The sequence below is a fragment of the Staurois parvus genome, unplaced genomic scaffold (genome assembly GCF_062004578.1).
Source record: "Staurois parvus isolate SC_StPar_1 unplaced genomic scaffold, SC_StPar_1.0 ptg000086l, whole genome shotgun sequence".
In the NCBI taxonomy this organism is placed as follows: Eukaryota; Metazoa; Chordata; class Amphibia; order Anura; family Ranidae; genus Staurois; species Staurois parvus.
The window spans coordinates 543,307-687,485 of NW_028317882.1; the positions used below are offsets into that span (position 1 = coordinate 543,307).

The 144,179-nt window shown below is 40.3% G+C and overlaps 3 protein-coding genes across 3 annotated transcripts in view; 1 reads left to right on the forward strand and 2 right to left on the reverse strand.

Annotated features, from left to right (window-relative positions):
• Positions 1–1,664: 1,664 nt before the first annotated feature.
• PDE6B (phosphodiesterase 6B) lies at positions 1,665–97,987 on the reverse strand. The gene is made up of 22 exons (XM_089670125.1): positions 97,481–97,987; positions 92,751–92,903; positions 85,293–85,382; positions 77,839–77,979; positions 77,063–77,137; positions 75,532–75,596; positions 73,040–73,106; positions 69,281–69,328; positions 64,541–64,690; positions 59,282–59,425; positions 42,082–42,147; positions 41,295–41,441; positions 37,313–37,420; positions 35,112–35,221; positions 27,412–27,499; positions 25,389–25,489; positions 24,499–24,606; positions 20,588–20,651; positions 18,293–18,367; positions 15,063–15,146; positions 12,360–12,516; positions 1,665–2,091 (listed from the first exon to the last, which is right to left on the reverse strand). Exons 1-22 carry the CDS (start codon positions 97,949–97,951, stop codon positions 2,033–2,035), a joined length of 2,571 nt encoding a protein of 856 aa, XP_089526251.1. The 5' UTR covers positions 97,952–97,987; the 3' UTR covers positions 1,665–2,032.
• Positions 97,988–121,563: 23,576 nt separating this feature from the next.
• On the forward strand, positions 121,564–140,151 carry LOC149468459 (purpurin-like). The gene is made up of 6 exons (XM_089669963.1): positions 121,564–121,662; positions 124,829–124,946; positions 129,076–129,212; positions 133,987–134,099; positions 136,654–136,866; positions 139,659–140,151. The coding sequence occupies exons 2-6, from the start codon at positions 124,830–124,832 to the stop codon at positions 139,667–139,669; spliced, it is 591 nt and encodes a 196-aa protein (XP_089526089.1). The 5' UTR covers positions 121,564–121,662; position 124,829; the 3' UTR covers positions 139,670–140,151.
• An 88-nt stretch (positions 140,152–140,239) lies between these two features.
• Positions 140,240–144,179, reverse strand: part of IDUA (alpha-L-iduronidase) — a 200,776-nt gene continuing 196,836 nt past the window's right edge. The window contains exons 13-14 of the mRNA XM_089669962.1: positions 142,817–142,917; positions 140,240–141,664 (exon numbers count right to left, since the gene is read on the reverse strand). Coding sequence (XP_089526088.1) covers positions 141,564–141,664; positions 142,817–142,917 — 202 coding nt within the window. The 3' untranslated portion in view covers positions 140,240–141,563. The remainder of the gene's footprint in view (positions 141,665–142,816; positions 142,918–144,179) is intronic.

Sequence of the window (144,179 nt, forward strand, 5' to 3'; positions counted from 1 at the left end):
CAAGGTAATGCTAACAGGCTGATTCACACATTGGCTTCCTACATGTCTTTGGGACTCCAATGGTGGGATACTGCCACTGGAAATTATTTCTGGGGACCTTAAAAAATGCTTTTTTGGAAGACCATGAATACTTAATAAAAATTGAAATGCCCTAAAATGTGGAAGCTACTACCCATGATTAATTTGATATGTAATGTATTGTAAATTAATCAAATCATATCAAAATAATCATTAATCATATTGTGTTTAAGATATGGGAAATACAGAATCTAATGTACTGTATATATGGAAACATTATCTGGGTTTATAGTAAATTATGATGATTAATTAAAAATAGTCCACCTAGATATGGCATGGCAATACAGTGAAAAAATACACTGTGTATTACAGTATCTGTTTTACCTCCTTATGAGTTTTCAAATGAATCCTATTTGGCCAAAAGGCTCAAATGCAATATGGAAATACAAACTGTTACAGCTTCACATTTTCCATCATGAGAAACAAGGAAGCAATTTACAAAGATAGCTGTTTCAACCAAAATTATACTTTAAACAGTAAAGCTGTCCTATTTTTCTGCCAGCTCTTCCCTCAACAGGACGATGAATACATTTTTATAGACCCACCAATTCATGGTTATATACATGTACATATATATAATAATTTTTGCTAATTCAAGTCATTGAGTCCATTAAGTAGGTTCAGGAAAAATTGGTGTTTCTTGTTCTGTTTTTTGTGATTCTAGCCTGACCTACAATGTTTTCATGGTAGCAACAAATCTAAAGTGCTGGCACCTTTTGTTGCCTGCAAGTCATATTCTTGGATCTTAGTATAAAGGATAAGTTCACCTTTTAACAATAAATAATAGATGTACATTTTTTTGCACATTTTTTTTCCAGGTAAAAAAATATGCATTTACTATTTTTTCTTTTAGAGGCCTGGTTAGCAGTGCACCAGCAGTCAGCAGATTGCAGGTGCCATGCAGGACTCCTGCAGACTGTGTAGTGTAATCTGTCTGCTCATGTGTTGCTTGCACTCAACACAGTAGTGATAGTTCATTGACAGCTGCAAAGGCTGTCAGGACTTGTAGTCTTCCCATTCACAGGACAGTCTTTTTTTTCACAGCTTGTGACAGCTAGCAGAGGGAGAGGATCCCCTGCTAACTGTCACAACGGAGGATCGGGGGGGAGGGGGGTGCGGGGGCTGGTACAATTGTAACATGTTACACCCTAAATATGTGATACTTTGAATACAAAAGGTGAACTTAACTTGTCAATGATCCCTTAGATCCCTTGTCCCTTAGATCCTAGGGGCAAAGTTGTAAAATGGAACATTTTATCATAGCATGCAAGCATATACAGCATATTTGCACATTATGACCTGGAATCTTCATCATCATCTAACACGGTTTTAGATTTTGATTAAGTAAACAGGAAGCTACAAGAATATTATATTTCCTTTAGGCTCAACCTATATTTTTCTGTTTTCAGAAAAAGTACTTAGCCTGGAAACAGAAAATCAATGTTGCATTCTTATCTAAGGACTGATAAGCAACAGTATATAACATTTTTCTGGGGGTTCAGATACACTTTAAACTATGAAGTTGAAAATAGCTCAACCTCTCTGTGCAACAAACCCTTTCCAAAATTCAACTGTTAAATGCCATTGGGCAGTAGAAAGACAAATGGCAGGGCTTAGTGTCGAGAGGTATTGGGGCTTAATCTTGAGTTTGGTAGAAGAGAAGGTTCCAAGTACTACCTTGACTAGGATTTAGAAGTGCCTGCACTTCTGCGCTGTTGTTACCTTAGAAACATTTTTGTGAACTATTGTAGCCACAAGGCCACCAGTTCTTTGGAAATGCTGTAGGAATCTGCATCATATCAAATATAATTTAAAAATATTCACAAATGTGACAGGATGAACTTTGTAACAGAAAAATTGATTCATGTGTATATTATAACAGACCCATATTTTACTAAGAAATCTTCAAGATATGAGTTCCTTCTAAACGTGGTACAAAATATTGTTGAGGAATTCAAATTAATGTGCAAGTTGAAGACTTTGAAGCATTGTCCCCTCCACCTCCAGCAGCAGCTGTGAATAAAAAACGTGATTTAATATGTAAGAGATACTTCCATTAAAATTGAATTTTAGAGCAAATATTGACTTATATTTGACTTATGATTCATAAACCTTCAGCCTTTACAACCACTTTTAGAAAAGAAAGGGCATGTTAAAACCATGGCTATAGTTTTAGCCATTTCTTTTTTTTTTCAATCTTTTTCTATTTTATACGCACAAAGTAATGTTCAATATTATGTAATACATTCTTTTTTGTTGAATGTTAATGTTATATTCTCTTTTTTTGTAATCTCTCCCCTATTTTAAAATGGTAGCAAGCTACAACTTTGATCCTGCTAGCTCCATACATGTTTTAGATTTCTATCAATACAAAGCAGGTATCCATTTTCATTTTTAATCCTTCATCAGTTTGTGCAGTGAGCAGTGAAAAAGCATTTGTAAAAAAAATGGTATTATGACTGAACGAAATAGTGAGCCTTGCTAAAAATAAGATTAAAAGATGATTATAGGCCGATTATCATACTCATATGTGCTTACACTACTCTAGGTATACTACTCTTTAAGTTCAAAACACAGTTGCACAAATATAGAATTAATTTTGTTTCAGACACTGTAACTGGAAAACACCATTTAAACATTAGGGTGTGTTACATTGTAATGCCACGCATTGCTTAAGAATATGCCCTGTCACCTGGGCACTTAAGGATAGCTGACTGAAAATAAATTGACTGAATAACTAAAGTGACTTTAGCAAAAGAGGATTTAAGAAGCTTATGGATTAAGGGCGATATAATTAAATATGTTTTGCAGGTCTAGGAAACAAGTTCAGTAGGTAAAAGACCATGTTTATTCTATCGGGCTTTTATTGATAATCTATTCATTTTATTTAATTATAAGGTATCGCTCCATCCATTAGGTTAAGTTATTACTTTATTAAATTACAAATTTATTATCAGAAATAAGACACTGGCTCAGTTTTATATAATGATTACATTTGATATTTGAGCAACCAATTTACTGAAGCATTTACAAACTCAAAGACTGTTTTTAATGGCAGTATTATTGCACGTGGAAAGTAATACCCTAATATGGTAAATAATGTACATATCCCCGCACAAGAATAATATCTCATGAAACATACTGAATATTAAAATATCTGAAATTCATTACAGTAGTTATACACCAAATTTCTCAGCAGCCAGTTCCCATGTTGATGAGAACAAGAACATCTTTCCCAAAACCCTGGTCTGGTGGTTATCATGGGGGTCAGTGGGAGGGGTGCTAATCAGAATTTAGAAGCCCCTTTAAAAATAAGGCAGCCCCCAGGTTTCTGCCCACTCATACACAAAAATGAAAGGGTTGATAGTACCCCTACTCATTCACAAAAAAATTTCATTTAATCCTTTATTTAAAAACATGTCCTATGATGTAAATTTATGGGTAATCACACCTTCCCATGATGTAAAGTCACCTCAATCATAAAGAATTATACCTGCCAACCTGTTTAAATAGAAAACATGGCAACATTCAACAGGCTCAGCTCCCAGTGACTGCTTGCCACGAATGACAGCTCCCTAGCTGACAGCTTAATGTATACAAAAGTATCCCAGGAGACAAAACTGATCATCATGGTCATGTCTACGGTAGGTTTGGTCAATAACCCCACCAGGGATACCTCACCCCTCTGTTTACATTCACCCATGAGGCAGCTGTCATTCACAGTAAGCAGTCATAGGGAGTCAGCAGCCATCATGTTTTTTTTCTTTCAGCAGTTGTCCTACATCACTAATGCGATAGATGATCAATTAACATTGTGGGACATTTTGGGGGTTATTTCATTTTTTGTAAAGGCCTTGTCAAAATATGTCCATGTGTTCTTCTTACTAGTTACAGTATGTTATTTGTTTTGTGAATGAGCAGTGGTACTATGCACCAGTTATTCATTCCCATAGGAGGGAAAGCCAGTATCTGGGGGCACTCTTTTTTAAGGGGATTATGGGGAGGAGGCCCTTGTCCTTATCAACATGGGAAACAAGGTGGTTTCCAAGGAAGCTCCCCACTGACAAGGTACCCTCCCCATGTTAACAGCATGTGGCCTGGTATGGTTCAGGAATGGGCTCGTCTACCTTTTTTTCCTAGCTAGTCAAACTGCATAAAAGTCTGGTATGGATCTTTTATGATTATTTGTTTTTTTTTTGGGGGGGGGGTTGCATGGGTCCCCTTTAAAAATCCATACAATTGTACATAAGAAATCCCTCAATTCCCCCATCCACTATAAACTGAGGAATCTTCCCTGTCAGCTTTTATACTCAGGCAGCCACAGCACCTGTTGATGTCTTTATATCTAAAAAGTGACTGCATTTGATTGGATGTAATCACTGTTTGGCCACCAGTTTTCCATTTAATTTTTCAGTTGAAGTTGTCAAGCCGAGTGTTGCTAACAGAACCACCACAGTTTGAATTTTGGTTGATTTTAGTAGGCGTTGTAACTGGAAAATGGTGATCTAGTTACAGTGCAAATAGAAAATCAGGTCACATTATATCACAAACCCACTTGTTGTCATATATGACATTGACTAATGTCCATGTCACTGCCACCTACATCTGGGTAATAGGGATGTACTTGTTCTACAAATCTCTTTATCTTAAATGTGTTGTAAAAAACAATGTCTGGGAACACTGTCTTCCGTCTGTTAACTGTTGTAATACAGTACAATAATCCCCACTACAAAACAGTGTCAGCAGCAATCTGTCACTTCTACACTAAGTTATTAGTCTTTGGAACCAAGTGTTCATTAACAAAGCAGCCAACCCTCAGACGACCTAATATGCAGTGTCACCTTATTTCTAATGATCCCACATAAAACAGGCAATCAGTTAAACTGCAATTATTTAGCTAAACTATACCATGGGATAAATACTTTTCACTATGTGGATTCTTGAGTTCCTCTGTGACAGCTATTCTTATTCTATCCAACCAAAAATTATTTCAGGCCTTTGAGTATTATTACCAGCTTTGTATTTTACATATGACAAGCAAATCTATTAAGCCTTTATGCTTTTCACATGTTCTGTTAATTGAAGGATAATTGCACTCTGAACTGTATTGGGTTTATTTGCAAAAAGAGTTGAGAATTTTCACTCAAAAATTGTGTGATTATTAATTTCAATTATCCAATCATGTGAAGTGTTTCTGCACGTGATTGTGTTATCAAAGTGAACACAAATTTTCTTTTTACGTGGTTGGATAACTGAAGTGATTATTCACACAAACTTTGAATTAAGATTTGCAACTCTTTTTGTAAATCACTTCCTATATGAATAAAGTCATTGTAGCTTATAACTAGAGATGAGCGAATCGAACCAGGCGAAGTGGAATTCGTTTCGAATTTCAGGAAAAATTCGATTTGCGGCGAATCCGAATATTAGCATACTTCGGGTGCGCGAATCGGATTTTTCCCGATCAGCCGGCAAAAGTGTCCCTGCAGAGAGCTCCGCTATTTCTGACAGTTCGCTGACAGTTCCTTCACATGTACAGCGGTTGAAACATTGTATCTATTTGTTTCCATTTAGGATACAGATGTTTTTATTCGGAAATAGATACAATGTTTCAACCGCTGTAAATGTGAAGGAACTGTCAGAGAACTGTCAGAAATAGCGGAGCTCTCTGCAGATACACTTTTTGCTGTACTGGAATACTTCTTCTTTTCATTCTTCTTTTCATTCTTCTCATTCTTCTTTTCATTCTTCTTCTCATTCTTCTTTTCATTCTTCTTCTTCTTTTCATTCTTCTTTTCATTCTTCTCATTCTTCTTTTCTTCTTCATGAAAAGAAGAATGAGAAGAAGAATGAAAAGAAGAATGAAAAGAAGAATGAGAAGAATGAAAAGAAGAAGAAGAATGAAAAGAAGAATGAGAAGAATGAAAAGAAGAATGAGAAGAAGAATGAGAAGAATGAAAAGAAGAATGAGAAGAATGAAAAGAAGAATGAAAAGAAGAAGAAGAAGAATGAAAAGAAGAAGAAGAAGAATGAAAAGAAAAAGAATGAAAAGAAGAATGAAAAGAAGAAGAAGAATCTTTTCATTCTTCTCATTCTTCTTTTCATTCTTCTTTTCATTCTTCTTCTTCTTCTTTTCATTCTTCTTCTTCTTTTCATTCTTCTTTTCATTCTTCTTCTTCTTCTTTTCATTCTTCTTCTTCTTTTCATTCTTCTTTTCATTCTTCTCATTCTTCTTTTCATTCTCCTTCTTCTTCTTCTTTTCATTCTTCTTCTTCTTTTCATTCTTCTTTTCATTCTTCTTCTTCTTCTTTTCATTCTTCTTTTCATTCTTCTTCTTCTTTTCATTCTTCTTCTTCTTCTTTTCATTCTTCTTTTCATTCTTCTCATTCTTCTTTTCATTCTTCTCATTCTTCTTTTCATTCTTCTTTTCATTCTTCTTCTTTTCATTCTTCTTTTCATTCTTCTCATTCTTCTTTTCTTCTTCATGAAAAGAAGAATGAGAAGAAGAATGAAAAGAAGAATGAAAAGAAGAAGAAGAATGAAAAGAAGAATGAGAAGAAGAATGAAAAGAAGAATGAAAAGAAGAATGAGAAGAATGAAAAGAAGAATGAAAAGAAGAAGAAGAATGAAAAGAAGAATGAGAAGAAGAATGAAAAGAAGAATGAGAAGAAGAATGAGAAGAAGAATGAGAAGAAGAATGAGAAGAATGAAAAGAAGAATGAGAAGAATGAAAAGAAGAAGAAGAAGAATGAAAAGAAGAAGAAGAATGAAAAGAAGAATGAAAAGAAGAAGAAGAAGAAGAATCTTTTCATTCTTCTCATTCTTCTTTTCATTCTTCTTTTCATTCTTCTTCTTCTTCTTTTCATTCTTCTTCTTCTTTTCATTCTTCTTTTCATTCTTCTTCTTCTTCTTTTCATTCTTCTCATTCTTCTTTTCATTCTTCTTCTTCTTCTTTTCATTCTTCTTCTTCTTTTCATTCTTCTTTTCATTCTTCTTCTTCTTCTTTTCATTCTTCTTCTTCTTTTCATTCTTCTTTTCATTCTTCTTCTTCTTTTCATTCTTCTTCTTCTTCTTTTCATTCTTCTTTTCCTTCTTCTTTTCATTCTTCTCATTCTTCTTTTCATTCTTCTTTTCATTCTTCTTCTCATTCTTCTTTTCATTCTTCTTCTTCTTCTTTTCATTCTTCTTTTCATTCTTCTTCTTCTTCTTTTCATTCTTCTCATTCTTCTTTTCTTCTTCATGAAAAGAAGAATGAGAAGAAGAATGAAAAGAAGAATGAAAAGAAGAAGAAGAATGAAAAGAAAAAGAAGAAGAATGAAAAGAAGAATGAAAAGAAGAAGAAGAATGAAAAGAAGAAGAAGAAGAAGAATGAAAAGAAGAATGAGAAGAATGAAAAGAAGAAGAAGAAGAATGAAAAGAAGAATGAAAAGAAGAAGAAGAATGAAAAGAAGAAGAATGAAAAGAAGAATGAAAAGAAGAAGAAGAATGAAAAGAAGAAGAAGAATGAAAAGAAGAATGAAATGAAGAATGAAAAGATTCTTTTTCTTCTTCTTTTCATTCTTCTTTTCATTCTTCTTCTTCTTTTCATTCTTCTTCTTCTTTTCATTCTTCTTTTCATTCTTCTCATTCTTCTTTTTATTCTTCTCATTCTTCTTCTCATTCTTCTTCTTCTTTTCATTCTTCTTCTCATTCTGCTTCTCATTCTTCTTCTTCTTTTCATTCTTCTTTTCATTCTTCTCATTCTTCTTTTCATTCTTCTTCTCATTCTTCTTTTCATTCTTCTTCTTCTTTTCATTCTTCTTTTCATTCTTCTTCTCATTCTTCTTTTCATGAAGAAGAAAAGAAGAATGAGAAGAATGAAAAGAAGAATGAAAAGAAGAAGAATGAAAAGAAGAATGAGAAGAATGAAAAGAAGAATGAGAAGAATGAAAAGAAGAATGAAAAGAAGGAGAAGAAGAATGAAAAGAAGAAGAAGAAGAATGAAAAGAAGAATGAAAAGAAGAAGAAGAATGAAAAGAAGAATGAAAAGAAGAAGAAGAAGAAGAATGAAAAGAAGAATGAGAAGAATGAAAAGAAGAATGAGAAGAATGAAAAGAAGAAGAAGAATGAAAAGAAGAAGAAGAAGAATGAAAAGAAGAAGAAGAAGAATGAAAAGAAGAATGAAAAGAAGAAAAAGAAGAAGAATGAAAAGAAGAAGAAGAATGAAAAGAAGAATGAAAAGAAGAGGAAGAATCTTTTCATTCTTCTCATTCTTCTTTTCATTCTTCTTCTTCTTCTTTTCATTCTTCTTCTTCTTTTCATTCTTCTTTTCATTCTTCTTCTTTTCATTCTTCTTTTCATTCTTCTTCTTCTTCTTTTCATTCTTCTTCTTCTTTTCATTCTTCTTTTCATTCTTCTTCTTCTTCTTTTCATTCCTCTTCTTATTTTCATTCTTCTTTTCATTCTTCTTCTTCTTTTCATTCTTCTTCTTCTTCTTTTCATTCTTCTTTTCCTTCTTCTTTTCATTCTTCTCATTCTTCTTTTCATTCTTCTTTTCATTCTTCTTCTCATTCTTCTTTTCATTCTTCTTCTTCTTCTTTTCATTCTTCTTTTCATTCTTCTTTTCTTCTTCATGAAAAGAAGAATGAGAAGAAGAATGAGAAGAAGAATGAAAAGAAGAATGAGAAGAATGAAAAGAAGAATGAAAAGAAGAAGAAGAATGAAAAGAAGAATGAAAAGAAGAATGAGAAGAATGAAAAGAAGAATGAAAAGAAGAAGAAGAAGAATGAAAAGAAGAATGAAAAGAAGAAGAATGAAAAGAAGAATGAGAAGAAGAATGAAAAGAAGAATGAGAAGAATGAAAAGAAGAATGAAAAGAAGAATGAGAAGAGGAATGAAAAGAAGAATGAGAAGAATGAAAAGAAGAATGAGAAGAATGAAAAGAAGAATGAAAAGAAGAATGAAAAGAAGAAGAAGAATGAAAAGAAGAAGAAGAATGAAAAGAAGAATGAAAAGAAGAAGAAGAATCTTTTCATTCTTCTCATTCTTCTTTTCATTCTTCTTCTTCTTTTCATTCTTCTTCTTCTTTTCATTCTTCTTTTCATTCTTCTTCTTCTTCTTTTCATTCTTCTTCTTCTTCTGAGGATGAGGATGAAGAAGAAGAAGAAGAAGAAGTAGGATGAAAATAAGAAGAATTCCAAGCCGGCAAAAAGTGTATCTGCAGAGCTCCTCTATTTCTGACAGTTCTCTGACATTCACATTTACAGCGGTTGAAACATTGTATCTATTTGTTTCCATAAATGGAAACAAATAGATACATTGTTTCAACCGCTGTATGGAGTGAATGTCAGAGAACTGTCAGAAATAGGCTATTTCTGACAGTTCTCTGACATTCACTCCATACAGCGGTTGACACATTGTATCTATTTGTTTCCATAAATGGAAACAAATAGATACAATGTTTCAACCGCTGTATGGAGTGAATGTCAGAGAACTGTCAGAAATAGCGGAGCTCTGCAGATACACTTAGCGGAGCTCTGCAGATAGATACAGCGGTTGAAACATTGTATCTATTTGTTTCCATTTATGGAAACAAATAGATACAATGTTTCAACCGCTGTATGGAGTGAATGTCAGAGAACTGTCAGAAATAGCGGAGCTCTGCAGATACACTTAGCGGAGCTCTGCAGATACACTTTTTGCCGGCTTGGAATTCTTCTTATTTTCATCCTACTTCTTCTTCTTCTTCTTCTTCATCCTCATCCTCAGAAGAAGAAGAAGAGGATGAGGATGAAGAAGAAGAAGAAGAAGAAGTAGGATGAAAATAAGAAGAATTCCAAGCCGGCAAAAAGTGTATCTGCAGAGCTCCGCTAAGTGTATCTGCAGAGCTCCGCTAAGAAATAGCGGAGCTCTGCAGATACACTTTTTGCCGGCTTGGAATTCTCCTTCTTCTCATCCTTCTTCTTCTTCTCATCCTTCTTCTTCTTCTTCTCATCCTTCTTCTTCTTCTTCTCATCCTTCTTCTTCTTCTTCTCATCCTTCTTCTTCTTCTCATCCTTCTCCTTCTTCTCATCCTTCTTCTTCTTCTCATCCTTCTTCTCATCCTTCTTCTTCTTCTCATCCTTCTCCTTCTTCTCATCCTTCTTCTTCTTCTCATCCTTCTTCTTCTTCTCATCCTTCTCCTTCTTCTCATCCTTCTTCTTCTTCTCATCCTTCTTCTTCTTCTCATCCTTCTTCTTCTTCTCATCCTTCTCCTTCTTCTCATCCTTCTCCTTCTTCTCATCCTTCTTCTCATCCTTCTCCTTCTTCTCATCCCTCTTCTCATCCTTCTCCTTCTTCTCATCCTTCTCCTTCTTCTCATCCTTCTCCTTCTTCTCATCCTTCTCCTTCTCCTTCTTCTCATCCTTCTCCTTCTCCTTCTTCTCATCCTTCTCCTTCTCCTTCTTCTCATCCTTCTCCTTCTCCTTCTTCTCATCCTTCTCCTTCTTCTCATCCTTCTCCTTCTCCTTCTCCTTCTCCTCATCCTTCTCCTTCTTCTCATCCTTCTCCTTCTTCTCATCCTTCTCCTTTTTTCTCATCCTTCTCCTTCTTCTCATCCTTCTCCTTCTCCTTCTTCTCATCCTTCTCCTTCTCCTTCTTCTCATCCTTCTCCTTCTCCTTCTTCTCATCCTTCTCCTTCTTCTCATCCTTCTCCTTCTCCTTCTTCTCATCCTTCTCCTTCTCCTTCTTCTCATCCTTCTCCTTCTCCTTCTCCTTCTTCTCATCCTTCTCCTTCTTCTCATCCTTCTCCTTCTTCTCATCCTTCTCCTTCTCCTTCTTCTCATCCTTCTCCTTCTCCTTCTTCTCATCCTTCTCCTTCTCCTTCTTCTCATCCTTCTCCTTCTCCTTCTCCTTCCTCATCTCCAAGGGCATTTAAATTAAAGATACAGTGTTCTGCACTAATATAAAGGCTCTCTGAAGCCTAGAAACCCTTTTTATAAGTTAAATTCGTAGCGAATAAATTCGCATCAAATCGAATTTCTTCCTCAAATTCGGCGAATCAGCCGAATCGAATTTTTGAATAATTCGCTCATCTCTACTTATAACTCATTTTTCAAGAAATACTACAACCAATTGCCCAATGTCTAAGATCTCTGGCAATCTTTTTTACTATTTTTTTTTCAGCAAAGATGTAGCAGAATACATTTTGGCCTACATTTATGAAGAAATTAGATTTTTTTAAAATTTTTTACGGGATATGCTTTGTAAAAAAGTAAAAAATATTGGGGTTTTTTCAAAACTGTTGGTATTTTTTTGTTTATAGCGCAAAAAATTAAAACCACACAGATGATCAAATACCACCGAAAGAAAGCTTTATTTGTGGGGAAAAAAAGACATAAATTTATGTACAGCATTGCATGCCCGCAAAATTGTCAGTTAAAATAATGCAGCACTATATTGCAAAAAATGGCTTGGTCAGGAAGGGGGGTAAATCCTCTGGAGGGCAAGTGGTTGTAAACCGCAGGCATGAAATATGAGCAAAGCATATCCCTCTATAATGTGTGCTTGTTTCAATCTAGACCATCAAGTGTCTTTTCTGTCTGCTGCCTCATTCCTCCGCTATCAGCGTGAATCACTTTTGACAAGTTTTCCTGACACCAAGAGAAAAAATGGTGACATGGGAGGAAATTCCAGCTGATTGACAACCTCAGCTCTGTTTCTGAGAGCTCTGTGTGTCTCCCAGAGCTTTCCTTACTGAGTATAACTTCAGCTCACAACCACCTGCTTTTCAGAGCTGAGAGATCCTGTGTAAATTCTGCACTTTGAATGGACAAACATGTACAACTTCTGTAGGAGGATTTGTTTCATCCCTGTATATCACCTGAGGCCAGTCACTTCACTTTAAAGCAGAATTAAACTCTCAGACTAGTGTAAAGGGTCTTTTTTTACCATGATATGCAAGTATGCACAGCTAATATGTACATAAATGGTAAACAAAGCGACCTCCTCCAGTGGTTCTGCAAGAACCACAATGTCCCTTGTTGCTCTGTCGTTGATGCTGACATCTCCATCTGGGTTTCTCCTGGGTGCAGGGTCTTTGGTTGGCTTGACTGGCTGGCCCAAGATGACACAACTCCCATACATGGGGATGTAATTTATCTTGACAGCATTATACACTGGGTTGCACCAGTGCTGGCAGGCAGTTATGATGCTTTTTTGCAAAAGAGACATACAATAAAAACCTGCCTGTAAGCAATGTTTTCACCTACCTTTAATGAAATAACGTTCACATGAGGCACCATAAATGTACATTGGTTACACACCTTTTTTAGCCGCTAATTCTTCTTCCTTCTTCTTTTTCTCCTCCTCAATTGCTTTCATTTTGGCCTCATATTCATCCGCCAGAGCTTTCCATTCCTTTCTGTTATTCAGCAAACCATCCAACATTGGCTGAATCTCCTCATGGAAGCGAGAAAACTCCTATGAAGCAATGAAACAACCCACGTAAGTAATGCTTGTATGCTGTGGCAACATTGAGAGGGGATCCTACGGTGAACTAGAATTAATTTTGCATAGCAACTTTAGATCACACTAATGGAAGCACTGACATTTGTTTTTACTATCATATTCAAAGATTTTTGTAAACTGAACTTGTCTTCTTTTTGCTTTTGAGAAGGAATCTTCTGAAGACTGTAGAAAATCTATGCCACTGTAGATGACAGCATGCTACTGACTTCCATCTCCAGCCATATGCAAACATAGATCTCCCTGAGTTCTCGAATATTATTGGGCATTGACCGTTTTGTAATTTGACTTCAAACGGTTTTAAAGGCAATTTTTTAAAATTAAAATAATAAACATTGTCTACTCACCTACTCTGTGCAATGATATTGTGCAGAGCAGCCCTGAATCTCCACTTCTGGGGACCCCACTGGCGATCTTGGCTTCTTCTCTCCTGTGTTTGCCACCATAGCAAGTGCTTGCAATGGGGGCAGACATGCAGGCTCGATTCAAGTCTGGCTGTGTGTGACCATTGACATAGACAGTGCAGCTTGCCCCCCCTCTTTCCTTGGCTGATAACAGCAGTGTTAAAGTTTTACATTCCTCTGCAAAACTGGACGTTTACAAATTTTCCTCTGAAACAAAGTTATAAGGAACCATCGAGCATACCAGCTCACAGAAGATGAACACTCCTGACAGTGTGAGTTGCTCAGACTTCAGTGGACAATTCCAATTTGTTGAATCAATGTTCAGAAGGGTAGTGGAAAAGAAAAGTGTAGGAACATTAGCTTGTTTGTGGATAGGGATTGCACTTCAAAAGGTTTATGTATTTGATAAAGTCCTGCTGAATTTCTCAGTGCGATATAAATCCATAGAATACACCAAATTTTTATTTATATGAAGTATTTAATACTATAACAATACCAAAACACCATAAAAGCTGTTTGCACATTTATACGTTAAACCATTTTGTTTTGGCAATAGGTAGCTATCAGTATGTTTTTCAAATGGTCGGTTTGTGTCATCATGGCTTGTCCCAATCAATCACAGATCCAGTTTCAGTTTTTTTGTTAGTTTGCTTTTTAACCACTTGCCCTCCTGAGGATTTACCCCCCTTCCTGACCAGACCATTTTTTGTGTTAAAGTGCTGCATTACTTTAATTGACAATTGTGCAGTCATGCAACGCTGCACCCAAATGAAATTTATGTCCTTTTTTTCCCCACAAAGAGAGCTTTTTTTCGGTGGTATTTGATCACCTGTGCGGTTTTTATTTTTTGTGCCATAAAAAAAAAGGCTGACAATTTTGAAAAAAAAAAAACAATATTTTTGACTTTTTGCTATTAAACATGTTGAATAAAAAAAATGTAAAAATCAAATTTAGGCCAAAATGTATTCTGCTACATGTCTTTGCTAAAAAATCACAATATGTGTAAATTCATTGGTTTACATGAAGTTATAGCGTTTATAAATGGCGGTATATATATACTGTTTTTTTTCCCTTAAATTTTTACTAGCAAAAGCGGCAATCAGCAACTTATAGCGGGACTGCAGTTGGCATTCTGACACTGGGGGGAACTGACTTGGTATCAGTGACATCCCCAGTGTCACTAATACAATGATCAGTGCTAATAAAAAGCACTGACACTGTACTAATGGCACTGGGCAGGAAGGGGTTAACATGTGGGGTGATCAAAGGATTATTTGTGTGCTGTTTTACTATGTGCTGTGTATGTGTGCTTCAGTGCAAGCACACTGCTTTGCATTGGTCTGCTATGCTACGCATAGCAGTGTGCTGGAGCTAACAGGGGAGAGAATTGTATTGTTTACTTACAGTTCTCTACCTCCATCAGTAATAATCCTCGATCACCGAACGCTAGTGAGTTATCACCGGCCGGGACCCAGTGATTGACAACCGAGGCCATAAATAGCTACCTTGAAATGCAAAATCATGTGTATATATACGTGATTTTGCGCACGCATGCCACCATGTAGCAGTATTACTGCTATAGGGTGGACAGGAAGCGGTTAAACCCTGTATCAGAGTACTGCCATAACAGTGTAGAAATTATTACGATTATTACATCATAGCTTCTGACACATTACTGAAATATTTATGAAACTCAGCTGTTTAGTTTGTTTTCAAAATAATTTCATTTAAAAATGAAGAAATGAAAAAACACATAAAAGCAAAAACTGCCTTTAGGAAAATAAATTGTTTTATGCAATAAAACTCTTTTACCATGATTGTATTAAAATGATTAACTGCCCATGAAAAAGCCTAAAATTAGGCAGAAATTATAAAGTAATAATTATTCTCTAGGATAAAGTTATACATTTTTAAATCATACTGTTGTTATTAGTAATTTTCCAAATGCCCCATGAATGTAGAGCAAAATTGCAAAGAAAGATATTGTGAAAAAAATAAAATGTACCTTCTTCTTCTGCTATCTTGTATTATGTTTGTATAATGAATGGAAAGTTCATACCCTTTTTATGTGTGTCTTTTTTGTGTTATGCGACTTACTTTGTAAACGAAGGTGCACACAAAGTCAATGAAACCACACTGGAGCTTTGGCAGTTCTGCAGACTTATTTCTGTCCATCATTGGCTGTCAAAGAAAAATATTTTTTTATGAATAAGCAAACTGTACTAGTCTACTGTATTATTGCTGTCAGCGTGACTAGCAAGATGTATCACATCAAAATCACTCCAAAGACATGCTGGTAGGTTAATTGGATCCTGTCTAAACTGGCCCTAGTATGTGTATGTATAAATGTAAGTTAGGGACTTTAGATGGTACGCCCCTTGAGGGTTAGGGACTGATGTGAATGCACAATATATATATAAATTGAAGGCGTTATATAAGTACCTGTAATAAATAATAAATAAATAAAAAAGTTGAGCAAACATGTTCAGTGTTTTAAGAGTGTTCTAGATTTTTCCTAAAAAAAGCCCTTTAAAGCAGTATTTTTACAATATTAACTAATAACAGAAAAAACATAAATAACAATATTAACCCTTTTGAGGTAATTGATGGCTGGATGCTCATGCCAAATTAACAGCAATAGCATGTGTTGGATAACCTAAAAAAACTCTACATGTCATATTCATTAAGTTGTAAATGTGACATTTACCAAATAGTTGCTGAAGGTAGATTGCTGTATATTAAAAAGCTTGCAGCAGGAAAATCCACCTGCAGTTAATGATCGGTGAATGTTACATTTACAAATTCTTAAATATGCCCCTGTGACTAATTTAAATGCCTAAATATTTTATACATATTTTAATGACCTATAAGGCTTTTGTTTGGTACACAGTTTGAATGGGGGAAAAAAACCCTGTTATGCTTTTGTTTTTTTTTTTAAATCTGACAAATGCATGTAGATGTAATTTTTTTTTTTTCTATTTTCTGTGTCAGAGATTAAATCAGTGGGGATACTGGCTGTTAGTAACAGCCAGTATAAGAAATTGACAGCTGCATGAAGTGTTGACTGCTTGCTGTTACTGAGTCGACGTTTATTAACTTACCCTCAGCTTGGGGTGTCATGCCGGGGAATGTTAATATATAGACTGGGGAGGGAAGGGGTTAAAGGGAATGTGTAATGGTTTTGTATATAAGTATTTATTGCATTACCCTAGTAATTGATGACTGAATGACATAGAAGAACAAGTTAGAGAACTGAGAAATATTACTTAGCCTAAATATTACTTAGGGAACATTATAATGCTGTGCACAATAATGTGGAAATTGCAATCATCACAAATCTGTTCATACTAGTTATAGATTTTAGGATGGTTTCTAAATAGTTGCTTAAAGTGAATGTACGTGTATTCGTGCGTTTGAAACACCACAGTTGAGTATTGTCCATGATAGTTTTTTTAAGTGGCAGTTACACTTTCAGGACAAGCTTTTAAGGATCTACCCCTTCTTCCAGGCCCAGGTAGCACTAATACACAAAGGTGTACACAAAAATCTGCAAAGACTCCCATCTCTGGAGGAAAACATAAAAACACACACACAGGGTTATAAAAGTAAGAAGGTTAAGCTTGCTGTAATTTAGTCTGATTTACATGAATCAGTCAAATTTCAAGCCGTGGTACTGACACCGCCAACAGACTTCAACTGAGAATTTGAAGGTGCTGGGCAAAAAGTGCAGCCAATCAGCTTCAGTCAATGTGAGGATATTCTGACAACCACAGGTGCCAGCTGTCAGAATACAGTAGCCAGTAGGTGGAGAGTCATCCATCCTCATTGTTTAGCATGGATAGGGGAATCTATGGATTTCTCTCAATCAACCCACTGGGCTAAATAGAAGAAATTCTTACACTTATGGCCAGCTTTAGTCACCTAAGGAGTAGAGAAGGATGCTGCTGTTCCACAGGTGTGCAGTATTCCTCTTCCAAATGGTGTTTTATGGTGTGTCTATGTATGAGGAGCGTTCAAGTCAAACCAGGACTTTTAATTTTACAGGTATAAAAAGGGAAGCTAGTGTGGTGGTACTACACACAGTAGTAAGTGGCAAGTGTGTTCTATTACTGATAGGCGGTGCACATGTCACGGGCCAGTCCAGAAAGCGTTAATCAAGATGGCAGACAACAGTGTTAGTCCGTGCATGGAACAGCGTGTGGTGATGAAGTGTCTTCTGAACGAAGGCATAAAACCCGCGGATATCTACAGAAGACTTCAAGAACAGTACAGTGATGAGACGCTCAGCAGCAGTAAGACATCTGAATGCCATAAATGTTTCAAAGATGGCCGTGCATCCATCAGTGATGATCCCGACCATGAAGATTCCCAGGTCAATCCTTCCTGTAAACATTCTGTGAGTGGCACACATGATCCTGGATCATCAACGCTTAACCTGTTGTGAAATTGCACAAATTTTCTGTGGGAAAGGTGAACACAATCATTCAGGAAGTGAAGCAGGCTGTCCTAGGATGGTTCAGGTGTACTGGCAAATGTTTCTATGCCAAACCTTTCCAAGCATTAGCTAAATGCTGGGATACATGATAAATATAGCAGGGGAGTATGTCAAAAAATAAACGCAGTGTCCACTCCTTGAAATTTGTTCTTTTATTATATAAACTCGAAAGTCAAGGTTTGATTTGAACGCCCCTTGCAGATTCATTTTTTATTGTGGTATCTGTCCTGTCTCACCAATGTAATATCCCTGTTTCAGGGGCGGACTGACAACTCATGGGGCCCCCGGGCAATAGGGGATCATGTGGCCCCCGAGCAATAGGGGATCATGAGGCCCCTGTGTCCTTGCCCAAACTCAAAAAAGCCTATGAAAAAGGTACCAGGGGCATCTCATGGGGCCCCCTACTGACCCCGGGCCCTCAGGCAGTGCCCGAGTTTCCAAATGGTCAGGCCGCCCCCTGCCCTGGTTGTAATGAATTTTGTACAACACATTACTGGAGGTGCAGCTGTATGATCCTGCAATACTGAAGGTTCCTTTTGTGTAATACTTTTTGATAAGTTTGTTGTGGCTACACAGTTTGTAACATTTATTGCTGCAAGGTTTTGTTCCCTTGCTTGTTTCCCTGTACCCAGAATAAACCCTCTAGGGTAGACTCCTGAAAGCCTGTCCTGAAAATGTAACTCCTACTGCAATTAAAAAACATATCACAGACAGTCCACAGCTGTATTGATTAGCTGCTATTATTTACAGTAGTTTGCTTTTCACCATTGTTCTTACAATTCAAACCATTGGCAAAGTTTAGGAAGTATGCAGCTCTTGCAAAACATCTTACAATAGGCTGTTGCTGGAGTACTGTCCTTTCCAGGTCACCTTGCTCCCAGAATTCAGCAGCGACTAGAAGAGCCACCTATAACAATATGAGATAAAATGCGCATATTAACATATTTATCCCACTTAAAGTGGTTGTAAAGGCTGAAAGTTTTTTTTACCTTAATGCATTCTCTGTGCAGCGGCCCCCTCCCCTATACTCACCTTAGCCTGATATTGATCAAACAATGTGCACGAGAGCAGACGATCTCTTGGCTCTCTCCATCCTCTTTGGCTCAAACACAGCAGCAGGAGCCAATGGCAATCACAGCTGGTGAGGAGGGAGCAGGGGGGGCTGGTCTCAGCTCCACTCTGTGAGTCTTATTTACACACAGATTGGACTCGGGAACGAGCATGAATGAGTGTCCCCATAGCAAACAGTTTCCTATGGGGGCACTCAACATGGGGGAGTGCTGGCGGGGGACCCAAGAAAAGGATGATCTGGACAGCTCTTTTAAAAACTATTGCATAGAGCAGGTAAGTATAAAATGTTTGGTATTTAGAAAATATGCCTTTACAATCACTTTAATTACCAAGACAATTCACAGCTTAGAATATGATCATTTAAATTTGTCCTTTCATCTTTAATCTTTAATGTTTCATCTTTGGATGTTGTACTGGTGGGATAGTTTTGTATTTCTTTCGGTAGTTAACCCTAATATACATATTTTTTTTTCTTTCTGCAGAAAATGTTCAAAACTATCTAAAAAGGTTAATATTTTATCAACTTTTATTTTCCTAGAAATTACCCAGTTAGACTTCCTAACTAGATTTGGGTTCCACCTGTATGTGATTTTGCTAATAATGAGACGAGAGTTACATGATCACTCTTTAGACAACAGCCTGATATCTATGAGCCATGAATATAACCATCGGCTGATTGTTTTCAATTGAAGCAAATGATTGGATAGCTTAGAAAACCTGTCCTAATTGGCAGCAATTGCAGGCATTACTCTTCTCCTCCCCTACTCTCTCTCCATTCATTTATGAACAGGAAAATTCAGCCATGCTTAAAGTGAGCTTAAAGTGGGAGAACTCACTATCCAATCTGCAGTCTCTTATCAATAGCGAAAATTGCAGGTATTTACTGGTTGGGCACATAATGGTGAAGGAAAACTAAACTCATTTTGCCTTTTCTTTTTATTACAAGCTGAAATTAACTGAAATTAATTATTTAACAACCTAAACTGCTACTACAACAAAAATTAAATGGCTGATAAGGAAAAATACTAGAGATAGTAGTTTCTAAAACTGAGCTGAACTGACCATCCTTAAGCACTAGTACCACATTACTATACTAAAGTATGCAGTCTGAATTTTCAGGCGCTATCTTAATGAGATTTACACACAAAAGATTTTTAGTAAAAAAAATACAAAATATCCCTTTTTAGACATATACACTCCATTAAAACATGTCTTTAAAATAACACCTGCACATATTTTGCTATCTAATTTTAGCATTTTTTCCATATAAATTTTTGTTCTGTACTTATCTGTTGGTCAGCCATCACTTGTTTTATAGAATACAAATAGTATTCTCGTGCTAATTCTAATAGCTACATCAAGAGACAGGGTGTGGGTAGAGTTCAACATCTTTCACAGTGCCTATGGACAGCTTCATTGGGAAATGTTGAAAAGTTATATACATGTCAGGCCAGCATTATCCAGAAACAGTCCAACCAAGTTGCATAGAGAAAACAGCTTGTTATTATTTTTATGCAAATAAATTTGATTTATGGATAACTGTCCAAAACAATTCAAAATTAGGTAGAAATTATAAAGTAAACATGATCTAATTTATTGAGCAATCCTTATCCAAATACTTAAACTCCAAACTGCAATAACCATGGCAATCAAATTGATTTCAGCTGATGGTTTTCAGATCAGTAAAAAATAGCTTCTAATTCATTGCTGTGGATTACTTGCACATTATAATTTACATCTGTGCTGTGTATATATAAGATGAGACTGTATAATTGATGTTTAGGAGCTGAAGCATATATCTTGTATATTAAAGATGTTGATATGGTGTAAAATATTTGCATTTAAGTAACTCACAAAAAATAGCAGAAACCCATAAAATTGTATTTGATGGATAGCATGAAAAGCATAATAACAAAATACAACCATAAAACATTTTAAACAACTGAATATATATATGAACTAGAGCTGAACAGATGTCTATGCCATGTATATGTTCAGACGTAACATTATATATGAATTGCACAAACTAATAGATGATAATTGATTGATATCTAACCTTGCTCTGGACTTCCCATGGTTTCGTGATAGCAGATAAATCACAAGCTGTCATCATCATGGCCCTGAATATAAAAAAATGATGTTAGTAAAGTGATGAATGTTAAATCAGATCTAAACCCTAACTGTATTTTTTAATACTTTCACTCTTTTTCATCCTGTTTTTATCTCAGTGTTGCTGATCTCAGCTACTTTTATGTCTATATGCTCTCAGTCCAGTGTCAACTGCACATAATTGCTCTGGACCAGCTTTCCAATGATTACAATGGTGGACTGTGTCTGCTTAACCACTTTCCAACCGCAGATAGCCGAATGACGGCTTTACTGCCAAAGGCCAGTTCTGGGAGGGTGTCATATGACGTCCTCCCACAAGCCCCGGGGGGCGCGCACCCGGTGATCTCTGTGATCGCTGTGTCCTACGGACACAGCTGATCATGTGATGTGGTAATAGGCCAATCACAGCTGCCTTTTACCACGTGATCAGCCGTGTCCAATGACACAGAAGATCACCAATAAATGCAGTTGCCGGTTATCGGCTGCACTTTCCTCACACTGTTACAGCGTGAGGAAAGTACTGCCGATAACTGGCAATTGTCAGAGGAGGGATCGGTACCAATCAGTGCCCTGATGATCAGTGAGCAGCAGTGACACCCACTAGTGCCGCCCACCTGTGCCCAGCAGTACCACCAGTCAGTGCCCAGCAGTGCTGCCAGTCAGTGCCACCAGTCAGTGCTGCCTAGAAGTACCCATCATTGTTGCATATCAGTGCCAGCTCAGTGCCGCCTATCAGTGCCCATCAGTACCAGCTCATCAGTGCCACCTATCAGTGCCCATCAGTGCTGCCTATCAATGCTACCTATCAGTGCAGCCTCATGAACGCACATCAGTGAAGGAGAAAAATTAACTGTTTGCAAAATTTTATAATAGAAACATAGAAAAACTTTTTTTTTTTCAAAATGTTTGCTCTTTTTTTTTTATAACGCAAAAAATAAAACACCCAGCGGCGAGTACATACCACCAAAAGAAAGCTCTATTTGTGTGAAACAAAATGATAAAAAATTTCATATGGGTACAGTGTTTCATGACCGCGCAATTGTCATTCGAAGTGCGACAGCGCTGAAAGCTGAAAATTGGCCTAGGCAGGAAGGGGGTGTAGGTGCCCGGTAGGCAAGTGGTTAATGTATGTCATCAGGGCACTGACAGGGAAACAATGCAGGAACACCACTGGGATACAGATATCAGGTGACATTAGAAAATGTTATTCTACTGAATGTATGGAATGCCTGGAATGTCCAGCAAAGATAATCAATCAATAGTATGTGAATTTAGACATGTTGAACATAAATGTATCCTCAAATAAAAAATTAAAAAAAATTGAAATAATTAACACATAAAAAGGACAGACTTCATTGACAACTTGGTCTCTTTTGCCTTGCCTCTTCTGTGTTTTTGTCATAAATGTTGGTTATACAGTGGCAGACACTACACAGAAAGCAATAAAATGTAAAAAAAAAACCCACACTCCAAAGATTCCACATTCAGTCGTGCTTAAACAACAAAATTTTCTTACGGTGCTTATATAAGAGAAGTAGTGCATACTGGATCTGCATAACAGATTTGGCTAAATCACATTGGCAGCAATGATCAAATAGTTGCCACAAATGCAGAAAGAGAAGGTTATCATACTACTGTTTCTACTACTGTTGACGAGCCATGAACGATAAAGGTAACTGTATACTTTACAATCTGATTCTACCATCTCCTTTAGATATACTATCAACTATGTAGAGCAAGGGTCTACATTTTTCGATACAAATGCAATGAATTCTTTGGATTTATCCTCATATTACACAATTTTGGTAAGTCTGAAGGGGATTGTGCAATGTACGACCAGCTTTACACTCAATAGTTTTGGCAGATCTATTTTAAAAATGTCTTTGATCTAGTGACACACATACACACACACATATATATATATATATATATATATATATATATTTATATATACACACACAGTGAGGAACAGACGTATTTGAACAACCTGCAATTTTGCAAGTTCTCCCACTTAGAAATCATGGAGGGGTCTGAAATTCACATTGTAGGTGCTTTCCCACTCTAAGAGACAGAATTTAAAAATAAAATTCAGGAAATCACATTGTATGATTTTTAAAGAATTTATTTGTCTTGCACTGCTGAACATTTGAACACCTGAGAAAATCAGTATTAATATTTGGTACAGAAGCCTTTGTTTGCAATTACAGAGGTCAAACATTTCCTGTAGTTCTTGACCAGGTTTGCACACACTGCAACATGGATTTTGGCCCACTCCTCCACACAGATCTCCTCTAGATCTGTCAGGTTTTGCGGCTGTCGCTGAGCAACACGGAGTCTCAGCTCCCTCTAAAGATGTTCTATTGGATTTAGGTATGGAGACTGGCTAGGCCACTCCAGAACCTTGATATGCTTCTTACGGAGCCACTCTTTGGTTATCCTGGCTGTGTGCTTCGGGTCGTTGTCATGTTGGAAGACCCAGCCATGACCCATCTTCAATGCTCTGACTGAGGGAAGGAGGTTGTTGCTCAAAATCTCACAATAAATGGCCCCATTTATCCTCTCCTTAATACAGTGCAGTCGTCCTGTCCCCTTCACAGAAAAGCACACCCAAAGCATGCTGTTACCACCCCCATGCTTCGCAGTAGGGATGGTGTTCTTGGGATGCAACTCATCCTTCTTTTTCCTCCAAACACGACGAGTGAAGTTTAGACCAAAAAGTTCTACTTTGGTCTCATCTGACCACATGACTTTCTCCCATGCCTCCTCTGGATCATCCAGATGGTCGTTGGCAAACTTCAGAAGGGCCTGGACATGTGATGACTTGAGCAGGGGAACCTTCCGTGCAATGCATGATTTGAAACCATGACGGCGTAGTGTTCTACCGACAGTGACCTTTGAAACTGTGGTCCCAGCTCTCTTCATGTCATTGACCAGCTCCTCCCCTGTAGTTCTGGGCTGATTCCTCACCTTTCTTACCATCAGTGATACCCCACGAGGTGAGATCTTGCATGGAGCCCCAGTCCGAGGGAGTCTGACAGTCGTCTTTAGCCTGTTCCATTTTCTAACAATTGCTCCAACAGTTGATCTATTTTCACCAATCTGCTTGGCAATTGCCCCGTAGCCCTTTCCAGCCTTGTGGAGGTCCACAATTTTGTCTCTGGTGTCTTTTGATAGCTCTTTGGTCTTGCCCATGGTAGTAGCTGGCATCTGACTGACTGTGGGGTGGGCAGGTGTCTTTAAAGAGCTCAGACAGGTGCTACTAAGTTAAATTAATGAGTGGAGTAGAGGTGGACTTTTTAAAGGCACAGTAACAGGTCTTTGAGACCCAGAATTCTTGCGGTTTCTCAGGTGTTCAAATACTTATGTTCAGCAGTGCAAGAAAAATAAATTCTTATGCACCTACAACGTGAATTTCAGACCCCTCCATGATTTCTAATTGGGAGAACTTGCAAAATCGCAGGGTGTTCAAATACTTCTGTTCCTCACTGTATGTATATATGAAAGCACACACAAGTATTTTCCATACATTACGTTTCTGTCAAATATACTTGGTACAATGTTTTGCTACAAGCTGCTGTTTTGTGCGGTCGTAGTGTGCCCATAGTAGTTCTGACAATATTATGTCATCCCATGGGATTTGACTGCAGTGAGATGTTGTGGTCTTTTTCACACCAATTCACACCCTATTAATTTTATTGATAAGCTTAGAGCAATACCTAAAACAATTTCAACAGCCAGCTACTGTAGCTTCATTCAGATGGCTTAGTAGAAAGTTTGTGAGCTTGAACCTGCACCAAGAGGAAGCAATGCAGTGTGGCCCACCATGCCCTCTCCCAGAATAGATGATAGAATACCTACATAATAATTTCTTTTCTTGTTGTTTCAAGTGATAAGTATTCCACCCATTTGTCTTGCTCTTCGTAAGTCTTTGACTGATCAACAATCTTCTGGAACATTGTTCTCTTTCTAAGAAGACATACGTGACAAAAATAAATGCTCACTTAACAACATCTCCCCTATCCAATACAAGTTATATATAATAACAGGAATGAAGAAATTTTGTAAAAAATATTTGTAGCTGATGCAAAGTTATGTGGATGTATAGCCAAATTGCTTTTTTTAGTTTTGGATAGAATAGGACAGAATGTAATCCAAAATCTTTGAGTTGTCAATAGAAGAAGAGATGAGGGCAAGTATTCCAACGAGGATACCTATCCCTGTCTAAAATGACCATTCTCCTCGCTATGTAATGCTTTTCTCCATCTGTTGTATCTCTGGGAGAAGAATGCAAAGGAAAATCTCCCCAATAGGATACAGACAGCAAAAAGGACAAAGGATTTTAACCCATCCCTATTCTGTTCAAAAGTACCCAAAAAAGTACCCTAAAAAATTTGGCCATACATAACTCTTAGCAGACACAGAAATAAATAAAGGGTCCCATTCACTCTGTTGTATTGTTTATCAATTTTGAATTAAAGGGAATGTAACATGGAAGCATGGTTGCTGAGTGGTTAGCACTCACGTTTTGAGTCCAGAGTTTCAGTCTCCAATGTAGCATAAGTGTGGTAAGGACCGTAGATTATAACAGACTAAAAAGATTTGTGCTTATAAAGTAAAGTGCTATATAATATAGCTGAAGTTCATGATTCTTTTGTAAACCTCCGTATAATGACTGTGGTTTGTACATAAGGAAAGCATTAAAAGAAACTTTGTGGATTTAATTCCATATAACGTTTTTGTAAACTCACTTGAAATATAAAGCCAAATCTGTGGCTATGATAGCAATATCCATCAGATGAATAACATGTTCATGTTGTCTTCTGTTTAGATTCTGGAAAATGTTCATAGACTGCAAAACACGTAAAATTTCTTTGAAAATAATTGGCTTTCAGATATCTGTTTTTTTCAAGGTTTAAGGTGTATTTTTGATCATAATATACAGAATTGCAGCATTTACAATACAAGTGTAGTTTACCAAAGTAATGCAGGATCCAAGTACAATACCTATTGTATAAAAGGCTATGTGTATTTGTAGAATTGTGCACACTTTTTTGTACATGCTTCTATATTTATTATTATTATTATTATACAGGATTTATATAGTGCCAACAGTTTGCTCTGCGCTTTACAATATAATGGGAGACAATACAGCAACAATACAGTTCAATACAAGAGGGATAGGAGGGCCCTTCTCCTTGGAGCTTACAATCTAAGAGGGAGGGGCTAGTGATACAAAAGGTAGTAACTGTGGGGGATGGACTGGTAGCAGGAATAGAAGATTCCATTATTAGCTGACGGCAGGATAGGCTTCCCTGAAGAGATAGGTTTTCAGAGATCACCTAAAAGTGAGCAGAGTAGGTGATAGTCTGATAAATTGGAGTAGAGGGTTCCAGAGGATGGAGGAGGCTCTGGAGAAGTCTTGGATACTAGTATGGGAGGAGACAAGGGAGCTAGAGAGCAGGAGGTTGTGCGAGCGGAGAGTAGGGTTTGAGTGATATTTTAGAAAAATTGGTGATGTATTTTGGGGCAGAGTTATAAATGGCTTTATATGTTATTGTTAATGTTTTGAATTTTATCCGTTGGGCAATGGGAAGCCAGTGGAGGGATTGGCAGAGAGGGGTGGCAGATACGGAACGGTTAATAAGGTGCATGAGTCTGGCACATATTAATGTGCCTTTACAAGCTAACATGAATTACTATTTTAGTTATGATGCTTTAGGAATGTTTTCATGATCAGTACTAGCAGGGCTGCTGTTAGAAATCACTGAGCCCTGTATAGCCTACCTGAAAGCCCCTTCAGTACCCAAACTATCAAAACAATATTTTTGTTAAAAATACACTGAAATCATTAGTGGACAACACAAATTGGTAACTCACAAAATTCCTGCTAAATCTTAAAGATAAAACATTATTGAGTTAACAGATAAGGCTTTGTGCATGAATGAGGTATTGGGGTTCATTCACATGGGCATTGTGGCCTGTACAGTGTGAATCACTGATTTTTTTGTACGTAGTGGGAGCAGTGTGCAGACAGGATATGTTATGCTATTGGGATGCAGCAGCTTTACAAAAACAGCTAATTTGACAGGCATGTGGATGTAGGTGTATGGCCCCCGACACTCACCCTCAACTGCTCACCTGTTAAATTAGGACCTGCAGCTGTGTTTGTACAGAGTAATAGGTTGCTCCAGTGTGGTCAGGGAACCCGTGAGAATAAGCTCCTAATTTGTAAAATATTTTTACAATTTTTAATTATTTTTAAAAAAATGTTTGTACCATTTCTAAATTACTTTTTAGTATTTTTTATTTTCTTTTTCAGAAAATTGTTGGGTGTTGCTTTGGTGAAATATCAGGGGTCTAAACAGACCCTTGATGTCTCACTTTTGAGACAGAGAAAGGGACTGAGTATATAAATGCCTCAATCTCTTTCTCTGCAGCCTCAGCTGCAGTGAACAGTGAATGAACAGAATGCACTCTGTACGGAGGCTCCTGTTCATTCACAAGCTGAAGCATAGTAAACACTGTTACCGATCACTCACTGTGTTCATTCAGTCAAGGAAGGAACTGGAATCTTTTCTCCTGTGTGCCTGAAGCAAGTGGTGGGAGAGGAGTAAAGTGGACAGCGCTATGGGAGGAAGGCACAGACCTGGGCAACAGAGGGAAGAGGATGATGCACAGGGAGGGTGATTGGTGCAGCAGGAGGGGCAATAACTGTAACCAATCCACTGTATGGCTCTCACTGCAGCAGTATATATTGTTCATTTTAGTTACCTCATCTGCCAATAGAAATTTTCCAAACTCCAAGTGATGTCTCTCCAAAATTGATGATCCATGCAATTTTGCTAAGGGGTGTTGAGATCTAAATTGAAAAAGTGATAAAGTGAGTTTAGCTATTCAAGTATATGTGTAGACATGCACATAGATATGAACAAAAAAAAATTCAAAGAGTAACCCTTACATGACCTGATTGTAAAAGATGTCAGATTTCTGACAAATCCTCTGACTGATCTGTGAAAATCAGAGCAAAGAAATGAGAAGTGGTGGCAGCAAGTTACATACAATGTATTTTTTTGTTTTATTTTGGTTTAGTTTTTATTTTTTTTGCAAAGCAAGAAAATAGTTAAAGCAGAGTTCCAGCCGTTTTTGTAGCTGCTGACTTTTAATGAACACACACTTACCTGTCCCAGGGTCCTGCGATGTACTCACCCACACCGCCCCTTCTCTCCTTCTCTCCACAGCGCCGACATCTCATCTGTGGGCACCAGGCTATGACAGCTTGCGGCTGCACAGCTGGGTACCCACTGCTCATGTGCGAGTCACGCTGCACATCCTGATTGGTCCAGCAGTCTTCTGGGACCTATGAAGTTTCCCAGGAGACTGCAGGAGGAAGGAGGGGGCCAAACATCCGGCTCACTTCACCACGGTGAACTGAGCCAGAAGTGGGATCGGGTACCTGTCAAAAGCAGGTACCCACTCCTCCCTAAAAGGTGCAAAATATGGCAGTGGAGAGGGAGAGGAGGAAAACAAGTTGAGCTTCCAGTTTTGGGCAGAACGCCGCTTTAAGGGCATAAACTTTATTTTTCTTTGCTCAGGTTTACACAGATCAGCTTTCAGGAGTCATCTTTTTGGATTGAGGGTCTACAAAACATGTAGTTTTAGCTACAATGTGCTATAAACTCTCTACAAGATTTTCTATTGTGATTAATTTGATGTATGCAAATCATAGAATGGAGGTGTGTAAAATGTAAACCAGTCATGCTGTATATCTTTGTGCCTATACAGTATAATAATGGAAATAAAAAGAATGACATTTGTAGTCAAGGATTTGACTTCACAAAGCCATAACTTCCTAAGATTTAGGGAAAGCCTTTAATTGCCACTACCAGTGCCACATTCATTTACAATGTGAGCAGCATGATTTGGGACTACGGCAGATTAGGAATAAATTGAAGATTAAGTTGTTCTTGGAATAAAATCACCATGTCAGATTCATTTTGAGGGGCTTAAAAATCATGTAGTCGTTAGTTGCAAAGTTCTGTAAAAAAGTTTCCAGTGATGAAATATTTTGGTGAGAGGTTAAATGTTCCATAAAAAAATAAATCTGTGCTGACAATTCTATAATTTTTCTTTCTTCGTCATTGTGGACTTCTTTTTTGGAGCTATCAAAATGCTGCTACTCTCCTTCCTGTTAATATTGGTTATCTCCATGTACAAAGGAAACTAGCAAAAAAAACCAAACAAGCAAAAAAAAAAAAACTAAAAAGCCAAAATGTTTTCTATATTTGTGTGTGGCAACATATGGGTCTTGGTTTTTCATTTAAAAAATCATCCTGCAAAAGTATGAAATTTGCATTTGTAGTACATTTTTTCACCATATTCTGGATATCAGGATTGATTTTTTCACAATCTCATCATGGCGATTTTCCTTTAAATTATAAGCCCAAGCATATACCTTTACCTTAAATGAGGAAATTCCCTGTCCAAACAAATGACTATGCTGGAAAGTTGTTAAAACATTATCATTCTATGTCTCTGTTCTGGCTCCCCGATTAAAGGATGAGAACAACCCAATTCTACTTCTCAGATGTTTATATTCATGTACAGTATTTATGCAAGCAGTGCCATCCGCCCTATAGCAGAAGTACTGCTACAGGGTGGAACGGCTGCGGAAAGTCACGTATATAAACATGGTCTGCATTCCTGGGTAGGAGGCGCGTGCACCGCCCTACCAGCGCTGCTATTTGTAGCTGGGAATGTCAATATGCACTCGGTGATCGCCGGCAAAGCTGACGGGAGAGATCTGTGTGTAAACAGCACAGGACTCTCTCCTGTCAGCAGGAACATGCTGCTTTGCATCTCCACGCACAGAAGAGAGATACAAAGCAGCATGTTTCCCAAGTAAAACAGCACACAATGTAAACGCACACAGCACACAGTTAACCTTTTGATCGCCCCAGATGTTAACCCCTTCCTGTCTAGTATTATTAGTACAGTGTTAGTGCTTTTTATCACTGTATTAGGGTTCATGTACACTGCAGCTTATAAACTCACGTTTAGGAGCTGTTCAGCGTTTTTTCAGCAGCCCCTGATCTCACCCTAATGTTTTCCTATGTATCCATGTACACATCAGCGTTTACAGTCATTTACAGGCAGTTGAGTTTACAGTCATTTTTTTGAATGTAGAAAAATTGCGTTCAGCAGTAGATTTTATCAGCGTTTCAAACGCAGAATGAGTGTAAATGCAGCTAACCGCGTTTATAGGCGTTTGCATTTTAATTTTTTTTTTAACTCTTCCATTTCCAGATGCTGTCCAGAACCTTTTTTAATCATGAAAAATGCATGCAATGTGTTTTCCTGGTACTCAAATGGACCTGGCACACCATATTTTGAGGTTTTGCATGAAAAAAAATATGTTAGACACTGCTGCAATAATTTCTGCATAGAAATGAGCTGGAACACATCCAAACACCACAAGAAAAAAAAAAAGACAGCTAATCTCAACAAATACTGCTCTCTCTATTTCTCTCAAAATGTAAGAAATAGTTAATTTTTTACTGGGCATTTTGGAAGGTCTCCTGAGGTTATCCTAAAAAAACGCTTCTAAACGCAAAGCTCATAAACGCACATAAATGCACATAAACACGGCACGGTATGCAAACGCGGCTAAACAGATGTTTTTTTAATCTAAGTTTTCCAGCAGTCAGTTTCCATCGTTCAGAAGTGTCCCGTGTACATGGGGTCTTAGTGTCACTGGGGATGTCAGTATTATTATTATTATTATTATACAGTGTTTATATAGCGCCAAAGGGTTTGCTTAGCGCTGTACATTAGCGAGGGGGACAGAACATGAGACAAAACAGTACAAAACAATACACGAGGGGTTCGAGGGCCCTACTCTTTTGAGCTTACAATCTAGGAGGGAGGGGATAGTGGTACAGGAGGAAGTAGCTCTGGGGGATGGACTGGTAGGAGGAGAGGAGGAGATCGGTTGTTAGGTGAGGGTGGGGTAGGCTTCCCTGAAGAGATGGGTTTTTAGGGTGCGCCTGAAGGTGAGGAGGGTAGGTGACAGTCTGATGGATTGGGGTAGGGAGTTCCAGAGGATGGGGGAAGTCCTGGAGAAGTCCTGCAATCGGGTGTGGGAGGAGGAGACTAGGGAGCTGGAAAGTAGGAGGTCCTGTGAGGAACAAAGGGCACGGGTAGGGTGGTATTTGGGTATCAGGTCGGTTAGGTAGTTTGAAGCAGCGTTATGAATGGCTTTGTATGTCAGAGTTAGCAGTTTGAATTTAATGCGTTGGGCAATCGGGAGCCAGTGAAGGGATTGGCAGAGGTGGGTGGCAGAAGTGGAGCCGGTGAGGTGGATGAGTCTAGCCGCTGAGTTCAGGATAGACTGGAGTGGGGATAGCATTTGTTTGGGTAGGCCAGTGAGAAGGGAGTTGCAGTAGTCCAGGCATGAGATAATGAGGGAGTGTACGAGTTGTTTAGTAGTGTCAGGGGTGAGGAACATACGTATCTTGGAGATGATGCGAAGGTGGAGCCTGCATGACTTTGATAGTGATTGGACATGAGGTTGGAAGGAAAGGTTTGAGTCCAGGGTAACACCCGGGACTTTGGCGTGTGGGGTGGGATTGATGGTGGCGTTGCTAGTCGTGATAGAGAGGATGGGGGGGGCGTGGGCTGGGGAGAAAACTAGGAGTTCGGTTTTGGACAGGTTTAACGTGAGGAAATGGAGCGACATCCAGTCTGATATGTCGTTCAGGAGGTGGGCGATGCAGGCGGAGAGTGAGGGGGTGAGTTGAGGGGTGGAGAGGTAAATTTGTGTGTGTCGTCGGCATAGAGGTGATAGTTGAAGCCGTGGGAATGTATCAATTTGCCAAGGGAGGAGGTGTAGATAGAGAAGAGGAGGGGTCTGAGGACAGAGCCTTGGGGGACACCGACAGAGAGGGGGAGAGAGGGGGAGGTGGCAGCGTTATAGGTAATGCTGAAGGAGTGCTGGGGCAGGTAGGAGGAGAACCAGGAGAGAGCAGCATCCCTGATGCCAAAGGAGTGCAGCTTAGTAAGGAGGAGGGGGTGGTCGACTGGGTCGAAGGCCGCAGAGAGGTCGAGGAGCAGGAGAACTGAGTAGTGGCCATTAGCTTTGGCGGGTTAGCAGGTCGTTAGTGATTTTAAGTAGGGCGGTTTCGGTGGAGTGTAGGGGACGGAAGCCAGACTGTAGTGGATCAAGGAGGTTGTTATCAGTGAGGTGGGCACTTAGGCGATTGTAGTCTAAGCGCTCAAGGAGCTTGGAAGTGAATGGCAGCAGGGAGATGGGTCTAAGGTTGTTTAGGTCTGTGGGGTCAAGGGAGGGTTTTTTGAGTATGGGGGTGATGTGTGCATGCTTTAGGGGGGAGGGGAATGCGCCAGTAGAGAGGGAGAGATTGAAGATGTGGGTGAGGGATCGAATGATGGTGGAGGGGGGTGACCGGAGGAGTTGTGAGGGGATAGGGTGCAGGGGGCAAGTGTTGAGGCTGGCTTCAGTGAAGACCTTAGTGATCTCCTCAGTGGTAGCAGGGCTGAAAGAGCGGAATGTTGGGGAGGTTATAGTGTGCGGGGCGTTGGGTATGGTGGGGGGCAGTGCGGTTGCAAGGTCGGAGGAGGGGAGAGTTGAGGGGGTGATGGAGGGAGGGAGGCTAGGTGGAGAGGTAGATTGTGAATTGACAATGTCCTTACGGATTGCGTCAATCTTGTTTTGGAAATGATTGGCAATCTCGTGGGCGGTGAGTGAGGTACTGAGTGGAGGTGGGGGGGGGAGAGAGCAGGGATTTGAAAGTGAAGAGCCGGCGAGGACAGGTGGAGAGGGTGTTGATGAGGTGTAGCAGTTAGTTCCCACCCAGTGTCAGAATGCCCGCCGCAGTCCCACAGTTCCGCTACAAATCACTGATCGCCGCCATTACCAATATAAAAAAAAAATAAATTCCAGTATGCATACCTCCATTTGTAGATGCTATAACTTTCAAGTAAACCAATTAATATACACTTATTGGGGTTTTTTTTAATAAAGACATGTAGCAGAATACATTTTGGCCTACATTTATGAGGACATTTTATTGTTCAAATTTTTTATTGGATATGTTTTATAGCTAACTGTAAAAAAAAAAAAATTTTTCAAAATTGTCGGCCTTTTTAATAACCCAAAAATTAAAAAAGGCAGAGGTGATCAAATACCACCAAAAGAAAGCTCTATTTGTGGGAAAAAAATTGACTCAAATTTAATTTATGCACAGTATTGCATGACTGCGCAATTGTCAATTAAATTGACGCAGCGCCTTATCGCAAAAAATGGCCTGGTCAGGAAGGGGGGTAAATCCTCTGGAGGGCTTTGTCAATCCTAGCAAAAATACCAGTACATACATTTGTTTAAGAAATTCTGAAAGATAGCAAATACTTTACAATAAGAAATTAATTATTTTGGAAATGGCAAAAAGGTCAGCAAAGCTTGAGGGGATGAATAAATAAAGAAATAGAAAATATCTCTGCAAACATCTGGGACTTCTAAGTTGTCATAGAAAACAAAGAAGTGTTTTTGTTATATGTATAATACACTGTATAACAAAAACACTTCTTTATTAGAATGTATAAAAAAAGATGTCACCATACAATATCACCATCCTGGTATTGTCATGAATATATCTTAAAGTGGTTCTAAAGGCGCAAGGTTTTTTACCTTCAGGCATAAGGTAAAAGGTAAAAAACCTTCTGTGTGTTGCAGCTCTTCCAACACTTACCTGAACCCCCTCTCCTTCCAGCGATGTCCATGGGAGCCTTGGTTCTCCAGGGACTCTCACTCCTGATTGGCTGAGGCAATCACTGCCAATGAGCCAATCAGGAGAGGGAGGGGGTGGGGCCGAGCCACAGCTGTGTGTGTGAATGGACACAAAAAGCAGTGGCTTGGGAGTGCAGCTGCTCAGGAGTGCTAGCGGGAGACCCGAGAAGAGGAGGATCCAGACTGCTCTGTGCAAAACCACTGCACACAGCAGGTAATATGACATGTTTATTATTAAAAAAACAAAACAAAAAAAACAAGACTTTAGTATCACTTTAATTACTTATATACAGGGCTGCTGTTAGAAATCACACCTTGCACAGCCAACCTGGCAGGCACCGCACCCCCAAGAAAAAATTTAAAATTTTCACAAAAAATACACTAAAATCATTATTAGTGGACACAAACACAACAAAAGTCATACTAAAGCTCTGTGTGTGAATGAGGTCTTGGGGTTCATTCACATTCGAATGTTTTTCGTTTTTTTTTTATTTATTTTACATTTTTTAAACTGGCATGTTGGGGGGCTTTGGTAAATCATTAGGGATCAAACAGAGCCCTGATGTCTCACATTTGAGACTGAGAATGGGATTGAGGACATAGATTCATCAGTCCTTTTCTATGCAGCCTCAGCTGCACAGATGAATGAATAGGAAGCACTCTGAGGCTTCCTGTTCATTCACAAACTGAAGCATAGTAACCACAGTTTACTATGCTTCAGTGATGCATGGACATTGTGTTCATTCAGGAAAGGAAGGGGCTGTTCTCCATCCTGAAACATCCCCCTGTGTGACTGCAGTAGTTTCAGGGGTGGAGAGGAGAGGAGGGAAGCTGGCAGTGCTGTGGGTGAAATAGGCAAACAGTGGGGCCCAGACAGCAAGGGGACATATACTAGAACCGATCCTCCTGCAGCGTAGCTGGAGGGAGAAAAAGGAGGAGAAGCTGGCAGCGCTGCAGGGGGAGGCACAGGAGGATTTATGTGTACAATAAGGCAGTGCAGCTGGCCCTCCAGCTCAGCAATGCCTAGGCCCCCCTTTTGAACTGATGGGGCCCAGGCCCAGTATAGGAGGGCCAGCTGTACTGCCTTATCAGCAGCCCTGCATATGTATGTTGTCAATTCTGTCAATAACATACATTTGTACTGAGATATGGATGTATTACATGGCACCTTAAAAGTACCATTTGTTTGTAATTTTTTCTCTAATCCCCAATGAATAAAGTTAAACAGTGGTCATTGCCCAAAAACATGCTTTGGGATTTACAGGCACTCTGTCACTGTGGAAAAGCATGGCAAACTGCTGTAAGTATGAACTACTGGCACATAGATGTATGTATACCTGCAGCAGCTTCCCAAACTCTCTTGGCCAACATATTCCCATTCGATCATCAGTAGGATGGACAGCCTCACTAGCAAACAGGAATGCACAACAGGCCAAAAGAAGTGGGTGATTCAGGCTGATTCAGGTACCTGCAGCAGTTTTTCTCCTGTTAATGTTAAACTTACAGGTACTTCAAGTATGTGATTGTTCAATATTCACAATTATTGATCCTTTAATGATTAAGGGAAAATAATTGCATTTAGGCAACCTGAACATATGGGGTTTAAGGCAAATGACAAACTATTCTATATACAGTATTTACATTTTTTACATTAGAAAATAAAACTGCATACTTCATTTGGTAAAGATTATTTGTTCCTCTGTGGTCTATATCATGGCAAAATCCAGCAGTCACCATAGCCATGGCTTCTAGATCTGTGTAATAACGTTTCAGTTTCCCAGTCTGAAAAAAAGATTAGGTTCATCAACATATGTGTGTATATAGATAATTAATTTTTATGTAAATTATATTTACCTTATATATGCCTTTATAATATGAAATATTGTGTATATGTATATATATATATATATATATATATATATCTAGAGAACATACCAGATATAAGAAATGCAGTAAATAATTTAAAAATATGCAGGGCCAGTACACACCGTGCCTGGAGCTGAATCGCACAGGAATGGGCTATGCATTTCTGTGCAATTCACATGAGGCTCTGTGCAGTGCAATTTCAAGCCTATTCATTTTGAATGGGCTAAAGTTGTTTTGCACCACACCAAAAGTAATGCATGCACTACTTTTTAAAACACACTGTAAACGTATCGCATGGTACAAAAGTACCAAGCGATCCGGAGTGCGCAGGTGTGGGCAAACATATTGCATTTGCTTCTGCTTTACCAAAATATTCGATTTTTATTGCTTTACCCCTAATGTCTGACATCTGTCCAATTTATAGGAAGTTAGGAGATTTTTATTTACTTCCTGTGCTTCCTGTACATTTTGCATACAGAAAGGAAGTAAGAAACAAATCTCCAAAATGGAATAGAAAAAAAATGTCGACAGATATTTTAACCCTTCTAACCCTATTCAAAGCTAAAAAAAAAAAAAGTTGTGTTGCTTTCCGATTTCACACATTTGAATTCTGTGGTGTTAGAGTACAGGTTATAGTAAAGTACTGTTACTATTTCATAACTACACTAACACAACCATAGCTCACCAAATATAAGAATTTATATTTTCCTTTTTTGTAGATGCTACAGAGCTATCTCACCTTATATTTCTTGGGGACTTTGTTGATAAGATCTCTACCCTTGTGTCCATAGGTCTGTACACCTGCTTTTGCTATTATGGGGACTACCCAACCTCCTTGTTGGTTTATTTCATATTATTGACAATGCAACAAAGCTCCCAGGTGGACAGTAACAATAATTTTCTAGGGCATAAAAGGACATTTTATGTAATTTTATAGACTGTTGGAAAATCATTATGCCTCCCCTAATGTTTGTGTTTCTCCCATCTATACTTGATCCACCTTTGGCCCACATTCATCCCTAGATCTTGCCTGAGCCACATATTATCATTGTTATTTAGGTGGCCACAAAAGGAGGCCCCCGTGGATTCTGAATCATCAAAAGGAGGACCAAAAGTCACACCAACCCTCAGTGAGACTTCTGCCCATTTATACTCATCCTTAAAATGACTTTACCTTCAAAACATATATGTGGTAAAGGAGGTGGACTTTCTTCATAATTTTTAAAGATTGACCTGAATAAACCAGAGAATGCTACAAATTGAAGAATTGCTTGTGACAATAAAACAAAACAGAGACGTGGCAACAGATGGTTTTACGTGCTAGAAGTGATTAACACAATGAAATGTATTGGAAAATCATGTTGAGATTTACTGGCAGATAGCCTTGAGACTAAAAGTTTAGTATTCCAAAAGGAAAAAAGGACTTTCACCACTCATGCAGCATAAAACAAGTTTAAAGAAAAACTATGGGTCCCCGTGGATTCTGAATCATCAAGAGGATGACCAAAAGTCACAGCAACCCTCAGTAAGACTTCTGCCCATTTATACTCATCCTCAAAAAGAGGTGGAAATTGCGGAGTTTACGACTGTCTAGAATGCATAGGTTTTTCATTTATCAGCTATTGGCAAATAGCCTTGAGACTAAAAGTTTAGTATTCCAAAAGGAAAAAAAGGACTTTCACCACTCATGCAGCATAAAACAAGTTTAAAGAAAAACTATGGGTCCCCGTGGATTCTGAATCATCACAAGGATGACCAAAAGTCACACCACCACACATGGGCAGTGAGACTTCTGCCCATTTATGCTCATCCTTAAAAAGAGGTGGAAATTGCAGAGTTTACGACTGTCTAGAATGTATAGGTTTTTCATTTTTCATTAATCAGCTAGTGTTAGCATGGAAGAAATCCCATCTGTCATTACAACTTTTTATTCTTTGTTGGGAAAGGTGATATCATGAAGGATTTTCTACTGAACACATAAAAGACTTATACTTGATTAGTACATACCATCAAGAGGGTGAACATAGTTTGGGCAACATTGAATCCATGGCGCCAGTTGTGATAAGTAACCTTCCTGTATCCTTTCTTCATTGCATACATAAACCTTACCAGTGCCTGAGAAAATTAAAGGGAATGGTAAAGGTCAGAACAAATAATGACATGAAGAACAATAAGAAGGACACAACTTTATAGCCAGTTCACTTATCAAACCTGAAAAGTACTTCCTCTATGTACAGTCATTGCTTATAAATGTAATCATGTTTTAGAGAGAATGCCAGCCCTGGGATAAAAGCAGGGCCCCCCTGACATTTCTGTATTACCTGCATGTATTGTTCAGTCAGCATAATTATTGGAAATCAATCGCATTGTCTTTTGTATCGGGTTTTGCCAGTCTTTAGCACTATAGGCCCATCTATCTGTCACTTAGAAGAAGGTACTGATAATAACACTAAAAATACTTATGTTTTGTATCAGCTTTAACCACTTAAAGTCTGGACATTTTCACCCCCTTCCTGCCCAGGCCAATTTTCAGCTATCAGTGCTGTCACGCTTTGAATGACAATTGGTTGGCCATGCAACACTGTACCCATATGAATTTTTTAGCTTTTTTTTGAGACAGATAAAACTTTATTTTGGTGGTATTTATTCACCACTGGGATTTCTATTTTTTTTTGCTATATAAATGAAAAAGTCCAAAAACTTTGAAAAAAAGTGTTTTTCTTATAAAATTTTGCAAATAAATAATTTTTCTTCATAAATATTGGCCACAATTTATTCAGTTATCTTTTTAGTGAAAAAAAAATAACCCAAATTAGTTTATACCCCAAAATTATAATTTTTCCAAAAATGTATTTTACATTTTTATTTTTATATTATTATTTATGTTTTTGTTTTTAACATACTGTCACCCTAGCAGTACAGTGTCACTATAGTGACACTGTACTACTTGTGGGGGGTGATGAAGATTTTTTTTTTATTTTACACTGATTGCTTTTACACCCATAAAGGCTGTAAAAGCAATAATTTCTCCTTCTGGCTGACTGAAATCCTGCAGCCATTGAGAAATACTGTGAGAGCTGTGATTGGTCACAGCTTGTCACATGGTACAAGGCTGTTGTGAATAGCCTTGTACCATGTGACCTCTGTGATCATTCACAGATTTCACACAGTAAGCAATGGTGTCAGGAAGTGACATCTTGCTTAATACTATTCATGTGATCACTGATTGGCCAATCAGTGATCACATGATCGGGACCTCACACAGAGGACACCGGATACAGTGGGCAACGGATTGCGGTGCCACACACTCCCAGGGAGCATGCACAGGCTGTAAATGCGGGCACCGTTTATGAATGGCAACCCGCTCCTGCACTGCTCCCGTCTGGCCGTTTATATACATGGGCTGGACGGGAAGTGGTTAAGTCCTCAAGTTAAAAAAAAAATGACTTTATCTTCAAAACATACATGGTAAGGGTGGTGGACTGTTTTCATGATTTTTAAAGATTTATTAATTTTTACATGTATTTTTCATTTTATTTGCAGAAGAGGCAAATCTTTTTAACACAGCACTTTAGTATAAAACTGTATCAGGAGATAACATGAACAGCTGATCATCTAAAATGTTACTAAAAAGATGATAATCTCTTAAAAAAAAATATTTATGCCCTATGCCAGGGGTGTGAACAACCTGTCGCACTCTGAGACCTTTGATATGGCCTTCGACCTCGATACCCGGGATCGGTAACCCATTGATGGCAATCTGGGCTTGCAAACCTGCCATCCCAAAGCATCAGAGTGCAACACGCTGGCAGCAGAGGAAGCAGGCAGCCACAGAGGGAGCAGGAGCCTCATAAGCCAATGTTCCCTCTGTAGTACCAGCTCCTGTCCCAGGCAGTGATACCAAATGCATTTTGCCTGGGCCCTTTCTAGCAGCCTTGAGAGCAGTGCTTCAGAGGCTGGAATAGGAAAAAAAGGTCAGTGTACCAAACAACAAATGGGCCTATTATCACCTATAAAAGGGTTAACAACTATTATGCTGTTTTCACACTGATCCACAGATGCAAAGCAGTACACCTGTGGGTTAGCTGCACTGAGCCATAGACTTCTATCATAGCCTATTAGATATCCTTTAGTTATATCCTATTATATCCTATGTCTTTGATGCACTTTTCGAAAGCACAGCAAAACTCCTGATTGCAGGAGTTTTGGTAAGCTTTCAGAAAGTGCACAACACCCACATAAGTGTATGGCAAAGTGCTGCTAAACTGCAGAAAAGCCGTGGCGCTTCAGTGTGAAAGCAGCCCCTTAGGGGGCTCAGGACAGTAAGGGATTATTTACAGTTGTGGTTTGGGGGGAAGTAAAACTCCATAGTTGAGACATGTTTTTAACCACCCCCCCCAAACAATGGTATAGTGTCAGGGGTCACAATGGTGACCTTGTCTCATGCTCCAGGGGGCCCGTGCGGCCTCCCTGTAACATTCTGTTTTAAACTTGGACAGGAGTATCAGCAGGAGAAGCATATACAGGAACCCACCGGCATTTAGCAGCTGCAGGAGGAAAATGTTAATTTTGCTATTCAAAATTAAAACATTTTAATCTGAACCATTTTAATATGAACCATTTCATTTCATTGTGGCCTGCAACTGGTTACCAAATCACTCAAGTTGCCCTCGCTCTTCAAGAGGTTGAGCACCCCTGCCCCATGCAAAAGCTTGAAGGAATCTTCCTAAAACAGGTATATTCTGTACTGATTCTGGAAGTGAGCAGACATGACAAGATTTCTAGCAATGTAGGTTTAAATCCAGCTTTTTCTATTTTGCGTTTTTTTAAATCTATACAAGTTAAATGTACTTTGAAGACTTGCCAAAGTTAATGATAGAGAACTTATAAGGGATGAGTTCAGTGTTCGTCTGTATGTTGAGCGAATGGCTATATTTGGACAATGATGTCACCACTATTTCCTCCCCTTCCATTATATAACTCAAGGAGCTGCAATTCGTCTTTGTTTAAAGTGGGTCCTTGGGGGCAGGGTGGGGTTTCGGTGAGTCAGCAGGCATCATGATTGATGATGGATTTACAAGGGACTTTTTTGGGTTTTTTTAAACGGCCTTTATTTCTAGGTGACACCTTCTTTTGTGAATGAGTGGTCATTCACGTGTGGGGAAGCCGGTATCTGGGAGCCCCGTTATTATTAAAAGGGCCTCCAGATTCTGATAAGCCCCCACCCAAAGACCCCAACAACAACTAGGCAAGGGTTATGGGGATGAGATCCAAGCCACCCCCCCCCCCATCTAAAGGGCATGTGGCATGGTATGGTTCAGGAGGAGGGGCACATGATCTCCTGCCCTTGTTTCTGGCCAGCCAGGCTGCATGCTCAGACTAAGGGTCTGTTATGGATTTTTAGTGGAACCCCACATCATTTTTTTTGCATAGAGTCTATCTTAAAATCCATACCAGACCCCAAGAGTCTGGTATGAATTTCTAGAAGACCTCACAAACATTGGATTTGGGGATTTTTTTTGCATGAGGTATCCACTTAAAATTTATTCCAGACTCTAAGGGTTTGCTATGCATTTTGCTGTAGGATGTGCTAAAGCAAAACTTACATACTTACAAAGAAAAAAAATTTAATTGCCGGCAAATAAAACTTCATAGCTAGCTTCTTTTAAAAGAGAAAAAAAAAAACACACAGACCCCTCCAAAGATTCTCCATGATATACAACCGACTCTTAGGGTCTGTTCTTTTCTAAAAAGGAAGCCAGGAGAAAGCAATTTAAAACTCTTCTTTCCTTTGTAAATGCCAATGCTAAAAAAAAAATCACTGATCATGGGTGCAAGAAACTTTTATTTATTTTTTTATTTATTTATTTTTGGTACATGTTCCTTAGGGCAGTGCCAACCCCCATGCTGTGTATGGTACCCCCTTTCCTATTAGCCCAGGAAATGGGTATTTGTATCCAGGGCAGTTTGGATCATTACTAGAACTTACCTCTGGGGGTATTTGAAACTTTTTTACCACTCCAAGTTCATAATACATTTGGATTCCACACTTCACAAGATCAATTTCAGTGCAGTCAAAATCAGAGAAGCGGAATTCATAAATTTCAAACTTTTGGGGCCCTGGTAACTCTTTTTTCTAATAATAGGAGAGAAAGGGGAAGTTTAATCCTTCAATAATTATATACAGTATACAGTATATATCTATTGATATATGTTGTTGCTTTTAGCATTATTGAAAGTAATATTGACAATACTTAAAGTGGTTGTAAACCCTCACATATACCCAGTGAAGTAAATGGCCTCAGGTGATACACAGAGATTAAGCAAATTCTGCTACTTAAGTTGTACTTGTTTATCTACACATTCTCTTCTCTGCATCCGTTCAAAGTCCAGAATGTATAACACTTGTCTGGGCTGTTAGAAAACAGGGAGCAGAGAGATGAAGTTACACACTGTAACCTCATTCAGAAGAGCTCTGAGCCCTGATTGGTAGGAATGGATACACCTCCTCAAACAGCACACAGGAACAGAGCTGAGGCTGTTAATCACAAGCCATGTGCTGGAGATCCCTCTCCTGTCACCATTTTTCTCTTGGTGTCAGAAGTGATTCATGCTGATAGCAGAGGAGTAGAGCAGCAGACAGAAATGACACTTAGTCCTCTTAATTGAGATGAGTACACACTATATAGGGATATACTTTGTTCATATTTCATATATGTTTACAACCACTTTAAGAAAATTATGATATAACTTCCCATTATTTTGTTTGTACATACAAGGAGTGGTGCAATTTCATCTTCCTCACACTGCTCAAGTTCCTTTCCAAGCTTTGCACGGGATGGCTAAAAAAAAACAGATAGCACAAATCATTTATAAAGTAGTGTGACTGGAGGTAAGGAAACAATTCAAATGATGTATGAAAAGTCTAAATGTTTATTTAGCATACAATGTGTACAGGTATGTTCCAATAATACTTATGTTCCATATATACTGTACAAATAATAATCAGTTCTGTAGTGCTTCCTCATTTTCCTAATCCTTCACCAAGGCAAGAAAGTAAGCACAGTGGTTAATTATCTTTTTACCTTGGTGAAGAGTTAAGGAGCAGAGGACCACTATGGAATAATGGAACTGTGATTTATTAGATCTTGTGTTCACTGACCGGTGAGGTGATTTGTGTGGCTGCTCCTACCGCTAGAAAGCACATTTGATTTTATTTGTATAACTGTGTTTACCAAGCTTAAGTTGGTTGTTACCATATTAGTGCACTCGCAATAACACAGATTAGTACTGTTTGTGATATATATATATATATATATATATATATATATATATATATATATATACATACAAAGTGGGGATCGAAAGTTTGGGCACCCCAGCTAAAACTTTGTATTAATGTGCATAAAGAAGCCAAGGAAAGATGGGAAAATCTCCAAAAGGCACCAAATTACAGATTAGACATTCTTATACTATGTCAACAAAAGTTAGATTTTATTTCCATCATTTACACTTTCAAAATAACAGAAAACAAAAAAATGGCGTCTGCAAAAGTTTGGGCACCCTGCAGAGTTAATATCTTGTACTGCCCCCTTTGGCAAGTATCACAGCTTGTAAACGCTTTTTGTAGCCAGCCAAGAGTCTTTCAATTCTTGTTTGAGGTATCTTTGCCCATTCTTCCTTACAAAAGTCTTCCAGTTCTTTGAGATTTCTGGGCTGTCTGTCACGCACTGCTCTTTTAAGGTCTATCCATAGATTTTCAATTATGTTGAGGTCAGGAGATTGTGAAGGCCATGGCAAAACCTTCAGTTTACGCCTCTTGATGTAATCCCCCGTGGATTTCGAGGTGTGTTTAGGATCATTATCCATTTGTAGAAGCCATCCTCTCTTTAACTTCAGCTTTTTCACAGATGGCATCAAGTTACCATCCAAACTTTGCTGAAATTTTATGGAATCCATTTTTCCTTCTACTCGTGAGATGTTCCCTGTGCCACTGGCTGCAACACAACCCCAAAGCATAATTGATCCAACCCCATGCTTAACAGTTGGACAGAGGTTCTTTTCATTAAATTCTGTGCCCCTTCTTCTCCAAACGTACCTTTGCTCATTCCGGCCAAAAAGTTAAATTTTAACCTCATCGATCCACAGAACTTGTTTCCAAAATGCATCAGGCTTGTCTATATGTTCATTTGCAAAGTTCAAACGATGATTTTTGTGGTGAGGATGTAGAAGAGGTTTTCTTCTGATGACTCTTCCATGAAGACCATATTTGTACAAGTATCTCTTTATAGTGGAATAGTGTACCACAACTCCAGTGTCTGCCAGATCTTTCTGGAGGGATCGTGCAGTCAAACGTGGGTTTTGAATTGTTTTTCTCACAATCCTGCGAGCTGTTCTGTCTGATATTTTTCTTGGTCTTCCAGATCTTGCTTTAACTTCCACTGTTCCTGATGACTGCCATTTCTTAATTACATTCCGAACAGAGGATATTGACATCTGAAAACGCTTTGCTATCTTCTTATAGCCTTCTCCAGCTTTGTGAGCGTCAACTATTTTCAGTTTCATTTTTCTAGACAACTGCTTAGAAGAACCCATGTTGCTGATTGTTGGGGCAAGGTCAGATGAGTCTGGGCATTTAAAACCTTTGAGACTAATATCACCTGGTCTTCCCAGATGATGATTGAGAACAATCCATGACACTGGCAGGTCTCAGCTTTGCAAAGGGGGCAGTGCATGCTATAAATTCTGCATGGTGCCCAAACATTTGCAGACGCCATTTTTTTGTTTTCTGTTATTTTGAAAGTGTAAATGATGGAAATAAAATCTAACTTTTGTTGACATATTATAAGAATGTCTAATCTGTAATTTGATGCCTTTTGGAGATTTTTCCATCTTTCCTTGGCTTCTTTATGCACATTAATACAAATTTTTAGCTGGGGTGCCCAAACTTTCGATTCCCACTGTGTAAATATATATATATATATATATATATATATATATATATATATATATATATTTTTTTTTTTTTTTATTTATTTATTTATTTATTTATTTATTTTAAATATGCACTAACGGCTGATTTTTCAAACATTTGGAGTATACTCCCTTCTTTTTTGGTCCAAGCAGTACTTAACCACCAAAAACATGGACAGAAAATTGGGCGGTATCTGCCGATTCAACAGGCACCGGCCGACATTCGGCCCTTGTGTATGGCAGCCAGTCCATCAGAAGCCAAACATTCGTCCGGCTTCTGTCGAAATGGCTTTACCGAAAAAAGGTCTGCTGATTGGCTTCCAATCAATGCTCTCAGCCAATGGCAGCGAGCGCTCACTGGTATGTTCTGGTGGGGGGAGTCCCCCTGTTAGAACACAATAGCAAAGCAGGGTAGATCGATGTACTAACACCTCTTGTGTTAGTACAGCCATCTGCCTGCTGGGCTGAACGAAAAAAAACATTACAGTGTGTACAAGGCTTTATACACAAAGCATTAGAAAAATGTTAAGCACAAGAAAATAAAACAACAGAGGGTAATTAATGTTATTCAGATAAGCAGATAATGAGGAGACCTATGGAATGAGGGAATATGGGGGCATGGGAGAGCCACAGGTGTGAGAATGGTCATAAAACAATTTGGTAGTGAGGTTCACATTCAGTCCATTATCTTTTGTGTCAAACAGAATTATCCCACATGGAAGAAAAATATATTTGAAATATATTTAAAAAATATTCTTCCCAAATATATTGACATATATTTGAAATAGTCCGGTCAGATAAGAGTAAAATTGAACTCTTTGGATGCCATAATACACATTATGTTTGGAGGTCAAATGGCACTGCACATCACCCCAAAAACACCAACAGTGAAGTTTGGAGGTGGGAATTAGAGATGAGCGAAGTATTCAAAAATTCGATTCGACTGATTCGGCGAATTCGTAGAAAAAATTCGATTCGAGTCGAATATATTCGCTGTGAATTTAACTTAAAAAAGGGTGTTTCTAGGCTTCAGAGAGACTTAATATTAGTGCTGAACACTGTACCTTTAATTTAAATGCCCTTGGAGTCTGCTGGGGAAGAGAAATAATACTGTCAGGCAGTATGACATGCAGATGAGTGCCGTCGATCTTAGAATCACCGCACACTTCACTCATTTGGCCAGTCACGGGGCCAAAACCAGAGTGTGGAGCCACAGTGTGGCGGTGGAGGCAGCAGCAATGGGAGGCCATGCAGCACCCTATGACAAAAATGGAAACCACCAGCAGTGTGAGGAGACCTGAAAGTGGCACATGGCAGAGTGTGGCGATAGAGACAGCAGCAATGGGAGGCCGTACAGGGACCCATGACACACTCTGGACCTGGCAGCAGCATGAGGAGGCGGTACAGGGGCCCATGGCAGATTACGGGCCTGGCAGCAGCATGAGGAGTCGGTACGGGGGCCCATGGCAGATTACGGGCCTGGCAGCAGCAATGGGAGGCCGTACAGGGACCCATGACACAATCTGGACCTGGCAGCAGCATGGGGAGGCGGTACAGGGGCCCATGACAGATTACGGGCCTGGCAGCAGCATTTGGAGTCGGTACGGGGGCCCATGACACACTCTGGACCTGGCAGCAGCATGAGGAGGCGGTACAGGGGCGCATGACAGATTATGAGCCTGGCAGCAGCAACTTGGACAGGAGGACGTTCAGTTTCTGCACTGTCTGGTGCGTGCTCGCAAACTGTTGTCTCTTGGAAACGGATTCCAAGAAAGACTGCTGACGGAATCCGTGAAGAGGAGTAGCAGGAGAAGGAGCATCTGAACGAGCGGAATATGCCAACAAGCGACAACAGGGGCCCATGACAGATTACGGGCCTGGCAGCAGCATGAGGAGTCGGTACGGGGGCCCATGGCAGATTAGGGGCCTGGCAGCAGCTATAGGAGGCCCGTAATCTGCCAGCACCCTATGACAAAAAATGGAACCCACCAGCAGTGTGAGGAGACCTGAAAGTGGCACATGGCAGAGTGTGGCGATGGAGACAGCAGCAATGGGAGGCCGTACAGGGACCCATGAGAGACTCTGGACCTGGCAGCAGCATGAGGAGGCGGTATAGGGGCCCATGGCAGATTAGGGGCCTGGCAGCAGCTATGGGAGGCCCGTAATCTGCCAGCACCCTATGACAAAAAATGGAATACACCAGCAGTGTGAGGAGACCTGAAAGTGGCACATGGCAGAGTGTGGCGATGGAGACAGCAGCAATGGGAGGCCGTACAGGGACCCATGAGAGACTCTGGACTTGGCAGCAGCATGAGGAGGCGGTATAGGGGCCCATGGCAGATTAGGGGCCTGGCAGCAGCTATGGGAGGCCCGTAATCTGCCAGCACCCTATGACAAAAAATGGAACACACCAGCAGTGTGAGGAGACCTGAAAGTGGCACATGTTTGGGGCATGATTCATGGCGGATTTAGTCAGTTGTGTCAGGAACTGGTGGTTTGAAATCCAGACTAATCCACGCCTGATTCATTTTCACAAACGTCAGTCTCTCCACACTTTGGGTGGACAGTCGTGTCCTCCGCGGAGTTGCAATACCTCCTGCCGCACTAAACACGCGCTCCGATGCCACGCTACTGGCCGGGCATGACAGCCTTTCAAGGGCAAATTCAGCTAGTTGGGGCCAAAGGTCAAGTTTCGTTGCCCAGTAGTCAAGGGGATTGTCTACCTCGGTTGGCAGGGTGCTGTCCAAGTAGGCCTAAGCCTGTTGTTTGAGGTCCTGCTCCAGGTCCACCTGATGCTGCTGCTGCTGCTGCTGCTGCTGCTGTGGCTGGTTAGTAGTTTCCTCACTGCGCTGGTGAAGAAAGCTACTCATCATCGACTGCAGACTGAGGCAGCCGCTGCTGGTGGAGCTGCCACTGCTCCTACCACCCCACCCCTCCCCTGCTGCCATAGCAGCGGAACGCGAGCGCACAGGGCCCACAGTGTCTGAGGATGGACGTTGGCGCAGACAGGCAGAGACCAGCTGACTACATAGGTGGTTTTTATAGTACGTTATTTTGGCCTCCCTCTCAGCAGGTGTGAAAAAGGCCACCATATTTGAACGGTAGCGAGGGTCCAACAAGGTGGACAGCCAAAAGTCATCCCTCTGTCTGATGGTTATTATTCGGCTGTCGCTACGCAAGCAACCGAGCATGCTATGGGCCATTTGTGCCAAGGAATGCGAGGGACTCCCTGCCTCCATCTCCACAGCATACTGCCACGGTGCGTCTGGGTCCTCTGTCTCCTCCTCCTCCTCCTCTACCAGATGCTCCTGCTCCTCCACTCCTGTCCGCTGAGTGGAAAAACCACCCATTTCACTCAATAATTCCTGAGCACCAATGTCCTCCTCTACCTCCTCCTCTTCTTCCTGTCCTGCCCCCACAGGGGTCATGTGGCGTTGAGATCTGTGCGCCACGTCTACCGCACCCTGACCAGCCATTGTTAACAGCATTTGTTCCAGGACGTGCAACAGAGGAATGACGTCGTTCATCCCATAGTCCTGCCGACTCACGAATAGCGTGGCCTCCTCAAAGGGCCTGAGCAAGCGCAGGTGTCACGCATGAGCTGCCAATGGCTGACATCTAAGTTACACAGGGAATACCTTTATCCGCTTTTAACATCAGGAAATCTGTGATGGCCTTTTGCTGTTCGTAAAGGCGGTCTAACATATGTAGGGTTGAATTCCACCTTGTTGCAACGTCACAGCATGAGGAGTCGGTATAGGGGCCCATGGCAGATTAGGGGCCTGGCAGCAGCTATGGGAGGCCCGTAATCTGCCAGCACCCTATGTCAAAAAATTATACACACCAGCAGTGTGTGAGGAGACCTGAAAGTGGCACATGGCAGAGTGTGGCGATGGAGACAGCAGCAATGGGAGGCCGTACAGGGACCCATGACAGACTCTGGACCTGGCAGCAGCATGAGGAGGCGGTATATAGGGGCCTATGGCAGATTAGGGGCCTGGCAGCAGCTATAGGAGGCCCATAATCTGCCAGCACCCTATGTCAAAAAAATTCTACACACCAGCAGTGTGAGGAGACCTGAAAGTGGCACATGGCATGAGAGACTCTGGACCTGGCAGCAGCATGAGGAAGCGGTATATAGGGGCCTATGGCAGATTAGGGGCCTGGCAGCAGCTATAGGAGGCCCATAATCTGCCAGCACCCTATGTCAAAAAATTCAACACACCAGCAGTGTGAGGAGACCTGAAAGTGGCACATGGCAGAGTGTGGCGATGGAGACAGCAGCAATGGGAGGCCGTACAGGGACCCATGACAGACTCTGGACCTGGCAGCAGCATGAGGAGGCGGTATATAGGGGCCCATGGCAGATTAGGGGCCTGGCAGCAGCTATGGGAGGCCCTTAATCTGCCAGCACCCTATGTCAAAAAAATTCTACACACCAGCAGTGTGAGGAGACCTGAAAGTGGCACATGGCATGAGAGACTCTGGACCTGGCAGCAGCATGAGGAAGCGGTATATAGGGGCCTATGGCAGATTAGGGGCCTGGCAGCAGCAATGGGAGGCCCATAATCTGCCAGCACCCTATGTCAAAAAATTCTACACACCAGCAGTGTGTGAGGAGACCTGAAAGTGGCACATGGCAGAGTGTGGCGATGGAGACAGCAGCAATGGGAGGCCGTACAGGGACCCATGAGAGACTCTGGACCTGGCAGCAGCATGAGGAAGCGGTATATAGGGGCCTATGGCAGATTAGGGGCCTGGCAGCAGCTATGGGAGGCCCATAATCTGCCAGCACCCTATGTCAAAAAATTCTACACACCAGCAGTGTGTGAGGAGACCTGAAAGTGGCACATGGCAGAGTGTGGCGATGGAGACAGCAGCAATGGGAGGCCGTACAGGGACCCATGAGAGACTCTGGACCTGGCAGCAGCATGAGGAGGCGGTATATAGGGGCCTATGGCAGATTAGGGGCCTGGCAGCAGCTATGGGAGGCCCGTAATCTGCCAGCACCCTATGTCAAAAAATTCAACACACCAGCAGTGTGTGAGGAGACCTGAAAGTGGCACATGGCAGAGTGTGGCGATGGAGACAGCAGCAATGGGAGGCCGTACAGGGTCCCATGACAGACTCTGGACTTGGCAGCAGCATGAGGAAGCGGTATATAGGGGCCTATGGCAGATTAGGGGCCTGGCAGCAGCTATGGGAGGCCCTTAATCTGCCAGCACCCTATGTCAAAAAATTCAACACACCAGCAGTGTGAGGAGACCTGAAAGTGGCACATGGCAGAGTGTGGCGATGGAGACAGCAGCAATGGCAGGCCGTACAGGGACCCATGACAGACTCTGGACTTGGCAGCAGCATGAGGAGGCGGTATATAGGGGCCTATGGCAGATTAGGGGCCTGGCAGCAGCTATGGGAGGCCCATAATCTGCCAGCACCCTATGTCAAAAAATTCTACACACCAGCAGTGTGTGAGGAGACCTGAAAGTGGCACATGGCAGAGTGTGGCGATGGAGACAGCAGCAATGGGAGGCCGTACAGGGACCCATGAGAGACTCTGGACCTGGCAGCAGCATGAGGAAGCGGTATATAGGGGCCTATGGCAGATTAGGGGCCTGGCAGCAGCAATGGGAGGCCCATAATCTGCCAGCACCCTATGTCAAAAAATTCTACACACCAGCAGTGTGTGAGGAGACCTGAAAGTGGCACATGGCAGAGTGTGGCGATGGAGACAGCAGCAATGGGAGGCCGTACAGGGACCCATGAGAGACTCTGGACCTGGCAGCAGCATGAGGAAGCGGTATATAGGGGCCTATGGCAGATTAGGGGCCTGGCAGCAGCTATGGGAGGCCCATAATCTGCCAGCAACCTATGTCAAAAAATTCTACACACCAGCAGTGTGTGAGGAGACCTGAAAGTGGCACATGGCAGAGTGTGGCGATGGAGACAGCAGCAATGGGAGGCCGTACAGGGACCCATGAGAGACTCTGGACCTGGCAGCAGCATGAGGAGGCGGTATATAGGGGCCTATGGCAGATTAGGGGCCTGGCAGCAGCTATGGGAGGCCCTTAATCTGCCAGCACCCTATGTCAAAAAATTCAACACACCAGCAGTGTGAGGAGACCTGAAAGTGGCACATGGCAGAGTGTGGCGATGGAGACAGCAGCAATGGGAGGCCGTACAGGGACCCATGACAGACTCTGGACTTGGCAGCAGCATGAGGAAGCGGTATATAGGGGCCTATGGCAGATTAGGGGCCTGGCAGCAGCTATGGGAGGCCCATAATCTGCCAGCACCCTATGTCAAAAAATTCTACACACCAGCAGTGTGTGAGGAGACCTGAAAGTGGCACATGGCAGAGTGTGGCGATGGAGACAGCAGCAATGGGAGGCCGTACAGGGACCCATGAGAGACTCTGGACCTGGCAGCAGCATGAGGAAGCGGTATATAGGGGCCTATGGCAGATTAGGGGCCTGGCAGCAGCAATGGGAGGCCCATAATCTGCCAGCACCCTATGTCAAAAAATTCTACACACCAGCAGTGTGTGAGGAGACCTGAAAGTGGCACATGGCAGAGTGTGGCGATGGAGACAGCAGCAATGGGAGGCCGTACAGGGACCCATGAGAGACTCTGGACCTGGCAGCAGCATGAGGAAGCGGTATATAGGGGCCTATGGCAGATTAGGGGCCTGGCAGCAGCTATGGGAGGCCCATAATCTGCCAGCACCCTATGTCAAAAAATTCTACACACCAGCAGTGTGTGAGGAGACCTGAAAGTGGCACATGGCAGAGTGTGGCGATGGAGACAGCAGCAATGGGAGGCCGTACAGGGACCCATGAGAGACTCTGGACCTGGCAGCAGCATGAGGAGGCGGTATATAGGGGCCTATGGCAGATTAGGGGCCTGGCAGCAGCTATGGGAGGCCCGTAATCTGCCAGCACCCTATGTCAAAAAATTCAACACACCAGCAGTGTGTGAGGAGACCTGAAAGTGCCACATGGCAGAGTGTGGCGATGGAGACAGCAGCAATGGGAGGCCGTACAGGGACCCATGACAGACTCTGGACTTGGCAGCAGCATGAGGAAGCGGTATATAGGGGCCTATGGCAGATTAGGGGCCTGGCAGCAGCTATGGGAGGCCCTTAATCTGCCAGCACCCTATGTCAAAAAAATTCTACACACCAGCAGTGTGAGGAGACCTGAAAGTGGCACATGGCATGAGAGACTCTGGACCTGGCAGCAGCATGAGGAGGCGGTATATAGGGGCCTATGGCAGATTAGGGGCCTGGCAGCAGCTATGGGAGGCCCTTAATCTGCCAGCACCCTATGTCAAAAAATTCAACACACCAGCAGTGTGAGGAGACCTGAAAGTGGCACATGGCAGAGTGTGGCGATGGAGACAGCAGCAATGGGAGGCCGTACAGGGACCCATGACAGACTCTGGACTTGGCAGCAGCATGAGGAGGCGGTATATAGGGGCCTATGGCAGATTAGGGGCCTGGCAGCAGCTATGGGAGGCCCGTAATCTGCCAGCACCCTATGTCAAAAAATTCAACACACCAGCAGTGTGTGAGGAGACCTGAAAGTGGCACATGGCAGAGTGTGGCGATGGAGACAGCAGCAATGGGAGGCCGTACAGGGACCCATGACAGACTCTGGACTTGGCAGCAGCATGAGGAAGCGGTATATAGGGGCCTATGGCAGATTAGGGGCCTGGCAGCAGCTATGGGAGGCCCTTAATCTGCCAGCACCCTATGTCAAAAAAATTCTACACACCAGCAGTGTGAGGAGACCTGAAAGTGGCACATGGCATGAGAGACTCTGGACCTGGCAGCAGCATGAGGAGGCGGTATATAGGGGCCTATGGCAGATTAGGGGCCTGGCAGCAGCTATGGGAGGCCCATAATCTGCCAGCACCCTATGTCAAAAAATTCAACACACCAGCAGTGTGAGGAGACCTGAAAGTGGCACATGGCAGAGTGTGGCGATGGAGACAGCAGCAATGGCAGGCCGTACAGGGACCCATGACAGACTCTGGACTTGGCAGCAGCATGAGGAGGCGGTATATAGGGGCCTATGGCAGATTAGGGGCCTGGCAGCAGCTATGGGAGGCCCGTAATCTGCCAGCACCCTATGTCAAAAAATTCTACACACCAGCAGTGTGTGAGGAGACCTGAAAGTGGCACATGGCAGAGTGTGGCGATGGAGACAGCAGCAATGGGAGGCCGTACAGGGACCCATGAGAGACTCTGGACCTGGCAGCAGCATGAGGAAGCGGTATATAGGGGCCTATGGCAGATTAGGGGCCTGGCAGCAGCAATGGGAGGCCCATAATCTGCCAGCACCCTATGTCAAAAAATTCTACACACCAGCAGTGTGTGAGGAGACCTGAAAGTGGCACATGGCAGAGTGTGGCGATGGAGACAGCAGCAATGGGAGGCCGTACAGGGACCCATGAGAGACTCTGGACCTGGCAGCAGCATGAGGAGGCGGTATATAGGGGCCTATGGCAGATTAGGGGCCTGGCAGCAGCTATGGGAGGCCCTTAATCTGCCAGCACCCTATGTCAAAAAATTCAACACACCAGCAGTGTGAGGAGACCTGAAAGTGGCACATGGCAGAGTGTGGCGATGGAGACAGCAGCAATGGGAGGCCGTACAGGGACCCATGACAGACTCTGGACCTGGCAGCAGCATGAGGAGGCGGTATATAGGGGCCTATGGCAGATTAGGGGCCTGGCAGCAGCAATGGGAGGCCCGTAATCTGCCAGCACCCTATGTCAAAAAATTCTACACACCAGCAGTGTGTGAGGAGACCTGAAAGTGGCACATGGCAGAGTGTGGCGATGGAGACAGCAGCAATGGGAGGCCGTACAGGGACCCATGAGAGACTCTGGACCTGGCAGCAGCATGAGGAGGCGGTATATAGGGGCCTATGGCAGATTAGGGGCCTGGCAGCAGCTATGGGAGGCCCTTAATCTGCCAGCACCCTATGTCAAAAAATTCAACACACCAGCAGTGTGAGGAGACCTGAAAGTGGCACATGGCAGAGTGTGGCGATGGAGACAGCAGCAATGGGAGGTCTCCCATTGTCCCAACATGGCCCAAATAATCCCAACATGGGCCCCCTGGCCACGCTTGACTTTCTGGCCACATAGTCGACATACGGCTACGTTTACTTCCTCGGGCGGCTTGACGAAAAATTGCCACACCGCCGAGTAGGAAACTTTGCCCCCGATACTCCTCACTGGCTGACTGCTGCTTCCTCCGTGCACACCGGCACCACTACTGGCCGTGGTGGTAGGCTGCAGTGGAGCTGGTGCTCTACTCCGTGGCCGTTTGGCTCCACTGACACTGCTGCGACCCTGCTGCTGTCTCCTGGGCAACCCACCGACTGTTTTGCTCGCTGCCAAGCTGCCACCCTCTTCTCCTGATGATGCGGAAGAAATTGCCTGATGACGACGAGGCTGCCAAGTGCGATCAACCTCCTCATCATCAAGTAGGGTCTCCGCCTCACTACTAGCCCCCTCGGCTGCGTCTGGGTCAGGAGACAGACCTGTCTCTAGACCGGCTACCGAGCCACTCTCCTCGCCACTACTTCTTCGCCTGGCTGCTGAAAAGGCGGATGTCTCCCCCCGTTCCTGACCGCCCTCTGTTAGCTCTTCCTCACTGTACAGTGGGGCTGAGCCCACAGCATGCAATACTTCGCTTGGTGAGGGAACACCAAAGGACAGGGGCAGGTAGAGGACACGTGATTTCAGTGGGCTTGGTCCCGGGCCATGCCAACTAACGGTTGTGTCTGACGTACCCACCGACCGTTGGCTGTAGGTGTCAGAGGTGACCTGGGAAGAGGAAGACGACCGAGCCAACCAATCGACGACGGCAGGGTTGTCGGTGGAGACACGACCGCTGGATGACACCGGGAGCACTGGCCTCTGGCTGCGAATAGTGCTACCTCGACCCCTTCCTCTGCTGCCACGTCTGCTCGCTCCTAAAACATTGCCTCCTCTGCCACTCCTCTGCATGTTGTCTGACATACTCTTTAATTAAACGATTATGTGTCCCTGAGTAACAATTCTGTGTCCCTGAGTAACAATTCTGTGTCTGTGCGAGTAACAATTCTGTGGCCCTAAGTAACAGTTCTGTGGCCCTCAGTAACAATTCTGTGTCCCTGATTAACGTTTCTGTGGCCCCAAGTAACAGTTCTGTGGCCCTCAGTAACAATTCTGTGTCTGTGCGAGTAACAATTCTGTGTCTGTGCGAGAAACAATTCTGTGGCCCTAAGTAAAGTTTCTGTGGCCCTAAGTAACAATTCTCTGGCACTCAGTAACAATTCTGTCTGTCCCTGAGTAACAATTCTCTGGCACTCCGTAACAATTCTGTCTGTCCCTGAGTAACAATTCTCTGGCACTCAGTAACAATTCTGTCTGTCCCTGAGTAAAAATTCTGTGGCCCTAAGTAAAGTTTCTGGGGCCCTGAGTAACAATTATCTGGCACTCAGTAACAATTCTGTCTGTCCCTGAGTAACAATTCTCTGGCACTCAGTAACAATTCTGTCTGTCCCTGAGTAAAAATTCTGTGGCCCTAAGTAAAGTTTCTGGGGCCCTGAGTAACAATTATCTGGCACTCCGTAACAATTCTGTCTGTCCCTGAGTAACAATTCTCTGGCACTCAGTAACAATTCTGTCTGTCCCTGAGTAAAAATTCTCTGGCCCTAAGTAAAGTTTCTGGGGCCCTGAGTAACAATTCTCTGGCACTCCGTAACAATTCTGTCTGTCCCTGAGTAACAATTCTCTGGCACTCAGTAACAATTCTGTCTGTCCCTGAGTAAAAATTCTGTGGCCCTAATTAAAGTTTCTGTGGCCCTAAGTAACAATTCTCTGGCACTCAGTAACAATTCTGTCTGTCCCTGAGTAACAATTCTCTGGCACTCGGTAACAATTCTGTCTGTCCCTGAGTAACAATTCTCTGGCACTCAGTAACAATTCTGTCTGTCCCTGAGTAAAAATTCTGTGGCCCTAATTAAAGTTTCTGTGGCCCTAAGTAACAATTCTCTGGCACTCAGTAACAATTCTGTCTGTCCCTGAGTAACAATTCTCTGGCACTCCGTAACAATTCTGTCTGTCCCTGAGTAACAATTCTCTGGCACTCAGTAACAATTCTGTCTGTCCCTGAGTAAAAATTCTGTGGGCCTAATTAAAGTTTCTGTGGCCCTAAGTAACAATTCTCTGGCACTCAGTAACAATTCTCTCTGTCCCTGAGTAACAATTCTCTGGCACTCAGTAACAATTCTGTCTGTCCCTGATTAAAAATTCTGTGGCCCTAATGAAAGTTTCTGTGGCCCTAAGTAACAATTCTCTGGCACTCAGTAACAATTCTGTCTGTCCCTGAGTAACAATTCTCTGGCACTCGGTAACAATTCTGTCTGTCCCTGAGTAACAATTCTCTGGCACTCAGTAACAATTCTGTCTGTCCCTGAGTAAAAATTCTGTGGCCCTAATTAAAGTTTCTGTGGCCCTAAGTAACAATTCTCTGGCACTCATTAACAATTCTGTCTGTCCCTGAGTAACAATTCTCTGGCACTCGGTAACAATTCTGTCTGTCCCTGAGTAACAATTCTCTGGCACTCAGTAACAATTCTGTCTGTCCCTGAGTAAAAATTCTGTGGCCCTAATTAAAGTTTCTGTGGCCCTAAGTAACAATTCTCTGGCACTCAGTAACAATTCTGTCTGTCCCTGAGTAACAATTCTCTGGCACTCCGTAACAATTCTGTCTGTCCCTGAGTAACAATTCTCTGGCACTCCGTAACAATTCTGTCTGTCCCTGAGTATGAATTCTGTGGCCCTAACTAGCGTTTCTTTGTCCCTAAGTAACAGTTCTGTGGCCCTCAGTAACAGTTCTGTGTCTGTGCGAGTAACAATTCTGTGTCTGTGCGAGTAACAATTCTGTGGCCCTAAGTAACAGTTCTGTGGCCTTCAGTAACAATTCTGTGTCTGTGCGAGTAACAATTCTGTGTCTGTGCGAGTAACAATTCTGTGGCCCTAAGTAAAGTTTCTGTGGCCCTAAGTAACAATTCTCTGGCACTCAGTAACAATTCTGTCTGTCCCTGAGTAACAATTCTCTGGCACTCAGTAACAATTCTGTCTGTCCCTGAGTAAAAATTCTGTGGCCCTAAGTAAAGTTTCTGTGGCCCTGAGTAACAATTCTCTGGCACTCAGTAACAATTCTGTCTGTCCCTGAGTAACAATTCTCTGGCACTGAGTAACAATTCTGTCTGTCCCTGAGTAAAAATTCTGTGGCCCTAATTAAAGTTTCTGTGGCCCTAAGTAACAATTCTCTGGCACTCAGTAACAATTCTGTCTGTCCCTGAGTAACAATTCTCTGGCACTCAGTAACAATTCTGTCTGTCCCTGAGTAACAATTCTGTGGCCCTAACTAGCGTTTCTTTGTCCCTAAGTAACAGTTCTGTGGCCCTCAGTAACAGTTCTGTGTCTGTGCGAGTAACAATTCTGTGTCTGTGCGAGTAACAATTCTGTGGCCCTAAGTAACAGTTCTGTGGCCTTCAGTAACAATTCTGTGTCTGTGCGAGTAACAATTCTGTGTCTGTGCGAGTAACAATTCTGTGGCCCTAAGTAAAGTTTCTGTGGCCCTAAGTAACAATTCTCTGGCACTCAGTAACAATTCTGTCTGTCCCTGAGTAACAATTCTCTGGCACTCAGTAACAATTCTGTCTGTCCCTGAGTAAAAATTCTGTGGCCCTAAGTAAAGTTTCTGTGGCCCTGAGTAACAATTCTCTGGCACTCAGTAACAATTCTGTCTGTCCCTGAGTAACAATTCTCTGGCACTCAGTAACAATTCTGTCTGTCCCTGAGTAAAAATTCTGTGGCCCTAATTAAAGTTTCTGTGGCCCTAAGTAACAATTCTCTGGCACTCAGTAACAATTCTGTCTGTCCCTGAGTAACAATTCTCTGGCACTCAGTAACAATTCTGTCTGTCCCTGAGTAACAATTCTGTGTCTGTGCGAGTAAGAATTCTGTGTCTGTGCGAGTAACAATTCTGTGGCCCTAAGTAACAGTTCTGTGGCCCTCAGTAACAGTTCTGTGTCCCAGAGTAACAATTCTGTGTCTGTGCGAGTAACAATTCTGTGTCTGTGCGAGTAACAATTCTGTGGCCCTAAGTAAAGTTTCTGTGGCCCTAAGTAACAATTCTCTGGCACTCAGTAACAATTCTGTCTGTCCCTGAGTAACAATTCTCTGGCACTCAGTAACAATTCTGTCTGTCCCTGAGTAAAAATTCTGTGGCCCTAAGTAAAGTTTCTGTGGCCCTGAGTAACAATTCTCTGGCACTCAGTAACAATTCTGTCTGTCCCTGAGTAACAATTCTCTGGCACTCAGTAACAATTCTGTCTGTCCCTGAGTAAAAATTCTGTGGCCCTAATTAAAGTTTCTGTGGCCCTAAGTAACAATTCTCTGGCACTCAGTAACAATTCTGTCTGTCCCTGAGTAACAATTCTCTGGCACTCAGTAACAATTCTGTCTGTCCCTGAGTAACAATTCTGTGGCCCTAATAACGTTTCTGTGGCCCTAAGTAACAATTCTCTGGCACTGAGTAACAATTCTGTCTGTCCCTGATTATGAATTCTGTGGCCCTAACTAGCGTTTCTTTGTCCCTAAATAACGATTCTGTGGCCCTCATTAACAAGTCTGTGTCCCTGAGTAATGGTTCTCTGTCCCTAAGTAACTTTTCTCTGTCCCCAATTATCGTTTCTGTGGCCCTAACTCTGTCCCTGTCCCTAGTACAGAGCGGTCTGCCTCTGTTCAATAACTGCAGGCAAATGAAGAATTCCAAAATGGCCGCTATTTATAGCTCGACCATTACACAGTGCTGGCTGGCTGGCTGCTGATAGGCTGATGCGATCACATGTAGTTGAGGCATGCATTATGGGTCAGCGCGCCTTGTCTGCGCGCCTTCCCAGACATCCCCGCTCCGTCGCCGCACATGTCAGCCGCCATTTTCTGAAAAATTTCGATTCGCGCGTCCAAATTAGGCTATTTTTCGGATTCGGCACGAATCGAAATTTTTCAGATATTCGACTCGAATTCCACTTCGGATACTTCGATTCGCTCATCTCTAGTGGGAATATCATGGTGTGAGGCTGGTTTTCAGCATACAGTACTGGCAAAAATTTACCAAGACATTCTTGATAAAAATCTGCTGCCATCTACCAGGATGATGAAGATGAAACAAGGGTGGACATTTCAGCAAGACAATGATCCCAAACACAAAGCCAAGGAAACGCGCAACTGGTTACAAAGAAACAAAATAAAGCTGCTAGAATGGCCCAGCCAATCACCTGACTTGAATCCAATAGAAAATCTATGGAAAGAACTACAGATCCAAGTTCATAGAAGAGGCCCACGGAACCTTCAAGATTTGAAGACTAGATCTGGGCCAAAATCAAACCTGGGCAATGCTAGTTTCTCCATACAAGAGGCATCTTGAAGCTGTCATTACCAACAAAGGATTTTGTACGAAGTATTAAATACATTTCAGTTAGTATGTTCAATACTTTTTCCCTGTGTCATTCCATTTTATTACACATAACTTAATTTGTGAACGTATTTGTTTTTGTTTCTTTGTATGTATGGATAGCATGGGTTGTTACCAACATGTGGTGAAACTTTCATGTCAATAGCACCTTTAAAAATATATTTTCTGAAAAAAAGGTGACTTGTTCAATACTTATTGTAACCGCTGTATGTCTTTGGGGTCAGAACATGTGCAGTGGTATGTAGTGGCTTGGCTGTGTATAATTACTCATTGGGTAAAAAGAAAAAAGAAATTGAAGCTATACAAAGGCAGTACTCATCTGTGTTGTGTCTATCAACATAGGTTTCTGATGAGGAAAAATAAGGAATGAAACTCATAAAAAATATAACTTGATATGCCAACATAAGAACATAACGTAATAAAATATACATAATATAAAAAAGCACATAGGTTACCAAGATTTCTTGAATTTCATCCTTGCTACACTTCACATGGTACATCACCATGTCTTGTGCAATATCTTTGCGATTTTCCAGTTTGTTCATCTTGTCATATGTGTCAGTGTTCAGAACAGACCAACCCAGAAACTGAGTTAAAGACTGTGAAGAGTAAAATAAACATCAATGGGTTATATGTACTACAATGTGTACTGAGGCACTTAAGGCTGTATATAATTTACCGTATTTTTCAAAACAAACATTAAAGTATATCAAAAGACAAAACTTGTTTGTTTACTTTCAGATGCAGTGCTGTCACAAGGACTGAAAGTGATGGAAAATCCAAAATCTTGGATAGAGTAGGGAAGAGTTAATTTTTTGACATCTATATCTTATTAGGGAGATTTTCCTTTACTTCCTGTCCTGTAGACTCAACTGAAGGTGAGAGGATATCTTTCCAATGTGACGGCACTCCCTTTTAGACAGTTGTCCTAGGAACAGGTATCCTCATTGGATGATTTCCTCTCTATTCCTTTTCTGGTGGCAACTTAAAAATTCGGATTTACCCTCACTTTCATTTAGTGACATGGTTGGTCAGGAAAGTTAGAGAGATCTTCCTAAAAAGGACACAGACAGCAAAAAGAGCCTGACAGTGGTTCCAATTCTGTCCACCATTCCACCCAAATGAAAAAAGGTTTTGCCTTTAATATACTTTGACTATGAAAACAAAAGCATCTAAAATGCGGAAAGGAACTATACTGTTGAACTATAGTAAATGGACCACTATGTTACATGTTGCTTATGGTATGTTTTCATGTTCCCAAACCCTACTACTTGCAAATTTCTCCAGATTTCAAATAAAGTTGTCCCCACTCCAGAAAAAAAGGTGTTAGTCCTCCCTTGGCAAATATCTTAATGATGCAAATGGCATAACTTCTCTCCACTCTTCAGATCGGAATGCTTTGGAGATTAATGCAATATGGTTCCAATCTGTATTTGTAGCAACCTACAGGTGACTTACTGTGTAGTGAACCCACATAAAACTAACAATGTCTTTTTGAAGTCTTCTTTTGAAAAACATAGTAACTAAAATAAATTGCAGAATACACAGTAAAATTTCAAGAATGCCAAACAGCCTTATTCTGTGCAAGTGTCCCCATATGGAAGAAAAATATATTTGAAATATAATTTTAAAATATTCTTCTTGACATATATTTGAAATGCTACAATTTGGCCATATTCAATATATATAAAAATATATTTCAATAAATAAATAAATTTATATATACAGTGAAGGAAATAAGTATTTGATCCCCTGCTGATTTTGAATGTTTGCCCACTCACAAAGAAATGATCAGTCTAAAAATCGAATGGTAGGTGTATTGTAACACTGAGAGACAGAATAGCAACAAAAAATTCAAAAGAAATGCATGTCTAACATATTATGCACTGATTTGCATGTTCATGAGGTAAATAAGTATTTGATCCCCTTCACAAAACATGACTTAGTACTTGGTGGCAAATCCCTTGTTGGCAATCACAGAGGTCAGACTTTTCCTGTAGTTGGCCACCAGGTTTGCACACATCTCAGGAGTGATTTTGGCCCACTCCTCTTGGCAGATCCTCTCCAAGTCATTAAGGTTTGGTGGCTGACGTTTGGCAACTCGAACTTTCAGCTCCCTCCACAGATTTTCAATCAGATTAAGGTCTGGAGACTGGATAGGCCACTACAGGACCTTAATGTGCTTCTTCTTGAGCCAATCCTTTGTTGCTTTGGCTGTGTGTTTTGGGTCATTGTCATGCTGGAACATCTATCCACGACCCATTTTCAATGCCCTGGCTGAGGGAAGAAGGTTCTCACCCAAGATTTGACAGTACATTGCCCGTCCATAGTCCCTTTGATGCAGTGCAGTTGTCCTGTCCCCTTAGCAGAAAAACACCCCCAAAGCAAAATGTTTCCACCACCATGTTTGATAGTTGGGATGGTGTTCTTGAGGTCATAGGAAGCATCCCTCCTCCTCCAAACACGGCGAGTTGAGTTGATGCCAAAAAGCTTGATTTTAGTCTCATTTGATCACAACACTTTCAACCAGTCCTCCTCTGCATCATTCAGATGTTCAGTGGCAAACTTCAGACAGGCCTGGACATATGCTTTCTTGAGCAGAGGGACCTTGCGGGCACTGCAGGATTTCAGTCCTTGTCGGCGTAGTGTGTTACCAATTGTTTTCTTGGTGACTGTGGTCCCAGCTGCCTGGAGATCATTGACAAGATCCTCACATGTAGTTCTGGGATGATTCTTCACTGTTCTTATGATCATTGACACTCTACAAGGTGAGATCTTGCACGGTGCACCAGACCTAGGGAGACTGACCGTTGTTTTGTGTTTCTTCAGTTTGCGAATGATTGCACCAACTGTCACCTTCTCACCAAACTGCTTGGCGATAGTTTGGTAGCCCAGTCCAGCCTTGTGTAGGTCTACAATTTTGTCCCTGACATACTTGGACAGCTCTTTGGTCTTTGCCATGGTGGAGAGTTTGGAATCTGATTGTTTGATTGCTCCTGTGGACAGGTGTCTTTTATACAGGTAACAAAATGAGATTAGCAGCACTCCCTTTAAGAGACTGCTTCTAATCTCAGCTTGTTACCTGTATGAAAGACACCTGGTAGCCAGTAATCCTGCTGAATGATAGGGGATCAAATACTTATTTCCCTCATGAACATGAAAATCAGTGCATAATTTGATAGACATGCATTTCTTTTGAATTTTTTTGTTGCTATTCTGTCTCTCAGTGTTACAATATACCTACCATTTGATTTTTAGACTGATCATTTCTTTGTGAGTGGGCAAACATTCAAAATCAGCAGGGGATCAAATACTTATTTCATATATATATATATATATATATAAAAATATTCTTCCCAAATATATTGGGGTATATATTTGAAATGCCACAATTTTGGCCATATTCAATACAATTAAAAAAAAAAAAATATATATATATATATATATATATATATATATATATACACACACACTGCATGTTGAAATGCTTTTTTATTGCAAAATATATGAAAATATTTTGAAAAATACATTTCAAATGTACCGTATGTCTTTAAAAATACAAATCTAAATTTGTGGAATGCATATATCAAAATATATGTTAAAATTACTTTTATATGCTAAAAAATTCTGAAGAATATATTTTCAAAAATATATATTTTTAAAAATGTATATTTTTTAAATATGTTCTTCAGATTTTTTTTAACATAGAAAAAAGTCATTTTAACATATATTTTTACATATACAGTATTTGTAAATGCATTCCCAAAAAGGTAGATTTGTTTTTTTTTAATTCATACGGTATAATTGAAATGCATTTTTAAAAATGTTTTTCATACATTTTGTAATAAAAATGCATTTCAACATGCAGTATATATATATATACACACACACATATATATATATATATATATATATATATATTGTGACAGTGTGGCGATCTGTCACGATGTTGAAAGGTTATTTCACCCAGGATTCTCAACAAGGCAGGTTGAGGGGCTCCAGGGTAAGTGTTTGATACAGAGGAAAGTGGTGTTTCACTTTCCTCATTTGTTTGTAAGGTCCATTTTGGGACCTGGAGCCTGGAGATTTCAAAGCGATTTGGGAGGGATTAAATCTCCAATCCTGGGACCAGGTTTTGGGAATGGCCGGGAGACTGATTGCACAGGTGTGTGCAGGCCTTTTCATAGAGGCCTAACCATAATTCTGGGCTCCACCCGGCAGACAGGAGTCAGGAGGGCTCCACCCTGGCAGACAGGAGGTCTCTGCCTTGGAGTCAGGAGGGCTTCACCAAGGAGAGGTGGAAGCCAGAGTAGCTGTGTGCTAGTGGCTAGCTGTGTGCTAAAAGCCAAATTTAGGAAGAAGACTGCTGTGAGCCTGATGTGGAAGGCCAGAGCGGCATGTGTACAAGCCAGGAAGCTGAATATGGTTTCATGTGTTTGATGGTGAATACCCCTGCATGGGAAGAACATTTATGGAATTTTTTCTTGTAAATAAAATTGGTCAAAAAGGCCCTGAAAAATAAAGAAACGAGTGGCTGCGTGCTTTGAAAACTCTACCTTTGATGCGAGTTCCCACAATATATATATTTATTGAAATATATTTTTAATTATATTGAATATGGCCAAAATTGTGGCATTTCAAATATACCCCAATATACTCTTTAGATTGTAAGCTCCACGAACAAGGCCCTCCTATTCCTTCTGTACTGAAATGTATTGTAATTGTACTGTCTCCCTTATATTGTAAAGCGCTGCACAAACTGTTGGCGCTATATAAATACGGTATAATAATAATAATATATTTGGGAAGAATATTTTTAAAATATATTTCAAATATATTTTTCTTCCATGTGGGTCAGGTTCAATATATGAAGTAATTTGATAGTTATGAATAGGGATGAGGTTTGGGTTCACTGCTACCACACAGTAGGTTTCAGGCATATCCTGTGCAATTAAAAAAATCAATTATACATCCAAAATATGTGATCCAATAATACTGTGATACTGACACTGTCTGTGAAAATTGTAATGGTCTGTTGTATTGGATCACATACAGCTCAAAGAAATTTCCCAAGCATGACATTTTAAGAATTGGTGTTTTTCCTCATGTAACACTTGCATAAAAAGGGCCCACTCTCCATTGTATGGTATTTTATTCAATTGTTTGTTTTTCTTTTTTAAATGTCCCCCATGTCAGTACCCAGCTCCCTATGCCTTTTTTGTGTCAATAGTGTGCCCATTAGCCTTGAAAATGGGCAGCATTTAATAACAAGATTAACTTTGGCCCTTACCCCCATAACCTTCAGGTTTCGCAGATCCATCCATTCCCCCTGCACACAAACACACTCTCACAGGCCCAGTTTGTAATTGCAGTTGTAATAATCCTGGTGAAGTTACTTATAAATGTGATGTTCAAAGTAAAATGTAAGCGTGCCACTAGTAAACTGTCCATATTTTGGGGTATATCTAGAGCATACGTATTTTTGACATCCTCTACCAACCAACAAACAGTGGTATACATTTCCATAGCATTAGAATAATGTTGTCATCATATAATGGAAACAAAAGCTGCAAAAACCATCCAAATATACTTCATAATATATAGTCTGTCCTTAAAAATATACTTCAAATAAATAAAAAAAAAACATAATTGTTTATTTAAAATCAAATTTACAAATTTTCAGTCGCACATGCACAAACACAGAGGCACTGTACCTCCATTAGCGTTTCATCCTGTTCATCAAAAGGTTTTCCATCCTTCCTGTTGTAAAAAGTGGCAACTCCAACAATTTCTTCTTTTTTGTTTACAATAGGCATTGATAAAACATTTTTGATAACCCATCCACTTTCATCTAGTGGTTCTCTCTTTAGAAGAAAGATGGGACACAAATAAATGTTCTTAAGTCTCATATAGACAACAACAGAGCTATAGAACCTTATACACAGAGAAAACATCAAGCAGATTACTTGATTATCTTCTATAACCTGATGAACTGCCACCTATTTCTAAATCCACTTTAGAATATAACAAGTTTGTCTGTATCCTCCTTAATGTGAAAATATTTTCAGAAATGAACCGTTTTGTAAGTTTAAGGCATGCACATATTCTATAGGCTACAAATAACATTGTCTTCATGTACACTGGATGTTTTTATAAGCTGCTGTTTTTGACTTTTGATGTTATTTTCTACAGCCAGTAAACTCCCCAGCATGTTATCCTATGTGTCCTTGCACACATAGACTGCAATCAACGTATTTATGGCTGGGATGTTTTTTGGTTGGAAAAAAAACCCAGAACTAGTGAGTTTCTAGAGGAATCTTTTAGCTGTAAAAATGCTATAATGCTGAAAAACATGGTAAAATGCGGAAAAACGTGGTAAAACATCGCAAACGGGCATTTTTTAAACAAAAACAAAAAATTTTTTCGTAAAAAAAATAAAAAAAAGTTTTTAACGTGACTTTACGCAGCTAACATTCCCAGAGTTATCAAAACGTCCAGTGTGCATGGAGCCTCAAGGATAAGTTCACCTTGGGAACATTGAAATAGCAAGTGCTCAGTATTAATATGTTAACCCAAGATTAAGGTACCTACGTCTAATTATCTATTCAAAAGATCTAAAGAACAACAGGAGCAGTAGGATTTTCTTGGTACCGACAAAGACACAGACATTTAAAGGTTAAAACATATTTTTTTTATTACAGAAAGATATAAAGATATTAGTGCCAAGACAGTCATCATTTACAATGCACCCCAGATCATGCTATGCTAAGCTGTATTATGATTTTTGATATTTTGATATAATGTTGTATTATTCTGTATACTTTTTGTTTTGTGATAGAACTATATTCCTCCAATATACTCCTGAAGAAGCTGGAAACCACAAAACATGTAGAGATTGGCTGACTCCAGACTCACCTTTACTTTGGAACAAAAGCTTGTGGGTGTGAGATAGCACCATTGGTGTGACTGTAGTACAGCCTATTCAGAGGGATTTTTAAACAAGCATTGTTGTTTTATTATTATATCTTTCTGTAATAAAAATATGAGGTTTTAACCGTTAACCACTTTCCGACCGCTCTATAGCACATATGCTGCTACAGGGCGGCAGGGGTGCGCAAAATCACATATATATACGTGATAATGCATCTCCAGATGCCCGTGCTGCTATTCGCGGTCGCAGCTGTCAATCACTGGGTCCCAGCCAGTGATTACTCGCTAGAGCCCGGTTATTCACGAGGAATCAGAAGAATACAGAGCAGGTACAGTGCATTCATAAAATATCATACCCACCTTCACTTTTTTAATTAATCTACACTTAGTACCCCATAATGACAAAGTGAAAACAGAAATGTCTGTGAATTTATAAAGAAGAAAAAAACTGAATATTTTTATGTATTAGCAGCTCACAGGTAATAGGATAAAGCTAAAGAAAAGAAAACCCATACTTCTCTTTTAAGTATTGAGACCTTTAACCAGTTGCCGCCTTGCCTATAGCCAGATGGCGGACGGGCGAACAGCTCGTCCCACCGGGTGGACACCATATGGCGTCCTTCCAGGCATCCGCATTGTACCTCGGACACGGCCAATGACAGATCTGTGTACCGGCCCCCGTTGCCAGTACCATGTGACCTGCTGTGACCAATCGCAGCAGGTCACATGACAGTTGTATACAATGGATGGCTTCCTTTCATGCCATCAATTGTATACAAGTGTGTCTAGCTGTGAATGGTCACAGCGATCACATGCACAGGCTGGGCCAATCACAGCCCATCTGTGTCATGTGATTAGCCATGACCAATCACAGCTAATCACAAAAAAAAAACCTAAATGAATTGATTTCATTCAGTTAAATGCTTGATTATAGCAAAGAAATTGTTTGCTATAAGCAATCAAATTATGTAAAGAAAAAAAAATACTGATCACTTCCCCAAAGTAGTACAATGTTATATGGTAACATTATACTACTTTGGTCATAGTGCAATATAAAAAAAAAAAAGTAATAAAGAATTATAACATTTTAAAAAAAATTATCTTTTTTTTTTCGACCTGTCACCAGTCAGTGTCCCTGATCACAGCCACACCAGTTATATGATGATGCTGTACTGCACTGGTGACAGTATGTAAAAAAATAATTGTGAAATTTTTTTTTTATTTTTTAATTTTCACGTTTTTTTTAATTTTTTAATTTTAATGTTTTTTGTTCAAAATTTTGGGAATTTTTTTGTTAATTTATCAAAAAATAAAAACCCCAGCGGTGATTAAATACCACCAAAAGAAAGCTCTAGTTGTGTGAACAAAATAATAACATTTTAGTTTGGGTACAGTGTTGCATGACCGCGCAATTGTCATTCAAAGTGTGAGAGCACTGAAACCTGAAAATTGGCCTGGACAGGAAGGGGTAAAAGTGCTCGGTATTGAAGTGGTTAATCATACACTAGTATGGCCAAGTTTTTATGAAGTGGATAACTAGCTGTAAAATCAAATTAATGTCTAACTTACATAGTGGATAAAGACACATAATGGACGCAGACAGATGAAGGCAGCATTCAATTAAAATTGATTGCATTTATCATTTGCAACCAATCTGATCTGTGAATGGGCATTGTATGGTTCCTTGCTAAATTGTGAGGTGCCAAGTGTTGCATAGGATGCCTGTTGTGTCATTCAGGAAACAAGTTATCAGATTTGATTCTGCTCAGACAACAGTCTCCTTAATGATGAATGAGATAATTTAATTTAACTAGTGCAGCAGCCTCCCAGGACTACGATAATTGACACTAAGTTAGGGATAGCATGGATCTTTATAAGGACACTTATACTTTCTCTCAGCAATATTATACTTTTAAATTATCTACTAACTGCTAACACCAATGGCCACTACTCCGTACTCTTACTACTTGACCTCTCTGCGGCTTTTGATACTGTTGACCATACCCTCCTACAAAAAAAAAACTTCACTCTCTTGACCTCTGAGACTCTGCTCTCTCCTGGTTCTCCTCCTACTTATCGCAGCGCTCCTTCAGTGTTACCTATAACTCTGCCTCCTCCTCTTCACTCCCTCTTTCTGTAGGGGTCCCTCAAGGTTCTCTCCTTGGACCCCTTCTCTTCTCCATCTACACCTCCTCCCTTGGTCAATTGATAAACTCCCATGGCTTTAAGTACCATCTCTATGCTGATGACACACAAATCTATCTTTCTACTCCTCACCTCACCCCTTCAGTCTCTGCTCGCATTACTAACCTACTAAGTGACATATCAGCATGGATGTCACTCCACTTCCTCAAACTCAATCTTTCCAAAACTGAGCTCGTAGTATTCCCTCCAGCCCATGCCCCCTCCCCTGACTTCTCCATCAAGATCAATAATACAACCATCAGTCCCTCCCCCCATGCCAGGGTACTAGATGTAATCCTAGACTCCCATCTATCCTTTCAGCCCCAAATCCAATCACTGTCCAAATCTTGTAGACTTCACCTCTGCAACATCTCCAAGATACGCCCTCTGAAACTACTAAGCAACTCATTCACTCCCTTGTTATATCTCGCCTTGACTATTGTAACTCCCTCCTCATTGGCCTACCTCATCGCAGGCTATCCCCTCTTCAGTCTATCATGAATGCTGCTGCCAGACTCATCCACCTTACTAACCGTTCTGTATCTGCCACCCCACTCTGCCAATCCCTCCACTGGCTTCCCATTGCCCAATGAATAAAATTCAAAACATTAACAATAACATATAAAGCCATCTATAACTCTGCCCCAAATTACATCACCAATCTTGTCTCCAAATATCACCCAAACCGTACTCTCCGCTCCTCGTACAACCTCCTGCTCTCTAGCTCCCTTGTCTCCTCCTCCCATGCTCATCTCCAGGACTTCTCCAGAGCTTCCCCCATCCTCTGGAACTCACTTCCCCAATTTATCAGACTATCGCCTACTCTGCTCACTTTTAGGCGATCTCTGAAAACCTATCTCTTCAGGGAAGCCTATCCTGCCCTCAGCTAATAATGGAATCTTCTATTCCTCCTACCAGTCCATCCCCCACAGTTACTACCTTTTGTACCACTAGCCCCTCCATCTTAGATTGTAAGCTCCAAGGAGCAGGGCCGTCCTAGCCCTCTTGTATTGAACTGTATTGTTGCTGTATTGCCTCCCTTTATATTGTAAAGTTCTGAGCAAACTGTTGGCGCTATATAAATCCTGTATAATAAAAAGTGGGTGCAAATCATATTTAAACCAAAGGGTTAACTAAAATCTGAAGTATGAATACATAATAGATAAGGATTCAAAATGCCACGTTGGATAATATACTGTCTATAATAATGTTATATAAAGTCTGGAAAAGCCCAGAACAAATATTTCTCAAATTCATTAAAATATGTCAGAATTTCTTGCTTGTTAAAGAGCTCCCAAACATTTAGAGCATTTTTATATACTTTAATCTTTTATTCTCACCTGGAATTTAAACATTTCATCTGCAGCTGCATTCATAATGTTGCAGATCTAGAAGGGACAAAAACAATACATAATTTCAATAGAAAATTAACACAAGCTATCAAATTGTTATCCAACACTACAAGTCATATTATTTTCGTGAGCAGCTTTACATAACCGAAGTGGCCTGTGACCTGTGTTTGAGGTTGGGTTCACACTGATGCGGTCCGGAATTTGCAGTTTTTTTCTGTGCGCATTCCACAGCGCATCAGAATCGCACCCCATTCATGCGAACTGTTGTGGGTGTGTATGTTAAGTTAACAACACCTCGAAAGCAGTCCGCAAAATGCGGTGCGATGTGCAGAATTGGATTGCATAGGTGTGAATACCCATGTGATCCTATTCTAGTGAGGATCCAAAAAAGGGTCCTGCACCTTTTTGGTACAGGTGCGGTGTGATGTGAGCCATATATAATGTATGGCTCCAATCGCACCGCACACAAATTCGCATGCGATTTGCCCAGGAATGCGGTGCGGTTCCTGTGCGAATCACTTGTGATGTACCGCACTACATATATGTGAACCTAGCCTGAAGGTCTACACTGAAATATTGATAAGCACCATAGAAAACCCCACTAGGGGAGTACCTTTATTGGAATAAGCAATGGAACGTAAAAACACTTTTTTGTGCCTGGGTCAGGTGGACCTGGGTTTATTGCCTGGGTCAGGTGGATGGCCCGTCTGCTTGGGGATGATCTACAGTGGTGATGAATGGAGTTGAGCCTGTCAAATGCAGGGACTACGTGATTGCAGCGTCCTGGGATGATGTCGCCGCGATAGCCAGGAGACAGAGGGGAAGCCCAGCGTACTGCCGCAAGCAGGGAAGTTGTGGCCAGTTACCAGGACGACATGTTTCACGCACATGCGCTTTATCAAGTCCTGGAAATGGAGAGGTAATCGGCCATTTTATGGGAAACCGACCAGCCAAGGACCAGCCTTAAAGGGGGATGGGACTGAGTGGAAGGAACAAAGCGGACGGCTCGTCCCACTTGTGGGTCATGTAACAATTAAAACAATTAAGACAGGAAAAAGAACTTTTAAAACATGCTCAAAATTGACAATGGACACGTTGGTGATGATGAAAGCTTTTTAACCAGACCTATGATCACAAAGTGACCTGAATTATTGTGACATGATTGTACAGAGAATTACAATCATAGACATGCAATTTGGGAATTAGTGAATCTCCAAGTATGTGACAACCTCTAAAATTCACACCTAAAAATTTTTAAAATTGGACAATAATAATATATATATACAATTAATACAGAATTATAAAAATATATATATATATATATATGTGCATATATATATATATATAACTTAATATAATAATAAAATAATGAAATATTGATGTACTGGATCCCTACACATTTATACTGTAGTACAAATCTGCATATAGATTATTGCACTTTTATATTCATATGCACAAAGTGTACTTTACCCTAGGTTCACACCTAAGCATTTTCTGCAGCGTTTTGCAGAAGTGCAGTACAGTCCATTAAACATGATTTCCTATGGGATATGTTCTCGCCTGCGTGTTTTCACCTGGTGCTTTTTGTGGAAAGGGTCAGGGACTTTTTTGAACACAAAAAGTTGCATTTTTGTTTCTATAGACTTCAATGGAAACACTGCAGAAAAGCATGTATTGCATTTTTCTGCATTTCTTATGTGTTTTTGCCATGTTTTTGATGCGTTTTGCATTTTAAAGCTGCTTAGCAACAAGAAAAATTGAAAAAAAAAAAGAAAAAAACCGCAAGACGCATCAAAAACATGACAAAAATGCAAGTGTAAAAATGCAAAATGCAATGCAGAAATGGCTCAAACGCAACCTGCATAGGTGTGAACCTAGCCTTAAAGTGTGTGTACAGCATTTTTGGATAGAGAAGGGGAGGGTTAAACTTTCTATTGAGTTGTTATTAACATTTTTTTTTTAATGTTAATATCCTGCTGGGTAGATTTCTCTTCACTTCCTGTACTAGAGGTGCAACAGGAAATAAGGGAACTAACCTCCCAAATATGGGATTAATGCCCATCTTAGACAGTTGTCACCAGAACATGTGTCCCAATTGAATGACTTACCTTAGTCACTTGGTCTAATAATTATTCCTTACTTTCTGTCAATGGTCACCAAAACAAAAGAAAGACGAGCCCCCTTATTTCCTCAATGGTAACAAACACAGGCTACCATAAAACCTTGACAGAAAGCCAAACCCTTCCCTACTCTATCCAAAACTACAAAAGTTCTGCTTTTACATACACTTTAACCAGAACTTCCTTAATGACAGAAATGTTGGTTATCACTGCCTAGAGCAGCCTTTCTCAACCAGGGTGCCTAGGCACCCCGGTTGCCTTAAGGTTTCCTCAGGGGTGCCCTGGTAAAATGTGTGGAGATTGCCCAAAACATGCCAACAGATGGAACAAGCCTGCCTTTTAGTTACACAAAGTCCCATGTTTTCATTGTGCACCATTATGACCTTCTAGCCATCAGCGACCTGACAGCCAGTAACATCATCACTGATAAGGGTGTTAGCTGCCTGCACAGCATCCTAGTTTGACCCTTCTCTGCCCCTCTCCATCAGTATTGGGGTCACATTAGCTCAGTGGAGGGAGAGGAGAAACACTGGAATACTAGTCAGGACCAGTGAGTAAAAGTGTATTTGCTTTGAAAGAATAAATCCCCTCTAACGTTGGGTGTCCTACATGTGTGGATGTTGCTGCGTTATATAAAACTATTACAATAGTTTTTCACATTTTAGAATGGGGTGCCCTTTTAAAATTATGGACATTCTAGAGCCCCCCATTTTAGAATGGGGTGCATCCAGACTGTCCATAATTTTAAAGGGTGCCTCGGAACTGTCCATAATTTTAAAGGGTACCTTGACTGAAAAAAGGTTGAGAAACACTGGCCTAGAGAGACCCAACAAGGCTAAATCCTTGGCCAATTCTTGCATGCAGTGCTCAATTCAGGGCCAATGCCAGTAAAAGTTGAGTCTTGTTTGGGCACTGTAAAGTGTTACAGGTGCTCTAGGTTTGGAGGACAGAGTAGGGATTGCTACATACCTATTTACAAAAAAGACAAACTAAAAATAATTTGAAGTTATACTGTAAGTTTAATAGACATTTTCAATAGAATTTCACTATACTCGTAATTAAAGAATATGTAAACCCAGCATTTCGTATTCCTGATATGTCCCTGCTGTACCACGTACTTATATGAAAAAGTATCCTTTTCTTATTGTATTGCTTCCTTTATGTGAAATCCCTGGTGTACCTGCCAGTCTCTCTATTTTGATATTAAAAACTGACCACGCTAGGCAGGAGAGCACAGCGTAGTCAGTTGTCTAGTTGGGCTGGTAACTCAGCCTGCTCTCCTCCAATAATTACACTTTCTCCCCCTCCCACACAACAATTTACTGGGAAGATCAGTGTGCTCCTGTTTCTCCTCCCCCAGCTCTTGTGCAGCTGAAAACAAAGGATATGTGATCACTTATATAAAAGGGGAAAAAATGTATTCATAATGTTTATTTTAAAATTATGCACAAATGTTTTGCCTTTCATTTCTATTTTACCCTGAATGGGTTGTTTACACATACTTTAATGAGGTGAGGGTTTAGACATACTTGAATGCAGTTTACTTTTGCGTAAAATTAATATTTAACAGTTTTTAGTTTGACTTTTTATATTCAAGATGTAAAATGCTCCTCAGTTTGTAACTTACAAATCCACTTTCTGCCACGAATGTTGGGAGACCACTAACAAGAGCCCAGTGATCAGCTGGAGGATTTCTGGTTTTGAAAAAAAAAAAAAGAAAATATTGTAGTTAATAAATATTTTCTAAAGACACATTAGTAAGAATATTTAAAGGCATACTGTGAACCTGCTTCCCAAGTATGTACACATAGCTGTACGTTCATATTTTACTTTATTAGCTCTTTTATTACTTTTATGTTAACTACTTCAATACTGGCCACTTTTATCCCATTCCTGCCCAGGAAAATGTTCAGCTTTCAATGTTGTCACAATTTGAATGACAATTGTGCGGTCATGCAACACTGTACCCATAAAAAATTTGTATCATTTTTTTTCACATAAATAGAGCTTTCTTTTGATGATATTTGATCACCAGTGAGTATTTTATTTTTTGCTAAATAAACAAAAAAAACCCTGAAACCTTTGAAAAAAATGAATTTTTCTTCGTTTCTGGTATAAAATTTTGCAAATAAATAACATTTCTTCATAAGTTTAGGTCAAAATGTATTGTGCTAAATTTCTTTGGTGTAAATACCCAAAATTAGTGTGTATTATGTAGTCTGTAGGAAAGTTATAGAGTCCACAACCCATGGTATATATACATGACAATCGATCAATCCTGATATACTGACAGCCCATCTCATTTCTTGAGGCCCGAAAACAGGATAGTATAAATACCCCCCAAATTACCCATTTTTGGAAAATAGACAGTCCAAGGTATTTAGTAAGAGGCATGGTGAGTTTTTTGGCGGTTGTAATTTTGATTACAATTTTTTGGAAAATGTAGAAATTAAAAAAAAATAAATCACAATTTGTTTTTTACATTTTAAAAACTTACATCCGGATCTGATATATCAACCAATCAGGATGGCCTTGCGGTATATGCACACAGGTCTTTAATGGTCAAAATTCCAGCATAAACAGAAAGATAAAAACTTACATCCGGATCTGATATATCAACCAATCAGGATGGCCATAATAAACCTTGAATTACTACACTATGGACGACTTCTTTCTTGGCTCCATATCGAGCTGGTAATTTTCAGAGCCCAGTGTGAAGGACGGCTGCAGAGTAGCTCAGGATCCAAAGGAGGGAGAGGATCCAAAAGAGGGAGATTCCTTTCCAGGCTACATATCCGTTCCACCTTAAAGGGGACCTCTGGATGATCACATCATTTACACAAATTGCGTATTTAAAATGCGCATCTGGTGAGTGTGCATTTTTACTATATCCCTGGCACTTCACCCTATATACAATTGGCACATGGAATGTATTTGTGACCACTTGAACACAGATCTTCACGTAGCATCACCTCTTAATGGACATTAGAGTTTTCACTATCACATGGACTTTTAATCTATTTATTTATGTATTTATTTCAGAGCACATTTTGAAATTATATGCTTGCACTTTATTTTACAGCTTATTTTCATACGCACTTAGATTTATTATTTTAAAACGCATCTTATCTGATTTTGAAAATGTTTATATGATTATCATCTTATAAGCGCTGCACTCTCTGCTTTTACATTCCTCAACATTGGACTCCTGGTTTTGCTGGCGAGCACTGTCCTTCCCTTCACTGATACGTTATAAGTATTTGACATATGTACTATGGTGTTAATTCTAGTTTGATATAGGTGGGCATGTTGACATTAACAACCAATTCGATTCCATGGGGATGTTATACTAAATTAGGCTGTTCACTTTTCAAGGGAATGTCACCTTAGTTTAGCACTTGAGGTGAACTTCTGCTGACTTTCATCATTCAATGACATGCAAGCAAAACCACAGTTTATTTTTATTTTTTTTGCGCATCACTGTGTATTCTTTTCACCATATTCAATAAGTTAAGTGAAAATACCCTTGCAAAGGGAACAGACTATTTTCTTTTAGTAAATCAACCCCATGTATCATTAGTTTGGTGCAGTTTTGAAAATAATAGGAGAGTTTGATTGGCTGATAGGAGCCGGCCAAGATTTCATGCATGGGCAGACTGAATGTACCCAAATTGATTGATCGATCAACTTGGGTACAACCAGCCTGCCAGACTTCACATGCGATTAGTGCTAGCAGCTATTATAGCTGCTAGCAATAATCACTGTCTCAATGCTCCCGCTCCCCCCCCCCTTTGCAGGAAGAACACAATGAAATTCGTGGAAGGGATTCCCCGGTCAACCTGTCAACAACCGTGGTTGCAGGAAAGAAATTTGCTCTGTCTATGGCCTGCTTTATTTAGAAATAATTTTCCCGCTGTAATTTGTTACCTTTTATAGATACCCAACTGTGAGCAACCAACTGATTTCCATGTGTCATTACTTGCGGCTAATTTAAAAAATGATGGGAAGAACATTATTGGCTACTACGCTTTCACTTTAAATATTTAGAAACAAGCCCTTTTGCAGCTTGTTACTTTTTTTAAATGATCAGTATGCATTTAATTTCCTAAATACACTTACGGTATGACTTTAATGTCTTCTTTTCCATGCAAAATGTAGTCAATAACCTTATAAAATAAGATTTCCTAAAAATAAAACAACACAGGCTTGTTGTAGATGATAGATAGATAGATAGATAGATAGATAGATAGATAGATAGATAGATAGATAGATAGATAGATACTGTAGATAGATAGATAGATAGATACTATAGATAGATACTATAGATACTGTAGATAGACAGATACTGTAGATACTATAGATAGATAGACAGCCAGACTATATTGCCAAATGTATTGGGACACCCCTCCAAATCATTCTACTCAGGTGTTCCAATCACCTCCATGGCCACAAGTGTATAAAATCAAGCACCTAGGCGTGCAGACTGCTTCTACAAACATTTGTGAAAGAATGGGTCACTCTCAGGAGCTCAGTGAATTCAAGCGTGGTACCGTGATAGGTTGCCACCTGTGCAATAAGTCCATCCGTGAAATTTCCTTTTTACTAAATATTCCATGGTCAACTGTTAGTGGTATTATAACAAAGTGGAAGCAACTGGGAACAACAGCGACTCAGCCACAAAGTGGTAGGCCACGTAAAATGACAGAACGGGGTCAGCGCATGCTGAAGGACACAGTGCACAGCCACCAACTGCAGAGTCAATAGCTAAATACCTCCAAACTTCATGTGGCCTTCAGATTAGCACAACAACAGTGCATAGAGAGCTTCATTGAATGGGTTTCTATAGCAGAGCAGCTGCATCCAAGCCTTACATCACTAAGTGCAATGCAAAGCGTCGGATGCAGAGGTGTAAAGCACGCAGCCACTGGACTCTAGAGCAGTGTAGACATGTTCTCTGGAGTGACGAATCATGCTTCTCTGTCTGGCAATCCAATGGATGTGTCTGGGTTTGGCAGTTGGCAGGAGAACGGTATTTGTCTGACTGCATTGTGCCAAGTGCAAAGTTTGGTGGAGGGGGGATTATGGTGTGGGGTTATTTTTCAGGGGTTATGCTTGGCCCCTTAATTCTAGTGAAGGGAACTCTTAAGGCATCGGCATACCAAGACATTTTGGACAAATTCATGCTCCCAACTTTGTGGGAATAGTTTGGGGATGGCCCCTTCCTGTGCCAACATGACTGCGCACCAGTGCACAAAGCAAGGTCTATAAAGACATGGATGAGCATGTGTGGGGTGGAGGACCTTGACTGGCCTGCACAGAGTCCTGACCTCAACCTGACAGAACACCTTTGGGATGAATTAGAGCAGAGACTGCAAGCCAGGACTTCTCATCCGACATCAATGTGCTTCTGGAAGTATGGTCAAACATTCCCATAGACACACTCCTACACCTTGTGGACAGCCTTCCCAGAAGAGTTGAAGCTGTTATAGCTGTAAAGGGTGGGCCAACTCAATATTGAACCCTACGGACTAAGACTGGGATGCCATTAAAGTTCATGTGCGTGCAAAGGCAACTGTCCCAATACTTTTGGCAATATAGTGTAGATAGATAGATAGACATTCATACAAAAACTAGTGCAATAGATGGTTACCCTCCCATCTGGAGTACGGGGCCCTGTGTATGGAGGAACCTCTCCCATCAGGATTGGCCACAAGTCAAAAAATTCCTAAAACAGAAGATTTTATTCAACAGTAAAAAAGGCAGGTACAACTATACCAAAATATATTATATGGAGTTCTCAATCATCCCAATACAACACCAAAAAAGTATATCTAAAGCCATTTTTCTTTAGTTTTGGATATGCTATGGGTTAGTTAACATCCATTGAGGAGATTTACCTTCACTTCCTGACTCAAACACACAATGGGGAGTAAAATGAAATTTCTCTAAAGTAAGAGGAATACTGTCTTAGGCAGTTATCACAGGAACAAGTGTCTCCATAGGAAACCTTCCTCTATTTCTGTTCCAGTAACCGCTCCAATTACAGATTCTCAATCACTTTCAGTCCAGGTGACATTGGTCACTAGGACAAATAGAATGCGTAACTTAACCCAGTGGGGACAAAGACAGCAATGAAAAATCTCACAGGGGTTCTAACCATTCTCTATGCAAATAAAAAAAATATTTTTGGCAACAAATTAATAAGAAAAGAAAGACAAGATGGCAATTACCCTAATGTTATTGTTGTGAAAGTTTAGCTATACGATGGCCTTAGACATTTATACCGCTGGTAATATTTTTCACATAAGTTTACTTTCAGATTCTGAATGGTAATAAAATAGTCTTAAAATTCAATATAGGTTATAACTGTGCTAGACATTTATTATAGCACTAAATTTAGGGCAGTATTCATTTATAGTACAGTACCTTTTCTTTCGTCATGTCTAGAAGACCAACAGAATATCTGTCACAGTTTAAATACGCTCTCACTGTGTAAAGGGCCTTGTGGAATTGCCTTTCAATGTCTGTCAGCTCTTCAAATACTTTGTTTGCTGACCATAATAACACCTAGGGATGAATACAAAATCATTCAGTCTATTTCACAAAATCACTAGTAAAACGCAAAGCACCTAATCGATACTAATGACATAAATGCCTTTTCAAAATGAATTACTTTGCTTGTGTACTCAAACAGCACATAAAATATACCAATAAATTGAACAAACTGGGAAATTCCATTATCCGTAAGAAAACAATATAATCCGAATGATTGCTGCACCAGCCAATTTATATTTTAAATCTGAACTATAAGCAATTAGATAAATATACCACTAAAATATATGCATAGGTGCTGTCCACCTAATAACAACATTTAAACAGCCCTGCCAGACTGTACAGCCAGGTGACCTGATTTTCTCTGCTGAAGGTTAACAATACAGTTAGATCCCCGTGACACCCCCCCCCCAGCTTTTGATTGGACAATGAAACAGCAACATCAGACTGATGGGTCCATCTTTCTTCAGGCAGTGGTGACAGCATACATCACTGCTGCCTTGTATATAAGCTCACACAGCATGACCCTGCTGAACGTCACCTACCTCACTGCACTTATTTGCTGGCATCTAACTAGAAACTCCCAAAATTAAAGTGAAAGAAAAGAAGAACGTTAAGCCTTCCTTCTGATGTCAGAACAGTAATAGAAAGGTAAATATAGTAAAGTGCTTGCACTGTCAATTAAAAACAAACACAAACTTTGTCCAAACTATCTCACGGGACTGAGATTGAGCTCGGCAGTCACGTTTGCAACAGTAGTTTTCTAATTCCGGGTCACAGTCCAAAAGTCCAGCTGGGGAAATACATTTTTAGCAGCACAAAAAGGAAGAAGGACTAGAGTATTAAACTTTGGTCAGAATAAAATGCTGCAAATGCAGGACGCAACAATTATATGGCTGGAAAATTAGCAAAATACAAAATAAACTTAATCCATAAATAGAAAAACTGACATAAATTATACATAGCAATACCCCTTAAACATAAAAAACGACCCATAAAAATATGTAAATACTTTTATGGGTAGTTAAGCGGTATTTTTATATTTAATTTTTGTGTAATGTCAATATTTCTATTTAGGAATGAAATAAAGTTTATTTTGTATTTTTCTAATTTTGCAGTCATATAATTGATGATACGCCACTTTTGTCCTGCATTTGCAGCTTTTTATTAGTTCCAGAGTTTAATAATCTACCACAGGTGTCAAACTGGCGGCCCTCCAGCTCTTGCCAAACCAAAGTCCCATGAGGCATTGCAAGATTGAGTTACAAGCATGACTCCCAAAGGTAGAGGCATGATGGGACTTGTCGTTTTTCAACAGCTGGAGGGCCGCTAGTTTGACACCCCTACGTCTTCCATTTTGTGCTGGTAATTTACCTTTGCTGCTGGGACTGTACCGATGTAGTGAGTTGGTAGAAATGATCATTTATTCAAACCCCATTTTTACATTTTAGTTCTTAGACATAAATTTTTAGGGCTTGTTGCCCAATTTTATGTAAAGAAAAGCAAACTTCAAAGCGAATCACAGGGCTACCCTCACAGGGGATTTCAGCATTGACAGACCGTAAAACGTTCAGCCTCTGAGTTATCAAACCTTCATAGTCCTTGAGTCTGTCTCTGCCCAGACTCACCACGCTGTCTCCATCAGCTTTTTGGAAAACAAAATATGCCCTCCTAGGCTGAACAGGCTCCTGCCTACAGACACACCATCTTTCAACACTTTTTAAGGAATGGCCTGGTCAGATGAGCTCTCCTGGAGACTAGCATGGACAATTTCCTAATGTCTGCCAAAAGCTGTTTGCATCCAGAGAAAAGGAGCCCTGAATCACTGCCAGACCCTTGATTATGAAGGCGGTTACAGCCTGATTTTCCATGGTAAAACCTGGAACCAGGATTAGAGGTTTCTTACTTTCCAAGGCTCTTTGGAGCCTCTAGATTCCAGAGCCCAATTTGGGAATTACCAAGCCCAGAGTAAATTGAAAAAACAATTTCCTCCTTTCGGCATAAACATTCTGGAGCCACTCAACCTGCATCCTTGTGAACTCTGTGTGATCTACAATCCAATACCACAGTGGCATTGTACAGCACTGTCAATATATATATATATATATATATATATATATATATATTGTGACAGGATGAACGGCGAGGTGATAGAGGGACACTATGTGTCACCTCGCATATGCTCATACCTGACCGTTTAGGTGGAGTCCACTCCGGGTTTTCGGGGCCACAGTTAAGCAGGTGGGTCCGGACCAGAGTTTGGGCTCCACTGATGACCACCAACAGGTGGTATAAATAAGGCAGGGCTGGAGCAAGGAGTTGCTCGTGGCCTGGGACTCAGAGAGGTGTTCTGAGAGAGCTGTGTGTGTACTATACCTACAAGAAAAGGTTTGCGTTTGTTTTATTTCGGTGACAGGGAGAAGCCCTTCACCTCTGAGAGAGGAAATGCCTTTTGTTTAGTTAGTGCCTGGATGGCAAGGGTTTATTTTCATGTTTTGTTTATTTTCTGCAAACCTTTTAAATAAAGCTGACAACCAGTCAGATTTTGATGAAAGCCTGCTGTGCGGTCTACCTTTGTCCCAGGGAAGGAGATCCCCCACCTGAGCTAACCCCACATATGGTGGAGGATGCGGGCACTTCCTGAGCAAGTGGGAAGATGGAGGAAATAATAAGAGCCTTGCTGCAGGCCAATGCAGCACAACGGGAGACAAATCGCCAGTTTGCGGAGGCCCAAGAAGCAGACCGAGAGCTCCTTAAGCAGGTGGCCCAACACCTATTAGAATTAAAGAAGGAATCTGCAGATCCACTGCCAGTGGAGCAGAAAATGGCGCGGGCCAGCTATGTTTTGCAGAAGATGACACCTGCGGATGATGTGGAGGCCTATCTCACAACTTTTGAAAGGGTTGCTGTTCGGGAAGGATGGAAAAAGGAGCAATGGGCAGGACTGCTTGCACCATTTTTGACAGGTGAATCCCAAAAAGCCTATTATGACCTGGAACCAGGGGATGCCCAGGACTATGAGAAACTGAAGGCTGAGGTCCTTGCACGCCTGGGTGTCACCATTGCAGTCCGGGCTCAGCGGGTGCATCAGTGGCATTTTAGGGCTGACAAACCACCCAGATCTCAGATGTTCGATTTGATACATCTCTCCAAAAAGCGGCTCCAGCCAGAGGTATTGTCAGGCCCTCAGATTGTGGAGCGTGTGGTCATGGACCAATATTTGCATGCACTCCCTGCCACTTTGAGGAAGTGGGTCGGCCGTGGAGACCCTAAATCTGCAAACGAGCTGGTGGACCTGGTGGAGAGATATGCAGCCGCTGAGGACTTTTTTCATTCACCTGGGCCATACCCCAAGGTCACTAGGGGTGGAAAACTATCCGGAGGATCCGGTAAGACTGTTCCATGGGCCAAAGGCTCAGAAAAAAATGATAAGACTATTGTGTCAGATAATGAGACTGTAGGCTTAGGACCTAGAGACTGGCCAAATAGGTCAGGAAGGTCCCCAAAGCCATTTAGAGGTCTAAACACTGAACATATAATCTGTTATCGTTGTCATGCGTTAGGTCATATTGCTGCAAACTGTCCTTTAAATGATGAACCTATGCAATGTGAAAATGCTTATTTAGGAAAACGCATGTCTCTTTTTGCACAGGTGGTATGTACTGCAGCATGTCAGAAACGCATGGAAAAGCAAATGTGTGTGATTGCCATTGATGAAAAGCCATTGTGGAGAAGGAATGTTTGGCCATCAAATGGGCCTTGGAGGCCCTGAAATATTACCTGTTAGGAAGACCGTTCAAGTTGGTTACTGATCATGCCCCGCTCAAATGGATGTGTGATAATAAGGAGAAAAACAGTCGAGTGACAAGGTGGTTTCTCGCGCTACAAGTGTTCAAATTCACAGTGGAACACAGAGCGGGGAAACTGCAAAGTAATGTAGATGCCCTCTCCCGGGTCCATTGTCTGGTTGGGACAGTTGCTCAGCCGCAGGGGCTTGAGCAGAGGGGGGGGATATGTGACAGGATGAACGGCGAGGTGATAGAGGGACGTTATGTGTCACCTCGCATATGCTCATACCTGACCGTTTAGGTGGAGTCCACTCCAGGTTTTCGGGGCCACAGTTAAGCAGGTGGGTCCGGACCAGAGTTTGGGCTCCACTGATGACCACCAACAGGTGGTATAAAGGAGGCAGGGCTAGAGCAAGGAGTTGCTCGTGGCCTGGGACTCAGAGAGGTGTTCTGAGAGAGCTGTGTGTATGGACGATACCTACAAGAAAAGGTTTGCGTTTGTTTTATTTCGGTGACAGGGAGAAGCCCTTCACCTCTGAGAGAGGAAACGCCTTTTGTTTAGTTAGTGCCTGGATGGCAAGGGTTTATTTTCATGTTTTGTTTATTTTCTGCAAACCTTTTAAATAAAGCTGACAACCAGTCAGATTTTGATGTAGACCGCACAGCAGGCTTTCCTTTGTCCCAGGGAAGGAGATCCCCCACCTGAGCTAACCCCACTATATATATATATATATATATATATATATATATATATATATATATATATATATATATTAAAAATTCCATATACTCTTATTGATAAAAATGTCAAAGGTTCAATGGTGGCATGTTAAAAAGTAATGTTCAAGGGTTTAAAGGATAAGTTCACTTTTGTTCACTTTTTTTTCTAAATTCCAGCTCCCCTATGTACCAGTACTTCTTTTGCAGAAATTCAAAAGCTTTCCATTTTTTCTACATACTTGTCAGAGTCCAGATGGCTGTATAATAAAGCATCTCCATTACTTCTGCCTTATTTCCTGCAGAGACTTTAGGTCTTTAGACTTTAGACACAGGAACGAATTGACCAGCTGACCTCATTAGCACACTCCCTGCATCATCTACCCTCCTGCCTCCCACCCACTTCCAGGTGATTACTGTTCTAACTAAACACTCAGATATCGATTTTTTTTTTTTTTGCATAGATCATTCATTTGGCAATATGTGCTGAGAACGTGGATAGAACTGTAGTATTGAAAACAGGAGAATTGTGTTCTGGGTTCTGTACAGCTCACCACACCCTATACAATCTGATTGAACAATCTCCTTTAGATCTACCATCAACTATGTAGTTCAAGGGCCTGCCTGATTGGATACAAATTGAATTTAGTAGATCGGTGGGTCCACCTATTCCTTAGTTCTGGAAAATCTAAAAGAAATTGCTCTCCCACTACTCTATATGTGAATGGGGCCTTAAAGAGAAATTGGTGCATTTACACAGAACAATGAGGCTTCATTTACGTCTGTGTTAACGAATGCATGCCAATCTGCACAGAAAATGCACACTTTGCCCTGCATTTCAGAAATGCGCTGCACCAAAAATCACAGTAAAAAAAGCACCACGCTACACTCTAAAAAATAACAGTTCTGGTTCTTCTATGGGGAGATTGTTGCATTTAGGGCAGCCCATTCAAGTGGATGAGCTGCCTTAGGCGTGACAAGTGAAAATGCTCCAAAACGCCCCCCAAAAAAACCCATGTGGGAATGTGAGTTCTCACTACATGGAGATGTGAACAGGGCCTGACAGCTGAGAGTCTCTGTCCACTCCCTCCTATATACGTGTATAACGATAGCCATACACTATGCAATCTGATTGTGCAATATGTGTACAATTTCTTTTAGATTTCCAAGAACTAAGAAATAGGTGGACCCACCTATCTATGAAATTCACTTTGTATCCAATCAGGCAAGCCCTTGCACTACATAGTTGATGGTAGATCTAAAGGAGATTGTACAATCAGATTGTATAGGGTATGATGAGCTTTACAGAACCCAGAACACAATTCTCCTGTTTTCAGTACTACAGTTCTAGCCACATAGGCTGTCATCTGATCTCTCAGCAGATATTGCCAAATTAATGATCTATGCAAGATGAAGGTTAGCCACTTCAAGTCCGGACCAGGAGCGGACTGACAACTCATGGGGCCCCGGGGCAATAGGGGATCATGGGGCCCCTGTGTCCTCGCCCACACTCAAACCATACCCAAAAAAGCCCATGAAAAGTACCAGGGGCATCTCATGGGGCCCCCTACTGACCCCGGGCCCTCTGGCAGTGCCCGAGTACCCAAATGGTCAGTCCGCCCCTGGTCTGGACACTTTCACTCCCTTCCTGCTCAGGCCACTTTTCAGCTTTCAGCGCTAGCACACTTTGAATGACAATTGCGCGGTCATGCAACACTATACCCATATGAATTTTTTTGAGATAGATACAACTTTATTTTGGTGGTATTTATTCACCACTGAGATTTTATTTTCTATATAAATAAAAAATTCCAAGCATTTAGAAGAAAGTGTTTTTCATTTTGCAAATGAATAATCTTTATTCATAAATCTTGGCAAAAATGTATTCAGCTATCTTTTTATTGAAAAAAAAAATAACCCAAATTAGTTTATAACCAAAAATTATACATTTTCCAAAATTTTGTTTTCATTTTTATTTTATTTTTTTTTATTTATGTTTTTTTCAACGTACTGTCACCCTAGCAGTAACGTGTCACCATGTGACCTCTGTGATCATTCGCAGATTTCACACGTAGTAAGCAATGATGTCAGAAGTGACATCTTGCTTACTACTATTCATGTGATCACTGATTGGCCATGTGACAAGCTGTGACCAATCACAGCTCTCACAATATTTCTCAATGGCTGCAAGAATGCAGCCAGAGAGAAGGAGAAATGATTGCTTTTACAGCCTGATTGGGACCTGGTACAGAGGTCCTGTACAACGATCAGTGCCACGCACTCCTAGGCAGGGAAGTGGGAGGATGCTTATAAATGACCACCCACCCCTGCACTGCTCCCGTCCGGCCGTTTATATACATGGGCCAGACGGGAAGCGGTTAAAGTAGAAAAAAAAAAATCAATGTCTGTGTATTTCGTAAGAACAGTGATCACGGACTGATTGCATTTCATTTAATAATCATGCACCTGGAAGTGGGTGGGAGGCAGGAAGGTAGATGATGCAGGGTGTGTGGTAATGAGGTCTGCTGGTCAATTCCTTCCTGTGTCATGACCTAAAGTCTCTGACATTGAGAAAGGTGTGTAGAAAAACGAAAGCTTTTGAATTTCTGCAAAGTACATTAATGCTATATTGGTACATAGGGGAGCTGGAATTTAGGAAAAAAAAGTGAACAAAAGTGAACTTACCCTTTAATAGTCGAGCTTGCGGTGCACTACATTACCAACAATGCAAATATAATTTAGAAGACAGAAATCATTTTAGCTATACTATTTACAATGTTGATATTAACTATAAGATAGCAATCAACATTTTAGCTACCTTACCTGACCTCGACGTGTCTCACAGTTATGGAGATAACTAAGGTGGTAGATTTTCAGGTTTAAGGAGGCAAAATTTAAATATTTTAAAAACACCTGTAATTACAAAAATATATATATACATATCAGCAAGTTTAAAATAAAATGATGCATGCAGTTTTAATTATGTTGGGTCATTTTATAAATGTTTTCACAAAAGAGTCATACAGCTTTGGGATTTACATAATTTTCCAAATCCAATCCAGTTAGAAAAAGGTGTGCATCTTGGTTTAATCTTGTGTGAATTCTGCGTTGAAACATTTATCGGTAGACCCCTATATTTTGTATTCCAGTAATACTTGTTAAAAGAAAATAAACGCTGCTACTAGGGAAACCCACTGCTGCTAGGGAAACCCACTATAGCAATTCCAAAGCACCAACCCTGCCCAGGCCACCAAAAATGCACATTTGAATAAAATCACATATAAAATGCCTAATGCCAGCAGGTGTGGCATGTTGTATTTGTGCTTTTTTTACATGAAAAACCTGTGATCACAAGTTCTGCAGACTGCTTCTTCATTCCATTAATGAAGGAAAATGTAAAATATCAATTGGATAAAAAAATTAAACCAATCAATGCTTGAACGATATCCACTTACTAGATGTATCTGTTTTCATGAAGATGTTGTGCCAACACCTGCTCTGAATATCTTCTGTATGTCTTGCAATGTCCTGCTTGATACTGTTTTCGACTGAAATCGCTCTACACTAATGTAAAATATGGAATTAAAGGCCTACCTGGAAACTTGCTGGAATTGACCCGGCAATGTCAGAATTCGGATCTGCTTGCCAGGTCATTATTGGAGCTTGTGAAATCTTTGGAGCTAAATAGCTGTGGTCACATAAGTTCTTCAAAATGTACTCATTATTTCATTGTACAGTATGGGTGTCCAATCAGACATTCTGTAACTGCAGCCATTTTTTTTTCCAGTAAGGTGGACACACAAGGACTGATAGAAAAGAAGGAGTGTTCGATTTCCAAAATAATGCACTTTTGATGGTAGATTAAGATGCATTTATTGAGAGTAATGGCAAGTCCATCAAGTCAATGTGTTTTGGGAGAAAAGACTCTCCCTTCTTCAGGGCTGTTGCTGCATCCTATTAAATGGGAAAAATTCCCACATTGGTTATATATTTTCCAGGGGTATTTGATCACCTCAGTTTTTTTAATTTTCTGCTATAAAACATATCCAATAAGAAAAATAAAAAAAAATCTAATTTCTTCATAAATTTAGGACTAAATGTATTCTGCTATATATTTTTGGTACAAAAAAATCCCAGTATGTGTATCTTGATTGGTTGTTGCAAAAGTTATAGCAACTAGAAATGGCGGTATATACACACATGAATTTTTTTAAAATACTAGTAATGATGGCAATCAGCAACTTATAGCGGGACTGCAATATTGCGACAGACAGTCTGACACTAACTGACACTTTGTGGGAACCAGTGACACTAATACAGTGATCAGTGCAAAAATATACACTGTCACTATATTAATGACACTGACTGGGAAAGGGTTAAACATCTGGGGCTATAAAAGGGTTAGCTGTGTGCCTAGCTATGTGATTTGTGTACTGTGTTAGGTGTTTTTTACTAGGCAATCTGCTAGATTTTATTACCAGAATAAAATCTAGTAGATCGCTGCTGACAGAACACAGCCCTGCCTTGTTTACATAGGCAGAGCTGTATTCTGTCAGTCTCTTTGGCGATAAATGCGTGTCTGCACCAGGGGCGGACTTACAACTCATGGGGCCCTCGGGCAATAGGGCATCATGGGGCCCCTGTGTCCTTGTCCAAACTCAAAAAAGCCTATGAAAAAGGTACCAGGGGTATCTCATGGGGCCCCCTACTGAACCCGGGCCCTCGGGCAGCACCCGAGTTTCCAAATGGTCAGTCCACCCCTGGTCTGCACTCATCCATTAGCTGGCACCTGTTGATTGGCTTCTGCATTGTCCAATCACAACAGAAAGGGAGCTCCGGTGGCATGCATGCCCCTATGGCGGACGTGCAAAATCATGTTTATATACTTGTATTTGCACAGAACGTCCGCCCTGCAGCAGTAAATCTGCTATAGGGTGGACTTAAAGTGGTTAAGCTGTGTCTCTGCACTTCCTGTTTGCCAGATTATTGTGCTCTCTCCAGCCAATATCTTGTTCTTGTCTTTCCTGCTGCCATCCATATCTTTGTTATCACTAGTTACTGACCTTTGGCTTGTTCCTTGACTACTGTACACCTCTACCTGATCCCAACCTGCAACTACTTGTTACTGATCTTTGGCTTTTTTACTGACTTTTACTGTTGGAATCTTACCTGCTATATGCCCTACTGGACCCCAGCTTGCTCACCTCCTGGTGGAGCAATCCTGAGGACCTTGACCTGATACTAACAAGCAACTAAACCCATCTCCACCATCAGGAGCTCTGGTGAACACCAGTTAGTACTTAGACTCTGCACCAATCTTTCTGGTCACTGGGAGTCCCTATACTAATATAGCTACAGGTCTCTGAGCCCGATTCCTGATTGTAACAGTGATGCTGGGGGTAATGGTATTAGAAGAGAGTGGCAGGAGATACTGGAGGAAGAATCTGTGGCCATTTAAGCAAAAACTGAGCAAATCTTGGTGCTATCGGGGTGAGAAAGGATTGGTCTAGCTTCTAACCTATAAACAGTATACATAGCCTATAAACCAGTACTGTATTATTTTTATATTTATTGTTATTTAATTGTAGATTTGGAACCCTATCTTTTAAGCCCCGCCCTCTTTAAGAATCAAATTCTGCTAGGAGCGCAAAACACACTGTGATTGACCCTGCTCCTACTCCATCCCCAATCTCAGGAATTCTGATTTCCAAAAGTTCCCAGGCAAGATAATATGCTACTCCACAATAAAACATATATACATATTATACTCCTAGTAATAGCACCCTAGAGCTAAAATTCTGGCATTAGAGAAAGGATACTTGTTTCTTGTGAATGTATTCAATTTCATTACAGGTAAGAAAGAACATTCTCTGAGCCATAACTTGGATTTTAATAAATTAAAATAATCTTGTTCATATTGACAGGTGACAGCAGCTACAGTGTGATCACAGGGAGATCTGCATAATTTCCAACATAGTTTCATAGGAAGATATTCCTAGCACATGGAGCACTTTATCATTCTGTACTGTACATGCATGTCTTATATATTGTTTTTGTCAGTTGCACCGCTGTACCCTCAGAGTAATGAATGTCATCCATTTCATTGCAGCTAGTTGGGGGCTAATCTCTTTGCAATGTGTATTTTTTTTCTGAATGGAATGTTTGTGTAATTTGCACCTGCCCATATAGTTACTGAATAAGATCATAAGCATCTGCTTATTTAAATATTATCACATTAGTATGACTTTCATGCAATGTAGCAGAATGGTAAAGCTCAAATTGAACATAGGACACCTTTATGCATTGCACGCAGGGGGGAAGGAACTTTTTGCATTACCTGAACAATAAGAAAAAAATAAGATGAGTTGATAAGGGTTTAAATTAGTATAACAAGAAGTTTTTCACGAGTTTACAATTGTTAATAATTCTATTGACAATACATTCACTTACATGAGCATTTTCATTTTTTCTTTTTGAGTGATGACAATTAAAGGGTATAGATTGGTCTGTTTATTGCATAGTACTACGCAGCACTGATTTTATTTATTTTTATTTATTTAACCCCTTCACGCCTAAGGGTAAAACAAATCTTAAAGCCTAAGTAAAATTTTACAATGTTGACATGTGTTAGTAAAACAGAACAGGTCATCACAACCACTTTGTACATCCAGGTGAATTATACCTTGTTTTTTTCAGGACAAATGGGTCTTTTATTTTGGTGGTAAATGGTAATGGATATCTCCTGATTTTTGTTTTATTATCAAAGGAAAACTGGCTAAAAATAGTAAAAAAAAAAAATATATTTTTTAATTTAGCTGTGTGTTTCTTGTTACTACCATAACTTGCCACCAAAGAACAACCCAAAATAAATTCTCCAGCTCTTGACAATCGCAGCGATACAATATACAGTTGTGTTCAAAATAATAGCAGTGTGTTGAAAATAGTGAATAAAGCTCAAAATCCTTCTAATAGCTTTTATTTCCATACACACAAATGCATTGGGAACACTACACATTCTATTCCAAATCAAAACATGAAGAAAAATATATCACATTTGTGTTGTTCCTCTAAAACAATTGAAGAAAAGTGAATATTAGACTGTTCAAAAAAATAGCAGTGTTTGTATTCTTCTTTACAAACTCAAACATTCACTATATAAACTGAAAAATATTTGAAGATTTTGCTTTCCTTTGAATCACTTAATGAATATTTAGTTGTATAAGCACTGTTTCTGAGAACTGCTGTACATCTGTGTTACATGGAGTCAACCAACTTCTGGCACCTGTGAACAGGTATTCCAGCCCAGGATGGTTGGACTACATTCCACAGTTCTTCTCTATTTCTTGGTTTTGCCTCAGAAACTGCATTTTTCATGTCACCCCACAAGTTTTCTATTGGATTAAGTTCCGGGGATTGGGCTGGCCACTCCATAACGTCAATCTTGTTGGTCTAGAACCAAGATGTTGCACGTTTACTGGTGTGTTTGGGGTCGTTGTCTTGTTGGAACACCCATTTCAAGGGCATTTCCTCTTGAGCATAAGGCAGCATGACCTCTTCAAGTATTCTGATGTATTCAAACTGTTCCATGATCCCTGGTATGCGATAAATAGGCCCAATACCGTAGTATGAGAAACATCCCCATATCATGATGCTTGCGCAACCATGCTTCACTGTCTTCACAGTGTACTGTGGCTTGAATTCAGTGTTTGGGGGTCGTCTGACAAACTGTCTCCAGCCACTAGACCCAAAAAGAACAATCTTACTTTCATCAGTCCACAAAATGTTGCGCCATTTCTCTTTAGGCCAGTCAATGTGCTCTTTGGCAAATTGTAACCTCTTCAGCACGTCTTTTTTTCAACAGTGGGACTTTGCGGGGGCTTCTTGCAGATAGCTTGGCTTCACATAGGCGTCTTCTAATTGTAACAGTGCTCACAGGTAACTTTAGACCTTTTTTGATCTTCCTGGAGCTGATTGTTGGCTGAGTCCTTGCCATTTTGGCTATTCTTCTATCCATTCGAATGGTAGTTTTTCGCTTTCTTCCACGTCTTTCAGGTTTTGGTTGCCATTTTAAAGCATTTGCGATCATTTTAGCTGAGCAGCCTATCATTTTCTGCACTTCTTTATATGTTTTCCCCTCTCCAATCAACTTTTTAATCAAGGTACGCTGTTCTTCTGAACAATGTCTGGAACGACCCATTTTCCTCAGAATTTCAGAGAGAAATGCACTGTAACCAGCATGTACAACATTTGCTGCCTTCCTTCCTTAAAAAAGGGCAATAATTGCCACCTGTGTTTCAAAGAATGAATGACCTCACTAATAGAACTTCACACTGCTATTATTTTGAACATGCCCCTTTCAATTAGTGATTCAATTACACAGAATCAGCAGCATGCATGTCATGACTGTTGGGTCTGTTGGATTTCTATTACTCTACTACACCTGCTAGTAAATTATTTGCCATGTAGAAATATCATTTCTACCAAAAACAGTGATTGATCAGGTTAGTGATGTCTGACTGCTATTATTTTGAACACAACTGTATGTGTATGGTTAGTTGTTGTTTGTACCTGTAGTATGGCCCAGAAACAATAGTGCGCATTTTGTTTTTCGTTTTTTTTACCTAAAACACACTGACATTAACTGACATTGAAACCAATAAAAAAAAAAAATCCTGATCTTTGACCATGACCTTTGACCTCTGACCTTGACCCAAACACTAACCCTGGAATTCAACTACATCAAACCTTGATCTAGGTATTTTTTCTATATTTTTTCTTTTATTTATTAATATTTATTTATCTTTTTTTTCCAAACTTTTTTTTCTTTCTACAAGGAGAGAGATAGATACAATGTATCTCTCTCCTCCTTTCAAAGAGAAAAAAAAAACAAGGGGGGCAGGCTTCACAGTGACTTATCACTGTGATAGCCAGTCAGAGGGTATCACAGCAATCATGTGACCCAGAATAGGGAGTCCCGGGTCCAGATCATTAGAACAGGACCCGGGGTTCTCAGTGACACCCCTGTCTTTGTGCTGAGAGCATGCTGTGTGGTGCGCTCCCAGCACAAAGACAAGTACGCAAATATGCAACCTCACGGAAAAAAGCCCAGTTCTGTGAGTCCGCATATTTGTGTGACGTCAGCGTCAAGGGATTAACTTGTGGGAACACATGAGTGTGTGCAGCAGTACATAAAGTATACATATATTCAGGAGTGGAATTATAGGAGTGATTGCACTTGGGTATTTAGTGGTTGATTCTTTGATTTAATGCAAATGCCATCCAACATTACTGTGGTGACCTGGAGATATCTTTTGCAAGGAAATGTTAATTATTTTAAGAATATTTTTTTTTTCTTCTGTTTTTTACACTTTTTAAAACAATTTTTTAACACACTGATCCAGACCCCCCCCCCTTCCGCATGCAGATGTGCAACGGCAGATTGCTTCTAAGAGCAATCTGCCAGCAGCAAATCACTATAGCAGTCACCTACTGCTGTTGAGAGAGACTGAACAGAGCTGCAACAGCTCTGTCCCAGCCTCCATAATGACACTAAGTGCAGTGACATCACATTTGACATCACTACACTCCAGATGTAAATGCAAATGTGATCTGCAGAAGCATCGGAAGCACACAAGATAATTGTTCCAGCTGCTGGGCTTAGTGCTGAATGCTGGCTGTCACTGAACCCCTGCAGGGAAAAGCAGAAGCTGCTGATTCCTGCTGACTCTGGTGCGGTTTTAAAATGACATATGGGACTCGAATGGGTAATTTTGGCATTAGTACCTATTCCCCATGGCAATACCTGGCTTCTCATGCCTTTTTTTAGACAATAGATAGCGTATTAACCCTACAAATGGCCAGAATAGAATAAAAAGATTGGTGCTCAATAGACTTCAATTAGATTTTCCACAAAATTTGAACTTTGAGCAAGATTCACAGAACTGTTTGTGATCCAAAAACTGAGCACATTAGCTCACCCTTATCCAGCAGGAGGCAGTGGCAGCACTGCTGCTGATATCCACTCCCTGCTGAACATGTGATAGAATGTATAGAAATGTTTTCTCTGGCCAAATCACTGTTCAAATTCTGGTCATCAGCCCAACAACTGATTAAACTATTGTCCTGTCCACTTAAAATGAAGGTATCATTTTAGATATTAGAAACACAGTTGGTGGTTGGTATAACACGTAGGTGGCATACCTATTTTGGAAAAAAACATGCAATGTAATTTAATTTGACATAAAAGATGAAAACATTTTCAGCATAAACTTTAATACTTACATTTTCATCATATTTCGTAAAGAACGGTCCATCGGTCTTGTTGACTGCCATAATAACAGCAACAACATCTTTTCCATTCATAATCGGTGTAGCCAGTATATTTTTTGTTTTGTAATCTGTAAGCTCATCTGCAAATCTGCTGTAAGTGGTGGCCTGCGCCAAGACATTTTGACAATTAGTAAAATAAATAATTTGTTTTACACATTTAGAAAAGGTAAATATCATGTTATACATGCATTGTCTGTTTATAAAGGAGAAATTCTGGTGCACAGAGGTGAGATTATTCCAACATGATACAATATGGATTATGAGCAATATGAATAATATCAGATGCCTGCAAGGCAAATGAGGTGTGTATATGTAACTGTTATACGTATACCTCTGTGCTGAAAACAAGTACGCATTGAATGTAAATTAACACTGTTAAAAGAATAATTCATATAATGTCCATAGACATAATCAAGACTTTAAAAAGTCTCTGGGACACTGGGTGTCAGATAACGGCAGCCATCCTATAGAGCAAAGCCAACTCTACATGCAAAAAAGAGAAGAACTCAGTTGTGAGGCGCGCTGTGGTGTGCCCAGTCACTCAGCAGGGGGTGGTGTAGAGCGGCGGTCACTGTGTCACCATGCGGTAATACGCACACATAGCTCCACACTGTCCCAGCTCACATCCATGGCACCCTAGGTGTATGACTGGCAGTACCTGCAGGATGGAGAGGAGTGGCCACATTCCTCTACACAGATGAGCTTGTCATTTTCTTGCCTCTTGTGTTTATTAAATACAGCATCCAATTACTGCCCTTAGCTAGTACCTCCTGTTTTTCTCTTTTTGCATTGTCTGTTTGTCTTTAATAATTTTGTCCCAATCTCACATTGTAGCTAGAGGATGCTCTATGTAGTCACTCCCATCCTTTTTCTTCATGCTTTAGCCTCCATTGACCACATCTATTGTATTCTACTGAAAATAGACAGTATGATTTTTTTTTTACAGTAACTACCTGATGTTTATCTGTTATGATCTGCACAAGTTTTTGGACTAAAACGTTCTACAATCTGCAAGATGTCATTTGGGTCGAGTCACTGTCAGCCAAGCTACAAAAAGTTGTCACACCACAACTGGATCATTTATAAAGATCACACTTTCAGTGCTTAGATTATAAAGATCACACTTTCAGTGCTTAGATTGCAGAAGCAGAACAGTAAAGCTTACATTTAAGCAGCTAAAACTTTTAATCTGCTCCCCATTAACCATCCAAGTAAATCGAGGAAAAAATGTGTTATTTTTGAATTCATTTATGCTCATATAAATGGCTAAAGTATTTCCCACAATAGTAATAGTATGTGTGCCCTAAAATTTGCCAAGATAATGATAACACTTGTTATTGCTGTGTCCCTACTGGGGATATTTCCCCTCACTTCTTGTTTAGGAGATGGTGCTTCCTGGGACAGGACATTAGGGGAAATTCTAAAATGTGCGGCAGACAATAAGAAAAACCTGACTTAATCTCAAACTCTTTCCACAAGAGTGGAATTGAAAGAAAATGTTTAGTTTCTAAAGGTTGTAATTACTGGTACATTATTATGTATGTAAATACAATAAATTAGTGTCATGCTCCACTAATAAACATATATAAAAAAATATATATAATCTTTCAAAACTTATAAGTATCATCCAAAATTTGTATATCTTTTCTGAAAAAATTAAAATTTATACATAATGTCCATATTTCATCCGTGACCATACACTCCTTCAAAGTATTGTGCAGAAATCGACTAGTCCTTGATTCACCTCTAATGTTTTGCCATACCAACCACACGTGCACCTTCACCAGTTGAGCTCTCACCTGGTAAATATGACCAAACCATTAAGTGAGGTCATAAATAGCTTGTGTGTCACTTAAGTGGACTGTGGCTGGATGGGATTGTTATTCTAAAGGGTTTGGATCCCTTCACTTCTTTAGTGATCTTCCTCCGTTGGTCCATGTGCCATAAGAAATAAGCAGAACATAGTGCCTTATGCTCTTCTAATACATGAATGTATTGAACAATCTGTAACCTCCTGTCGAGATTACATTCATGTATTAAGAGGATAAGACACTATGTTCTGATTACTTGTTATGGTACACGGACCAATGGAGGAAGATCACTAAAGAAGTGAGGGAATCCAAACCCTTTAGTATAACAATCCATCCAGCCACAGTCCACTTAAGTGACACAAGCTATTTATGACCTCACTTAATGGTTTGGTCATATTTACCAGGTGAGAGCACAACTGGTGAAGGTGCGTGTATGGTTGTTATGACAACATATTAGAGGTGAACCAAGGACTAGTCAATTTGTCCACAATACTTTGAAGGAGTGTATGGTCATGGATGAAATATGGACACTGTTTTAATTTAAATTTTTTTGGAAGAGATATACAAATTTTGGAAGAGACTTAAAATTTTGGAGATTATATATATTTTTTATATATGTTTATTAGTGAAGCGCAACACAAATTTATTGTATTTGCATATTGATAACACATTTGTATGGGTATGTGTATGCTGTAAGTGATCTACTATTTTCACCTATTTTTTGGCAGTATTAATTGTATAGGTTGCCATAGCAGCTCACAAGATTTTATTTATAATTTTGGCATTATTATGTATGTGTAAGCTCATAGTAAGAAGACAGAAGAACATTTTTCTCTATGCAGAGATTCACAACGTCTGTACACATTATCTGTATTGCTCACTTGGTTTCCCCTCCTTCTTGGATAGCATCTTGTTTTGGAACTTCTACAAGTCAAGGCTAGGATGTTGACAATGGTGCTGGATATAGAACCTTGTTAAAAAGGCCTTAATGTACCACCTCTGCATCTTGGAGCTCATTACCATCTTCTTTAAGCTTGGCAAAAAAGCTGTGCACACTGCTGTCGGATGTGTCTATCATGAGGTGAGCAAGTAAACATCTCTACTTTGCCCTAACCCTGTCACCCCAGAAATATAAGTGGGATGCATAGAAAAAATCTGCCATCTTTCTTTCCATAAGTGATCTTTAATGCAGAAAGTAAGGTGCCCTTATGCTCAGATGTTGGCATAAAACACCTAACCCAAAGTATGAGTCCAAATACAATTTGTTTTCCAAAAAAAAAACCCAATAGGGTTGATTTACTAAAAGTAGAGAGTGCAAAATCTAGTGCATCTCTGCAGAGAAACCGATCAGCTGCCAGTTTTTTTTGTCAATGCTTAATTGAACAAGCTGAAGTTAGAAGCTGATTGGTTATCATGCAGAGCTGCATCAGATTTTGTACTCTCCAGTTTTAGTAAATCAACCCCAATATGTACAACATTCCAAGGGTCATAATGTTTCCCTTTCTTCAGGACTTCTCATATACCAATACATATAATAATTGAATTCAGCAAAATCGTTGTGGAGAAGATAATCGAATGAGTCCATTCTTCGTACTCGTTGTTACATCACAAGCCCTGATAAAGGGAGTAGCTCCTTAAATGTGTTGGATACACATACAGCATACTTATATACATATACATGCATGAAATGCAACTTCACATTTGGGCTCTCTTAGTTGTCTCTGCAGCCTCAGTCTAAAGTGTTCTTGCAGAACCTATAATACTGCAAGCTGCCTTCCTAGTGCTTAATGCACTTTGAGACACTTAACTCCATGTGAATCTTTGGGCATTAGCTCAGGAGTTTTAAGTAGTCTGCAGTAATCATTTTACTATAATCAGCAATGTACTAGGTTTTTCAGTAACAACCATTATTCCAACTATGCCATGTCTTTTCACTTGCAAAATGGCAGCATGCATGATATTGCCATGTTCATTTAAATACCATTGTTGGGAATGCTCAAAATCTGTATAGCACAGTTCTTAGTGGACTTGGTACATTGTAAAATACACAGCCAATCTACTGTTATTATCTAGTCCCTACAGTCTAATAGAAAGTATGCTGACAATTCATGGCAAACCAGTATAAAAAGTATATTTAAAGTCCTTGCAGGCGCTGCAAGAAAAGTATATTGTCCAGTCTTTGCTATTCAAGTAGGTTTCCACTTTGCTTTCCCAATGCGTATTCATAACCTTAAAAAGCTAATACTGGGCCTTATTAGTTAAAATGTTTTTAAAGAACTTTCCGTGTCAATCAACTGGATGGTCTAGGTAACAAAGGTCCATTTTGACTTACATCTGCACCCTACATTAATAAATTATTTTGTGTAAGTACTTAAAGATCTTTTCATTTTCTTTGCCTAATGTGTATACAACAAAGTCATGACATTTGTTCTTGGCTTGTATTCCTGCTCTATTTCCATGCCTAATATTTGACTGCTGACAAAGTAGGTCAGTCCTGTGGCATCTTTTTCTATATAGAAAACATAAGGCTCAATTCACTTAGATATTTTGAGCAATGAAAACTGAAAATAATGATCATTATATCAAATATCACATGCTTTAAATTGAATTGAGTCTACAACCTATGTGTAACAGCCAAAGTGCATCAGAATATCTACTGTTTTACAACCCTGTTCTCCTGGACTTTAGAGATTAATTAAACATTTATATGTATATGTTAATAGTTAAGCAAATGTGTTAAATGTTTATAAGAAGATTAAATGTCCAAATACAACAGTGCAATATCACATCTTTATGTGTGAGTGTGCGTATGTGAGTATGTATACAAAAACAGCTACTGTCTTTGAATATACAGACTAGAAAAGAACATACCTCACACACATCCTTAATGTTAATGGTCTTCTTTGTATGAGCAACATGTCCTACAACTCCAATATCCAGAGGAAACACAATCTCACTATCAGGTGGTACAAGGCAGTCCTCCAGTTTACTATGCTCGTTGACATTGAAAAGCCTTGTAGCTAACTCTGGAGTTCCATTTCTTTGCCTGTACATAAAAAGACTACAGCGATCTGCATGAATTAGAGTGCTGATTCTCCTTAGAGTCTTGAATACGACCTTCTCCATGTTTATACTTTCTTGCATATCCTTAACAAGTTCAAACAGAATTTCACTTTCTTCCACTTGAACAAGTTCTCGAAAAGTAGCAAAATCCACAGCGAGGTCTTTACGGCCAACGGCGGCCGTTATCGTCTCTGGTTTTAATTTCTTCTGAAAGTATCTTTCTGTGAAGTTGGGATTGTTTTCCAGAAAGGCCAACACATCCTCTTTTTTCAGACTCATGGTGAAATTTTAAATTAAAATAAAATCAGTAGTCAAAAATCAGGTAATTGCCTTGCGTAACAATATAAGAAATATTGATATACTTTATGAAGTCCAGCCTGGAGCTCGCCGGTTATCATGAGAATGAGTCAACTGTGTATTAATCTCACTGTGAACAGCAAAGCGTATTCTTAATAATGCTGAAGGTGAGTCTCGAGGAGGACAGAGCTGCTCAAGCAAACCAGATCAGGTGACTCACCCTAAATCTTTCAATCATCCCCTGTCATTTCCTATAGAGACATATAGATATGTATTTTTGTACATGTATTATGCTTTAAATGTATAACATTGTGCTTTAATTTCTCAGGCACATTCATGTAGTCAACTGTTTGTTGTTTACTGACCATACAGATGGATTCATTAGATGTGTCTGTGCTATGCATCCTAAAAGCTTCTTAGGATTTAATTAAACAGGCACTCAAGATGGTATTATCTGAAGCTGACATGTGATCAATGCATTATATGCATTTACTCACATGCATTTTAGATTGTATACTGATTTTTTTTAAATTATATTCATTAAAAAATTAAAAGTAGCAGTAAAATATACATTTTTGCATCTTTAGCACCTTGTATACAGGAGCCTCAAAAAGTTTTTTTTTTTACAAGCCGTGTGCTTTGCAAATGCTAAATACAGTATAGTATACAGCAGGGGTGGGCAACTGTGGCCCTCCAGCTGTTTGTGAACTACAAGTCCCATCATGCCTCTGCCTTTGGGAGTCATGCTTGTAACTGTCAGTTTTGCAATGCCTCATGGGACTTGTAGTTCTACAACAGCTGGAGGGCCACAGTTGCCCACCCCTGGTATACAGTATATCTATAGCTAACACTTTTTTTATAGCAAAGGAAAGGGTTAAGAACCCCTGAAAGGTTTTTATTGCAGTGTCCCGCCATCTTTATTTGTCCTGGTTAGAGATGTGCACAAGGAAACAAATATTTAGTTTAGTTTCAGATTCATTTGTTAAGTCAATCATTTCGTTTTGTCATATTTATTAGGTTAGAATGATTTGTTTTTGGAATTAGTTTCATATATTTGAATTTGTACGATGAAACAAATATTTAGTTTAGTTTCGGATTCATTTGTAAAGTTAATAATTTACTTTTGTCATATTTATTAGGTTAGAATGATTTGGTTTTGGAATTAGTTTCAGTTTGAATTTGTTGTGTATATTGGTTGTTCGAATTCGATTTGTATTTTCAGAAGTTATTTTGGAAGATTCAGATTCAATCGTTATGTCATTATGTTATTTCGGCAACTTGCTTGCAACTTTGATGCAACTTGCTTGCGACTTTCATGTTTTGGACTTTGTCCAATCATAACAATACAGAGTGTGACACATATTATTGAACATACAAAACCCTACGAAGTCCCAACAAATTAAAAAATCCATACAAACCAATTTGTTTTTGTTATTATTTATTTTGGATTTGTTGATATTCGTTACTATTGTGATTCAGAGATTTGGATACATCCGAATCTCCTAATAACAAAAATTGTGTCTGAATTTCAATTTGTAACAAAACGAATCGCACATGTCTAGTTCTGGTTACTATTGTCACCAGCACAGAAAGTCTTAAGCGGGGCATACATGGGTTAGAGGGCTGCTTGAAAAAACTGAATGCCTATTCTCACATGCAATGTGGATAAAGGAATCCTCTCTGTTGTGCTATTGTATTCTGACAGTTGATTGGCTGCAGTGGTGATTGAACAAACAATTTTCCAACAGACCCATTCATAATAAGTCGATCATTAGCTCGACTTCTCACAAATGGGATCAGCCATCGAATAATCGAAATTTGGCCAGTTTAGCAGGAACCAGACAAATTTCAATCCATCTATGGCCAGATTTATAGAGTCTTAGGGTTGTTTCACATAGGCATTCTGTCTGCTTCATCAGTTCAGTCATATTTTGTCAAAGAAAAAATGGATCCGTTTACATTAGTTTTTATGTCAGTATTTAAATCCACTGGCTGTAGTCCTTAACCACTTGAGCCCACTTGAGCAGGAATCCCCACTGACAGCAGAAATAAGTCACTGGTTGTTAGGAGCTGGCATCCGCCGGCATTCTAACAACCAATGCAAAACAGATGCAAAAATTGACCGTTTGTTCATTTATATCTGTTTATCCTTCGTTCAGTTTTTTTTTAACAAAACAAAAATAGAGCTTTGATCCACTTCAAAAAAAGGATGTGGATGGATACAAATGTTAAAGGATGTACAGTAAATCACCCATTTTCATCCATTAGCCCTTAGGAATGCATTGCTGTCTGTTTTTCATCTGTCAACAGGTGGATGAAAAATGGACATACAGAATGCCAGTGTGAAAGGAGCCTTAGATCTCATTCTTTGAAGAGATCTCCTCTCATTTCCTGTTGTATCTCTGGTATAAGAAATGTAACAGAATAGTTAATTGGCTGAACGATCAGACAGGGAACAACTGTTACTTGCACATTACTAATATATATGAGCAATGGAAAACAGGTTCAGGAGGCAAAAATATGCAAAAACATGGACTCTTCACAACAATGTCTTTGTGACTCAATCAGGGTAACATGGGGCTGCAAAGTATAGAAGTTTATAACAACATAGGGGAATTATCAGAGCTTCTTTTACCATTATAATTGTCGCCAAGTGCTTGGATACGAATCGAGAGTGAGAAAAACACTGGATGCAGCTGCTCTTTGTAGCTGCTGCCCTGCTGTGCTGAACTGATTAACAGCTATACAGTAAGAAGGGGGAATTGCTGAGCAGGAAGTGTTCAATAGACTTCACTGTGGGAACTATAGTCCAGAGAGACTCTAATTTTTAACTGCTTTTCCCAGAGAGAGGGCTAAAACTGCACAGGGCATAGCAGAAAGTGGACTAATTGCTGTGTGTGACCGGATGGTAAGATGCTGTGGGGATTTACTATCTGCTGCTGGAGAGGCTGAGCCCTTTAGATACTGACCCTACAACCATCTAGTAGCCTTATTGTTGCCTGCAGATTTGACTGAGACTATTATCATGTGCATCAATAGTACAACTGGGCCCCAACACTAGCTGGCTGAAGAGTTAGGACTAAAGACTGACCCTTTACAGCTGCTTCACAGAAATAGGGGAAATTGAATCATATCCTAGCCATTCACTTGGAGCGCACTCTAGCCTAGTTATAGTATTATTATTCACATTGCAGGTAAAGTGTTACTAAGAGTAGAGTAGTTAGTGTAAAATAAGTACATGTATCCTAAAGTGTTACTACACCCACAACAGTAAAATAAGTCTGTATAAAGCATGCTGGTTATACTCACTGTGGAACCTAAAGGATTAATCATCCACATTTTGTAAAAAGGATGTTTGATCCTGTCTTCTCTGATCCTCCAATTCTTCTACTGTCCCCAATCCATCTGCTGATAGTACAGAGCTCTAGGAGTCACTCTTCACATGCTTGGTATGGTGTGTGAGTTGTGTGTGTCTGGTTAGAGAGTTTTTTTTTCTTTGGAAGGGTGCATGTGATCAGCACAGGGCCAATCAACACTCATAGGACAGTCAGAGTAGAATAACCTCCTCCTACAAGCTTTAACCAGTGCTCAGCTGGACACTGATAGAAGTCACAAGACTGCTATATTCTGCTGTGAGAAAAGGTATTTAGCAATTGATATTTATTAAAATAATTGCATTTCCATGTTCTTTGTACCGTGGGAGACCAGATACAGCAGATGCAGGGCCATGGGTGTAGTCATACTTTAATGCTTGTGTGCATTGTCTATTGCTGACTTTGCTGGTGTATGTGTTGATCCCAGTCTAGTGGTCCAGAACTCTATTCTAAGTTACCTTGGCATAGTGATTATACTGTCTATTGGACTGTGTCTGAACCTTCTGTGTATTCATTTATGCTCAACTGTTTATTCTAACTTGTAGGTTCAGACAGTCTGATAGACAGTATAATCACAATGCAAAGTAACTTAGAATAGAGTTCTGGACCACCAGACTGGAATTAACTCATGAATCAGCAGAGATTTCAAAGCAGACTGGGGTTTCAAGATGCGTTGTTCAAAATCTTGAAGAAGCACAAAGAAACGGGCAACGTTGAAGATCACAACGTTGACCATCACAGTGGTCAGCCAAGGAAACTTAGGTCAAGATCAATGATGTCCTCAGTGCTGAGAAATACAGGCAAATATTTATCCATCATGCCATACCATCAGGGAGGCATGCGATTGGATCCTAATTTATTCTGCTGTAGGATGACATACAGCCAATGTCACTAATAACTAGCTTCATCGTGAAGAAAAACAAGGAGTCCTGGAAGTGATGGCTTGGTCCTCACAGAGCCCTGATCTCAACATCATCAAGTCTTCCTGGGATTACATGAAGTGACAGAAGAATTTCAGGCAGCCTACATCCACAGACGATCTGTGCTTAGTTCTCCAAGATGTTTGGAACAACCTACCTGATGAGTACCTTAAAAAACTATGCGCAAGAGTACCTAGAAGAATTGACGCTGTTTTGAAGGCAAAGGGTGGTCACAGCACATTTTAATTGATTTGGATTTCTCTTCTCTGTTCATTAACTTTCCATTTTGTTAATTGATACACAATAAACTATTAACACTTCTATTTCTGAAACCATTCTTAATTTACAGCATTTTTTCACACCTGCCCAAAAACGTTTGGACAGTAGTGTTGCTCAGTAGGAATTGTATACAAACAACTGTGTGCAATGATTAATATTCATTCATATAAAATATGGTAAGCTTTATATATATATATATATATATATATATATATATATCAAGATTTTGTTGGATAGGTGACTTTTGTATCTTTCAAACTTTTGTTAAAAAGGATAGGGCAGGATGAACAATAAAGAAAAGTCCATGCACACAACATACACAAGCCCTTAAAGTGAGAATACTTACTGAGCTTTGAAGCAAGATTGATTACATAATCTTTAGTTGGGTACACTGCATCTTAGTATGTGACTTCTAAGCTCTTGTTACTGATTTTCTTCTCTATAAGTCACTGTGATGTCAAGCTTCTGATTGTGTATTGTTGCATACATTACATGATTGACCTGTCCACCTATGTAACTGATTGTTGCATCTCTTTCCTCTGTGACTTATTTATCTAAATAAAGTGAATTACAAAAAAATAAGCTGGGTGCACCCATTGAGTTTTTTTATTCAACCAGTGGGTGAACCAGCAAAATTTCAGTATGTGTGTACCTGTCTTTATACTACTCCTAGCTAATTAAAGGATTGGAACAGTATACTAATAAAATGTTTATTATAAGAGAAAGAGTTGAGCTAGTCATAGATGAATCAAACTTCGGCCAGTTCAGCACGCTGTGGCATTCATCTTTAGTTGATCTTTAAAGTCCATCTAAAGTCAATATTTAAATTGACTTTTGTTGATCGAGTATGTTGGAAAAATGTGACTATCAGCGAAATGGCTCCAACCATGGATAAGTTCTGAGTAGAACTCAGAGCTTGGAATTTTCATGATATGAAATTTGAAATTCAGAATTTGGAGAATCCTCTCATCCACGCCCATCCCCAGATACATCACCCCTGGCGCCAGAGCCATGTGGAAGTCACTTCCTCTCATCCACGCCCATCCCTGGATATGTCACCCCTGGCACCAGAGCCGTGTGGGAGCTGCTTCCTCTCATACACGCCTTCCCTGGCCCCAGAGACATGTAGAAGATGTAGTTCGATGGGGGGTGCGGTGTGGATGAGATCTGGATGGCCGGTCAGTGTACACAGTCCGTGTGCGCTCATCTTCCTCTTCTTCCTGGCGTGCCCACTGAGATGGCTCGTGCCAGCTCTGGCACGCGTGCCATAGGTACGCCATCACTGTCATAGGGTGTTTTAAAGCTATACAAGTTTAAAGAGGGTGTGCTTGAACAAACTATCAAAACAAGAACCAATGCTTTTACTTAGAAATTCAAGGAAAAATTAATAGGGGTTGATTTATTAAAGGAGAAGAGAATGTTCACATTGCAAAGAAAGTGTTCCATTTTAACAGCTAATGATACGAATCAAATCAGGGTGCTTCAAAATTAAGTGAGAAGTGTCCAATGTTGGTTATTTTTGTAAAAACTCCCCCAACATCTGTAAAAAAGTCCTATGCTCAACAGTATGCTGCAAAGAAAAATAGAAAGACTGCTGTGCTCTGTGTGACAGCAGGAGTCTCTCTACAGCAGTCCAACATGTGTGAAATGTGTTGACTCAGCATCGGGTGTCAGATTGTTGTGGAGCGAATACTGCTCTCATATCATATAGGTTACCAGGAATTGTCACCAGGACACCAATCGCTGAAGGGGCTGCTATATTTCCGAGATGCCCCCGACCAGGCCCCGACTGGGACAAAAAGTAGGCCCGGGCATTTTAGACAGAGCAGCTGATTTGTCCAGGGAATGGGGGTGTGGGGGAGGTTGTTGATGGGATATTCACAGAGTCAGTCCTCTGCACTGTAATGTAAAGTGGCAGTGTGATATAAAGGGGACTGCACTGTAAAGAGACCCTTTACATTACAGTGCCCCTTGCAGTCATGCCCCCCCTTCCCTTTTCTCTCTAATCAGAGTGCCCCCTTTTACTCTTTGCCTCCCCTGCACAGTCCTACCTTCAGTAGGGAAGACATTCCAATCCAGCAAAGAGGAAATTCCATATAGCTAAGAGACAGAACAATCCGACATAGAGACAGACCCATCCAGCAAAGAGACATCCTTATCCAGCAAAGATACATCTCCATATAGCAAAGAGACAGCCCAATCCAGCAAAGAGACAGCCCCATCCAAACAGACATCTACATATAGCAAAGAGACAGCCCAATCCAGCAAAGAGATGGCCTCATCCAACAAAGAGACAGCCCAATCCAGCAAAGAGACAGCCCCATCCAGCAAAGAGACAGCTCAATCCAGCAAAGAGACAGCCCAATCCAGCAAAGAGACAGCCCCATCCAACAAAGACATCCCAATCCAGCAATGAGACAGCCCTATCCAACAAAGAGACATCTGCATATAGCAAAGAGACAGCCCAATCCAGCAAAGACTGCCCAATCCAGCAAAGACAGCTCAATCCAGCAAAAAGACAGCCCCATCCAGCAAAGAGACAGCCCCATCCAACAAAGACACATCCCAATCCAGCAAAGAGACAGCCCCATCCAACAATGAGACATCTCCATATAGCAAAGTGACAGCCCAATCCAGCAAAGAGACAGCCCAATCCAGAAAAGAGACATCACCATATAACAAAGAGACAGCCCAATCCACCCCCCTAATACCGCTGCTACAGAGTGGGACTGTTTGGCTGTAACTCACTCTGGATCAGTGCGCTCACCTTCCTTCCCTGTGCAGCTGTTACAGTGTGCCCACCATTGTTCTTTTATTGAAGCTGTATCTTTAGCAGCTGGCCCAGAGTGGTGTGTGTCCCCTGATACAGGCATTTCCTATGTCATGGACTGGAGCCACCTCTCTTGCACCTCCGAGCTTGCTGGTGCCAGCCCTGATTTAGGTATGGCCGCATAGCGGTCCAGTCATCAAGAGGACATTCTTCTTAGAACACGTGGCCCAGGGGCCCTGGTTCAGCATTTAAATGCCCAGTGTGCCCTATGGCCAGTCTGGTCCAGCTCCTGACACTACACACAATGCAGAATAGGGCATGAGAAGATTATCTGCAGATAACCTAACTGAAATACTGCTGACTAGTGATTTATCCATGCTTACTTTTTGGTCACAGATTCCACAATTCCAACCCTTTTTAAGTTTTGGTACAAAAGGAAGTCGTAGGACTAATTCATATTTTATTCCTGTGCAACTTCACTCTACAAAAGGAACACAAACCGTAATAAAATCACTTAAAAGTGGAGTGGAAATGGTTAGAACCCCTGTCAGTTTTTTTGTGCTGTCTGCAGGGTTGGGACAAGGGGGAAGGGGGTGGGTCAATTGCCCTGGGTGCTGTGTTTTATTGTGGGATGTGGTGAGTTCTTTCTGCTACAGGCTTACAGGAGTAGTGACAGCAGAATCAGCTGAGTGCTGGAAGTGGCTAGGAGAGAGTCAAGAGGAGGTGTGGGCTGTGCTCTCTCCCCTTTCATCCACTCTTTCCTGACAATGCATCACCCCTGTATTCCTGTAATCACAGCTGGCAGCTTGTTAATACAGGAGTGCTGTCATATCTGGACAGTGCAGAGTTTGCTTATCTGCCCCCTATCCCCATCTTTGTCATTTTACACCACACCTGCGGATATGGGGCAAGTAAGCAAACCCTATAATGTCCACTCTGACAGTGTTCCTATATTAACAACATGGCAACATTGTCCTGAGTGCCAGGGCCGAAACTAGGAGGCCACTTGCCCCAGGTGCCACATTAAGAGGAGTGCCTCCCATGCCCGCACCGGGTACTGCTGCTCTAAGTGCCACCGCTACCCGATCAAGTCTAAAGGACAAGCAGCGCCCGATGCAAATAGCGGAGAAACAAGTTGGAGGGAGACCGCACAGCGCACCAGAGCTGAATCACTCCACCCACCCGCCCCATAGAAAAGCATTCCTGAGTGATGCTTCAGCTACTGTTGCTTAGCAACATAGCAACAATTGCTGAAACATTGCTCAGGAATGCTTTTCTATGGAGAGGGTGGGTGGAGTGATTCAGTGTTGGTGTGTTGTGGGGTCTTCCTCCTATTTGCCTCTCCAGGATTTGCCAGCGGGCACCGCTTGTCCTTTAGACCTGATTGGGTGGCTGTGGCACTTAGAGAAGTGGTACTCAGTGCAGACGGGGCACCCCTAACAGCAGGAGGAGCAGTGAGATTCCCTCATGCAGACTGCAGTAAAACCTTTCAATGGAGAGCCTGCCTCAGACTGGAAGGCATTTATTAGGAGAGGAGGTTTGTGTGCAGACCCTGGAGTAGGAAGGTGGGGGGTGGACTGCGGGGAGGGGGGATGCAGAGGAGGCCCTGGACTAAGAGGAGAGTGCTGAGAAGGCCATGGACTGGGAGGGGAGTGCAGAGGAGCCACTGGACTGGGGGGGTTGCAAAGGAGGCCCTGGACTTCAAAAAGGGGGTTGGCATGGCAAAGGACCTGGATTAGGAGGGGGGGTGAAGAGGAGGCACTGAACTTGGGGGGGACTGCAGAGGAGGCCCTGGACTTGGGGTGTGTGCAGAGGGGGCCCTGAACTTGGGGGGCTGCAGAGGAGGCCCTGGACTTGGACGGGAGGAGCAATGGAGGCCTGAACTTGGGGGATGGCAGAGGAGGCCCTGGCATTGGGGTGCCGAGGAGGGCTTGGGCTAGGAAAAAATGGGTTGGTGTGGCAAAAGCCCTGGGAGACTCTGGACTAAGAGAGGGGGTGCTTGGAGGTCCCAGACTAGAAAAGGGGGGTGTCTGGAGGCCCTGGACTAAAACGCAGGTGTCTGGAGGTCCTGGACTAGGAGAAGGGGAGCATGGAGGCCCTGGACTAGGAAAGAGATCTGACAACACCCACGGTTTTGGCGTGCTTTATTATCACTTTTTGGGGGGGAGCAACAAAAATTACCAGCCCTGGGTGCCAGATGTGCTAGCAACACTGCTGATTGCTGTCCTGATCTGACAGCCCTCCTCTCCATCTCCAGCTTGCACAGCAGAAGCCTCTGGGGATCATTGGTATCAATGGCTTGGATTAAATTCAGACCCATTCATAATGTACGAATGGCTTTGAAAATAAACAAAGCCATTTATATGAATGTAGAAAGCTGAAGTGAGGACATTGATGATTCCCTCACTGTACTTGCTTACAAACAAAAATCAATTCATAAATGAAAAAAAATTTAATTATAAACACAGACAGAAATATAACTTTTACGTTGTTTTACTTTTTTGCATATTTTTTGTTATAATTTATTATTTGAATTATTTTAGACAAAAAGAAAAAAATCCAAATAGCAACTTAATATATTTAAAGAGACATGAGCACCAGCATATTCATTTCTAAATAATTAATAGCTAGGTGATCTGACATAAAAAACTCTTCACTTCTGCCTAATCTGTGAAACTACATACTCCACTGTTTTTTGCCACTGGCTGTCTGCATTCCTTTTGGGGAGTTTTGACCCAGTGACAAGTGACAGAACCTGAGAGAACAAGATGTGATGAGAAATCTAACCTTTGAAGTCAGCAACAAAAGCACGGGGAGTGGAGAAGAGTTGCTAGATTTTAATCGATGTATGTGCACCATATGAGAGTGATGCCCACCACCCGCTCTATGACGGATCCATCATCTAGGATGATCGTTGTTACATGCGCATAATCCATGCGTTTCTGGTGAGTGCGCATTGCTATTTGAGGCAGTATAGCTCTGGATATCCTCACTACCCCTGCGAGTACCAAGGATACTTGATTGACTTTCAGTTTGTTGTTTTTCTTGCTGTTTTCGGCATTGGATCTATTTACAAGCGCTGCACCATTTTATTTATCTTTATACTTATATTCCATAGGCATTGTGGTTGCCTTAGGTGTTCTAGCTGCTTCAGTTATATTAGAGCGCTCACTACAGTTTGTTTTTTAGATTTGGAAGAAACAGTACCTTCAAACCCTACAACCCAGAAATAAGAGGCAAGTTGCCAAACCTGACTTGAAGCAAGGCGATGTGGTACTTACTAAAGACTGCCAAACACGCAGGAACGACTGGCCTTTGGAACTTATCACCCAGACGTTCCTAAGCAAAGATGGACATGTTAGGAAAGTCAAAGTTAAGACTTCCAAACAGGGTGAAGTTAGACTGTTCCTCATACCAATATCAGATGTGATATTACTGGTGCCCAACGATGCTGTCAGTGGCGTTGGATAACGCCAGACGGGGAGTGTCCTGTCCCCAGAATACATTCCCTTCTGAGGACTTTAAGATCAAGATTGACCTGTATGATAATTATATGTTGTTTTGCATTTGATTTGTAGTCATGTTTTATTTACAGATTAGTTATCTGGTCTCTTATGCCACCTACTGTTTAAACATCAATATACGTAGAGCTGTATTAATTAGCTAAGCCAGGATGTGATGTAAAGATCATCATTTCTTCCACAATACAGGAAGTGAGCTACAGGAAGTAAACCACCTCATAGGAAACCATGATTCTCTATATGAGAGAAGCAACCTCTTTCCATCTGACAGCATTGGATTAATGTCTCTTTTTCTCTGCTATAGGTAGCTAGGATTGTATAGAAAAGGAGCATGGCTATATTGAGTGTTATTTTATCTATGTTATGTTTATCGTATAGTGATTGCATATTATCTTTCTTGTTATAGTTTTACCATTTATCTGCAGCGTGCCAATAAAGTACAGACACGTTTAGAACCATCTATGATTGTGTACGCAGAGAAGGTTATCTGCTTGAATAGCCTCCCATAGACTCCGGGAGTACGGGGAGCGAGTTCAAGACATACTGTATGTTAACTTCACATGCAAGAAAAGAACAGTGATGTATTTCTAAATATATTTTCTTGGTGAAAAAGACGCAGAGTGTTGTAGCTCTCTGCTTGAATAGGTTTCTTCCCTGAAGGGTAATTTTCAGAATATATCCAGCTCTTGTATTTGACATGACCTTACATGTCCTTTGTGACAGATCACACTAAGGTTTCAGGTCATCAAAACCGAGCAATGTTCACTGATTTTGCCAAGTGAAGCTAAATCCAGCTAAGCCAAATAAAGAAGCAAGTCTTTAATAAAAAAAACTGCATACTAGAAGAGTTTTTTTTTTAACCCTTTAACACTGCCATGTTCAACAATACATCAATCAATAACTCAGATAAATAAAATTAGATTCTCCAATGAAGTGTCCATGTAGTCAATTTTCAGCAAGTGCACTTGTATCAGGAAATACCCTTAGGTGGTCTCTAGACCACCCTGGAAGCCCTAAAACCAGGGGTGTTTTGCTAGGAATCACTTCCACTATTATGTTCAATGCACATTATACAAGTTGGTGTGGTGTGATACCATTCGTTCTAAATAGCATTTTAATTCACCTTGCAAACACACATGCATTTCAGAACAGCATAGCTGTGAGAAATGATACATGCACTTTTTTAGTGTATTTTAGTGCGTTAGGTGGCACATTCAAATAAATGGGCTGCCTTAATTCAACACCAAGCGCATTAAAGCAGAGTAAGACTGTGAATGGGCTCTTCACTCCTTAAGTGGCACTGGAATTACAACCTACTCTGCCTCAATGAGGTTGCACATCATATAGACCAACATAATTCACAATAGGCATGGGTACAAGATCAGAAACTGAAGAACTTATATTATGGAACATTAGGGACTCTTTAATGACATTGACATGGCATTGGATTGGCATAAAGCCAATGTGGTGCCATTATTTAAAAAGGGGTCAAAATCTTTACCAAGTAATTATAGACCTGTTAGTTTAACTTCTATAGTTGGGATGATACTGGTGAGTTTAATAAAAAAGCACATAGATGAGTTCTTGCTGGAAAAAAATTTTTTTAAGCAACAGACAGCATAGATTCACGAAAGACAGAAGTTGTCAAAGAAATCTGCTTTCTTTTTATGAGGAGGTGAGCAAAACCTTGGAGAGAGAGGTGGCGGTGGACGTGGTATACTTGGATTTTGCAAAAGCATTTGCCACAGTTCCCCCCACACATGGCTAATGTATAAGTTAAAGTCTATGGGCTTGGAAAAATCCGTATGTAACTGTAGAAAACTGGCTAAAAGATCGTATTCAGGGAGTAGTGGTTAATGATTCATACTCTGAATGTTCTAGGGTTGTCAGTGATGTACTCCAAGGTTCAGTGTTGGGACCCTTACTTTTTAATATATTTATAAACAATATAGGGTCTGGGATTATAAATCCCATTTCAGTTTTTGCAGATGACACCAAGCTGTGCAGTGGAATAACGTCCTTACAGGATGTCTCCAATTTACAAGCCGACCTCAATGCACTGTTTAATTGGGCAACTATGCGGCAAAGGAGGTTTAATGTTGATAAATGTAAGGTTATGCACTTGGGGCTAAGAATATGCATGCATCATACATACTAGGGGGGGTACAACGGGGGGAATCAATGGTGGTGAAGAATCTGGGAGTTCTGGTAGATCATACACTTAATAATGGCATGCAATGCCAAGCTGCAGTTTCTAAAGTGAGCAAAATCCTCTCTTGTATTAAAAGAGGTATAGACTCCAGAGAGAGAGATATCATATTACCCCTGTACAAATCATTAGTAACACCTCATCTGGAATATGCAGTTCAGTTTTGGGCACCAATTCACAAAAAGAACATTGGGGAACTGGAGAAAGTACCGAGAAGGGCAACTAAACTGATACAAGGCATGGAGGAGCTCAGCTATGAGGAAAGATTAGAGGAACTGAATTTATTCTCTCTCAAGAAGAGGAGATTAAGGGGGGATATGATCAACATGTATAAATACATCAGTGGTTAATATAGTGAACTCGATGTAGAGTTATTCACCCTGAGGTCATCACAGAGGACAAGGGGGCACTCTTTACGTCTGGAGGAAGAGAAATTTAATCTCCAAACACGGAAAGGTTTCTTCACAGTGAGAGCTGTGAAAATGTGGAATAGACTCCCTCAAGAGTTGGTTCTGGCCAGCTCAGTGGATCGCTTTAAAAAAGGCCTGGATTGTTTCTTAAATATACAGAATATAACTGGATACTAACATTTATCGGTAAAGTTGATCCAGGGAATATCCAATTGCCTCTCGGGGGATCAGGAAGGAATTTTTTTCCCTGCAGAAGCAAATTGGATCATGCTTTGCTGGGTTAAATTGCCTTCCTCTGGATCAACTGTGGGTATAGGATAATAACTTTTTTTTTTTTTAATGGTTGAACTAGATGGACTGTTGTCTTTTTTCAGCCAGACTAACTATTTACCTAGATCAGGTTTCAGTGCTCTTACAATGCCCAAACCACCTAAAAGGCATATGCTTGAACATCTAGGTAACTGCAGTTATATATTGATCTCATTTTACTTTTCAGAAGTTCAAGTGTTACTAAACCCAGGACCCTGCATTGACTATATCTGGTTTCCCATAGTACACAGAACATGGAAATGCACTTATTGTAGTAAATATAAACTGCTAAATACCTTTTCCTATCAGCAGTATATACTGTAGAAAGTATTCTATCAGTGTCCAGCCGAGCACTGGTTAAAGCTTGTAGGAGGAGTTTTCATTCTGATCTGACTGTGCTATGAGGCTGCATGACCCCTGACCCTCTGTCTGGACAGTACTTCTTGGCCCTGTGCTGATCACATACGCCCTCCCAAAGAAGAAAAAACTTCAGCAATACACATTAACTGAGCATGTGCAGAGTGACCCCTATAGTTCCATCAGCAGATGGTTTGGGCACAGTGGAAAAAGGTGAGGAACAGAGAAGACAGGATCAAACAGCCTTTTTACACATTGCAAAGGATTAACCCCTTAGGTTGCACAGTGAGTTTAACAAGCATGCTTTACGGCATATACAGACTGTTTTTACTGTTGCGAGTTTAGTAACACTAAGTACATGTTTGCATTACCAGTGAAGTGAAGTCTGCTTTGCATGTCAAAGAGACTGTCACTAACTCATTAATTTACCATAAACTTATATGTGCACTTGATGTATTTTAGTCCTTTTATTTACCATAAAAAGCCTCCCTTTATGTAGACAGCCAAAAACCCTGAGACTTCTTTTGGGTGCTGACATCTTGTATGTGATTTCAGCCGCCCAAGCAGACTTAGAGGTGGCATTTACTGTATATTACACACTATAGTATTCCCCTTCATTCTTCCCCTGGCAGTTGCATAAAATGTTATGTATGGAAGTGAGTGGAGGAATGGAGATGCAGCACTGAACAGAAGAGCAGAGGGCTATGGTATGACAGAAGGGAATAGGTTTTTGCTAGGAAACTGACTTATCACATTTTCTGGCACGTTCAGAGGCAAATTGAAAGTTAAAGTGGTTCTAAAGCCTAAACTTTTTTTTTACCTAATGCATTCCTTGCATTAAGGTAAAACATGTTAAGGTATTGAAATTGGCCCTTCACCCTCCCCCCCTCCACTATATGTACCTGAGCCCTCATTTTAGCCAGCATTGTGCACAGCTGCAGCTCTTCTTTCCCCTTACCCTCTGGGTCTCACAGGGTTTGTGCCATTGGATCCCACTGCTGTCAGTCAAAGCCAGTGACGAGTGAGTGGGGCTCAGGAGCAAGCCCACATGAGTGCTCCCATGGAAAGCAGAGGAGAGGTGCCAGGAGCGCCAGCAGGGGACCCGAGAAGAGGAAGTTCAGGACCACGCTGTGCAATTCTATTGCATAGAGCATATAAGTATAGATATTATTTTAAAAATAAATATTTTTCAACCATTTTAATAAAAACAGTTTTATAGAAATTAAAAAAGCTGCAAGTAAGCATTTGCCATACTTGATTTTTCTGTGCTGTCATGTGTAAATTTTTACGTTGGTGACAGAGATGTTCACTATGCAGCCCTGTCAATGTAGAACTATAGGCAAAACTTTTTTTTTTTCCATTTTGGATAGAGTAAGGGAGTGGTTGTCATCTGTGTTCCATTGGAGAGATTTCCCTTCACTTCCTGTCCCATAGCCAAAATAGGAAGTGAGTGAAAATCCCTGCAAATTAAGGGAATTCTTTGGGGACCCCCAGGTCACCACAACTAGTGTCCCCTTTGGAATATTTCCCCTCTATCACTTTTCTGAAGACAACCCGAAATTTGACGTTTTTATTTACTTTCACTTTTACAGTGATACAGTAATAGTAAACAGGACAAATAAAGAGGATTAATCTACCTGGTGGCAGAGACTGTACTAAAAACTAACAGGTGTTCTAATCCATCTCCACGTTATCCAAAACTAACAAAGAAAGTTTTGCCTTTAGTTCTATTTTCACCACTGCACTACCTGGCAAATACATCTCTGTCAGCTTAGTGTCCCCACCATCCATTCTTATGAGTGAGCTGTAATACAGAACAGCTGGAATACAGCTCACCCGTAAGATTAAAGGATGCAGCAACACATACGCACACTGAAACAGAAACTAAGTGAACTTGAGCTTTAACCGCTTCCTGACCACCCTATAGCAGATATACAGCTACAGTGTGGCATGGGTGCACAAAATCACGTATATACAGGTGAAACTCGAAAAATTAGAATCTCGTATAAAAATTCATTTATTTCAGTAATGCAGCTTAAAAGGTGAAACTAATATATGAGATAGACTCATTACATGCAAAGCAAGATAGTTCAAGCTGTGATTTCTCATAACTGTGATGATTATGGCTTACAGCTTATGAAAACCCCAAATCCACAATCTCAGAAAATTAGAATATTATGAAAAGGTGCAATATTCTAGGCTCAAAGTGTCCCACTCTAATCAGCTAATTAAGCCATAGCACCTGCAAAGGGTTCCTGAGCCTTTAAATGGTCTCTCAGTCTGGTTCAGTAGGAATCACAATCATGGGAAAGACTGCTGACCTGACAGTTGTGCAGAAAACCATCATTGACACCCTGCATAAGGAGGGAAAGCCTCAAAAGGTAATTGCAAAAGAAGTTGGATGTTCCCAAAGTGCTGTATCAAAGCACATTAATAGAAAGTTATGTGGAAGGGAAAAGTGTGGAAGAAAAAGGTGCACAAGCATCAGGGATGGCCGCAGCCTGGAGAGGATTGTCAGGAAAAGGCCATTCAAAAGTGTTGGGGACTTTCACAAAGAGTGGACTGAGGCTGGAGTCAGTGCATCAGGAGCCACCACACACACAAACGGATCCTGGACATGGGCTTCAAATGTCGTATTCCTCTTGTCAAGCTGCTCCTAAACAACAAACAACGTCAGAAGCGTCTTACCTGGGCTAAAGAAAAACAGACCTGGTCTGTTGCTCAGTGGTCCAATGTCCTCTTTTTTAACGAGAGCAACTTTTGCATCTCATTTGGAAACCAAGGACCCAGAGTATGGAGGAAGAATGGAGAGGCACACACTGCAAGATGCTTGAAGTCCAGTGTGAAGTTTCCACAGTCTGTGTTGATTTGGGGAGCCATGTCATCTGCAGGTGTTGGTCCACTGTGCTTCATTAAGTCCAGGGTCAATGCAGCCGTCTACCAGGAGATTTTGGAGCACTTCATGCTTCCTTCCGCAGCTTTATGGGGATGCTGACTTAATTTTCCAGCAGGACTTGGCACCTGCCCACACTGCCAAAAGCACCAAAACCTGGTTCAATGACCGTGGGATTACTGTGCTTGATTGGCCAGCAAACTCGCCTGACCTGAACCCCATAGAGAATCTATGGGGCATTGCCAAGAGAAAGATGAGAGACATGAGACCGAACAATGCAGAAGAGCTGAAGGCTGCTGTTGAAGCTTCCTGGTCTTCCATAACACCGCAGCAGTGCCACAGGCTGATAGCTTCCATGCCACGCAGCACTGAGGCAGTAATTGCTGCAAAAGGGGCCCAAAATAAGTACTGAGTACATATGCATGCTTATACTTTTCAGAGGTCCGATATTGTTCTATGTACAATCCTTGTTTTATTGATTGCATGTAATATTCTAATTTTCTGAGACTGTGGATTTGGAGTTTTCATGAGCTGTAAGCCATAATCATCACAATGATGACAAATCACAGCTTGAACTATCTTGCTTTGCATGTACTGAGTCTATCTCATATATTAGTTTCACCTTTTAAGTTGCATTACTGAAATAAATTAACTTTTGCAAGACATTCTAATTTTTTGAGTTTCACCTGTATATATACGTGATCTTGCATTTCCGGGTACGGGATGCATGGGCGGCCTACCCGCGCCACTATTCGCAGCCACAGCTGTCAGTCACCGTGTCACGGCCGGTTATTACTCGCTGGCACCCAGTGATTGCCAAGCATCTCCAAAGGGGAGGACAAATGTTTGTAAACAAAACAGTTCTCCTCCCTGTCAGCTCGTGCACACTGCTTTGGATGGCTCAGCACAGCACAGCCATGCAAAGCAGTGTGCTTACAGTGAAGCAAACGGACACAGCACATAGCAAAACAGCACACAGTTAATGCTTTGATTGCCCCTCATTTTAACTCCTTCCTGCCCAGTGCCATTAGTACAGTGTCAGTGATTTTTTTTAGCACTGATCACTGTATTGGTGTCACTGGGGATGTCAATGACACCAAGTCAGTTCCCCCCAGTGTCAGAATGCCCGCCACAGTCCCGCTATAAGTTGCTGATCGCCGTCATTACTAGAAAAAATAGAAAAAAAAATTCCAGTATCTATACCTCCATTTGTAAACACTATAGCTTTCATGTATTGGGATCAGGGGCTGACTGACTATTTGAGCACTCGGGCACCGCCCAAGGGCCCAGGGTCAGTAGGGGGCCCTATGAAATGCCCCAGGTACCTTTTATAGGCTTTTTTGGGTGTGCTTTGAGTGCAGGCAAGGACACAGGGGCCCTATGATCCCCTATTGCCCGGGATTTTTTTTTTTGTTAGCAAAGACATGTAGCAGAATACATTTTGGCCTAAATTTGGCAATCAAATACCACCGAAAGAAAGCTATATTTGTGGGGAAAAAAAGGACATACATTTCATTTACGTGCAGCATTGCATGACCGCGCAATTGTCAGTTAACGTAACGCAGTGCTGTATCGCAAAAAATGGCCTGGTCAGGAAGGGGGGTAAATCCTCAGGAGGGCAAATGGTTAATAAATAATAGCTTCACACACAGTCACATCTATTTGTATGTGCACATCCAAAAGTAGCTTGAACTCCTAGGATGAACAATCTGAATCTCCCTGCTACAGCAAGAAAAGAAAGCTCATACTGCAGTGGTGGCAAAGGGGAACTTCCCCATCTACCAAAATAAATACATATAAGAACACAGAGGTGGATGAAACCAGCCATTGTTTACTCATAACTAAAATGTAGCTTTGTGTGTTTACTTGTGGTTGACTTCAGTCTTCCAGTGTCATATCGTCCTGTTAATCTAGTGGTTAGATTTCCATTGTCAACAGTTCACATTGAAGTGGTCATTGGTTTAAATTAGTAACTGCAACCAGTGGAAATGCTAGGTATGGAAAACTTTGATCTGGGAAATGTATTTAGCCTCACTCACCCTAGGTTCACATATGTGCGGGTGGTGCTGCTGCGGATCCACACAGAAATCCCACAGAGAATTGCGGACCCGCGGGCGGGTGCCATTAGTTCTAATGGCACGTCACCCGCATTGGGAAATGCAACTGTCCTGGGAACCAACTTCTTTCCCTGCGTGTCACGGGCACGGGAGTCTACTCAAATGAATGGGCTCTTGTGCCCGTGCAAAATGCAGCCCACATGGCCGCATAGGTGTGAACTAGGGGTCAGTCTCCATAGCAACATTGCATTTTAGGGCTCTGGGGCTGGTGTTGCATTGTTGCTATGCTGAGTGAGGCTTGCCCTTGTGTAAAGGAAGTGATGGTTGCATCCAGTCAGTATGAGAATCCAATGGTTTTCTGTGCATGTAGACCTATGTGACCAAGCCATGGTAAACAAGGACGAAACATGTCAAGGGGGCATGGTTGGAGTGGCCACATGCATCAACATACTAATGCACTGGGCTGGTGAGTGGCACTTTTTCTTCTCTTTGATAATGCTCTTACATCTCTGAATGGTGCACTGACACCAGCTCCCTTCACTGCAACCAGTGGGGAGATCTTGGTCTCTTAACTGCAAGTTTCATTTAGATCATTGTGGGTATTCTCTGCTTTCTAGTGGCTGCTGAGCTTCCTCCAGTGATCCCAATCCTCCCTCTCTGCACCCTCTTGGCCAGTGGAGTTTGGAGTTATCCATCAGGGACCCCCTCCACAGGTTCACAGAGTCTTACCTGTAAGTGGATACATTTTTATTCAATAAAGTGATTAGTTTTTATTGGAGCTTCTCTGTTCTTGCCAGTTGTGTCTGAGATCCTGCAGCTCCTGTAGGGTATCAGGCAGGTGTGGTTTGTGGCTGGAAGAAGCTTGTTGTCATGCACCGCCTGGCGGAGTCTCTAGCAACCCACAGCACGGGGTTCCTCAGGGCGTGTGTGGGAAATAGAGCCTGACGTGAAGAGGCTGGCAGGCCTGGTAACAGGGACAGATCCGTGCGGGATGGATGGATGGATGGATCGTCAGGGTAGCGTAAGGAGTAGTCATGCAGGCCAGGTCAGCAACGTGCGGGCAGCGAGGTACCAGAGGAGCAGGCAGAGAATGGTCAGGGTCACGAGAAGGGTTCAGCAACTAACGGGCAGCGTGGTACAAAGGATCAGGCAGAAGAATGGTAGGGTCAAGCAGGAGACAATCAGCAGGGTCAGGATCAAATGCAGAGGTCGGCAACAGGAAGCTTCACAGGATCAGAATACAGGAACAGGACAATAAGACCAAACGGCAACTTGTGTCTGTGCAGGGCTGGTTTAAATAGCCCGCCCGGCGCTGACAGGTGCGCCTGGGTCCTAGTGCCTGACAGCGCCATCATAGGTGACAGGCGCGCCTGGGTCCTAGTGCCCGCCTGCCTGCATGTCTTGTCGGACACCTACGCATGTGCAGACTCATGCGTCACGGTGATCCCTGACACTTGGTCTTGGATTCCTATTGCTGGTGGCTGCCTCTTCTATGAACTGTTTGTGGATACTTCACAGATCTTTCTGACAGGATTCCATTTACACAAGGTATACCACTCATTTAGTCATAGTGAGGCTTATGGTGCTGCAAGTTTGTTCTTTGGTTCATGCATGTTGATCTCCTGTGAATTATTTTTGGACACTTCATGGACTTCATGATAACATTCACATGATCTAACTTATTTTTTATTTCACATTTTATACATTTTTTTAAATTTTTTAACGAAACAAGGTTGACTTGCAGTGAGGTTTATTGTAAGTTTGTTTCTTTTTTTAGCTTTGGCCTTGTAATCTAAAAGCTAAACTACAGGGAAGAACATTGAGTTCTTAACCACTTCCTGTCCGGACACTTTTACCCCTTCCTGTCCAGGGCAATTTTTAGCTTTCAGCGCTATCACACTTTGAATGACAATTGCGCGGTCATGCAATACTGTACCCATATGAATTTTTTACCATTTTTTTGAGACAGATAAAGCTTTATTTTGGTGGTATTTATTCATCGCTGGGATTTTTTTTTTTTTTACTATGTAAATGAAATGTTCAAAAATTTTGAAAAAAAGTGTTTTTTTAAATAAAATTTTGCAAATAAATAATATTTCATCATAAATCTTAGGCAAAATTTATTCCGTTATTTTTTTAGTAAAAAAAATTTTTTTTACATTTTATTTTATTTTTTTATATTATTATTTTTTATTTATTTATTTATTTTTTTTACATACTGTCACCCTAGCAGTACACTGTCACCATGGTGACACTGTACTACTTGTGGAGGGTGATGAAGATTTTTTTTTTTTTTTTACACTGATTGCTTTTACACTCATATAGGATGTAAAAGCAATCATTTCTCTTTCTCTCTGTCTGCATTCTTGCAGTCATTGAGAATTACTGAGTGAGCTGTGAGTGGTCACAGCTTGTCACATGGTACAAGGCTGTTGTGAATAGCCTTGTACCATGTGACCTCTGTGATCATTCACAGATTTCACACGTAGTAAGCAATGATGTCACAAGTGACATCTTGCTTACTACTTTGCATGTGATCACTGATTCGCCAATCGGTGATCACATGATCGGGACCTCGTACAGAGGTCCCGTCCGACGATCGGTGTTTCACTGTGTCCGGAGGACACAGCGGGCACTGGATCGCGGTGCTGTGCGCTCCCAGGGAGCGCGCACAGCTAGAAAAGGCGGGTGCCGTTTATGAACGGCAACCCGACCCTGGACTGCCACCGCCCTGCCGTTTATAAAGAGCAGGCGGATGGCAAGTGGTTAAGGGCCCGTGTCAAAATGTGTTGGTTTGCTTTTTTGAGAATGCAAAACCTATTTGAAGCAGGTCAAATGCGGATCAAAAGGTCAAATGCAGATCAATGCACTTGTCAGTGATCTCAGAAATGTCTCAAACTGATGTCAAAGTGACACCAATGTCACAAGCCCAAATCCCAAAACACAATCCCTTATTGTTATATAGACCTCAGTGAGCCTCTACTGCTATATCTCCTATGTTATTACCTAGACAGAGCATCCAAGGCCCTTCATCTCGTTTTGTGTGCAGAGACTGCCACCCTGCTTACTGATGAGCAAATTCCTCATGCTTATCCATCCTCTGGGCATGTTCACACTGTTGGTTTAACCGGTTCAGGGAGTTGAAGGGATTACAGGAGGCTGATATAATTTGGAGCTACAGAAGTATCCTTGCTCTGTGTAATATAATGTAATAATTACACAAGTGAGTTTATTAGTGTTGTTTTGTTTTTTTTAATATCTTACAAACTTAGCATTAAGATTCTGATATAATTCATTCACCTTAGAGATATACGGACTGGTGTGACCAAATATAGCAGAGAGATAAAAAAAATAAACTTGGAAACCAATGTGTGAGTGTTGCATCCAGCTAGGTCAAATGTGTATAGTGCTCTTAAAACTTGAAGAAGTAGATTAAATTTTTTTCACCCAACGTCTATGGATAATTAACTTTCCATAAGTTCTGAATTGTATAGGGAAGGGCTAAAGCCATGTTAGATAATGTTATGCCGTTTGTGCCCCATTGAGGAGATTCCCCTTTACATCCTGTCTCAGACACGCAACAGGAAGTTAAAGGAAACCTCTCCAAAATGACGGCAATTCCCCTCTTAGACCATCGTTCCTGTAACAAGTATTCCTAATGCAAGATTTTCCTTCAGCTCTTGTTCTCAGGACAACTCTAAAGTTTTAGATTTCCCATTACTTTCTGTTTCAGTGATAGTAGTCACCAATAGAGAAATGAATCTCCAATATGGTGGCACCAATAGAAAATTCATTCAGGATCTAACCCTTCCCCGCTCTATCCAAAATGTAGAAAAAAGGTTTTCTCTCTACATACACTTTAAGTTCCCTGATTCAAACCACAGCCCAGCATCTATATTACTTAACAAGAAAGTGAGTTTGCAGTATCAGTTAGTACAAGAACATACAGCCTGACAACATTACAGGAACAACAAACCTATAACATTTTTTTACAGGCCTGAGACCTGTGGTACACTCCTGAGATGGTGAGGCTTACTAGCCCATTGTGTCCCCTAATTAAAGTGCCCCTAGCCTTTGATCTACCCCTTCTGTAGAATTACGTGGGTATTTGCTAGTGTGTTCCCAATGATAATAATTTTAAATGGATTGTACAAAGTATTTAAACTTCATATTTGAATTGTCCTGTATGGATAATCTCTTCTGACGAAGAGTCACTTTTACGCAAAAATAACATTTAGTTAAATTAAATCCACTTGCTAGGCCTGAAGAACAGACCTTGTGACCATTAGGCCTTCATCCAGATGGGCAGAGCAGCCATGTGCAGCATGGGTAAGCGTGGTCTTTCCTCATCCCTTTCAACTCTGTTTTCTTTCACAATTAGACGAGCACACATCAGAGAAAAGGATTACGCACAGATTTTATGTAATGGATTAACAGACATAAGCTTCTTACTGTCCTCTATGGACCAAAATAACCACTTAGGTAGTCTGTGGGCTTATTATTTAAAGCAGAAATACTTAAATAAGCAGGAAGAGATGCTCATTTGACTCTGTAGGGAGCCCACTTAACACTGGTTTACAACAGAAAGAGTCAGGTAAGTTGTTTTTGCTGAAAGTTTTAATTTAAAATGACATTTGTTAGAATAATTTTATGATTCTAACTGACTGTAAATGGCACAATTGTCATATGAATTAAATCAAAGTCTACATTTAGTTGGGCTAGAGCTTGCTAATTCCTGATACATGTATCGCTAGGTGTGTTTGTGACAAGGGGTCTGCCAGGCTGGGAATGAAAGTCACATTAATGGTTTAAACTGCTTTGAATACCAAAATCAAATACATTTAAAATGGGTTCAGTTATTTACAACGATTTCTTGGAAAATCAGCATTAGATCCATCGGAGCTTAGAAGTATCCCACAAGAGAAAGATACAAATGTAAAGTATTTTGCAGATTACATTGCTTATCATGTTATTTGGCCATGTGTTTCTGCTTCAAAAAGGTTTTATGTAACTTTTAGTAGGAACTGAACAAAAGGAACAAAGAGTACATTCTGTATATCATAAGCCCTTGTTGGGGGTCACTTTGCTTAGTGGTAATGGCTTTGCTATGTTGATTTTGAATACCCAATCATGTACTGGGGAACCTAATTTTTGCTTGCACATGATTGGATGATTAGGTAAAAGTACCCCAATCTTATTCACTAAGATTATTTATTAGATTGTACGCTCCCTGAGGAGCATACAATCTAAGGTCCCTAACTCACATTGATACATACACATACTAGTGACAATTTAGACCGGAGCCAATTAACTTACCAGCATGTCTTTGGAGGTGGGAGGAAACCAGAGTACCCGGAGGAAACCCACGCAGGCACAGGGAGAACATGCAAACTCCAGGCAGGTGGTGTCGTGGTTGGGTTGACCCTAGTACTGCCAGGCAGAAGTGCTAACCACTTAGAAACTGTGCTGCTAAGATAGGTAAGATAGATTGGTGTTTTCTACTCATTTAGTAATCTGTATTTTAAAATAAGTATTAAAACCAGGCATTGTATTGGAATACTAGTATTAGAAAACTGCAAGTATCCTATGTACAAAAACAGCTCTCTCTATACAAATGGTGTCTATGACACCACTCTCATTTGCCGGAGCTTATCAGTAGGGGTACACATGCTTCATGGGATCTGCATTAAACACCCTGGCAGCAAGCTGTAATATAATAACTAATAGTAGATAAAGAAGAAATCAGAGCTTTATCTGTTATCAACATAAGATACAAATTATGTTTTAAATAGCACTAGGTCTTGCTTAATCCATATATAGTTGTATTACTTTACAACATAATAAGGATTCTTTATTTTCATGACTTTTGCACTGCATTTTGCAGCACAACAGAATGCATTGGGAAATATCAGCATAATTGCAATAGTGTCATGCAGCTGTAAAAGCAAAATCTTGCTTACCCTTGGAGAATTGGTAATATACTGTACAGTATATTACCATTTTTAAAGAAAACACGAGGGAGCAGGCAAAACACATTTCTTTTATTTCTTATGGGAGTCATATTCATCTCTAGGTCATAAAGGAATGGTGCATTCATAAAACAAAACATGGCAACAAGTAAACAAATGAAATGACCCCTGTTCAAAAGTCTGCATACCCTTAGTTATCAATACTGTGTATTGCCCCGTTTAGTTGTCTATGAGGCACAGAATTCTTGCAGGTGGTATAGCTGCCCATTCATCTTGGCAAAATGCCTCCAGTTCATGCAAAGTCTTTGATCATCTTGCATGAATTGGACATGTGAGATCTCCCCAGATTGGCTCGATCATATTAGGGTCAGGAGATGGTGATGGCTACTCCAGAACCTTCACCTTTTTCAGCTGTAACAACTGGAGGGTCAACATGGCCTTGGGCTTAGGGTCATTGTCATGCTAAAAAGTCCAAGAGCGTCTTATGCACACCTTTAGTGCAGAATGCAAATTGTTTGCCAGAATTTTCTGATAATATGCTGCATTCATCTTGCCATCAATTTTCACAAGATTCCCCATGTATTTAGAACTCACACACCCCAAAAACATCAGTGAGCCACCATGCTTCACTGTGGGGATGGTATTCTTGTTGCTGTTGACCCCTCTCTAAAAAGTAGCGACTTTGGTGACCATAAAGTACTAATTTAGTGTCAAGGTGTTGTTGGCATATTGTAACTGGGCTTTTTTGTGGCATTGGCACAGTAAAGGCTTCTTTCTGGCAACTTGACTATGCAGCTAATTTTTGTTAAAGTATCATTGTATTGTGCTCCTTGAAACAACCACACTGTCTTTTTCCAGAGCAGCCTATATTTCCCCTTAGGTTACCTGTGGGCTTTTCTTTGTATCACAAACATTTCTTCTGTCAGTTGTGGCTGCAATCTTTCTTGGTCCACTTGACCGTGGCTTGGTATCAAGAGATCCCTGAATTCTCCATTTCTTAAAAAATGATTAAACATTACTGACTGACATATTCAAAACTTTTGGATATCTTTTTATATCCCTTTCCATCTTTATAAAATTCCATCACCTTATTACTCAGGTATTTTGACAGTTCTTTTTTGCTTCTGATAGCTCAGTATCTAGCCTGCTCGGTGCATCCACGAGAGCTAACAAACTCATTGACTTTATACACAGACACTAATTGCAATTTAAAAAGCCACATATGTGGGAAATTAACTTTTAATTGCCATTTTAACCTGTGTGTGTCTCCTTGTGTGTCTGTACCAAGGCCAAACATTCCAGGGTATGTAAACTTTTGATCATGGCCATTTGGGTGATTTCTATCATCATTAGGATATAAAAAGGAGCCAAACACAACTATGTGATAATAAATGGCATCATATGATCACTATCCTTAAATAAAGGAGGTTTCTTTGACATGATCAGTCATATTTTCAATATCCGTGCCAAAATTTTACGAATTCTGTCAGGGTATGCAAACTTTTGAGCACAACTGTACTATACTTATAGCTTGTATTTTAGATGCGTTTTTTTTTTAAACATTTCACTGTTATTGAAGAGAGTAAATTCTTATAGCAAGCATATAAAGGGAAGAGAAAAAAAAGACAAAAGTAATTAAGTCTTTTGATTTTAGTTACCTAGGTAACATATATGATTTAAACGTCTATTTAAAATGTTGCCTATTTGTACAATCTAAATGACAATAGATAACATTATTTGCTGCATATTATACCTGCTTTGTCTTATGAAAACTGTTTTATTTTTTTCTAGAATGAAGTGTTTCAAGTATTTCTTCCTTGCTGCACTTATTACCATTTTTGAGCACTGTAGAGCCCAGACCTGTGTGGTAGATAATTTTAAAGTGAAGGATGACTTTGAGTTGACAAGGGTAAGATGTGTTTTTATTAGAAAGTAAAGCTCATTAAAAAATGATGTACTAAATACATATAAGAGGTGATTTAATAAAGAAGTCATATCTATGCTGGTAAGGTAGACCCTTCAACACCTCTGATGTGATCACCTATACACTTTGAATTGGCACAGAAATTAGAACAATGTCAGAATAGCAATTTGATATTCTGCACTTTTGAATGAAAAAGCTCATTGCACATATTCATAGCTGAACTTCTACAGCTCAGTAAAGACGTGAATGAAGATTATTCCCCATGTCACATGTGCATGAGTGAGCGAGTGATTCATTCTCAAAAATACAACATGCATAATTTTTTTTAAGATTTCTGTGCCTATATTTGCTGACCAATGAGAGCACAAAATGCTACAGGCAGCAATTTGTCAAATAAATCCTTCCCCTTCATGTCTGGGTGATGGGGGAGACCACGCTCCATTTCGGTGTAAGCTAAACTGATGCACGTAACTAAGTGCTTATGTGCCATCACTCTTAAAGCACATTGGTTGAGTATCCTTTCTTCATCCTTAGCACGTAGGTCCATGTTATTCTACACCAATCAGTCATAACATTATGTTGGCCCACCTAATATTGAGTAGGTCCCCCTTTTGCCCCCAAAACAGCCCTGATGTTTGGCAGCATGGATGCCACTAGACCTCTGAAGGTCAACAAGCTGTCAGTAGCAGATCCTTTAAGTCCCATAAATTGTGAGGTTGGGCTCCCATGGATTGGACTTTTTTTCCCACAGATGCTTGATGGATTAAGATCTAGAGAATTTGGAGGCCAAGTCAACATCTTGAAGTTGATGTTCTTCAAAGCATTGTTGAACCAATTTTCCAGTGTAGCAGAGCGCATTCTCATTCTGAAAGAGGTCACTGACATCAGGGAATACCGCTTCCGTGAAAGGATGTACTTGGTCAGCAACAATGTTAACATAGGTGACACATGTCAATGTAACATTCACATGAATGGCAGAACCCAAGGTTTCCAAGCAGAACATTGCCCAAAGCATCACACTGCCTCCGCCAGCTTTCTTTCTTCTTAGACTGCTTCCTGGTGCCATCTCTTGTCCAGGTAAGCAGCACACATGCACCCAGCCCAGGGGCAGACTGACAACTCATGGGGCCCCCGGGTAATAAGGGATCATGGGGCCCCTGTGTCCTTGCTCAAACTCAAAAAAGCCTATGAAAAAGGTACCAGGGGCATTTCATGGGGCCCCCTACTGACCCCAGGCCCTCGGGCAATGCCCGAGTTTCCAAATGGTCAGTCCGCCCCTGACCCCGCCATTCACATGCTGTAAAAGATTCATCAGACCAGGTCACCTTCTTCCATTGCTTCAAGGTCCATTTTTGATGCTCACATATCCATTGTGGGTTCTTTTGGCTGTGGACATGTTTCATCATGGGCACCTTGACTGGTCTGCGGCTACACAGCCCTATACACAACAAACTGCAATGCCCACATCAACTTCATGGACAACATGTTTGCTTGCTGCCTAATATATCCCACATCTTCCAGATACCATTGTAATTAGATAATCAAGATTATTCACTTTACCTCAAAGTGATCTTAATGTTATGGCTGATCGGTGTATAGACAATTGCAGTGGGCTTTTTACATCAGTTTGAGACAAATTATGAACAATCTTAGGCACATTAGCAATGCAGCTGACCTGCATTGACCTCCTTCAGTTGTCTTTGCTTTGCCATATATTAGTATTGGGAGAAAAGCCATGTTAAAACACATACAAGCCTGTCCACAATTGCTTTCACTTGTTTGTTTTTTGTTTTCTGCCTTACTTGGTATTCTTTCACCTTTTTGTGCCCTTCGCTCAATAGTTTTCTGATTTTACATGTTTGAACAATGAGCTTTAGTGGGAAAATTATATTGTTTTTATTTACTCGTATACATTTGAACTTTTTTTTTTATTTATGCACATAATTTAAAGCGGTAATAAACCCAAAACAAAAAATGTAATATATTTCAGCTTAATAATCATTAGATGTGTTGGCTGCATTAATTTTCCTTTTTTTATGCTTTATTCCCTCCATCTTCACCTGGTGATCTGGCCAGTAACACACCTCCAGTAAGGCTAGGTTCACATCTGTGCAGGTGGTGCCGCTGTGGATCTGCACGAAAATCCTTGCAGCCACACCACCGACACAGAGAAATGCAGACCCGTGGATGGGTGCCATTATTTCTAATGGCATTTCGCCCGCACTGGAAAACACAACCGTACTGGGAACCGAGGTTCCCGTATGGGCTGCATTTTTGGAAGAAGTGCAGGGACTTCTTCCCTGCGTGTCACGGGGCACGAGAGTCCATACAAATAAATAGGCTCTCGTGCCCATGCAAAACACAGTTCGCACAGCTGCATGTATGTGAACCGGGGCTAATAGAGTGCTCCCACTCCGGATGAAGGCACACAGGGGCACCTTTGGACAACAAAATGATCAGTCTGGGGGGACGGTAGTGTTAAATGTACTAGTAGATTTAAATACACTAACAAATTGAAACCAAACTCTAGCTCACACTTTATAGTCAGTTACAGCAAACATTTTTTTTTCCTTTTGGGATAAAGGTTTTACATGAACAAATAAAAGCTGATCATTGCAAGCACCCCTGCCAGTGTTGAATAGTTTGTCACATCCCTGTAATTGAAACCTCCACAAAAGAGCTTGTTCTTTTGAAACAACAGACTTACTGGCTGTATCAACAGATGACAATAGAAGAAAGAGAGGCTAAAAAAGAAATATAATGCAGCCATCACATCTAAGAATTGGTAAACTGTGACACTAGAAATGTTTGCTTTTGGGCTTACATAGTTACACAGGTAATCTGGTTGAAAAAAGACACAAGTCCATGCAATTCAACCAACAGATAAAAACAAAAACACACATAAATAGAAAACCCCCATATACACTATCGTCTAGCAAACACAAATGCTCCTGCGCTTGGGGATGGACTCGATGCAGGCTACAACCACATAAGGAATGTCCTGGAACATGCAGACCTTGCTGCCCTCAAATGGACCGGGGGAATCCAAATATACTGAATGAGGAAAGAAAAAACAGAGGGCGCACAGGCCTAGTGCATTACCATAAAAAATGTTTATTAAAAAATAAAGTATGTGTTGTACTCACAAACAACAATATAGTCAAGGCACATCATAAAGAACAGCTGGGCCAACACCGCGCTGAGTAACAGTTCACAATAGGGAATATAGACATCCAAAAGGCTGATGCGTTTCAAGGAAGAGGCAAGTCCTCGAAACGCGTCAGTTTTGGATGTCTATACTCCCTATTGTGGACTGTTACTCAGCGCGGTGTTGACCCAGCTGTTCTTTATGATGTGCCTTGACTATATTGTCGTTTGTGAGTACAACACATACTTTATTTTTTATTAAACATTTTTTATGGTAATGCACTAGGCCTGTATACACTATCCTCTACCCACAGTTGATCCAGAGGAAGACAACACTCCCAATAAAGCATGATACCATTTGCTCCAACAGGGAAAAATAATTCCTTCCCAATCCCCCAAGAGGCAATTGGATATTCCCTGGATCAACTTTTATCTATAAATATTAGTATCCAGTAATATTATGTGCATTTAGGAAAGAATAAAGGCCTTTTTTTAAACAATCTACTGAGCTTGCCAGAACCAGATCTTGGGGGAGTCCATTCCACATTTTCACAGCTCTTACTGTAAAGAATTCTTTCCGTATTAAATCTCCTTTCCTCCAGAAGTACAGCGTGCCCCCTTGTCCCCTGTGATGAACTTAAAGTGAATAACTCTACACCGAGTTCACTATATGAACCACTGATGTATTTATACATGTTGATCATATCCCCCCTTAATCTCCTCTTCTCAAGAGAGAATAAATTCAGTTCCTCTAATCTTTCCTCATAGCTGAGCTCCTCCGTGTCTCGTATCAGTTTGGTTGCCCTTCGCTGCACTGTTATAGCATGCTTATGTTTTAGGAATTTATTCTATATTAACCCCTTCCCATCGCTGGCTCTTTAGGTAGATTTAAATGCTGGGAGGCGGAGGCACTTATGTATTCAAATATTAGGGGTAAGCTAGTAACATTCTCTACACTTTTCACTAGTATGCAGGGAAATGGTACGCTGTTGGGAAAAAGGACCCTGAAGGCCTGTTTCTGCAAGATAACATCTCTGCTGAATACACAATAGATGAGGACGGTACAATGACGGCATCATCCAAAGGCAGAGTTAAACTTTTTGGGTAAGTAATACTGTTATTTGGGCTGCACATTGGATTTTTTTTAACGTTGTATTGGAAATTCAAGCAAAATGCTTTTCTTTTTTGGTTAGAACAGGAAATAGCTTCAACTTTTTTTTCTAGTTGTTATTGCTTTAGAGATTCCCTCTCATATTTTAGCCAGGTAACTTTTCCCTAGGTCAGCATGTGAGAGAAAATCTTGTTTTACAGTTGTCAGAGGTATACAAGTAAAGGAAAAATCTTCCAACAAGAATAGGTGTTCCAGGTGTTTTCCTTTACACTCTGACGTGTCTCCAAGACAGGATGTGAGGGGAAATCTCACAAAATTAATAGTTTATTTATTACAGGTACTGACAGTATATAGCACTGTTAATTTACACAGCACTTTACATATTTATTATACATTCACATCAGTCCCTGCCCTCAAGGCGTGTACAATCTAAGGTCCCTAACTCACATTAATACATACTAGGGACAATTTTGACAGGGGACAATTTCCCTACCAGCATGTCTTTGGAGTATATGAGGAAACTGGAGTACCCAGAGGAAACCCACACTTTCACAGGGAGAACATGCAAACTCCAGGCAGCTAGTGCCATTGTTTGGCCAGTGGTTGGGATTTGAACCGATGGTCCTAGTGCTGCTAGGCAGAAGTGCTAACCACTTAGCCACTGTGTTGATTAATATTTTAATAATATTTTTTCAGTACCATTTTAAATGCTATAAGCTTTGCTCACCTTTAAAATGTAGTGTTTTTCATTTTTAAAAGGTAAACCTGCTCCCAGTTTCAGTGAAATAGAGAGATATTTTGTGTTACTACATGCCATAACAGTTTTAAGTTAGCTTTATCCACCCTGTGGAAAGCAAACCAGAACTTCATAACAGGATGGAAGCTTCCAATCTTGATTCACACACTGTATGCCAATTCCCAGGCATTGATTGTGGACCTATTTAGCCTCTTGCAGCCCAGCCACTGCATTAAAACGGTGGCAGGGCGGCGCGGCTGTGCAAAAGCACGTTTTTAAACATGCTCCGTACTCCTGAGGTTTTCGAGGGCAAAGGGGGCGCGCACGCGCCCCTGCCGACCCGCGGCTGTCACCATTTGATCCCCGAGGGATCAATCATTCAGTTTCAGCCAGTGATGTCTGGCTGAAATCGGATGATCGGTCCCTGTCCTATCCTGTCCTGTGTTAACAGTTACACAGGACAGGATATGATGTCATTCTTCTCTGCCTGGGCACATTCCGTCCCAGAGAGAGAAGAAGACACAGTAAAACTAAGTAAAACACTACACATTTACAGTTAGAACACACCTAGGTCACATTTAACCCCCTGATCGCCCCCCCAGGTAACCCCTTCACTGCCCTGTCACCAGTGTCATTGATCACAGTGAACAGATTTTTACTGATCACTGTATCAGTGTCACTGGCCACTTCCAATAGTGTTAGCGCCCCTCCCAGATAGCGCCAGTTTGCCCGCTAATACACCAGTAGTCCCATTTAACCCCTTGATCGCCCCCCCAGGTAACCCCTTCACTGCCCTGTCACCAGTGTCATTGATTACAGTGAACAGATTTTTACTGATCACTGTATTAGTGTCACTGGCGACTTCCGATAGTGTTAGCATCAGTTAGCGCTCCTCCCAGATAGCGTCAGATTGCCGCTAGTACACCAGTAATCACATTTGACCCCTTGATTGCCAGGAACATGCTCACTTGCACGCTAAACCTCCATTGCTAGTATAGTGTCTGATTGGATCAATATCTTTGATCAGATCAGTGCTATACCAGCGTTCACATTACTATTGTATCCCCAAAAACGCAGCGTTAGCGGGATCAGCCCCGACACCTGCCAGCACCTGCGTTTAGACCCTACGCCCCCCCCTTCTCCCCTAGCAAGTGCAGTGTCAGTAGATAACTGTCCCTTGATACATTACACACAAAACCGCAGTGTTCACAGAATCAGGCCTGATCTCTGTTAGCACTTGTTGGTAAATTTTTTGTAGCGGTTCAAGCAGTCCCTGACAGCCAGGCGCTCTTTTTCCCGTGAGTCGCACTAGTTACCTATATATTTAGTGGCCAAAATGGCTGTATAGCAAAAGATGGCATAAATTACAGTATCTATACCATAGTTTGTAGACACTATGACTTTCGCACAAAGCAATCAATATACACTTATTGGGATTTTTTTTTTACCAAAAACATGTAGCAGAATACATTTTGGCTTAAATTTATGACTAACTTTGAGTTTACGATATATTTTTTATAGCCGAAAGTAGAAAATATTATATTTTTTTCAAAATTTTCGTCGTTTTTTTTGTTTAAAGCGCAAAAAATAAAAAGCGCACAGGTGATCAAATACCACCAAAAGAAAGCTATTTGTGGGAAAAAAAGGACATAAATTTCATTTATGTACCGTATTGCATGACCGCACAATTGTCAGTTAAACTAATGCAGAGCTGTATAGCAAAAAATGGCATAAATTGCAGTATCTATACCATAGTTTGTAGACACTATAACTTTCACACAAAGCAATCAATATACACTTATTGGAATTTAATAAAATACCACCAAAAGAAAGCTCTATTCATGTGAAAAAAAGGACGTAAATTTTGTTTGGGTACAGCATTATCAGTTGAATTAGTGCAGCGCCAAACAGCAAAAAAAGGCCTGGTAATTAAGGGGGGTAAATCCTCAGGAGGGCAAGTGGTTAACATTACTCCAATTGAAACAGAGCATATTGGTGACTAAGCACGGACAATTCAATCCTGATTCAGCTATTGCCTACAAGGTATGAATAAAAACTAGGCCTTACACAAGTATTTTCCACCAATGGTTCTGTTTTCTATGGGGAAAAGGAGCAGTGTTAACTGGAGGTGCACAACTTCATTGTCTGAAAGTATGTCATAGCCAGGTTGGCAGAGCTGCATTGGTTTGAGGATGGGCACATCCTGTCTTTTGAAAGAGGCTAGGGCTTTACTGATCCAGCCAAATTTCTATTATGTAAACTGAATGAATACATTTGTGAATTTTCACTAGGTAAAAGTAACCCCCCTATAATAGTTATAGAGGCTAATAAGTTAGAAAATAATGAGAGAAATTTATCGGTGGCAGCCTTAAATGTAAAATATGTAATATGCTACAAAACAGATATGGCGTGTTAAAAGAGTAGTGATAGGCAAATCTGGCAGGGTTCACTTTGCCAATCTTCTTTGAAATTCAGCAAACCCAAACTTTGGGTTTCTAGGGACAGCTGATTTTGTAGTTAAATTCTAGCCATTTTTAGGTCCAATACTATGAACTATGGTGCAGCAGGGAGAGGGTTTTTTCATGTAGCTTTGAAGGCAAACACTTAACCTTTTCACTGTCAGAGTTTGAAATGCACATTTTAGGTCTATAGATTAATTTAAAGTATTATATTTTTCTAAGAGACGCAGTGGAAGAACATCATGACAGTTGCAATTTTTTGTCACACAATAATTGTGCTACTGCTTATGAAACATATATTTTTAGTAAAAAATTCACTTTTTTTTTGGAAAAAGATAAAAGAAGGGGTTATGTCTGGTAAACAGATACAAAATAAATCAGGTTTCAAAATGTCATGCACCATAAAACTCGAAACAATTGAGGTACCCCAAATTGTCCATAGGCAAAGCTTTAGGGGCCTATATAAATTTCAGATTAAAGTTTGTGTTCATATGTGCGTGTACATATACACAGGGGCTTTTACTTTTTGTTTTTTTTAAACTTATTTTATTGAGCATTCTGTTTTATTAAACGTTTATATATTAGACCCGAATATCACTTCTGCACTTTCTTGAAAATTCTTTCCTGTCCAGAGCAGTGGGAGGTTGACAGTGCTGAACCCAAATGTGCTCAGCACTGAGAACTTCTGGGATCATACTATTTAGGGAAGACTGGTGGATTGATGGTTTGACCTCTCCTTGCTCTCCATCTTGACACTCACCATGGAGTCCGAATCACATGGCAGTGAAGGGGACAACACATTTCTAGCATTTATTGCCTTTTACTGCTCTAACACATCTAAAATGGTAAAATATGACTGACTGCTATAGGTAACTATAAAATATTTGTAAAACTCATTTCTATAAATGCCCTATGTTAGTTGCCTATCTATCACTATGATCAGCTGACATTGATTGTGAGCATGTTGTCCTAAACAAGAACACAGATCAGGATTTCCCTTTGACTTAACTTGATACAAACAGTTACGCAAAAAATATTGGAAGCAATAGCAGCCAGGCAATTACCAATAATTTTATTCTAGGTTTATCAGGGTAGGTTTCTATTCACTGTACCAGCAGATAAAACAGTTCTCATAAAGCCTAGTACACACAATCAGAAAATGGTACGAAAAATACAGCTTTCCAAGCAATCATACAATAATCTGATCGTTAGTACACAGCTTTCGTCCGAAATTATTTCAAGGGACAAGCACAACTTTTTCTCGCACGATACCAGATCGTACAATTTTTGTTTACTCAGTACAGTTTTCATTCAAAAATACAATACAAATACATTACATTACATCTGAATTTTCTTTCTGTTTTTGTAACTTTAGTAACCTCTTCACTTTTGATATCAGACTAGCATGCAAACCCCCCCCCCCCCCCAAAAAAAACGAACAATCATTCGTCCAATATTCTAATTATGTGTACAGGGCTTAACAGGATAAACTGCTTGTTAAAACACTTTGTTTTGTCTGATGTATCAAACAATTACTATTCTGAAGTAATTAAAGGTAAAATCCTTTTACAGGTTCTGGCTGATTTGTGCAGACATGGCTGCTCAGTACTCGGTACCAGACCCAACTATACCAGCTAAAATGTACATGACTTACCAAGGTTTGGCTAGCTACTTATCCAGTGGAGGTAAGCGGAGTTTACCTGAGATCGCTTCAGCTTATGTCGTACACCTTTTTGCACTTATGTAAAAGGATCTGAGACAGAACTATTTCATGCCATCAACAGCTATATTTGCACAGCGCTAGGTTCAATGGAATGACATATTTCATACTACAGTAGAAGAACGGAAGCAAGAGATCAGACTGCAATTTTTTTCCAGGGTATAAATTAATAGCAATCATCAAAATATTTGCTATGAGCAATTAGTTTGCTCTGCTTTCTGTACACAGGATAAAAGCTTTGCTGAAATATAACAAAATATCTCTGGCATCGGATGGTTCCATATATATGCCCCATATTGAAGAACTCATTAACCAGTGACATTATTACAGATATTGTGGGCTTCTGTACTTACATGCCATGATGCACCATAGGGTGGTGAGTGGGTGGTCTTTCTTCAGATATTGGCATGCACGGGGTGCTCCTGTGGACACCACTTAAGTTCATACACATACACCACCAGGGCCAGATGTACTGATAAATTGAAGTTACAGCTGCATGTTGGGCAGATTGATATGCCTCCAACACAATGTCTGTTCATGGCCTTTTGGCTACATAGTTAGTCTGGCTGAAAAAAGACAAAAGTCCATCCAGTTCAACCATAGAAAAAAAGTCTTTTTTGAAGCAATCCACTGAGCTGGCCAGAACCAGCTCTTGAGGGAATATATTCCACATTTTCACAGCTCTTACTGTGAAGAAACCTTTCCGTGTTTGGATATTAAATTTCTTTTCCTCCAGACGTAAAGAGTGCCCCCTTGTCCTCTGTGATGACCTCAGGGTGAATAGCTCTACACAGAGTTCACTATATGAACCACTGATGTATTTATACATGTTGATCATATCCCCCCTTAATCTCCTCTTCTCAAGAGAGAATAAATTAAGTTCCTCTAATCTTTCCTCAAAGCTGACCTCCTCCATGCCTCATATCAGTTTAGTTGCCATTCTCTGTACTTTCTCCAATTCCCCAATGTTCTTTTTGTGAATTGGTGCCCAAAACTGAACTGCATATGAGGTGTTACTAATGATTTGTACAGGGGTAATATGATATATCTCTCTCTGGAGTCTATACCTCATTTAATACAAGAGAGGATTTTGCTCGCTTTAGAAAGCGCAGCTTGGCATTCCATGCCATTATTAAGCTTGTGATCTACCAGAGCTCCCAGATCCTTCTCCACCATTGATTCCCCCAGTTGTACACCCCCTAGCAGGGGCGGACTGACCATTTGGAAACTCGGGCACTGCCCGAGGGCCCGGGGTCAGTAGGGGGCCCCATGAGATGCCCCTGGTACCTTTTTCATAGGCTTTTTTAAGTTTGGGCAAGGACACAGGGGCCCCATGATCCCCTATTGCCCGGGGGCCCCATGAGCTGTCAGTCCGCCCCTGCCCCCTAGTATGTATGAAGCATGCATATTCTTAGCCCCAAAGTGCATAACCTTACATTTATCAACATTAAACCTCATTTGCCACATAGTTGCCCAATTAAACGTCTCTGGTATGACTATGCAGAGTCAGAAACATATTAATCCACCCCACCTGCAATCCAATGAGAAAAAGAGGGATGAGGCAGCTGTTACATGGCCTGTAACACAGGTAAGTTTTGCACAGAGCTTAGGCAATGGCAGAAATAAAAACTTAACACATTGGTGCTCATGCTGCAGCTAAGCTGAGTCAGAACACTGAGGGGTGCTGAGGTTTTTTGCCCTACTATAGCTTCTCATGTGGCTTATGATACCATCCTAATGAGTCATGATATAAATTTAAAGCAAACAAGCCTACATATCTCCTTCATTGTACCATATAGATGTAGGAGGGGATTTGTTTCTTCAGGAGAAGAAAGGGGGAATATTCGGCAATATGTTCTCAAAATTGCTTTCACCACATATTGTCACTTTTGCCAATTTGTTGCCTGATGTGCTGTCACAATCATTCATTTATTGCTAGTGAATTTTCATGATTCCCTGTTTGCTGATTGCTTATTACCAGAACTACCTGTCTGTTAAATGCATATTGCCACAGCTGCCTGTCTTTTGGCCATATATTGTCACATTTGCCTATTTGTTACCTACTTGTCACAATTGTTCATTTGCCTATGTTTTGTATTAATTGCCCATTCGCTGCCTTCATACCATAACAATTAACCAGTGCTGGGTTGAAAATAATTTTACTGTATAGAGGGGTCGCAGGGTGGGGGGTGTTAAAGAATAATTCACACAAGTTGACAAATATGCTTTGTAACCCACTGCTTACATGTTTCATTTTCATAAAACAGATCCTATAATAGGCTTGCATTTTTTAACGTGTTACTGCATAGTTAATGATGTAAGAATATTTTTTCAAAAATGGGTGACAATGTGAAAAAATTAGTTAGGAGCGGATTTTGTTGCCAACCTGAAATTTCAATCCATAACAGAAAAATAAATGCTGGAAACTCTGGATTCTATGGGCAACATATCCATATTCCTCTGTATTAGCTTTTAAAGCTGAGTATATGAACTGATTTGCAATGTTTGTTTTTCTGCAGGAGACAACTACTGGGTCATTGACACTGACTATGATAACTATGCAATCACTTATGCTTGCCGTACTCTTCATGAAGATGGAACATGTAATGATGGCTATTCCATCATATTCTCACGCAATCCACGTGGATTTTCTCCAGCTATTACAAGGGTTGTACGCCAAAAACAGGAGGAAATCTGCATGGCTGGACAGTTTCAGGCAGTCCTTCAATCAGGTATGCTAATAATTTCATATTCTGCAAAACTTGTGTGCACACCCGCCTGTCCAACAGAAGCTGGCTGAACAGGCATGCTGGAAAACCAGCATCCGATCAGTGCAGCAGACAATGGCTGCCAGCACTGACAGGCGTTTTAGGAATTTGTTTCTCCTGCAGGAGCAAATTGGATCATGCTTTGCTGGGTTTTTTTTGCCTTCCTCCGGATCAACTGTGGGTGTATGATTGTAACTTTAAGAAAAAAAAAACAAAAAAAAAAAACTGATAGCGTGTACCCAGCATTAGACCACAAATCAGCTCACGTTTGTTCTACAGTGTGAGTTCTCCTCTCAGCACATAAATGGGCTAGCAAGATTAGCATTATATAACGAAAGAATGACACAAGATTTGCATTGTGTGCCACACTATCATCACCTAAATGCTCTTTTCCTATTCATTCACGTACTAGTATGAACTTAAAGTGGTTGTAAAGTCTGAAAGTTTTTTTTTTACCTTCATGCTTTCTATGCATGAAGATAAAAAACCTTCAGTATGCAGCTCCCCCTGCCATAGACCTTCCTAATACATGCCCGCGCGCCCGGTCCAGCAATGTGCACAAAAGCGGCTGCTGCTCTGGATTTCTGCCTCCATATTGGCTCAGAGACAGCAGGGGGAGCCACTGGCTCCCCTGTTGTCAATTGCAGATAGTGAAGAGGGAGCAGGGGTGGGGCCAAACCGCATTCTATGTGTCTTAAGGACACGCAGAATGGGGCTCGGAAGTGGGCACGCAGTAGTTCCCCCATAGCAAGAGACTTGCTATAGGTGCACACGACGGGGAGGAGACCAAAGCGCTAGTGGGGAATACAAGAAGAAGAGGATCGGGGCTGCTCTGTGCAAAACCCTTGCACAGAGCAGCTAGGTATAACATGTTTGTTATTTTTTTAAAAAACATTTTAAGCCTTTAATATCACTTTAATAAAAATCTAGCTAAATATAAATCTAAGTAAAACATAATAATATGTCATAAATATATAATTAGCTAACAAATGCTAGCCTAGTCACTCACTGCTGTCCAGGTAGGTGGAAAATACACACACATTTGTTTGGAGAACAATTCAGAACTAGCTATTAACAGAAAAAAAATCCACAATGGAAAATAAAATACAAAGTCATATTTGGAAAACCATCATGTATTTGAATATTTTGCACCATAATGTACTGTATAATATTTTATAGTCAGTCATATTGCTTGCTGTACTTAAACACATGATAGAGCACTCTTCAAATGGGTAAACTAGTTCTAGTACTAGAGTTGATTTAAAAACAAGTTAGAAAACTAGGTAGTTACGAAATGTCTATGACAATCCTTTTTCTATCTGCCTAACTTTCACGGTAATGTGCTATCTTACATATGATTGTTTTTTCTAATTGGCAACAGTACATTCTGTTCCCACAGTAATAATAAACATGTTTTTGAAAGTTAAAGGGAGCGTGTTTTTGTAAAATAACTTGTTTTGTTCAATACTCAGGTCCCGGGCTATTAGGCTGATAACCCAAATTTTACTTTCATTAACTGTTTTGCCAATAACTAAGAAGCTACAACAGTTGATTGGCTGTTATGGGTTATTTTAGTTTGCACGTTAAACCTACTCTGTGCCTTCCCTAATTTTTTTTTTGTTTACAAACGATGTTATTGCATAAAAGTAGACTGTAAAACAACAGAATATTGTCAAATAGAACGTTCAACAATAACAAGGCACTTTTGAATAGTACAATACAGAGAAGTATATTAATGTAAGAAAGGAAAAATTAAGATTGCAGAAACATGAAAAGTGTAAATGATGAGGTAGAATAAATGATACATCTGTCAACAGTATATGCCATACGACTTTCACTGGGAATGTTATTAATCATGCAGTAGATGTCTACAGTCCCTCCATGACTCCCACTTCTTATCAAATAACTGCATCCTATCCAATAGGGTATAATGAATGCGTTCCATGAGCATTACAGTATCAATTCTGTGTAAGACAGAGGTCAAGGGTATATGGGCATATGGTCTATATGCAAGGCAATAGACCATAAAGTGGCAATACATATAGTATGTATCAATCTCATAATGGCATCAGAGACCCCCGGGATATGAGCCCCCAGTAAGCAGGTCTGCATAGACAACCGTACCTGGGTACCCGCCAGTGAGGTAGCCACCTCAGATAGCTTGCACCAAATCACAGATACCATCGGGCAATCCCAAAATATATGAACCAAAGTTCCCGGCCTTCCCTAATTGTATAATCTAAAATGTATAATATTTGGCAGTACCTACCAGAGCCTGGATGTTGGAGCTCCAGAGGCCCCAGCTACATCTCCTGCAGTAAACTAGGGAAACAGCATAATTGGATATAGCTGTCCACCAGCCTGAGAAACAATTGTTGGGCAGTTGGTATTTGCCTGGAAGGTCATGCCATGTCAGTACAGATAATACAAATGGGGTGGTTTCTCTGTGCCTTTTGGGACTTTTTCAAGGTCAGTTGAAAGGATGAAGGGGGGAGGGGGTTAAAAACCGTTACCCTACCTAGCACCCAATTCTGCCTTAATCCATTTCAGACAGATACTGATAATTAACAACAATAAAAGTACAGTAGGGCAAAGTGCTGGATGCTTGGATGCATACTCATGTTTGATTTACTCTGTGACAAGAAGAGTACACCAAGATGCCTGTTTATATATTTTATGTGTTTTGGTTTTATTGTTATATGTTTATATTTTCCAATTAAAGCATAATTGAAAATAATTTTTCTGTTTGTCTACAGGAGCCTGCTAGAACACATTGTTGTCAAGAACCTTTTCCTTCTCTCTGGTATAAAAAGAACCAGTCCATCTTGACAGGATGACTTAAGAAATGCAAATGTTTTTCAAATGTCAAAGTTTTTTTCAGAGTGCAATTATGTGTTTAACTGTTATTTAGATACAAATTATTGTTTGATTGTATGTAATGTGATTCCTTTAAACATTTTGTTTTTAGGTATTAATATGTCACCAGATTTTGGTTACATAGATAATCTATTGGGAAGTATGGCCAAGAAAATTTTTTTGTATCATTGTGACCAATGGTTATGGATTTATTTCAGCACATATTGTATGCAAGTAAAATGGGTTATTAAAAAATGAGATTACTATGTTGCAAATTATTGTAACACCAAAAACAGTACACAGATTGTAAACAGTTTGGTAGTTTGGCATTTCAGTGTAATGATAAGGCTGACTAGTACTTGGGCATTAAAAGGTCAACGTCTGGATGAAAAAGCACTTAATTCTTATTTGCTGTACTTATAAGAATCTTTAGCAATGGTCATTCAAATTATCATTCTAGCACCTGTCAGTACACACAGACTGAAATCAGAAAGAGCCTTTATTGTAACTTTGTACATCCATACACACATAAAAACACAACTGAAATCTTTCAGTAGTGATAATCTAGGTACAATTAAAAACATTCTATTTACTTTCCATATTTAAAGGTTTGTATCTGAAAGAGGAGGCCAAGATAAACTATATTTTTACTTAATTTCCTTTTATTTTATGACACAGCCCAGTAATGACTGAGTATAGCAGCCCATAAGTACAGAAGTGAGATGTCACTGCCCCCACATACTTGTGAAAGGATGCTTCCACATACAATGAGCAACTTATGCAAGTTAACCTCCAGTACACTCACTACTATAGCTAAAAAGAGGTACCACGAATTTGTTCAAATGGCACCTAAGGACGATTTGTGCTGCTGTTCATGGTTTACACACTTTTCAGTGCACATTTGATTAAAAGAAAAATCAGTTTGTTAATATATATGCAGAAATTATACAGCACTACAGATGTATTTGGTGTTTTTAGAGACCTCTTTTCTCATTATGAGGCATTATTAAAAGGTTTTTATTCAATTGATATATAACTAAGCTGATACTAGCAGGCTTATTTTTTTTTTAAATAAAAGGATATGATTTTTATGATATACAAAAATCTTTACTATGCTCAGTGGTCAGATATGTGCTAATCAATTATATACTAGCCAAATGTAAAACTTTAATTTGCCAGTGCTAATAGAAAAGGCTGCCAAATATGAACCTTTCAGCGTAGCAACAATTCACCAGTGAATAATCAATGACCAAAAAACTCTACTCAAATCTTTCCCCCAAGATCCCCACTCGGTGCCATCATCTTGCCTCTTGTATAGCTTAAAGAGGGAGCTATCAGATTGTTCATCACAATCTGTACAAAAAAGACACATCGTGAACATTAAGTGTTACTGATCCCTGTAGCTAGGTCAGTGGCTAAGGGGAGAAGGTAAAAATGGAGATGAAGACTTATCTGCTGATGTTTGACAAAAAGTCAAAACTTAGGTTACATCTTAGTCTGCACATTTTAGGAGAAGGAAGAGTGAGGAATATCTTCAAATGGAGTGGATTATGATGGTACTAATGTGTTTACAACCTCGGGGAATTGAAAGATTCACTTTAAAACACACATCCATGGATTTTGCAGAAAATTTTATTTAACAAAACACTGAGTTCCACAAAATAAAAAATATGAATTACAAAATCCAAACCAGTGCACCAGAGATCAGTTGAAAAAATCTATAGACGTTGTGATCATTATTTTTAACAAAATTGATGCTTATGTAGAAATAATTGAATAAAAAGGTCAAGTGTTTAGGAATGCTTCTATAATAATTCTCTGTACATCACTGGAAGACTGTAGGGTCCTGCTATGTTCCAGAAGTTGACAGCTCGGACTCTGTAGTATCCAGATACTACGGCAGGGTCTAGAGAGAGAAGAAGGATTTTTGGCATTCTTACAAAAACCTGTTACAATTTGTGTGTTTATCATAAAATAGGAAATTGTTCTCTGAATTAAGGAACATTCAGAAGCCATTGGAGATTATATAAAAAGTCTAATAACAGCGAATAACTTAAGCTCTTGATTCTTATTATAAATTAGTATTATTATAGAGTATTTATGCTTGCCTTTCCTGACCTAGTGAATACTGACACTGTAACTTTGTACATCCATAAACACATAAAAACAAAACTGAAATCTTTCTATAGTGATAATCTAAGTACAATTTAAAAAATTCCATTTACTGACATAAGAAATGGTTCTCTGTATTAGGGACATTCAGCAGCCATTGTGGATTATATAACATGTCTAATAACAGCCAATAACAAACTCTTGATTCTTATTATTGCTTAGTGATATTGTAGAGTATTTTATCATTGCCTTCCCTGAACTAGTGAATACTGACACTTAGTTGTTTATCCAACAGACATTCAGGTCCCTGATAAGACTATAAAATAATTAACATTCTCATATACACATACTTTCAGGGGCGTTCCCCTACACCTGGAGAATAGTACTGGGACCTGATAAAAATGTACAGCTTTTTTATGTTCTGGTGGTTACAACATAAAATGATTGGTTTTCTGTGAAATGAGTACAGGTGCCCATACATTTTATTAGTCTCCCTAACCAGCTGAGGCAGAATGCATCAAGAACTAGTGTTTATGACGCAGTACACTGCATTCCCAAACAAGTCTTCTTGGAGAATAATTTTAGATACGTAAATAGGATCCAGAATAAGAGTCTAACCATTACTGTTTTCCCTGTGCTGGGATTGTCTCTTCATGGCTCCATTACCCTAAGAAGGAGCTTCCATGAGAATAACTAGTCCAGATGTGCCAAGATGGTGAGATCAGGTATGCACATTCCCGAATATATTTTGCTAGGTTTAGTACTGACAAGCTTCCAATCCATTATGGAAGCACAAGAATGCATAGTTTTTGGTAATTAGATCATATCTTTCTATCAATGGTTTCTATTCATATGAAAAAAAAATGTGTATGCAGCTTGCTCTATTACCAAACAGCAGTAATCCTCTAAATCAGAAAATAGTTCATATAAATTAAATATAACTAACCTGGGCTGTATAAGAACAAAGTAAAAATAATATTCCTTGCATTTATTTGGGTAAAGATTAGGCCGTCTAATGAATATTCCACTTCATATGTTTTCAAGCATCTACAAAATATAAATGTATTACAATTACAACATTTTGCACTTTTCTAAACAACAAAATGCATACATAATAATATAATATTAGTCGAGTAAACAGAGAATAAGCTATAGCACAACATATGTGAAATTACAATACTTGTGGGGTTTTCCAAATCATTCTTAACCACTTGCCCACCAGTAGATTTACCACCCTTAATGGCCAGGCCATTTTTTGCTATTCGGCACTTCCCTATTTCAACTGGTAATTGCGTGGTCCCCAAACTAAGTTTATGCCCTATTGTCACACAAATAGAGCTTTCTTTTGGTGGTAGTTGATCACCACTGGGTTTTTATTTTTTGTGATACAAATGAAAAAAGACCAAAAATTTTGAAAAAAAAAAAACAATTTTCTACTTTTGGTTATATAAAATGTTCAGTAAACTCAAAGTTAGTCATACATTTAGGTCAAAATGTATTCTGTATGTCTTTGGTAAAAAAAAAAATCCAAATATGTGTATATTAATTGGTTTGTGTAAACGTTATAGCATCTACAAACTATGGTTTATATTCTGGAATTTACGCAGTTTTTACTTTCTGACTGCCTATCACATTTCTTGAGGTGCTAAAATGCCAGGACAGTACAAACCCCCCTAAATAACCCCCTTTTGGAAAGCAGGCACCCCAAGGAATTTGCTGAGAGGTGTGTTGAGTTCATGGAAAATTTTATTTTTTGTCACAAATTTTGGAAAATGACAAAAAAAAGTATTTATTTACACATAGTTTAATTTATTACTTAAATGACATATTGCTCATGCATGCCATGGGTATATGTGGAATAACACCCCAAAATACATTCTGCTACTTTTCCTGAGTATGGGGATACCACATGTGAGAGACATGTTGGCAGCCTAGCTACATATATGCCCCAAAAAATCCAATAATCATCTCCAGGCTTTCAAAAGGCATATTTCCTTAACCTCCCTGGCGGTATGATTATTTCAGATTTTTGGTGCTGAAAGCGGTACCATTATTTTGCATGGAAATTTGGCATTTTATATTGTAGGCCTGTAATTTTTAGGAATAACTCACTGAAATCTGTCCGAACAAGAGTCTAGTAAACGTCCCGGGTAGGATAAAACTTGAAACACGAAATCAGAAATTATAATTTAATAAATAATCATAAAAAATAATAATATAATAGTAATAAATTTAATTCAATAATATAATCAAACCAAAAACACTGAAATTTGAAATATAGCGCCAAGTTCGCACATCACTAAGCAAAG

Excerpts from the sequence above, each read along its gene's own strand:
- PDE6B (XM_089670125.1), bottom strand. The coding sequence starts at position 97,951 with ATGAGTCTGAAAAAAGAGGATGTGTTGGCCTTTCTGGAAAACAATCCC. Across the intron at positions 77,138-77,838 it reads TAGACATGACGAAAGAAAAG|GAATTTTTTGACTTGTGGCC; the intron begins GTACTGTACTAT and ends CTTCTGTTTTAG. Across the intron at positions 27,500-35,111 it reads AATAATCTTTACCAAATGAA|ATCTCAACACCCCTTAGCAA; the intron begins GTATGCAGTTTT and ends TTTTCAATTTAG.
- LOC149468459 (XM_089669963.1), top strand. The coding sequence starts at position 124,830 with ATGAAGTGTTTCAAGTATTTCTTCCTTGCTGCACTTATTACCATTTTT. Across the intron at positions 129,213-133,986 it reads GGCAGAGTTAAACTTTTTGG|GTTCTGGCTGATTTGTGCAG; the intron begins GTAAGTAATACT and ends ATCCTTTTACAG. Across the intron at positions 134,100-136,653 it reads TAGCTACTTATCCAGTGGAG|GAGACAACTACTGGGTCATT; the intron begins GTAAGCGGAGTT and ends GTTTTTCTGCAG.